Consider the following 144,179-nt stretch of genomic DNA (forward strand, 5'->3'; position numbering starts at 1 on the left):
TGGTAAATTCTTTTCTCCTTCTGGATACTTCCGCTGAATAATCCCCAAAAATTAGCAGTCTGTTGCCTTGATATTGTAGTGGACGCTTTCGTTCTCTAAAGGCCCTCAATATTTCCTCCTTATGCTTATAATCAAGGAACTTGACAATCACCTGCCTGGCTCTTATCGGGGTATTCTTGTTTGAGTTTTGGCCCTCTCCCTTATTAGCCTCCTGGTGTCTCAGTGGACCCACTCTGTGGGCTCTTTCAACTCTGAATTTCGCCTTTATGCCCAGGGCCTGCGGTAGCTCCCACTCGCATATATTATCCAACTGTCCAATCGACACAGACTCTGGCAACCCGACTATGCGTAGGTTGTTTCGTCTCGATCTGTTTTCCAAATCGTCCGCTTTATCCTTCAAGTATTCATTAGATTTTGCTAGAGCTGCTATTTGCGCTTGCATAGCCAGTATTGTCTCCTCGGAGTCAGATATTCTCTGCTCTGATTCTGCCAGTCTAGATGCATGGGCATTTATCTGTTTTTGCATATTAGCTAATGATGTTTGTATGGCTGCCTCAATAGCCACTTTAATCTCTTTTGACAAGTGTGATGTCACTTCTTCAGCCAGTTTTTTATAGTCCACATTAAGCTTTTGTGTGTACTTGTCTTGGCCTGCAGGTGGTGCTGTTTTCTTAGTTCTCTTTGTCTGGACTGGGCCACCACCTCCATCCCCCAATAGCTTGCAGGCTTGTGATGTTGGTGTAGTAAGCTGCTTTTTGTTTCCTTTGGAAGGGGTATTATTAATTCTTGCATTTGACTTCCTGTGAGTCTGAGTGGGATTAATCTCCCTGTGCTGTTTGTCAGTTTCATCCTCCAACACTGCTGTGTCTCTGAGCTGCCCTGCTTTGCCTGCATCTTCTCTCCCCTCTGCCTCCATATCTCCTTCATCCTCCCATTGGGATCCACCGTCATCAGTCCCCTGCATCCACCTCTCTCCTGCTGTGTCCTCCTGTGACTCCTGGCTCATATCTTCCTTATCTCCTGTCTCCTCGCTCATATCTCCCTTATCTCTCCCCTTCCAGCTCTGTGTTTGCTTTTCTGTGTCTCTCACCATGCGTTCAGGCTCCTCCCCCATCAGGCTCGGCGCCATTATCTTATCTTCTCCTCTGTCCATATCAAAGCTTCTCCAGGCTGACTCACCACTCCCAGAGCTTCTCAGGAGGTACCGTTCCATAGCTGTCTGCTTTAGGTAACCTCCTGTGCTGCTCTCTGTTTGGTGGCTCGTCCGGGGGGGTCTGTTTTTAGTCGGTTTCTGTGAGGGGTGGCAGGAGCTCTCCTCTAAGCTTCCACCTCAGCCAGGACAGGAACAGGAAGTCCAAAAAAATATTTTAAAAACAGGACATCTGTTAATATTGAATTATTTTAATAAATGACACATATTAGTTTTTGTGCTACACCAAAACAAGATAGCAGCCATGAAATAGAATTACTTTGCAGATATCCCAGAATCTCAAAGGGGAAGTAAGTACACATAATTGGATAGCTGTGGCGATCGTCAGAGTTCACACCCTGACTAGTTACCAAGCTAAAGAGCACACCATACAGTTTAACGGAATTTCTGCCTTCTAAATCAATAGAGATGTCCATCAAAGCGAGCAAACAAGGTCTTGCTTCAGTGCACCTTTAAAGTTAATAGCACAGTGGTCCTACAAGAAACTATTTATATGCACATTTAGCTCTTTGAAAGAAAGTCCTTACCTTTACATGGCCAGTTTATTCCTCCATTACTGAGAAATGTGCGTTAATATGCAAATAATGAGACATTTGTAGTTCGATTAATTTGTACTGCTGTTATGGTGCCAGCAGGTGGCAGAGTGTTACTTTAATGCTAGCTTATACTTGCATAAACATCCCTGAATATTTAGTGTAGAGTTGAGTATATGCAGCAAAAGTTTCTAAACCAAAAATGTTGGCAGCAAACATTACATACAGTCATATGAAAAAGTTTGGGCACCCCTATTAATGTTAACCTTTTTTCTTTATAACAATTTGGGTTTTTGCAATAGCTATTTCAGTTTCATATCTAATAACTGATGGACTGAGTAATATTTCTGAATTGAAATGAGGTTTATTGTACTAACAGAAAATGTGCAATCCGCATTTAAACAAAATTTGACCGGTGCAAAAGTATGGGCACCTCAACATAAAAGTAACATTAATATTTTGTAGATCCTCCTTTTGCAAAAATAACAGCCTCTAGTCGCTTCCTGTAGCTTTTAATGAGTTTTTGGATCCTGGATGAAGTTATATTTGACCATTCCTGTTTACAAAACAATTCCAGTTCAGTTAAGTTTGATGGTCGCCGAGCATGGACAGCACGCTTCAAATCATCCCACAGATGTTCAATGATATTCAGGTCTGGGGACTGGGATGGCCATTCCAGAACATTGTAATTGTTCCTCTGCATGAATGCCTGAGTAGATTTGGAGTGGTGTTTTGGATCATTGTCTTGCTGACATATCTATCCCCTGTGTAACTTCAACTTCGACACTCATTCTTGCACATTATTGTCAAGACTCTGCTGATACTGATGTGGTGCCCTGGACAAGCCAGGACGTCACAGTTACTACAACAACACACCCCACGCCCCGGCTAGACACATCTAGGTCAAACAAAAATCCTTGTTGCCTCCCTCCAGGGGCTGATGTCCACACCAGGGGGTGGAACCAGGCGGTTGGCCCCACCCACCGAGGAGTTCACAGTCCTGGAGGCGGGAAAGGGAGTGGAGGGAGATGAGTTTGGAGTTTGAGGAGTTGAGGAGTGAAGTGGTAGCGGAGCAGACTGACCGTGTCCGGGTGCGTGGCCCGCGCACATACAGCAAGGTTGGCAGATGGTGGTGACTGTCTGCAGGAGGGGCTGATTGACGTGAACCGTAAGGACCGGGGACGGGCGGTGGCCCGCCAGTACCAGATCGGGGAGCGAAGAAAAGCCAGCACCAGGCCTACGGACCCCGACCAGGCTTGGAGTCGCCGTAAAACCGGTCAAATCCGTTAGCGAAGGGAACCTCCGGGGTTTCCCAGCAGTCAAGACCCGATTGAAGGCAACAGCTCAAACCGTGAAGGGAAATACAGTCACCGCCAAGGCTACAGTTCCCAGGGCCAGAGCCTGCGGGCAAAAGGGGCTCCCTCAGCCTCCATCCAAGCTGGGGAGCGGGTTACCGGTGGGAAGCCACCAGAACCGAGAACATAACACAGGTGCAGGGAAAGGCAGTCACCGCCAACCTACCGGGAGAAGAACCACCGCAGCCGTCTGTGGGACCCGTCCATCCAGCCATTTATTTTACCGGAGACTTTGCATTCATCATTGGCTGAGTGAGTATCACTGTGCCGTGCGGCACCGCGCTGCCCCCGCGACCCTGCACCTCACCAGGCCCCGTAACCCGCCTGCCATCCCTCCCTCACCGGGCCCCGGGACAACCAACCCCCCTACCCATGGAGGGGAAAAACAACATCCGAGCTGCTCCCTGTCATCGCTCCCGGGATCCCCGTCCAGAGCAGCGGTGGTGTCACAACCTCACCACAACCGTGGGTGGCGTCACGGACAATAAATCCCCAAAACCATTCCCCTTTTCACTCACAGGCGAGGAGCGCCGCTCAAGTCCCCGGGATCCGGCCCACCGCTCGAGCCACCGACCGAGCAGCAAACGAAGCAGCAGCAGCGCCGGACCCGAGCGTGGTGAGCGCAGCATCCCCTCCCCGCCCGCGACACTGAGTTGAATCCATGCGACCCTCAACTTTAACAAGATTCCCGGTGCTGGCATTGGCCACACAGCCCCAAAGCATGATGGAACCTCCACCAAATTTTACTGTGGGTAGCAAGTGCTTTTCTTGGAATGCCGTGTTTTTTTGCCTCCATGCATAACGCCTTTTTGTATGACCAAACAACTCAATCCTTGTTTCATCAGTCCACAGGACCGTCTTTCAAAATGTAACTGGCTTGTCCAAATGTGCTTTTGCATACCTCAGGCGACTCTGTTTGTGGCGTGCTTGTAGAAACGGCTTCTTTCGCATCACTCTCCCATACAGCTTCTCCTTGTGCAACGTGCGCTGTATTGTTGACCGATGCACATTGACACCATCTGCAGCAAGATGATGCTGCAGGTCTTTGGAGGTGGTCTGTGGATTGTCCTTTACTGTTCTCACCATTCTTCTTCTCTGCCTTTCTGATATTTTTCTTGGCCTGCCACTTCTGGGCTTAACAAGAACTGTACCTGTGTTCTTCCATTTCCTTACTATGTTCCTCACAGTGGAAACTGACAGTTTAAATCTCTGAGACAACTTTTTGTATCCTTCCCCTGAACAACTATGTTGAATAATCTTTGTTTTCAGATCATTTGAGAGTTGTTTTGAGGAGCCCATGATGCCACTCTTCATAGGAGATTCAAATAGGAGAAAAACTTGCAAGTGGCCACCTTAAATACCTTTTCTCATGATTGGATACACCTGCCTATGAAGTTCAAAGCTCAATGAGGTTACAAAACCAATTTTGTGCTTTAGTAAGTCAGTAAAAAGTAGTTAGGAGTGTTCAAATCAAGAAATTGATAAAGGTGCCCATACTTTTGCACCGGTCAAATTTTGTTTAAATGCGGATTGCACATTTTCTGTTAGTACAATAAACCTCATTTCAATCCATAAATATTACTCAGTCCATCAGTTATTAGATATATGAAACTGAAATAGCTGTTGCAACAACCCAAATTGTTATAAAGAAAAAAGGTTAACATTAGTAGGGGTGCCAAACTTTTTCATATGACTGTAAAATCTTTTTACACTCATATTATTCCCTATTTATTTGAAAGGTTGAAAAATGCTGCAAAAACAATGAAAGAATTGATTTGCTGCAGATTTTAAAAAAATTGATTCATGGTTGAAATTTGCAAGGAAAAAATAATCAACACTTACATGAGATTTTAGAAATCTCATTCAGTTTGCTGGTACAGTAAAGTAATATTTTACTTTTGAAAAACATGTGGATATGTGGCACCCCTGAGGCTTAAGGCGCTACAGGGTATTACACCTCCTTTCAGGTGTAATACCCATCCCGGGTTAGGAGGTGGTTAACTGCCGGTGCCTTTACAAAACCACACACATAAAACAATAAGGTGCTTTCCCACAGGGGAGTGGACTAGGGCAAACAGGGAGGTTAGCCATCATGAAGCATGGGACTTCCCCAGTCACTAGGACAACCACTGGGAGCGGGCACCACTTGGGGTAAGAAGTAGGCGCAACCATCTCACAAGAGCAGACTTTCCCGGGCACAGCTTGGGATAAGATCTCACACAGACAACAGGAGTCAAGTGTTTCTCTTTCTTTGTGGGGCCCGTGGCTTGGAACTGGAGGCTCAACCCGGGTTCTGGATAGCAAACAGAGGACACATCACTAGGAAGACTTCCTTGGGCACCAGTGGTGACCACCAACTATCCGGGATCGGCTGGAGCCCATCGTGGCAGAGACCGGTACTCTGGGGCAGCGCCTGAACTATCAGTGAATAAAAGACCTGGAACCGCAGCCCCTGCCTCTGCCTTTCATTTGCCGGCACCAGTGCCCAGCGCTGCTGCGCCATCGAGGACTACCACCACCCCCGTCCATCCTCCGTCATCCTCACCATGGTAATCCCGCTCCGCCTTTGGGGAGCGACACCATCCCAGCTGTGACCTTCACTATCAGCCCCGGAGACCAGCACCCGCATCGGCGGCCCATTTCTGGCCGCGGACCACAAGTGGCGTCACGATATAAAAAGACTTTCCTCACTGCTACCACCCCAATCCTCCATCCTTGTTCCCATCCCCCGCCTTCCCTCCCTCCTGTACGCCTCAGGGTCAAGAAACTGGGACAGGCCACCCTGTGACAACGCAGAGGATCTGCGACCGCCGGCCCGGCGACGAGTCGGGTAAAAACCCCTTGACCCCAGGGTGGCACAGATATACACAGCAAAAACTCAGTATGTGAACAAGTCCATTAAGTGTCAGGTCTAATATGATATGTAGCACCCCACGGGGCTTAAGGGGTTATTCGTCACTGGGCCAGTGGTTTTGTAGGGTTGCTGTGACTGGCCTGACCCGTCTCCCTGGCCCCGTCGGCTACATTTAAAAGACAAACAAGAGGGTGAAAGGTGTAAAGGGGGATGAAAGGAGGGTGAAGGGTCCCTGGGAAGCGTGTCACCGGTTGCAGCAGTGACTGGGGTCTCGGCCTCCTCCACCGCAGTCCCTTCCTGCGACTTTTCCTCTTCCAGGAGCAGTGTTGGATGGCAATGGGAGATGCTTTGCAGCGCCACTTGTGGTGTGCGGTCAGGAATCGGCTGCCCCCGCGATATGTTGCTGTCCTCTGGGGCTGTTTTTAACACAGCCCAGATAGTTCAGCTCCTCACAGGTGGAGCGAGCCCCAGTGAGGATGAGGGTGATGGCTGATGGCGCCGAAATACGGGGCAGTGGCGCCGGCAATGACAAGGACAACACCGGGGCTGCAGTTCAAAGTTCCTTTTACTCACAGTTCTTAAAGCAACAAAAGTGAGTACACCCCTAAGAGAAAATGGCCAAATTGTGCCCATAGTGTCAGTATTTTGTGTGGCCACCATTAGTTTTAAGCACTGCCTTAACTCTTTTGGGCATGGAGTTCACTAGAGCTTCACAGGAAACACTGGAATCCTCTTCTACTTTTCTACCACATCATCACAGAGCTAGTGGATGTTGGAGACCTTGTGTTTCTCCACCTTCAGGTTGAGGATGCCCCAAAGATGCTCAATAAAGTTTAGGTCTAGAGACATGCTTGGACAGTCCAGCACCTTTACACTTAGTTTCTTTACAAACGCAGTGTCATCTAGGAGGTGTGTTTGGTGGTCATTATCGTGTTAGAATCCGGCTTTATGAAGGGAGGGGATCATGCTCTGCTTCAGTTTGTCACTGTACATGTTGGCATTCATGGTTCCAACAATGAACTGTAGCCGCCCACAGCCGGCAGTACTCATGCAGCCCCAAACCATGACACTTCCACCACCATGCTTGACCATTCTGTGTATATATGAGACAAAAGTTATAGGGATAAAGTTAAACAAAAAATTATAAATTTAAAAAAAAAAAAAAAAAAAAAAAAATTAAACAAATTTTGTCTCATATATACACAGAATTTTCCATTGCTATACTCTTCTCTAAAAAAAGATACCCCAGAATAAGGCAACCAGATGGTTATAGACGGATAAGAAAATAATATCACAGAATACTTTTATCTATAAAATCCTGAAAGGACCCACTTCCCTAGTTCAATAATAATATAATAAAAACAATAAAACCATAAACCAATGAAAATGTCAGAAAGAGACATATACATACATACAAATAATGAGAGAAAAAAAAAGGGAAAAGAAATTATGTAGGCACATATACATCTATACAATTAACGGTCATATAGGTTTAGATATATAAAGAAATGTATATGTGAATGTAAAGAAAATATGAGGGAGATGACTTATACTGTATTGACTATTTTTGACCTGAATTTTATTAATAGTAATTTTTTTTTTATAAACATAAATTTTAATACATTTTATAAATATTTATACATATTTTTATATTCATTGTCGTTTAAAATCTATATATACAGATACAGAGATATACGTATAACATTAATATATATAAAATCAGCCATAGTAAAAGTAACTATACAGTTTATTCAACTCCATCATAGTTTATTTATAATACATTTGGAAAATAGTATGTTTTTAATAGTATATTATTTATTTTAATAATATATCTTTTAGTGGAATTCCTAATACATTACCCTGATACGAGCTCCAGCTATCAGGGGGTTTAAGGGTTAAAATTCTAATGTTCCAAGAGCGGCACACCCAAAAGGTCCACCCTTTTGGTTTTTTAATCTATATAAGAAGTTTTAAACACTGCTCCTGTTATACCTGATGAAAGCATATTGTCTGCTGAAACGTGTTGTATTAATAGGAGCTTATAATTAATAAAGTACAACATTTAATATCAACAAGTGGTTCCTTATGCGCTACACCAGACCGAAAGAACTCTTTTCCATATACCCACTCACTACCTGGGATTTCGGTAGTAGCTGCAAAGGACCTGCCAACCCATTATAGAATCCAGCTGGGAACTAGAGGATCGTGGAGGAAAACCTGAATCCCAAGGTGCCGGTGGAGTTCAGGAGCCGACAACGATACCATAAGTCTGGATTCAATAAGCTTGGACACTGCAATCAGAACGGAGGAATACCCCGGACTAACACGCTTTCACTGGAGTTGTGCGGGGGCGCACAACCTGCAAAGGTGAGCAGTTCTAAATATCTATCCTAAATCTATCCACGGATGCTTCTCATATTGCGCCTGTCTCTCTATCTCTATTTCATTATTAAAAGGATTTCGGCATAGCGGATGAGTGCGGTCTGTTTCCCTTTCTGGAGTTGCTTGGATTATCCCCTATTCATGGATGGGCACCCCGCATCCGAGAGACATTCCACGTTGGAGCTACACTCCTAGCGCACGTGCGATTCCTCAAGGTATCATTCAGTGGTGCAGGACTGCTCTCTATATTTGTGTTCTAGATATACAAGGGGACACACAAAGCAATAGGGTCTTATCCAGTGGATACCAGTAAGGTGAGAAATAAGGAGCTGCTCAACTCTTTGAGTTGTTAAACTCACAACTGAGGATGTAAGGTAGGACACTTGCTGCAGTACTCTTTGGCCTTGAGATCCCGCCGTTAAAGAAGTGGTTCACCCATATTTATTATTGGCCACAACGATATTATGTTGAGAAACAAGGTTTCTCTCAAATACCTTGTGTTGCCAATAATGCCTGTGAGCAGCGCTATTGCAGTCCTCCCTTCCCCATCGCCTGACCCCCGGGCTCCGTGACCTCGGGGATCCGGTGATGTCACGTCAACTTCCTGCTCACCTGACATCACCGTGGCCGACCCAGTCTCCATGAGTCACTGGGCTATGGGCGGAGTTTCACCGTTGCGCTCTGCAACTTAAGAGGAGGGACCAGGGAGGTGCTGTGCTGTGACGCTGGGCTGTGATGAGCGCGGAAACTCTGCCCACAGCCGAGTCACTTACGGAGACTGGGGCCGGCTGCGGTGATGTTAGGTGAGAAGGAAGTTGACATGACATCACCGGATCCCCGAGGTCATGGAGCCAGGGGTCAGGGGAAGAGCGGACTGCAATAGCGTCACTCACAGGGACTATTGGCAACACAAGGTATTTGAGAGAAACCTTGTTTCTCAAAATAATATTATTGTGGCCAATGATGAACATGGGTGAACCACCCCTTTAAGTCCAAGTAGTGGAAGGATAGAAGTAGTAGTTTGTGCTGCTGGTGAACCAAGAAATCCAAGATAATAGGCAAGATGGGACAAATTGTTTATTCTCTATGCGTTTCAAGAGGATGGTGTGTGTAAAAGACAGGGTTAATACTGCACTGTCAATGATAAAGACATCCAGGAATGTAGAAAGTTTATTTATTTTCAACGCATTTCAGAGAACACTGATTCCTTTTTCAGGAAAATTACATCCATCCTTTGTCTACCTTTTATCATAACCTTGAATGTAAATGTTGAAAATTCCATCAGACACACTCTTTATAATCACCAGAGAATAGATAATATTAGGGATTTTAACGCTAACCCTTTTTTAACGATGGTATCTTCAGGAGCACACTGCTCCTCTGCCTCCTGACTTCCTGCTTGCTAGGGTATATTGGGCTTCTGAATTTTGACAATTTGAATTGGCAGCAAAGCCAATTATTAATTATTAATGCCCGTGTATGATCCCCGGACCTGGTAAGACCGTTCCCACTTAATGTGGGATTTATTATTTGTTACGGTTCCCATGGTTACCGGAGCATCTGCCTGTGACACACAAGTTTATATTCTCCCCTGAATGGGGTTGTGAAACTAATATACTATACTGTGTGCCTAGTTTTTGCCTCAGTTAGGGCTATCATTATATATGTACTGTGTGATTTATCTCCCACTGCTGTACACCAACTGAGGCAGTCTGTATTTGGGCCTACGTATTTTTAGCCCATTGTTGGTCCACATTGTTGGATCTTTGCTACCTTGGTTTTAATCTTGTGAGCCACTGTTCACTTTTATCCGCATATACAGTAAAAGTTATGTTTTAAGCTTGTCTTTTTTTTTCCATATCCCATTTGGTCCAGCTAATTTGTTTGATTGCTGTGGATCTACTTTTTGGTATACTGCTATCCCCTCTTAAAGGGAATCTGTCAGCAATTTTTACTATGTAATCTGAGAACAGCATGGTGTAGGGATTTAAACACTGATTTCAGTGATGTCAATGATAGGCGTGTGCTGTCGTTTACTTACAATGAAGGTTTTATCACCAGAAGATTATCACTGTCCAAGACTAGAGATACCGTCACACATAATGAGATCGCTAGCGAGATTGCAGCTGAGTCACGGTTTTCGTGACGCAGTAGTGATCCCGTTAGCGATCCCGTTATGTGTGACATCTACCAGCGATCAGGCCCCTGCTGTGAGATCTCTAGTCGTTACCAAATGGTCCAGGCCATTTTCTTCAAAGGCGATGTCCTGCTGTGCAAGACACATCGCTGTGTTTGACACTGTGTGACAGGGTCACAGTGACTGCTGAGATTGTTATACAGGTCGCTACTGCGACCTGTATTGTTCCTGATCGCTGGTAAGGTCTGACTGTGTGACATCTCACCTGCGACCTCCCAGCGACTTACCTGCGATCCCTATCAGGGCGCATCGTTTTTGGGATCGCTGGTAAGTCGTTGTGTGTGACTGGGCCTTAGGTCTCATGCACCTGCTAGACTGACCATTCCATCTACTCTGATAAGCAGCTCGCTGTCAATAGACTATATACATAGAGAACCGTGGTGTTGGTGGGGTTATCGTTCTGAGTACTGTTATATGCTACATCTAAGAACTCTGATTGTGTCACAACTGCTGCACCCTGTAATCTAAGTAATACATCATGGGACTCAGGGTCTCTATTTTTATATTATGCTGCTCTCAGATGATGATGATGATGCAAAAACCTGATGACAGATTCCATTTAAATGAATTATGGAATGACCTTTGTCTGTACATAGTGAATTAAGTGTATTGTTCGAATTACTACTTTGTATAAGCGGAAATGAGTCCACTCCTTCATAAAGGCCCCCCGGGGGATTCACCTATTCACCAGTGGGCCAGTCTGAGCCTGGATACAACCCATTCAATATTCAATATTACCTTGTTTATATTATGGCATTATGTATTTGTTTGTTTTTCCAGATTCATTAGTTCAATACAAAAGTGAACAATGGTATAAAATCACCCGAGGAGTGTGTAAAGCTCACATTACAAATCCTCCTGTGCCCCCACTTTCATAGCGTGTTTGTGGGGGAGGCTGATTGAGTGAAGCATCAGCATGGGAGCCGCAGAGCATTGGTAATTTGACTAATACTCTTATAATTGTCATCTGCTGTCAGATATCATGGGCCTGGGAAATCTCTATGAAGTTGTTTATGATGCATTTATACATACAAGAGTCAACTTGTCCAAGTTCCCAAGCTCCGAATACACAAAAATATGTTTCAATGTTACATAACAAGTTCTAGGATTTGTAAAGCAGATTAACCTATATGTGTTCAGTGCAAATGAGAAACACGGTGTGCAGAAATCTGGCAGGCTCCAGATATTGGTCTTCATGTCCTTTCCGATAAAGTAATGTCATCCTGTTGGAAGGTGGGATTGTCATGTCCTTCTCTGGGATATGGTTTCCAGGTTACATCTTCAATTTTGTCAGCCTGTACAAGAACGAAACAAATATGATTATATGATGGCTATACATAATTACATTAATATGATTTAATGATTTCAAAAGATAAATGAATCAGAAAATAGGTTTTACATGTTTTTTGGTAATATCAAATGTGCTACTTTGGAGCAATATTTGCATAATACAAAACAATGGAGGCTTAAAGCGGTATTCCCAACTTCAAGATCCTATCCCAATATTTAGTAGGTGTAATAATAATATTAGCTAATACCTATAATAACGGAGCATACAATACATACCCCAGAATACTCAAAAATAGAACTGTCACGCTGTACTCTAAGATGTAGAATAGCAGTACAGCGCAGTAATGTGGGACTGAGAGGATTCCTGAAACTATCTGAGAAGGTAGTTAGCTGGTAAACCACTAGGGGGCATTAGAGTGGAGAAAACGTATGAGCAGAGAATTCCCTAGCAGAGGTAATACTAGTCAAGCCCACCAGATGGCAGTAGAATCGTCAGAAATCCGTGTCATAACATGAGGTCTTGTAAATACACAGGGGAAAAGTGTAAATGTAGTCAGAGGGAAGCAAATAGTCAGTAGCCGGGAAATCAGAACTCAGAAGTGAGGGAGAATGGGAAGAAGAGAACAGAATCAAGGTAAACAGATGAGGAACGAACAGGGAGACAGACGAGCAGGGAGCTGAAGGGAGACAGCGGGAGAGACACTGACAAGACATAAACCGAGAACAGAGGAGGTTACCAACAGGTCAGGTGAACACGGAGGTCAGGCGGGGGGCAGGGCAGACAACAGGTCACTCATGAATATCACTGGCGTAGTCCCAGAGAAACAGTGCCCTAATAAAGCAGCCTGACCTCCAGAATGAGGCAGGAAGGATTAACTCCTAACGTGACCTGTATCAGAAGTGAAACTAAAAAAAAGGCTCAGCTGCAACTGAGCCAGGAGTGAATCATGACAAGAACTTTATTTAGTGCTTCAAAATGGCAGCAACATTTTATAAGGGAGATACACGTTTGGAGGGACAAGTCAGCAATGGAGCCTGGACTTTGAATCAGAGTAGATGTCATTTTTGATCAATTTCTTCAATGTTAAGTATTATATAAAGATTATGTAAACAACAAGGAATATTAGAATGGCAAGTCTATTCCACAAGATCTGGATGATTCAATGGCATATTAGCATATTTGTTGATGTTACTTTACAATATTGAATCAAGGTCTATTTTTGAGTATTTTTGGGAAGTGCAGACGGAATAGTTACAGCCGGAATAATGATGTATCTACTATTCATAGCTTTTACAGACTAAAATACTTGAATTTCTCCTTACCCTGTCGGTTTTGCATAACATGCCAAGTACACTGTCCTGTCTTCCATAGAGATAGTCACGATTTATATTCTGTTTCCATCCCCCTATAAAATATATGTACAGATTTTAGGGCATTGCAGTTTATATTCATATGTATAGCAACACAAGGTCCATTCATCATGAGGCTGTGGAATTACCCATTGCCTAATATCTATCTCTGCATTAACTCAACCACGTCACATTTTAAGTAGCACTAGAAACCCCTTGAAATCATATATTCAATTAGTACTTAATGTTCATAAGTGTTAATATTTTCTTTTTTATCCTCCTTGTAGGTAAATATTGTGCAAGACATTGATGCAAGTACTTAAGTCTTGGCAGAAAGATAGGAACACTTGGTCGGAACTTTGTGGTGCCATCTAATTATAATAAAATGCTTACCACACTAATATTAGTTGATAATGGATTTGTTAACATATTGCAACAGACTGCTCTGTTTCATCTAATTCCCCGTTTTACTATATTATTTATTTTTCATAATAGAAGCAAGTCCAATAACAGATATCATTTTGCACAGTTCTCTTCTTTTATTAAAGAGAACCTGTCAGGTCCCTTATTGCCCTCCAACCCAGCAGCATTCACCTGTGTATGCCAAAATTCCCTGCCTACCCAGCCCTGTATAATGCTATTTACTAAAATCAATGTTTAAAAAAAGCATTCATAAAGATGCTAATTAGGCCTTTGACTAGTCGAAGTCAGTTTCCCAGACTTGTCAGCCCTCTTTCCATATTATCACACCCATGTGTGCATGATGACATGATTTCCACAAGGCGGTATCATCGCAGCTCCTGGAAATCTTCAGCATGTACGCGGCTCATCTACGGAGCTTCAATGAACCAGTTGCAGAGAGGCACATTGTGCATGACTGGAAGAACAGCCTCTGCACATCCGATCATGCACTCTCTGCCTCTCTGAAGCTAGGACATGTACACCCAGCTTCAAAAGTTCACTGAAGTTGCCTAAATGATCTGTGCTCATACACAAGGTTTCCAGGAGTTCCAAAGATGCCGAATCTTGAACATCTTGTAATCGCACCCACAGAGGTGTGATAGTATGGAAAGAGGGCAGACTAGTCTGGGAAACTGATGCCCCATTGACTAGTCAAAGGTCTAATTAACATCTTTATAAATGCTTTTTTTAAACATTGGTTTTAGTAAATATCATTAGGGTTGGTTAGGCAGAGAATTTAGGCATACACATGTGACTGCTGCTGGGTTGGAGGGCATAGGGGAATATTGAGAAAATGGAATTGGTGCCAATTAGATTAGTGTCTAAAAGATGACCAAACTATATGACTACCCAAATGTTCTAAGAAACTCATTGGTATCTTGAAATGTTCTAGACAAATATACCATTTACTGTATATCACAAAAGTGATTACACCCCTCACATTTTTGTAAAAAAATTTTTTATATCTTTTCATGGGACAACACTGAAGACATGACACTTTGATACAATATAAAGTAGTCATTGTACAGATTGTATAACAGTGTAAGTTTGATGTGCACTCTAAATATAATACATGGAAAAAAATAGCATTCAGCTCACTAGTCTTGAAGACTGTAGATGGATGCCTTGGTAAGGTACGATGCATGGGATAGCAGGCCGGTTCCTGAGCAACAGTGATCTAAAAAGTGAAATACCAGCATCCACAGAAATAAGTTAAAACATCACGTTTATTGATCCAAAGAAAAATTAAAATCCATAGACACAGGCCAGTCTAAGCATTTTGAGCTTATAACGCTCTTATCATGATTAAGAGGGTTATACACTCAAAACGCTTAGATTGGCCTGAGTCTATAGATGTTAATTTTTCTTTGGATCAATAAACGTGATTTTTTAACTTATTTCTGTGGATGCTGGTATTTCACGTTTTGTGTCCTCTAAGTAACTCAACACACAGTCATTAATGTCTAAACTCTAGTAACAAATGTGAATACACTCCTGAATGAAAATGGCCAAATTGTGCCCAAAATGTCAATATTTTGTGTGATCACCAATATCTTCAAGCACTGCTTTAACTCTCTTGGGCATAGAGGTCACTACAGATTCACAGGAGCCACTGGAATCCTTTTCCACTCCTCTTTGATGACATCACGGAGATGGTAGATGCTAGAGACCTTGCTCTCCCTTTCTTCCATTTGAGGATACCCCACAGATGCTCAATAGCATTTAGGTCTGGAGACATGCTTAGCCAGTTCAGCCCTTTACCCTCTCTTTCTTTAGAGAGACAATGGTCGTCTAGGAGGTGTGTTTATCATGTTGAAATATGAAAGGAGGGGGATCATGCTCTGTTTCAGCATGTCACAGTACATGTTGGCATTCATGGTTCCTTCAATGAACTGTAGCTCCCCACAGCCTGTAGCACTCATGCAGCCCCAAACCGTGACACTGCCACCATCAGGCTTGACTGTAGGCAAGACTTTGTACTCCTCACCTGGTTGCTGCCACACCCGCTTGACACCATCTGGATCAAATAAGTTTATTTTGGTCTGATTAGACCACATTGCATGGTTCAAGAAATCCATGACCTTTGTCTTCTTGTCTTCAGCAAACTGTTTACAGGCTTTCTAGTAACTGATCTTTAGAAGAGGTTTCATTCTCGGATGACAGCCATGCAGACCAATGTGCTGCAGTGTGCAGTGTACGGTCTGAGCACTGACAGGCTGACCCTTTATCTTTAACCTCAGCAGCAATGCTGGGAGCTCTCATGCATGTATTTTGAAACGTCAATCTTTGGATATGACACTGAGCATGTGCACTCAACTTATTTGGTTGACCTGTCTTGTTAAACTGCTATATGGTCTTAGCCACTGTGCTGTGGCTCAGTTTCAGATTGTTGGTAATGTTCTTATAACCTAGGCAATCTGTATGCAGAGCAGCAATTCTTTTTTTCAGATCCTCAGAGAATTCTTTCCCATGAGGTGCCATGTAGAACTTCCAGTGACCAGTATGAGAGAGTGTGTGAGCAATAACACCAAATTTAACAATCTGCTCCCCATTCACACCTGAGACCTTGTAACACTAATGAATGACATGACACCAGGGAGGGAAGATGGCTAATTTGGCCATTTTCCCTTAAGGGTGTACTCACCTTTGTTGACAGCGGTTTAGACATTAATGGCTGTGTGTTGGGTTAGTTAGAGAGCACCAAATTTACACTGTTATACAGGCTGTACACTGACTACTTTCCACTGTATTGAAGTGTTGTTGAAATTGTGTATTCAGAGCACTTATAATATGCATATATACAGCTTTAGACTGTTGTAGGATATTGTTTTTGGTTTACTTTGAATTCAATGTCCTAAAATTACCAAAAATACCAATTTAATACATACCTGACAAAAGACTAACAATTATGCCTACCGCTACAGTCACAAGTGTCCCCAAAATGCTGAAGTATAAGTACGATAAAGAATACCAGTAATCAGCAAGCAGTGGCCTAAAAAGGTAAAGAAAGTGGACAGAATAAATTTACTTTATAGGCGCTATAATTATATTTAATGGGCAGTTATATTACCTATAAATGAATTCTAATTTGTTAAAAGCAATGTTGTTCTTAATTATAAAAATTGAAGCAAATGCAAGAATTTACAGGTCTACAGTATATCTAACTGTCTCACCTGTCACTGGCTTGTTCTTGTGCTGCTGAGACAATCATTGTTACTGTCATTTCCGTAACAGTCGTGATGTTCACTGTAATGTTCCCTGTATCACCAAAATCACAAGTGGCAGTCGACAATGGTAGAGGTCTACTTCTTTCAGGCAGTGGGGGGTAGATCTGAGCTCCTATTCCGGCCCATAAAGACATAGCAAATCCGAAAAGCAGCCCCACAATGGCTCCCTGTACATGAAAATTTAGGGTTAATGAGTGTGATAGGTCTATGTGACAACTAGAGTAAGCTATTCCTTATCGCCTTCTTTTTGCCACTGGTGAAGTAAAGCAGATGTATAAACTTAAGTAGAATAATATTTGCTTCTTTTGAACATTTAGGAACCAGAGTTTTCTTTAAAGAATACTTACCAATGGATTGCAGAAAGGTAAAAACATTCCTAAGGAAAATAATCCAAGAAGGGGACCTCCAACCATAGCAAATATAGATAATGCAGCCTATTGCAAAGAAAACACACTATTATTTTTATTGCACAAGTTATTATCGTAACATTACCTTGCTGTGGTTTTACTATCTGTTTATTACCCTTATTATTTCATTGACTATAGCGGATTTCAACATTTCATTTATACATAATATCAGCACTACCATCATGACATCAGCTAAGGTACAGACAGTCCTAATAACAGGTTTGTAGTATTCAGCTGGTGGTGCTCAGCATGAAAGTGAATATTGAACAAGTAAAATCTGTAATGCAAAGAGATACGGTACTCACTAGCTGGATCTTTAAGCAGAATTGCGGTCTCAGAGGGTGTGATCATGACTGGGTCCCCCAGGAAGAGGGCCCCCAATCACTATTTCAGCTGGATGTTCATCCGTGGATGCACAATCAGCTGAAATGTATTGCAGCACAGAGACCCACCAGGTCCCTGCACTGCAATATACTCTGCCAGCAAAGCAGCAGCCAGCAGCTGACATCAGCTTGCAAGACACTCATGGCACATAACAGTGATGTCATGCAGAAGAGGACGTCACATAGCAGGGGAGTGGGAGAAGGTGAATATAATATTTTTTTTTATGCATTAAAGAACAGAGGCCAAGCAGGGAACATATATACCAGGATTGGCCCAGAATGGGGGGCATATACATGTGCATGTCAATAAATTAAATCATGAAAAATCATCAAAAAGTTAATTTATTTCAGTAATTCAATACTAAAAGAGAAACACATATATAGAGTCATTACAAACAGAGCGATCTAGTTCAAGTGTTTATTTCTGTTAAAGGGAACCTGTCACCAGATTTGAGAGAGTGAAGCTGCAGCAACCACCACTGTTCTCTTATATACAGCATTCTAACATGGTGTATATAAGAGCCCAGGCCGCTGTGTAGAACGTAAAAATCACTTTATAATACTCACTTAAGGGGTGGTGTGGTGCAGGCTGGTCGGATGGGTGTCTCTGTTCTCTGGGTCCGGCGCCTCCTTTTTCGGCCATCTTTGTCCTCCTTCTTCTGAAGCCTGGGTCCACGACGCGTACTACGTCATGCATACAGGCCGGCATTGAGATCCTGTGCAGGCGCACTTTGATCTGCCCTGAGCAGGGGAGATCAAAGTATTGTAGTGCGCATGCGCAAGACCTCAATGCCGGCTAGTGTGGATGACATAGGACGCGTCATGCACCCAGGCTTCAAAAGAAGGAGGACAAAGATGGCCGAAAGAGGAGGCGTCGAACCCGGAGAATGGAGACACTCATCCAACCAGTCTGCACCACACCGCCCATTTAGGTGAGTTAGTTAAAAGGGATTCTTACATTCAACATAGCAGCCTGGGCTTTTACATACAGTATGTTAGAATGCAGTATATAAGAGCCCACTGGTGGTGGCCGCAGCTTATAGTCACCAAATCTGTTGATAGATTCCCTTTAATGATGATTATGGCTTACAGTCATAATGAAAACCCAAAAGTCATTATCTCGGAAAATTAGAACATTATATAAGACACACACATATGTATACACAGAGCATCTTTCTCACAGACACATGCATATAAAAAGCACATACATACAGTCACATATATATATATACATTGCCTTGTATATTCGGCCTCCTTGAATTTTACAACCTTCACCCACATTTCAGGCTTCAAATATAAAGATACAAATTTTAATGTTATGGTGAAGAATCAACAACAAGTGGGACACAATTGTGAAGTTGAACGAAATTTATTGCTTATTATAAATTTTTTGAAAAAATAAATAACTGAAAATTGGGGCGTGCAATATTATTCATCCCCTTTACTTTCAGTACAGCAAACTCACTCCAGAAGTTCATTGAGGATCTCTGAATGATCCAATGTTGTCCTAAATGACTGATGATGATAAATATAAGCCACCTGTATGTAATCAAGTCTCCATATAAATGCACCTGCTCTGTGATAGTCTCAGTGTTCTGTTTAAAGCTCAGATAGCATCATGAAGACCAAGGAACAACAGGCAGGTCTGTGATACTGTTGTGGAGATGTATAAAGCTGGATTTGGTTACAAAAATATTTTCAAAACTTTAAACATTCCAAGGAGCACTGTGGAAGTGATCATATTGAAATGGAAGGAGTATCATACCACTGCAAATCTACCAAAACCCGGCCGTCCATCCAAACTGTCATCTCAAACAAGGAGAAGACTGATCAGAGATGCAGCCAAGAGGCCCATGATCACTCTGGATGAACTGCAGAAATCTACAGCTGAGGTGGGAGAGTCTGTCCATAGGACAACAATCAGTCGTACACTGCACAAATCTGGCCTTTATGGAAGAGTAACAAGAAGAAAGGCATTTCTCAAAAGAAGGTGCTCTGGTCAGACGAAACCAAAATCAAACTATTTGGGCACAATGCCAAACGATATGTTTGGTGTAAAAGCAACACAGCTCATCACACTGAACACACCCTCCCCACTGTCAAACATGGTGGTGGCAGCATCATGGTTTGGGCCTGCTTTTCTTCAGCAGGGAAAGAGAAGATGGTTAAAATTGATGAGAAGATAGAAGGAGCCAAATAGAAGACTATTCTTGAAGAAAACCTGTTTGAGTCTGCAAAAGACCTGAGACTGGGACGGAGATTTGTCTTACAACAAGACAATGATCCCAAACATAAAGCAGAATCTGCAATGGAATGGCTCACAAATAAACGTATCCAGGTGTTAGAATGGCCAAGTCAAAGTCCAGACCTGAATCCAATCGAGAATCTGTGGAAAGAGCTGAAATCTGCTGTTCACAAACGCTCTCCATCCATCCTCACTCAGCTCCAGCTGTTAGCAATGAAAGAATGGGCAAGAATTTCAGTCTCTCGATGTGCAAAACTGATAGAGACATACCCCAGGTGACTTGCAGCTGTAATCACAGCAAAAGGTGGTGCTACAAAGTATTAACTTAAAGGGGACGAATAATATTGCACACCCCAATTTTCAGTTATTTATTTTTTAAAAAGTTTAAAATAAGCAATATCTTTCGTTCCATTTCACAAATGTGTCCCACTTGTTGTTGATTCTTCAACATAACATTAAAATTTTTATCTTTATGTTTGAAGCCTGAAATGTGAGAAAGGGTTGAAAAATTCAAGGGGGCCAAATACTTTCGCAAGGCACTGTACTTAGTAGTCCGTACAGTCTAATATCTTGATTACCCCCTTCAAGCCCGGGCCTATTTCTGTTTTTGTTTTTTCCTCCCCTTCTATCCGGAGCCATAACTTTTTTATTTTTCTGTCCATATAGACATGTGAGGGCTTGTTTTTTGTTGGACAAGTTGTACTTTTGAATTACATCATTCATTTTACCATATAGTTTACTGGAGAACAGGGAAAAAATTCCCAAAAAGATGGCGAAATTGTGAAAAAAAACACAATTCTGACGTGTTCTTTTTGGGAATTGTTTTTATGGTGTACATTTTGTGGTAAAAATTACCTCACAATATACTTTTCCTAATCAGCCTGATTACAGTGATCCTAAACATGTCCAGTTTTTTCATTATTTTAGAGGTGAATAAAAATTAAAAAAAATTTGCCCCTCACAAAATGTGAGGAGATATTATTTTTCAAGACCCATAACTTTTTTTTTTCAGTTGATGGAGCTGTGTAATTTAATTGATTTTTGATCACTTGTTACAGCATTTTTTTGTGGTACTGCAGCGACCAAAGAAACGTAATTTTGGCATTCTTTAATTTTTTGCTTACAGTATTCACTAAATCAGATTAATTATTTTTGTATTTTGATAGACTGGACTTTTCTGAACATGGTAATACCACATGTATTTTTTTATTTTTTTTCATCTATTTTAATGGGGCTAAAGAGCCGGTGATTTGAACTTTTATATATTTTTAATTTTTCATTTTTTTTAAACCATTTTTTTTTTACTTTTTACTGTTCTTAATACTGCCCTCAGGGGACTTGAAGCTGTGATCATCTGATCACTTGTGCTGTATACAGCAATGCCACAGCAGTCTATGTTGAAGCCCGACAGGTTTCAAAGGAGCGCTGCTACGACAAGCACAGAAATCTTCAGCAGATCCCTTGCTGTCAGACAAACCCATCAGCATCTGCAATCACGTCATGTGTGCACCGATAGCTGCTTAAAATTGTGCGCCCCATGGTGGTGCGTCTTAAATTCCGCTGCAGTAATAGGTTTAATAGGTTAACAAGTCCATATGTATGATATTCAACTCACTGTGTATGAACCCACTCCTTTTAGCCTCTTCCCTGGAGCATGGACAGGCACTGCCACAACCCAAAATAATCCAACAAAGTAAGGAGAATCTAGCTCTTCAGGTGAGAAAGACTTCAGGTGAAAAGAATCACCCTTAATCATGATTAAGGGTGATTCTTTTCACCTGAAACGCGTAGCGCTGGTCATAATATCTGTTTTGCCTGCATGTTGAAATAAGCCTCAAGTCTTTCTCACCTGAAGAGCTGGATTCTCCTAACTTTGTTGGATTAACAGGTTAACGATTAATACCAAGCCAGTACCTACTGAGTATGAGGAGAGTTCACCCCGTGAGCCCGTTACATAGACTCGCTTCTGACTTGTGCCACATATGTACAGTGGCTGTTGAGAAGGGGTTAATATATACCACCAGGAGCTCATTCATTCTTTACAGACAAAGACTCATCCATGTACAGAAACATCACGGTCACATGACCAGTCACATAATCATGGAGTCACCAAAAGTCGTGAAGTCCCGCAGCGTACATGACATGTGGTGACATCACAGTCACGCGATCGTTATGTCACCAAAGGTCCTCAAGCAGTCTCTACATTGGAAGCTAGACTGTTGACGATTGGGCCCCTACTGGGCATTTGATCAGTTTGCCCATTTTTGACCTGGTTACAGGTTCTCTTTAAAAGCATATAAAACGTGTTTTTACAATGTTTATTAGTCCCGCAAATAATAACGTGATCCTTTTATCGCTTTTGTAATACATTGCATGGTGTATGTACTACTGATGTACTAAACTGACTGACAGCCTATGGATCCTAGCAGGATCTAACTGAAATGTGTATATGGGAGACCTGGAAGACACTGCTACTCCTCCAATTGCCACACCAGCCCATCGACACCTTGCCTTGGCACTTCAGGGCAGATACAGAGGGAGCTTTCTCCCTATGTCAAACTCTTGAGATGCCGAGCCCAACTGACGTTAAGGAAACACTAACTACAGTGCTGGCCAAAAGTATTGGCACCCCTGCAATTCTGTCAGATAATACTTAGTTTCTTCTTGAAAATGATTGCAATCGCAAATTCTTTGGTATTATTATCTTCATTTATTTTGCTTGCAATGAAAAAAAAACACAAAAGAGAATGAAACAAAAACCAAATCATTGATCATTTCACACAAAACTCCAAAAATGGGCCAGACAAAAGTATTGGCACCCTTAGCCTAATACTTAGTTGCACAAACTTTAGCCAAAATAACTGCAAACAACCACTTCCGGTAGCCACCAATGAGTTTCTTACAATGGTCTGCTGGAATTTTAGACAATTCTTCTTTGGCAAACTGCTCCAGGTCCCTGAGATTTGAAGGGTGCCTTCTCCAAACTCTCCATTTTGAGATCTCTCCACAGGTGTTCTATGGGGTTCAGGTCTGGACTCATTGCTGGCCACTTTAGTAGTCTCCAGTGCTTTCTATCAAACCATATTCTAGTGCTTTTTGAAGTGTGTTTTGGGTCATTGTCCTGCTGGAAGACCCATAACCTCTGAGGGAGACCCAGCTTTCTCACACTGGGCCCTACATTATGCTGCAAAATTTGTTGGTAGTCTTCAGACTTCATAATGCCATGCACACGGTCAAGCAGTCCAGTGCCAGAGGCAGCAAAGCAACCCCAAAACATCAGGGAACCTCTGCCATGTTTGACTGTAGGGACCGTGTTATTTTCTTTGAATGCCTCTTTATTTCCCTGTAAATTCTATGTTGATGGCTTTTCCCAAAAAGCTCTACTTTTGTTATTATATATATATATATATACATGTATGTGTGTATATATATATATATATATATATATATATATATATATATGTATATATATATATATATATATAATCTGACAGAATTGCAGGGGTGCCAATACTTTTGGCCAGCACTGTATATTCTAGAAATACAAGCTCACTAATAATTACAGGCTTGAAGCTCTAGTCTTTGATATCTCCCTGATCTAACATTCAATAGAATTATATGTTTTTGATCTCGCAAATTTGCTGGACTGTCTGCGGAATCCATGTCAGGAAGTTGTTAATTTTATTTGTTGTTTAGTTATGTTTTGCAAAAAGTTAATTCATAAGCAATTGATTTGGCAAACAAAATATACTGCTTGATGTATCAACACTAACAAACTGGAGGGTCAAAATATGTGCATTTTCTTAACCTTGATATTACTATCTATATGTCCTAAAATTTTCTAACGCATGATTTCAAGATTTGTTAACTACAAAACCTAAGAAGAATCATTTGAACGAGAATTATAATATATAGTTACTAATGGACGTCTGTTTTCTAAAAATTAAATAAAAATCAATATTCCATGAGATGCCGAGTCGCTATATGAGCACGTGTTAAATATCAGTCCTATGTTTCTGTGTTTTATTTAGTGACAAATATCTGATTTTTTTCAGTTAGTGTGATAGTATATGACCTGTCTGTGACCGCCCTATCCTGCCAATGCACTGCAGTGCAATCACAGACAACACACATAGCAATGGACTATTGGCATGGAAGTCAGTGACACTAACAAAATGTTAAAAACTCTAAATATGTTTGAAGACCTGGGAATATTTGCTGCCACCAACCTTTACTGCTTTTTTTTTTAACAGAATCAGATCCAACAGGAAAGAACTGTATGAGGCTTTTATTTACACTTCTCTTCCTTGTTGGACGTAATCCACTTTTAAACATTTTGCTGTTATCACAATTGGTGACCGTGGCCTGATATAACTTACAAAAGTGACAAGTATTCCTCTATATAAATACAGGTGTTGCCTCATGAAGCTGGATACAGAGACTGATTGTTAGCAACTTCCATATAAAATAGATTTCTAATAGAATCCAGACTTTGATCATAGACTATGGACAGTGTTTTCCTTGGGGCTGTCACTAAATATTTATTGATCCTTACATAATAATGTATTGTGAGAGTGGTTTTATATTATCAATTACATGGAAAATAAGTGTGTTAAAGCCAATCTGCTCCCGTGTTAGGGCATGTGCACACACGATGTATATGTAGCACCCCTGGGACCCTCAGGGCACTACAGGGAACTGCATCCTCTTGGGGATGCAGGACCTACCCCCTGGGACCTGGAGTACCAGTGCCGTGTCCATCAAAACACAACCAAAATCCTAGTTGGCCACTCCACACTGGGCATAGAGGGTTAACCATGTAAGGGGTTGGTCGCCATGGGAACGAGTCCCTGGGTTTAGCCAGCCTGGTGGGAGGGGTCAGTCAGTTAGTCAGTAGTGAGGAGTTGCGTAGAACACAGGAGAGGTGTGCGGACGTGCCTGAGCTGGGTCTGTGTAACGGTGACCCCGGGGGCACAGGAGAGAGGTCGCCAGGATGGGTACCGGAGATACTGTTGGGACCGGAACGCGAACAGGGCACAGGGCCTTAGGTCAAGCGCAAGTTTTAGACTGTTTGGCAAATACCTGCCCGGTGAGGACACCTTCACAGACTTCACCGAACCAAATAATTCAGGTGCATCAGCAGTAAACTAGGATCGGGGTTTGGACACTTACCTCCCCGCCGTACGGAGTAGACTGTACCCCAAAAGGGACAGTCGGGGCCCTCAAACGCTCCACGACGTGGACCCAATCAACTGAGAGTGCCGGGGACAGAGCAACCTGGGTCACTACATTGGCACTGGTACAACAAGGGACCTGAACCAGCAACACCTGGGTTCACAGTGAGTAGAGACTATTAAAGACAACCTGGTGTGGTCTCCATTATTGCCCCCATTACATCTCCCAGGCACAGCCCTACCTATGGAGGGCCTACCATCACAGCTGCCACTACCACCAGCCCTGGGAGTACCCACATTCAGCAGCAGCGGTTCTCCATCCTTAACCGCAACCAGCAGGTGGTGTCACATGAGAAAAAACTCTTATCTCCCCTGTACATACCCCCATTAACAAAAGGGGCCCAGGGCTTGGGACCGGGCAACGGCCACCAAAGTGACATTCCTATTTGTTACTGCCTGGGACCGAGTACCCCCTTCCATGGGTGACACATATACACAAACAATTTTCTGGTTAAACATTCTAATTGTAAAATGTGTTGTGTATGACAGTGATAGCTGAGATTTTGCTAAAAGTATTCAGATGGCTGGCTTGGTGACTCAATGGTTAACCTGCAGTCTTACAGCGCTGGGCTCCTGGGTTCAACTCCCACCAAGGACAACATCTGCAAGGAGTTTGTATGTTCTTCCCATGTTTGTCTGGGTATCCACCCTGATCTCCTCTTACACTCCAAAGATAGGGAATTTAGATTATGAATCCCAATGGGGACAGTGTTTCAGATGTATGTAACGCACTATGGAATAATTTGGCACATCTTCTTAGAGGCATGTGTGGCGCCCTGGACAAGCCAGGTTGTCACAGAACTACACCAACACACCCCACACCCCGGTTAGGCACATCGAAGCCAAACACAAAATCCTTGTTGCCTTCCTCCAGGGGCTGATGTCCACACCAGGGGGTGGGCCAGGTGGTTGGTCCCGCCCACCAAAGAGTTCACAGTCCTGGAGGCGGGAAAAGGAAGGAGTTCTGAGTTGAGTAATGAAAGTGAGAGGACGTAAAGTGGTAGTGGAGCAGCCTGAAGGTGGTCCGGGTGTGTGGCCCGGACGGAACAGCAAGGTTGGCAGATGGTGGTGACCATCTGCAGGAGAGGCCTATTGGACCAAACCATAAGGACCGTGGACGGGCGGTGGCCCGGCGGTACCGGATCGGCGAGCAAAGAGAAGCCAGCACCATCCGGCAGGGCTTACGGACCCCGACAAGGCTAGGAGTCGCCATTGAATTTGTCAAATCCGTTAGCGAAGGGAACCTCTGGGGTTTCCCAGCACTCAAGTCCCGATTGAAGGCGACAGCTCAAACCGAAAAGGGAAACACAGTCACCGCCAAGGCTACAGTTTCCAGGGCCAGAGCCTGCGGGCAAAAGGGGCTCCCTCAGCCTCCATCCAAGCTGGGGAGCGGGTTACCGGTGGGAAGCCATTGGAACCGTCACACAACACAGGTGCAGGGAAAGGCAGTCACCATCAACCTGCCGGGAGGAGAAACAACGCAGCCGTCTGTGGGACCCGTCCATCCAGCCGTTTGTTTTACCGGAGACTTTGCATTCATCATTGGCTGAGTGAGTACCACCGTGCCGTGTGGCACAGCGCTGCCCCCGCGACCCTGCATCTCACCAGGCCCCATAACCCGCCTGCCATTCCTACCTAACCCCTCACCAGGCCCCGGGACAACCAACCCCCCTACCCACGGAGGGGAGAACCAACATCCAAGCTGCTCCCTGTCATCGCTCCCGGGATCCCCCATCCAGAGCAGCGGTGGTGTCACCAATCTCACCACAACCGTGGGTGGCGTCACGGACAATATCCCTAAACCCAAACCACCCCCTTTCACTCACGGGCGAGAAACGCCGCTCGAGTCCCCGGGATCCGGCCCACCGCTCGAGCCACCACCGAGCAGCAGCAGCAGCAGCCGGACCTGAGCAGTGGATGAGCGCAGCGTTCCCTCATCCGCCCGCGACACATGCACCTTGCCAGAAATGATACTACAGTCAGAAATTGTAGTAGAATCTCCGAAGTACGAAATTCCAAACGTTTTGTTGAATTTGATGGGTAGACTAAAGGGGGCTTTACATGCTGCGACATCGCTAATGCGAACTCGTTGGGGTCACGGAATTGGTGACGCACATCCGGCCGCATTAGCGATGCCGTTGCGTATGACACCTATGAGCGATTTTGCATTGTTGCAAAAACATGCAAAATCGCTCATCGGTGACATGGGGGTCCATTCTCAAAAATTGTTACTGCAGCAGTAACAAAGTTGTTCCTCGTTCCTGCGGCAGCACACATCGCTCCGTGTGACGCCGCAGGAGTGAGGAACCTCTCCTTACCTGCCTCCCATCCGCTATGCGGAAGGAAGGAGGTGGGCGGGATGTTACGTCCCGCTCATCTCCGCCCCTCCGCTTCTATTGGGCGGCGGTTTAGTGACGCATCTGTGACGTCGCTGTGACGCTGAACGAACTGCCCCCTTAGAAAGGAGGCGGTTCGCCGGTCACAGCGACGTCGCCGGGCAGGTAAGTAGTGTGACGGGTCTGGGCGATGTTGTGCGGCACGGGCAGCGATTTGCCCGTGTCGCACAACAGATGGGGGCGGGTACCCACGCTAGCGATATCGGTACCGATATCGCAGCGTGTAAAGCGGCCTTTAGCCAAAACTGGTCCTTCATTGTCTCCAACCATATTAGAGGAACTTCTTCAATTTGGTGTTGGACAAAAAAAATGGTGACTTTTCAAAAGTGTTTTACAAATGTTTTCTGTGAAAGCCAGTTTGAAGAACCGCCCATTTAAATCCTGCATCTAAAAGGGACATGTCAGCTGAAAATGCACAAATATAGACTCACAGTATGAACTTCACATACAGATGTAGATAAATGGCAGCCATCAATCACTTATGAGAGTTTGGGGTAGGGCAGTGAGAATCAAGGGTAACGTTCTCCTCATAAATACAGTAGATTACTGATCAAACAGTGATCACACACTAATCCTTCCTCAGGATATTTATGTCGCACAATGCTAAGACAATGTTAAATTTAAATGTAAAATTATTTTTAAACCCAGTGGTTACAAATTCAGGGGTGTGAATAACCAGTGGTTATGTGTTGAATGGCAAGTTTTATTGTCCAGCATATTTTTTTTTTACTTGCCATTAAGTTATTAAATTAAATTATTATTGGCCAATTTAATTAAATTATCAATTTTATTTAAGAATTTCTAATTAATAAATAATTATTAAACAATGAAATAATTATTTATTAATTAGTTATTACATTATTATTGGCCAAGTGAATACAATTATGTGTTTATTTTAATAATAAATAATTATTAATTAAAATATGTATTAATAAAAAATATTAATTAATTAGATATTAAATTATTATTGGCTAAGTGAATCTACAACCATTTAATCTGGCTAATACAATGAGGTTTATATACTTTAAGAGGAATATAATTTAGAGGAATAATACATTAATGTGTTTTATAAGGGCATTCATACAAAAGCCCAGATAGAGGAATGCTGAATTATAGATGTCACTAAAGAAATGTATGTGCCTAAAACACAAACTTTACTCATTAGGTAAAAAAAAATAGTTCAGCCTCCAAAAATGACACATGCCAATAACATATCATGCATATAAAAACGTGCCTAAACTGAGACAGGGATGTGATTCGACACATCCGACTGGTGAAAAGTATGTAGTTAATAAAGTTTAACAATAGAACTACTGGACTCGTGACACCTATATAGAAATACATGGTGCAAAGTAGTCAAAATGACTACCTCAGTAGTTCTAGTGTTAAATGAGTATGAGGACACAGATTTTTCAAATTTTTGTTTTTGTGTGGTGCAATAGCCATCCCCCAAATTAAATACCTCATGTTGATGGAATCCCTGTGATGAAAAGAGCACTTTCAGGTTTAGAAAACTACCGCTGATGAATTTAATTTTGTAAAGGGGCTTTCTGGGATAACTGAAAAATAGAGAGGGTGTCTAAGGCCAGGGCCACACGTGGCACTAGTGGGATGCTCGCATGACACTCGGCTCGCGCTGGCAGCACAGCAGGAGCAGAGTGTCATGCGAGTGTCCCTGCTACTGAGGTCCGACTGTGCGAGCGGACCTCAGCTGCGGGGGGCAGGCCGGCTCTCAGGAGGGACGGGCCAGTGCTGTGGAGGGGCGGGCTGGCACGGAGGAGGAGAGGGAGGAATTTATCTCCCCCTCTCCTCCGTAGCCGGTTATTGCCATTCTTGCACTGCACTCGTGGTACACCGGTGTACTGCGAGTGCAGTGCGATTTTTCTCTCGCCCCATTCACTTGAATGGGTGTGAGGTAAATGAGTCTCGCATTACAGTCGCACCATGCTGCGATTGTTTTCTCGGTCCGATTAGGGCTGAGAAAATAATCGCTCATGTGTGCTGACACACAGGCTAGAATTGGTCCGAGTGGAATGCAATGTTTTATCGCACTCCACTCGCACCGATTTTTTGGCCGTGTGGCTTAGGCCTAATATGCAGAATCTTTACAGTGTGTATAGTGCACACCATTCTTTTTTTTTTAATTCTTTATTTAGCAGCAGACATGGAGATAGGCCAATCCAACAACATACAAATTACAACCAATATTACAAAAAATGGCATCTTCTGAACAATTGCGTAATGAATAAACAACGCTATGGTCCCTCCACATCAACCCAATTTTACGACTTAACTAGGAAGATCCAGGTCACTCAGAGGAACAGAGAAAGAAGGACAAAGACCTGGCAGATTGGAAACGGGGAGAGGATAGAGAGAGAAAAAAAATTCAAGGGAGAGATAATGGGGATGAAAGGGAAGTACAAGAGGAGGGGGGGGACATAAAGCAGGAGTCTGCCTGAGACAGGACCAGTGGCCACCTCAAAACCATTCTTAAGTCAAAGAAGAAGAAAAAATAAAGCAGTCAGCACGTGATCACTAGTACACCAATGGCATATGATGATGAACCAGGGTGGAATCCTAGCACTGAGTACAATTCACACTGTTAGGATTCCGCATATTAGACTCCCTTGCTGTTTTTTGTATGGCTCAAACAACTCCTTTTACAGTGTTTATCCTCTTCAAAAATATGTATATAGAAAATGCATATTTCTTTGATAGCTTTGATAGCTGATTGTTTTAATAGGTTACTTTACCTGAATCACACTTCCCATATAGGAGGCAATTGCTGACATTGCTATACATAGTATTCCATAAAAGGCACCTAAAAAAACATAGGAAAAAAAGCCATTGGTAAAATGTCCACTTAACAATCTCACTTTTTTGTTATGATCATATCCATTACCATTTTACAATGTAGTCTTTATGATTCACAGTTTTGACTCATTCTTGGTCTTTGGTATTTATTAGAATTCGACATAATATACTCTCTTGCACTTCACTGCTTTTTTCATGCCATTCTATGGATGATATCTGTGTACAATGTGTCTATGTTTTATTGCATTCTCTTGGATTCACCCACCATATTCTTTTTAATGTGTTTGAGTAGCTGTTTTTAATTTGTGGAATAGCATTTTTTTTTTTATAAATTAAAAAATGAGGATTTTTTTGCAATTGTATACCCCTCTTGGACATCAGTACATAGATTCCTTTTTTTAAAAAAAAAAAAAAAGAAAAAAAAAGAAATAGATTCAATTCTAAACAAGAACAGAAGATTAAAGATGTCCCAAATAGTCTGAAGCGGCTTCATCAGAGAAAATAACTGCACCCTTGTCCTCTGCAGTCCAGTCTCTGTACTTCTTATAAAGTTATTTTCTCTGATGAAGCCTCCTTCAGGCTGTTTGACATATTCGGGAGAATAGTTGGAAAAGAAATTATGAGTACCTGCAGTTCTATTCTGAAAACGTTATCTCACTTTCTGTAAAATCTGGGAAACTCATTACATGACTGTTGGATGAACAATGGTTTGGCCGATCATTCGGCCAACAGCCATCTCAGCTGTCGCTCCCATACACAGCAGCAAACATTTGGATGTGCACTCCTATGTTCCCTGTCTGAGAGCTACTGCCAGCGATATCTGTCAGTGGCTTATCTCCAGGAGCATAAAAGGATTGACAATCAAAAATCGGACATGCCAAAACCTCAACTCCCTATACAATCAATTGTTAGACTGTCAACCGTACACTTCAATTTTGGTGACTTTGGCCAACATTAGTCTATTGTTTATGGGGCTTAATAATGTCAATGGTATTATTGCAGCAATGCGCATCACATACAATCACAATGAATAGCACTTATCTATAAAGGTGGCGTCACACATAGCGACGACGACAACGACGTCGCTGCTAAGTCACCATTTTCTGTGACGTAGCAGCAACGTCCCGTTGCTGTCGCTGTGTGTGACATCCAGCAATGACCTGGCCCCTGTTGTGAGGTCGCCGGTCATTGCTGAATGTCCTGCTTAATTTTTTGGACGTTGCTCTCCCGCTGTGAAGCACACATCGCTGTGTGTGACAGCGAGAGAGCGTCGAACTGAAGCGAGCAGGGAGCAGGAGCCGGCGTCTGGCGGCCTGCGGTAAGCTGTAACCACAGTAAACATCAGGTAACCAAGAAGCCCTTTCCTTGGTTATCTGATATTTACCTTAGTTACTAGCGTCCGCCGCTCTCACGCTGTCAGTGCCGGCTCCCTGCACACGTAGCTGGAGTACACATCGGGTAATTAACCCGATGTGTACTCAGGCTAGGAGTGCAGGGAACAGGGAGCCGGCACTGGCAGCGTGAGAGCGGCGGACGCTAGTAACTAAGGTAAATATCGGGTAACCAAGAGAAGTGCTTTCCTTGGTTACCCGATATTTACCTTAGTTGCGCTTTCACGCGTTGCTGCCAGCTGGGGCTGGTCACTGGTCGCTGGTGAGATCTGCCTGTTTGACAGCTCACCAGCGACCATGTAACAACGCAGCAGCGATCCTGATAAGGTCAGATCGCTGGTTGTGATCGCTGCTGCATCGCTATGTGTGACACCACCTTAAGTCAGTTTGAAGGGAGTACATTTGCACAACGGACACATGCTGCCTTACATTCATTCCATTAGCATATGCAACCAAAACAAAAAAAACCTATGCAGTCATTGAAATCTTTTTTATACAGTACAAGAATCATTCTGTTGTTAGCTCCATGAATTATAAAAATAGATACTGGGCAGATATAGAAATGGCCATTTTTGTATGCTAAATATCTCAATTTGTTCTTACATTTCCTTTAGCAGTGATGTATATCTATACTCTTACATTCATAGTTTGCATGTTTAGCATTACATTTTATGTCATCTCCATTAATGGCACAGTCGTGACATATTAACTCAATAAAAGAAGGACTGGCCATGTCAATCATCATTTACACCAGGCCAGAATAATGTAGTGTATCAGCCACTTATTACTTTGGATAAAGTCATTATTCTATCCCTACGAATTAAACTTAATTTAACATATTAGACTTGAATTTGAGCGTTGGTTTAATAACAGCAAAAGTAAGACTAGTTTGTTAGAATATGTCAGAGCTGGATATTTCCTTCAGCTTGTTGAAGAACGTTTAGTGGTATAGAAGAAAACAGGCTGCAGAATGTCCTTTAAACTGCATATCCTCTATTTCAGACCTTGGCAATCTGTAACCCATGAACCACATCTGGCCCTGTGGATGTTATTGTCCAGCCCACAGACTAAAAACAGTCGCCCATGGGCTGCCCCAGATGATCGCTCTCTCCCCTTAACCCCTTGTTTCCTGGTATCCCAATTTCACCGGTACCTGCATCCTCAGGGTCTGCAGATTCTGGTGAAATAAATGATGGCTGACAGTGTTCTTCTTTTACCATTCACCTTTGTGCGATTTAGACTCAGCAGAGTTGATGAAGTCAATAAATCGCGCTTGCTGTGAGGAGCCCCAGTACACACAATAAAGACCAAAGTAGTGCGCAATTTAATGGGGGTGAGATGAGTAATATTTGTTTTTTTGAATGTCTTTCATTTATAAGGGAAATATATGAAGACATCACACTCATACTGGGTAAGGAGCTGAGGGGAAAATAATACTGTTTCGGTGGTTATACTGTGTGTGGAACTGTGGGGTCAGTATACTATGTGTAAGGACCTGTGGGTCATCATATGGTGTGGGGGGCTATGGGCCCATTATACAGTGTGGAGGTTCTGTGCCATTATTCTGTGTGGGCGACTGTGGACTATCATATTATGTGGGGTCCATCATATTGTGTGTGCGTGGAGCCAAGGGGGCATGATACTCTGTGTAGGAGATTGTGGGGTCCAATACTGTGTGGGACATCTGGGGAATCATTATACTGTTTTGAGGACTATGGGGGCATCATACTGTGTGTGGGAGCATTGTGGAAACATCATACTATTTGGGGATCTGTAAGGTCATCATACTGTGTGGAGAGCTGTGGGGGTTCATAATTTGTGGGGGCATCATACTATGTGGGGTCCTGTGTGGGCTATCATGCTGTGATGGTTCGTATGGTCTGGAGGGCATAATACTGTCTTAATGGCCTGTGGGAGATCAGACTATGTGTAGAAACTGTGAGACCATCGAATGTGTTGGGAGCTGTGGGGGCATCATTCTTCTTGTGTGGGAGGTTTGTAGGGACATCATAATGTTTGGGGGCTATGGAGATGGACATCATACTGTATGCAGAGGTGTGGGTATACTGTGTCTGGGAACCTTTGGGAAAAGCATACTGTGTGGGGGTGACTGGGGGCATAATATTGTGTGTGGGAGGCTGAAGGGTCATCATACTGTGTGGGAGCAGGGGCGTAACTACTGCGGTCGCAGCGGTCGCCAATGCGACCGGACCCGGGCAGTTAGGTGCCCGCAGCCGGCAGATCAGCAGCGAGCTCCTTTCTGTGAGAGAGGAGCTGCGCTGTTCTGCCGCAGACCACGCAGCGTGGCAGCCGCTATATGACCCGGTCACCGCCGCTGACACCGGGCCCCCCTGCCTGGTGTCAGCGGCGGCGTCACCGCGCTCCCATCACCGCGCTCCCGTCATCGCACTCCCGTCACTGCACTCCCGGCTGTGATATTGCATAGAGCCGCTCTATGCATCATCAGTCTTCCCCCATGCCTCCGCGGTGACGTCACTCCTGTGCGACTGCTGTGCTGAGTGCACAGAGCGCAGGACGGGAGGACACCGACCGGAGCCACGGGGGAACGAGAACAGAAGTGAGGACGAGCAGCGCTGAAACAAGTAGAGGTGAGGACAGAGCTGAGAGGTGAGTACTTGTTTTTTTTATTTTTTTTTATAAATCAGTGAGTACACGGGGAGGCAAGCTGCAGGACACATGGAGTCCTTGGAGGGCTTGGCTGCAGGACACATGGAGTCCTTGGGGGGGCCTGGCTGCAGGACACATGGAGTCCTTGGGGGGGCCTGGCTGCAGGACACCTGGAGGCCCTTGGGGGGGCTGCATGACACATGGAGGCCCTGGGGGGGCTGGCTGCAGGACACCTGGGGGGGCTAGCTGCAGGACACATGGAGGTCCTGGGGGGGCTGGCTCCATGACACATGGAGGCCTGGAGGGGCTGGATGCATGACTCATGGAAGCTGGCTACATGACACATGGAGGCCTTGGGAGGGGCTGGCTGCATGACACATGGAGGCCTTGGGGGGGCTGGCTGCATGACACATGGAGGCCTTGGGGGGGCTGGCTGCATAACTCATGGAGTCCTTGGTAGGGGTAGGCTGGCTACATGACACATGGAGACCCTGGGGGGGCTTGCTGCATGACACATGGAGGCCCTGGGGGGGCTGGCTGCATGATGCAATGATGCATGGCGGCCTCTGGTGCTGCATAACACATGGAGGTCCAGGGGGGGAGCTGGCTGCATGACACATGGAGGCCTGGAGGGGCTGGCTGCATAACACATTGAGGCCCTGGGGGGCTGGCTGCATAACACATGGAGGCCCTGGGGGGGCTGGCTGCATGACACATGGAGGCCTTGTGGGAGGGGGCTTGCTGCATGACACATGGAGGCCCTGGGGGGGCTGGCTTAATGACACATGGAGGCCCTGGGGGGGGCTGGCTGCATGATGCATGGAGGTCTATGGTGCTGCATAACACATGGAGGTCCCGGGGGGGCTGGCTGCATGACACATGGAGGCCTGGAGGGGCTGGCTGCATGACACATGGAGGCCCTGGGGGGCTGGCTGCATAACACATGGAGGCCCTGGGGGGGCTGGCTGCATGACACATGGAGGCCTGGGGGGGCTTGCTGCATGTGTCTGTTCTGCCGCAGACCACGCGGCGTGGCAGGAGCTATATGACCCGGTCGCCGCCGCTGACACCGGGCCCCCCTGCCTGGTGTCAGCGGCGGCGTCACCGCGCTCCCATCACCGCGCTCCCGTCACCGCACTCCCGTCACTGCACTCCCGGCTGTGATATTGCATAGAGCCGCTCTATGCATCATCAGTCTTCCCCCATGCCTCCGCGGTGACGTCACTCCTGTGCGACTGCTGTGCTGAGTGCACAGAGCGCAGGACGGGAGGACACCGACCGGAGCCACGGGGGAACGAGAACAGAAGTGAGGACGAGCAGCGCTGAAACAAGTAGAGGTGAGGACAGAGCTGAGAGGTGAGTACTTGTTTTTTTTATTTTTTTTTATAAATCAGTGAGTACACGGGGAGGCAAGCTGCAGGACACATGGAGTCCTTGGGGGGCTTGGCTGCAGGACACATGGAGTCCTTGGGGGGGCCTGGCTGCAGGACACATGGAGTCCTTGGGGGGCCTGGCTGCCGGATACATGGAGTCCTTGGGGGGGCCTGGCTGCAGGACACATGGAGGCCCTTGGGGGGGCTGCATGACACATGGAGGCCCTGGGGGGGCTGGCTGCAGGACACCTGGGGGGGCTAGCTGCAGGACACATGGAGGTCCTGGGGGGGGCTGGCTCCATGACACATAGAGGCCTGGAGGGGCTGGCTGCATGACTCATGGAAGCTGGCTACATGACACATGGAGGTCTTAGGAGGGGCTGGCTGCATGACACATGGAGGCCTTGGGGGGGCTGGCTGTATGACACATGGAGGCCTTGGGGGGGCTGGCTGCATAACTCATGGAGTCCTTGGTAGGGGTAGGCTGGCTACATGACACATGGAGACCCTGGGGGGGCTTGCTGCATGACACATGGAGACCCTGGGGGGGGCTGGCTGCATGATGCATGGCGGCCTATGGTGCTGCATAACACATGGAGGTCCGGGGGGGGGGCTGGCTGCATGACACATGGAGGCCTGGACGGGCTGGCTGCATAACACATTGAGGCTCTGGGGGGCTGGCTGCATAACACATGGAGGCCCTGGGGGGGCTGGCTGCATGACACATGGAGGCTTTGTGGGGGGGGGCTTGCTGCATGACACATGGAGGCCCTGGGGGGGCTGGCTTAATGACACATGGAGGCCCTGGGGGGGCTGGCTGTATGATGCATGGAGGTCTATGGTGCTGCATAACACATGGAGGTCCCAGGGGGGCTGGCTGCATGACACATGGAGGCCTGGAGGGGCTGGCTGCATGACACATGGAGGCCCTGGGGGGCTGGCTGCATAACACATGGAGGCCCTGGGGGGGCTGGCTGCATGACACATGGAGGCCGTGGGGGGGCTGGCTTAATGACACATGGAGGCCCTGGGGGGACTGGCTGCATGATGCATGGAGGTCTATGGGGCTGCATTATACATGGAGGTCTATGGGGATGCATAATAAACATGAAGGACACCTTATACATGGACTCTAAGGGTGCATTATACATGGAGGAGTATGGGGCTGCATAATACAATATGAAGGTTTATGGGGCTGCATTGTAATACATATAGTACTATGGGGGCTACATTATAATATATGGAGGGAGGCTACTTTATACATGGAGAACTATGGGGGTGCGTTATAAAACATAGAGGACTGTGGTGCAATATAATTTATGGAGGACTATGGGCTTAATTATAATACATGGAGGACTATGGGAAATGCATTATAATACATGGAGGACTATGGAGGTGCATTCTAATATGTGCAGGGTTATGTGGGACCCTTTATACTATATGGAAGGCTATGTGGGGGCCATTATAGTATTTGGAGAACTATATACGAGGGGGGACAAAGATACAAGCATGGCATTTGAATGTTTTGTGCTGAAGGAAAAAGGCTTTTTCCCTCAGCACACAGCTTTCCCATGCTCTGCTGCACATCTCTCAGCACCCAGCTTCCCATGCTCTGATATGGGAAAGCTGGGTGCTGAGGGAATGATGTTTAGCAGAGCATGTGAAAGCTGGGTGCTGAGGACAAGATGGATATCAGAACATGGGAAATCTGTGTGCTGATAGAGGGATTTCAGATCATGGGAAACCTGGGTGCTGAGGGTAAGAGCCAAGTGTCAGCATCATTATCCTGTACCCCGAGTGCCAGTGTGATTATCCCGTACCCTAAGGGGTACTTTACCCGTTGTGACATCGCTAGCATTTGCTAGCGATGTCCAGCGCGATAGCACCCACCCCCATTGTGCATGAGATATCTGGTGCTTGCTGCTGTAGCGAACATAATCGCTACGGCAGCGTCACACGCACATACCTGGTCGGCGACGTCGCTGTGATGCCGAACAATCCCTTCTTCAAGGGGGAGGTGCGTTCGGCGTCACAGCGACGTCACCGCGACGTCACCGCGACATCACTAAGCGGCCGGCCAATAGAAGCGGAGGGGCGGAGATTAGCGGGACATAACATCTCGCCCACCTCCTTCCTTCCGCATTGCTGCTGGACGCAGGTAAGGAGATGTTTGTCGTTCCTGCGGCTTCACACACAGCGATGTGTGGAGCTGCAGGAGCGACAAACAACATCGTATCTCCTGATGTAGCGACATTAAGGAAATGAACGACGTTACACAGATCAGCGATTTTTTTACGCTTCTGTGCTCGTTCATCGTCGCACTTAGGATTTACACGTTGTGATGACGCTACCGGCGCCGGATGTGCGTCACTAACGACATGACCCCGACGATATAACGGTAGCGATGTAGCAATGTGTAAAGTACCCCTAAGTGTCGGTGTACGTAGAGGAGGGGCCCCGGTCCAAATTTTGCACCAGGGCCCATCAAACTCTAGTTACGCCACTGTGTGGAAGGGCTCTTGAACATGGTACAAGCCTGAATAACAGGAGTAGGATAATTGACTGCTTTTTATAAATTTTATACAAATCAGTAAATTATATGGTGTTGATTAGCTGCTGCTGATAAGAATACAAGTTACAATAAGCCCTACCGTAACTTGTAATAGCAGTAGCAGCTAGGCAATAAATTTAATTTTGCTCAACATTATGCAATAAAATAATAATATGTTAATACTGTATTAATATTGAACATAATTAATCTTAGCCTATTGGGTCAGTCTTGTCCAATGGGCATAGTCTCCCACGGACACCTAGGTAATGACTGTCCACCCCTTTTCTATTAATATTTAGATGTCTTTCCCATTAATAGAGGGCACTTATTTATGAATACAGGTGATGTTTTCATCAGGATATGAGAAGCATTACAAAGGTAAATGGTAAATAGTGCCCTGCAATGTTGGTAGATTGCTACCGGATGATCAGAGTAGACGATCCAGAAACGGATTACAAGAGATAAACTGACGTCATAGTTGAATCGTGAAAATGTCATTAAACTCAACGTTCTGTTCTTGTTCCCAACGTACCTTCCAAAAAAGAACCAATGTCGCATTTTCAGTGTCATTTCCGTGTTCAGTAACAGAAAGGTATGTAAGATTAGTTACTCATGTCTCCAATACAAATCTTGTATGGAACAGCGTAATCCAAAGAGGACACTGACCTCCACTATCACATCACCTAATGATTTACTGTACCTTTTTACTTTTTACTAGATAAAAGTGATTCCATTCTCTCCAGATACAAACTATCAATATACAGCAAATGTACTATATAATAAAAAAAATAGAGACTCACTCATTCCTTTTGACAGCCATGATAGCTTTCTTTCAGAAAAATTTGTGTATGGTTTTATCAGGTCTTCTACAGTTACTGCAGCCAGTGCATTAATACTCGATGACACGGTGCTAAAGAAAGAAACAACAAATCAACATGAGCAGCTCTGTGAGATGATATAGCATGATAATCAACATTGTTGGTGAACATTATGTTTGTTCTTGGAGATAGGTTTCTACATAAGTTGCTACATAAGAAACTCTTGGGGCAAAATGGATATGACATATTTATTACAGGAAAACACCTTGCCCAAATGATAGGGTCACTTATGATAGCTAGCCCATGGTTGGAATTCATAGGGACCATAGAGCAATACTATGGCATTTTTGTATAAAGCACAAGTGATCAGATGATTTTGGTTAAAGTTCTCTAAAGCCACGTGCACACGTTGAGTGTTTGGTCAGTATTTTACCTCAGTATTTGTAGCCAAAACCAGGAGTGGGTAATAAACACAGAAGTGGTGCTTGTGTTTCTACTAGGCTGGAGACAGACTTGCGTATGACACGCATCAGTGCAATGTGAGAAACTCTCGCATTGGACTCGGACCCATGTTAGACAATGCTGCAACTCAGATCTGCAAGTTTTTCCTCATCCCTAAATGGACTAAGGAAAAAAAACCAGCATGCTGTGATTGACTGCAAGAGCTGTGTCACTCGCACCCACTCAAGTTTATGGGTACGAGAGAAACATCCAAGTGCAGTGCGATATACGTACAGGCTGTCAATGGAGGAGAGAGGGAGATTAATCCTTCCCTCTCCTCCGCAGCGCCCGCCCTTTCCTTCGCAGCTGTGACCTGATCGCAAGATCAGGTCACAGTCGCATGACACTTGGCTCGGGCTCACAGCAGAGCCTGAGTCAAGGGTAATTAGCATATCGCATCCATTGCTCTCTCATCGGATGCCATACGCTAATGTGACTCCAGCCTTATACTTTTCCTCTAATTGTTCCACTCCTGGTTTTGGCTTACAAATAGTCAGGCTGAAAACTTACCAAATACTCAATGTGTGCACGTGGCCTAAGGGACTAACAAATACAGAGGAAAGTTTTAAAAAAAAATGAAAAAATAATCTAAAAGTTCAAATTCCTCACCTATTCCACCATTAAAAATTAAGAAATGAAAAAAAATACACATTTGAGATAACTGCGTTTATAAAAGTCTGATAGGTCAAAATATAAAATAAATTAATCTGACTTGTAAATGGTGTAATAAAAAAAATAAAATAAAATGCAAAAATTGCGGTTTTTGGGCCATTGCAACCACACAAAAAAATGTAATAATAGGCCATCAAAAAACCATATCGGCCAGAAAATTGTATCAGTAAAAAATCAGCTTAGGGTGCAAAAAACAAGCCATCACACAGGTCCACATCCCAAAAAATGTAAAACGTTACAAATCTCAGAAAATTGAGTCACAGGCAAAATGTTTGTTTGTTTTTAAAAATTTCTTAATTTTTTTGCACTATAAAAATAAAACAAAAAGTATGCATGTTTGGTATCTTCATAGACGCACTGACCTGAAGAATCATATTTTGAAATTTATCATAAAATTAATGCTGTAAATAAAAACAATAATAAAAAAAAATGCTCTTTTTTGCCATTTGTTAAACTTAAAATTTTCCTGCATTCCAATATCACATGATAATATGGTTGGTGTCATTTCAAAGTACAACTCGTCCTGCAAAAAAACTAAGCCCCAACATGTCTATGTAGACAGAAAAATAAAAAAATATGGCTTTTGGAATAAGGGTGGGGGGAGTGAAGGCTTAAAAAACAAAAATTGTGCAGTCCTTAGGGGTTAATATGGTGTTATTGCCGCCAAATGTCAATTTCTTCCTTGTATGTTAATTTGGCCTGGTTAGCCAAGAGGGCATGGTTCTCAACTCTTCTCTGTGGACGTCTTCATGTGGTCCATGACCCCTTGGCTAACGACTTGATTTACATACAAACAAGAGGAGCTATATTTCAGGACGAGAGGAGTAGAAAAGCAAAATATTAGATTCACAATTGTTTTTTGTGACATAATGTACTTCATGTTAGTGGTAAATTTAGGCCGATATTTTTTGTGTTTATTTCTGAAAAGATCGGAAATTTGGCAAACATTTCACAATTTTTCATCTTTGAATTTTTATACCCTTAAACCAGAGAGTTCTGTCACACAAAATAGTAAATAAACAACATTTACCACATGTCTACTTTACATCAGCGCAATTATTCAAACATCATTTTTTTTTAGTTTATTATGAAAAATAGTTTATTTCTCAATTTTCCCCCAAATTTTCCAAAACCATTTTATTTTTGGGACCACATCACATTTGAAGTGACTTTGAGGTGACAGAAAATAACCAAAAGTGACACCATTCTAAAAATTGCACCCGTCACACTCCTCAAAAACACATCCAAGAAGTTTAGTAGCTTTGCAGGAACTAAAGCTGTGTGGAAAGTAAAAATGAAAATGTTACCTTTTCGTACAAAAATGTTGATTTAGACCCAAATTTTTTATTTTCACAAGGATATTTCTTCTGAGTATACTGATATCCCATCTGCGGTAGAAAACTACTGTTTGGGCACATTGCAGGATGTGGAAGGGAAGAAGCACCATTTGACTTTTTGAACACAAAATTGGCAGGAATTGTTAGAGGATGCCATATCGTGCCTAAACAGTGGAAACCCCCCACAAGTAACCCCATTTTGGAAACTAGACCCCACAAGGAATTTATCTAGACATATGGTAAGCACCTTGATATCACAGATACTTCACATAATTTTACAAAGTAGAACTGTAAACATGAAAAAATTTCATTTTTCCCACAAAAATATTGTTACACCCCAACATTTTTTCATTTTTACAAGGATAGCAGCAGAAAATGGAAAGCTTGTGCAATTTCTCCTGAGTACGCTAATACCCCATATGTGGTGGGAAAATACTGTTTGGACACACCGTCGAGCTCTGAAAGGAAGGAGTAACATTTTGAATGTAGATTTTTATGACATGATCAGCAGGTGTTATGTCGCATTAAGAGAGTCCCTCATGTGCTTAAACAGTAGAAATACCCCACAAGTGACCCTATATTGGAATTGATCAATTGTTTTCCTGGTATGTGAATTTTATAATGTGGTGGCATTTGAGAGTTGTGTAGAGTACATTAGGTTGGCATATGTTAGTTCTGTAGAATGCATCAGGTTGGCATATGTGAGTTGTATAGGGTATGTCAGGTTGGCATATGTGAGTTGAGTGGAGTGCATCAGCATGGCATATGCGAGTCAGGTTGGCATATGTGAGTTGTGTATTGTGCTTCAGATTGGATTATGTAAGTTATGTAAAGCACATCCAGTCGTGAAATAAATTGGAGTAAGTATGAAATAAACGTAGTAGTCCATGGATGAGTGATAGACTTTGAATCATTCATTAATACACAGGCCAGGTTTTCATTAATACACAGACCTCACCGGGGGAATGTTGCCCTGGCACTATACAGGAACCTTCAGTTCTGGACGTACTGCGACCATTTCCTTCCTGACTTCCAAATATTAGGGCCCTGATCACTACCTCCTGGAATTGAAGGAATGTGGGGGTCTGATATGCACATCATGATAGCATGTAAGCATTATACATTGCTATCTGTATCATGTCCCCGGCTAGCTTCTTGTACCACATCTTAGCTTTTTGCTTGGCATTGGAGGGCTAGAGGACTTGATCAGAGAGATCAACTCTCCCCATGTTTCTATTGTACCTCAGGACACAGTTTGATTTGTGGACCTGTGTAGATGAACCCCTCTTGTCCTTATTCATGACCACAAGCACGTTGACAATACATTGGGCTCTGCTCTCACCATTTCTGAGCAGCTGCTCAATTAGCATCCTAGGGAGGCCGCTCTGATTTTTGTGCACAGTACCATATACCGCAGTAGCTCTGGCAGAGAGGGATTTGAAGGGTGGGATGCCAGTGTAAAACTTATGTATGTAGAGGTGATAACCCTTATCCAGCAATGCACCAAATCCAAACACAATTGTCACACTCACTCACAGGTCAGGAGGGTATTCAGAGGGTTGGTTCTGGATATACTTCCCTTCATGAACCCTAAAATCTGTGGGTGTATCTTGTTGTACTCTTGCACCACTTGTAGAGTTTAATTCCATACCTGGCCCTCTTACTAGGCAGGTATTGCCGGAATTTAAGCCTCACCTTGAAATGTATTAGGGACTCATCCATGCAGCTGTCACTTTGGGGAATGTAAACCTCAGCAAACTTATTGCTGAATAGAGATGAGCGAACCGGTCCCGGTTCGGCTCGAGGTCGGTTCGCCGATCGGAGGTCCCGTTCGAGTTCGGTTCGTCGAACGTTCGACGAACCGAACTCGAACCGCATAGGAAACAATGGCAGGCATTCACAAACACATAAAAACACCTAGAAAACACCCTCAATGGTGTCCAAAAGGTGACAAACAACTCACAACACAACACAAACACATGGGAAAGTGACAAGGACATATACTCATGCGAAAACAAAAGAGCTGGACAAGGAAAAAGAGGACGAGACACAGATATAGGCATGGCATGCCCTTCTAAAATCATGTAAAACACCGCAAGGTGACTCCAAGCGGAGTCTCCCTTTTTTCCAAAAATTGTGCCCCACACACACCCACCCATTCAGTGGCAGCACTTGTGCCCTAGTTGTACACTTCACAGCTAGATTTGCATCAAGCACATTCAAAAATACGCTATTCTTAACCGTCCCCAGGATGACACCGGGGTAGGTAGCAAAGTCTTTCCTGATGCCAGCTCTGTTCATCTTGGATCATTTTTAAAAAACACAGCAAGCAAGGGTTACTCCAAGCGGAGTCTCCCTTTTTTTCCAAAAATTGTGCCCCACACACACCCACCCATTCAGTGGCAGCACTTGTGCCCTAGTTGTACACTTCACAGCTAGATTTGCATCAAGCACATTCAAAAATACGCCATAATTAACCCTCCCCAGGATGACACCGGGGTAGGTAGCAAAGTCTTTGCTGAACCATGACTTGTTCATCTTGGCTTCTTTTAAAAACAATGTAAGCAAGGGTTACTCCAAGCGGAGTCTCCCTTTATTCCAAAAATTGTGCCCCACACACACCCACCCATTCAGTGGCAGCACTTGTGCCCTAGTTGTACACTTCACAGCTAGATTTGCATCAAGCACATTCAAAAATACGCTATTCTTAACCGTCCCCAGGATGACACCGGGGTAGGTAGCAAAGTCTTTCCTGATCCCAGCTCTGTTCATCTTGGCTTCTTTTAAAAACAATGTAAGCAAAGGTTACTCCAAGCGGAGTCTCCCTTTTTTCCAAAAATTGTGCCCCACACACACCCACCCATTCAGTGGCAGCACTTGTGCGCTAGTTGTACACTTCACAGCTAGATTTGCATCAAGCACATTCAAAAATACGCCATAATTAACCGTCCCCAGGATGACACTGGGGTAGGTAGATAAAGTTTTGCTGAACCATGACTTGTTCATCTTGGCTCCTTTTAAAAAACACAGCAATCAAGGGTTACTCCAAGCGGAGTCTCCCTTTTTTTCCAAAAATTGGGCCACACACACACCCACCCCTTCAGTGGCAGCAGTTGTGCCCCAGTTGTACACTTCACAGCTAGATTTGCATCAAGCACATTCAAAAATACGCCATAATAAACCGTCCCCAGCATGACACCGGGGTAGGTAGCAAAGTCTTTCCTGATCCCAGCTCTGTTCATCTTGGCTTCTTTTAAAAACAATGTAAGCAAGGGTTACTCCAAGCGAAGTCTCCCGTTTTTCCAAAAATTGTGCCCCACACACACCCACCCATTCATTGGCAGCACTTGTGCCCTAGTTGTACACTTCACAGCTAGATTTGCATCAAGCACATTCAAAAATACGCTATTCTTAACCGTCCCCAGGATGACACCGGGGTAGGTAGCAAAGTCTTTCCTGATCCCAGCTCTGTTCATCTTGGCTTCTTTTAAAAACAATGTAAGCAAGGGTTACTCCAAGTGGAGTCTCCCTTTTTTCCAAAAATTGGGCCACACAGACACCCCATCAGTGGCAGCACTTGTGCCCTAGTTGCAAACAGGATGTTTTGATTTGCATCAAGCACATTCCAAATCCACAAGCATTTACTCTCCCCAGGATGACACAGGGGTAGTAAATTCCTTGTGGATCCATGACTTGTTCATTTTGATGAACGTCAGTCTGTCCACATTGTCATTGGACAGACGCGTGCGCTTATCTGTCAGCACACACCCAGCAGCACTGAAGACACGTTCAGAGACAACGCTGGCAGCTGGACACGACAAAATCTCCAAGGCGTAAGTTGAGAGCTCTGGCCATTTTTCAAGATTTGAAGCCCAAAATGAGCAAGGCTACATTTGCAAAGTCATGGCATCGATGTTCATTTGGAGATACTCCTGTATCATCCTCTCCAGCCGTTGACTGTGTCAGACTTGTTGTCTCTGGTGGCCTTGCAAAGGACGGTCTAAAAAAATTCTGAAAAGATTCCATAAAATTGCTGTTACCAGCACCAGATACGGTGCTACTGGTACGGGTAGACTGTTGAAGATGACGAGACCGTCCCATGTTTGTCAAGTTACAACTGGGAGATTCACTCCATGCACCTGCACGGTTGTTTGGTGGAAAAGCCGAGCTAAGATCGAGTAACAGCTTCTGCTGATACTCCTGCATACGTGCGTCCCTTTCTATGGCTGGAATTATGTCACAATATTTGGACTTGTACCAGGGATCTAATAGTGTGGCAAGCCAGTAGTCATCATCACTTCTAATTTTGACAATACAAGGGTCATGTTGGAGGTAGTGCAGCAAGAAGGCGCTCATGTGTCTTGCGCGGCCATGCGGACCAAGTCCACGCTGTGTTTGTGGCATAGAGGTGCTACCCGTTCTTTCTTCCTCTGACATCTCCCCCCAACCTCTTTCAACTGAAATTTGACCAAGGTCTCCCTCATCCGCTGAGTCTTCCATGTCCATGGACAGTTCGTCCTCCATTTCTTCATGTTCTCCTGCACCTTCCTCAACATCTCGCCTGCTACCATGCGCCCTTGTTGATCCCTGTCCCCCATGGTCCCATGCCTGCCGCCTTGGTGATGATGAACGTCTGGACCTTGGTGATGTTGTTGTGTCTTGCGCATATGAATCCTCCTGTAGTTCCTCCCCTTCCTGTTGTCCCACCCCCTGACTCCGAATAGTGTTTAGCGTGTGCTCCAGCATGTAACTGACTGGAATTGTCATGCTGATAATGGCATTGTCAGCGCTAAACATATTCGTCGCCATGTCGAAACTCTGCAGAAGGGTGCATAGTTCCTTGATCTGAGACCACTCCATCAGGGTGATCTTCCCCACCTCTGCATCTCGTTGGCCCAGGCTATACGTCATGACGTATTGCACCAGGGCTCGACGGTGCTGCCACAGTCGCTGTAACATGTGGAGAGTCGAATTCCAGCGTGTCGGCACATCGCATTTCAGGCGATGAACCGGCAGGCCGAAAGACTTCTGGAGCGATGCAAGTCGCTCAGCTGCGGCGGTTGAACGCCGGAAGTGAGCAGACAGTTTTCGTGCCCTGGTCAGAAGGCCATCTAGGCCGGGATAGTGTGTTAAGAATTGCTGGACAACAAGGTTCAACACGTGAGCCATACAAGGCACGTGTGTCACCTTGCCCAGGCGAAGGGCCGCACCCAGGTTTGCAGCATTGTCGCACACGGCCTTACCAGGCTGCCGGTTGAGTGGAGACAACCATTTATTAAACTCGGACCGCAGAGCTGACCACAACTCCTCAGCTGTGTGACTCTTATTCCCAAGACATGTCAAGCTCAAGACCGCCTGATGCCGTTGCGCTCTGCTGCCAGCATAGTAATGAGGGGTGCGTGATTCCTTCTGCGCAGTGAGAACGCTGGTGGCCTGACCAGGCAGGCTTGGGGCGGAGGTGGAGGACCCAGATGAGGTGGAGGAGGCAGAAGCAGTGGCGGAACTTGGACAGACAGAGGATTGACACACAAGTCGTAGGGACGGCAAGACTTGTGCAGCAGACCCTTCACCATCTATCACCATAGTTACCCAGTGCCCAGTCAGCGACATGTAACGTCCCTGTCCATGCTTACTGGTCCAAGTATCGGTGGTGAAATGCACCCGTTGACACACAGAGTTTCTCAAGGAAGCGGTGATGTTGTGTGCGACATGCTGGTGTAGCGCGGGCACACCTATCTTAGAGAAGTAGTGGCGACTGGGCATCTGGCACTGGGGCACTGTAATACTTATATATGTTCTGAGGATTTCGATAGCGTAGGGCAATGACAATCAGAGACGAGTTCTTGGTACAAGATATTTTATAATATGTAACCACGGTAGATACACAACGGAAAACACAGCGGTACAAATACACACAATACCTTCCCGAAACGGAGCGAAGGGAATTCCCGGGACCACGCACCGGACTCCCCCAGGGAGACCACCAGAGCGAACCCCTATACAGGGACTGTCCGGCAATCACCCCGGAAGGCCTAAATGCGCAGCAGCCGGGACACAAGGGGCAAGCGGTAAAAGTCCAGGAGTGTCCGTACGGAATGAATGTCCAGAGTGGTTACGAACCAGAGAGAACCGGGCAGAGTGCTGACCGAAGATGGCAGACGGAATCCGGGCACAGCTTGAGAAACCGGGTAAGGTCCAGTGTCGGTCGGTCGGTAGTCTTTAGGAGGATCCAAAGGCAAACAGGATTAGCATCAGCAAAGCAGGAGCACACAGCAAGCAGTATACTCAGGCACTGGACTAGGCTTAGAGGCGGCCTTTTAAGCAGCTGGACAGGAAGTAGGGCAACAGAACAGTAAACTCCATGTTAACCGAGGGCAAGCTCATTCAAAAGAGAACTGGAAAACCTGGAAACCTGACATTACTCCCCCCCCCAGAGACGGCCTCAGGACGGATCAGGGCCTGGCTTGTCCGGGAAACGTCGATGAAACTGAGCAATCTTCCGGGGTGCCCGAATGTTACCCACCGGTTCCCAGGAATCGTCCTCGGGGGCGTACCCCTGCCAACGTGCCAGATACTGAAGCCGACGACGATGGAGCCGGGAGTCAATAATGTCCTCAACCACGAACTGCTCCTCGCCGTCGACCATCACAGGCGGAGGAGGAGGCACAACACGACCATGAAACGTATTAGGGGAAACGGGTTTGAGGAGAGACACATGAAAAACCGGGTGTACCTTTAGATGGTGCGGTAACCGTAGCCGACAGGCCACAGGGCTCACGATCCCGGTGATCTTAAACGGACCGATGAATTTTTGTCCCAGCTTCTGCGAAGGAACACCCAATCTCAGGTTTTTGGTAGATAACCATACAGAGTCCCCTACCTTGTACATGGGTGCCGGTTTCCGGTGAGTGTCTGCCGACCTCTTGTAACGCTCCTGGGCCGTAGCCATAGTGTCCTTTAGAACCTCCAGATTTTGTCGTAGTTCTGTCAATCTGTCCTCCACCGCTGGCACCGAAACAGCAACCGGTGACCTAGGCAAAACAGTCGGATGGTAACCCAGGTTAGCGAAAAAGGGCGTTACCTTAGTGGAGCTGCTCTGAGTGTTGTTGTATGAGAACTCCGCCAACGGAAGCATCTTCAACCAATCGTCTTGGAGATGGCTGACATAACATCGAAGGTATTGTTCCAGGGTTTGATTCGTCCGTTCGGTCTGTCCATTTGTCTGAGGATGGTATGCAGAAGACAAACAGACATCAATCTGGAGTGCCGTACAAAACCCCTTCCAGAATCTAGACGTGAACTGCACGCCCCGGTCAGAGATGATCTCGTCTGGTACCCCATGCAATCGGAATACGTTCTGGATAAACAGATCCACTGTCTCTGCGGCTGAGGGAAGACCGGTACACGGAATGAAGTGAGCAGCTTTAGTCAATCGATCCACCACCACTAAAATGGCATTGTGCCCGCCTGAGACTGGCAAGTCCACAATAAAATCCATGGAGATAGACCCCCAAGGGCGAGATGGCACGGGTAACGGTTGGAGGAGTCCCGTAGGAGCCACACGAGGGACCTTGCACCGGGCACAAACCACACATGAGTGGACATAGTCCTTCACATCCTTTAAACAGGTAGGCCACCAGAAAAAACGGCTCAGAAATTCCTGCGTCTTCAGTACCCCCCTATGACCAGCCAACACGGAGTCATGGACCAACTTGAGAACCCGAAGTCTTACGGCCTCCGGGACATAAATGCGTCGCTCTCTCAACCACACACCATTCCGAAGAACAAGAGTTACATCATTCGGGGGGGCAGCAAGAAATACGTCACCATCATAGGCCAGCTTGATGTCCTTCCACAAGTCCTGGTCCTGGATTACTCCAACGAAATTGGCATCCGATAACACGGTCTGAGACGGGGTTCCAGGCACGGAGTCCACGGCGTGGATTCGGGACAAGGCATCGGCTTTCCCATTACGTGAACCTGGACGGTAGGTAACGATAAAATTGAATTGGTTAAGAAATAGGCTCCAACGGGCTTGCCGTGGAGACAGGCACCTGGCAGACTTAAGAAATTCCAGATTACGATGATCTGTGAGTACTATCACTTGCTGCGCGGCTCCCTGTAAGTGGTGTCTCCATTCCTTGAAAGCGGAAATAATCGCCAATAATTCCTTGTCCGCAACGTCATAGTTCCTTTCTGCAGGGGACAACCGGCGGGAAAAGAAGGCACATGGATGCAAGAGACTCTTGTCCCCAGTCCTTTGAGAAAGAATGGCCCCTAATGCATAGTCGGAAGCGTCAACCTCCACGATAAAGGGAAGTGCTGGATTCGGATGTACTAATATTGGCGCTGAGGTAAAACATACCTTGAGACGATGAAATGCTTCCTGGGCCTGGGCGGACCACACAAACTTCTGTCCTTTTTTGGTTAACAGAGTGATGGGACGAACAATCTCTGAAAAGTTACGGATAAAACGTCGGTAAAAGTTGGCAAAACCGACAAAGCGTTGTACCTCTTTGATGTTTCCCGGTTCCGGCCAGTCGAGAATGGCTTGTATCTTGCTAGATTCCATGTTCAGTCCCTGAGGAGAGATGACATAACCTAAGAATTGTATTTGTGAGCAGTGGAACTCGCATTTCTCCAGTTTAATGTACAGGTGGTTTTCCCTCAGCCGGGTAAGTACGGTCTTAACGTGCTCCTGGTGTTCCTGTAAAGAATCAGAAAAGATTAGGATATCGTCCAGATAGATCACCATGAATTGGTCCATGATATCCCTAAAAATATCGTTAACTAGATGTTGAAATGCCGCGGGAGCGTTACAAAGTCCAAAAGGCATCACTAGGTACTCAAAATGTCCGTACCGACATCGGAACGCGGTCTTCCACTCGTCTCCGGGACGTATACGAAGCAGATTATATGCCCCACGGAGGTCTAATTTGGTGAATATTTTTGCCTGTTGGACCCTCTCCAATAGCTCAGGAATCAACGGTAACGGATACCGGTTCCGGATGGTTATCTTATTCAGTTCCCGGTAGTCAATACAGGGTCTCAGAGTCCCCTCCTTCTTTTTCACGAAAAAGATGGGTGCCCCTGCGGGTGAGGTAGACGGACGAATGAATCCCTTGGCTAGGCTTTCATCAATATACTCTTTTAGTGCTTCTAGCTCAGGTGCCGCCAACGGGTAGACATGACCAAACGGAATCTCCGCCCCTGGGAGTAAGTCTATGGGGCAATCATACGGTCTATGCGGGGGAAGCTGATCGGCTTTTCTTTTGTCGCATATGTCAGCGAAGTCACGGTAAACCGGGGGTAAAACAGGTACCTGTACAGTGCCCTCCGTATTTGATGTTACTGGAACCGGAACAGTTGGACAAATGGTCGGACCACTCTGTGGTGGGAAGGATATTTCTTTAGTCTCCCAATCGATGACGGGATTTGTAGACCGTAGCCACGGAATACCTAAAATAATCGGAAAATGAGGAGAAGAAATTATCATGAAAACAAGGGTCCCCTGCTGACCTGGCTTCATCACGCATTCGAGCGGTACGGTTTCCCGATCCACTGGTCCGGAGATTAACGGAGATCCGTCTACCGTCTCCATGGTAACCGGTGAGGATCTTTGCTGGGTCCGGATACCGTGTTTCCTGGCAAAGGAAGAGTCCATGAAATTTCCCCCTGCCCCAGAGTCTATCATTGCAGAGGTAGGAATTAGCTGTCCCTCCCAACGGATCTGAATGGGGAGTGAGCAATGGGTATATTTCCCCTCTGAGTCCTTCGGTGAGGTAGACATAACCGTCAAGGGAAACACCGCATCCAAGTGTCCACTTGCCTCAGAGATATCGGACTCTGCGTCCGTGTTGTCACACTCCGCCATGGCTGCCAATACCTTATTTGGGCGATTTGGACGTTTCGGGCAGTCGATCAAGAAATGGTCCGATTGACCGCAATAGAAACACAAACGCTCACGGAGCCGGTGTTCACGACGTTCATTGGTCTCTCGTTTTTGCAGAGAGTCCACTTGCATAGGTACGTCCTCGGCCTCCCGTGGCGTCCTGAGAGCGGGTTCTCTGGAAGGAAACGCAATATTGTTTACACGGTTTACAGCTGCCCATTTTTCCTGTCTACGTTCCGTCAAACGGGTATCAATGCGCACACAGTGCTGGAGAAACAGTTCAAAATCCCCTGGAGATTCGGAACGAGCTAACTCGTCCTTGATGGTACCGGACAACCCTTTTCTGAAAACTGACAATAACGCATTGTTTCCCCAGTCGGTGTCTACCACTAACCTCTTGAACTCAGTGGCGTATTCAACGACAGAACGCTTTCCCTGACGTAAGGAAAGGAGAGCCGCTTCAGCGGTAGCACGGCGATTCGGATCATCAAACATTTGCGCCATTGCATTCAGAAAGTCATCCAGGTGATTCAAACGGATGTCCCGATTCTCTATCATGGGATTAGCCCAAGCCAGTGCTCGTGAGGTTAATAACATGATGATACATAACACCTTTGACCGATCAGAACGGTAATAATGAGAATGTACATCGAAAAACAGTATACATTGGTTAACAAATCCACGGAACTGACTACGATCACCATTGAAACGGAATGGGGGTAACCTAGGCATACCGGCCGCTGATACGGACGTAGTGGGGACGGCTTCCTGAGCCTCCACTCTGACTTGCAAATCCTGTATAGCCGGCCCCAGTACCTGGTGATCATGGCCCAGCTGTGCCTCCACATCTCTAAGTTTATTCTGCACCGCCTCCATCTCCTGCTGCAGGGAGTTAATCATGGAGAAGAGCTGATCTACTCGTGTCTCAGTCATTGCCCCAGCGAAATCCTCTTATGGCCTGAGTATAATGTAATACTTATATATGTTCTGAGGATTTCGATAGCGTAGGGCAATGACAATCAGAGACGAGTTCTTGGTACAAGATATTTTATAATATGTAACCACGGTAGATACACAACGGAAAACACAGCGGTACAAATACACACAATACCTTCCCGAAACGGAGCGAAGGGAATTCCCGGGACCACGCACCGGACTCCCCCAGGGAGACCACCAGAGCGAACCCCTATACAGGGACTGTCCGGCAATCACCCCGGAAGGCCTAAATGCGCAGCAGCCGGGACACAAGGGGCAAGCGGTAAAAGTCCAGGAGTGTCCGTACGGAATGAATGTCCAGAGTGGTTACGAACCAGAGAGAACCGGGCAGAGTGCTGACCGAAGATGGCAGACGGAATCCGGGCACAGCTTGAGAAACCGGGTAAGGTCCAGTGTCGGTCGGTCGGTAGTCTTTAGGAGGATCCAAAGGCAAACAGGATTAGCATCAGCAAAGCAGGAGCACACAGCAAGCAGTATACTCAGGCACTGGACTAGGCTTAGAGGCGGCCTTTTAAGCAGCTGGACAGGAAGTAGGGCAACAGAACAGTAAACTCCATGTTAACCGAGGGCAAGCTCATTCAAAAGAGAACTGGAAAACCTGGAAACCTGACAGGCACAGGGACAGACATAAGGTCTCTAAAATCCTGTGTGTCCACCAGGCGGAAAGGCAGCATTTCGGTAGCCAAGAGCTTACAGAGGGATAAAGTCAACCTCTTAGCTTTGTCATGGGTCGCAGGAAATGGCCTTTTATTTGTCCACATCTGAGGGACAGAGATCTGGCTGCTGTGTGTAGACAGTGTTGAGTAGGGTGTCCCTGGAAAAATGCAGCTTTGTGAGCAAAATGCAGGCGGAGACATGATGTCGCCTTCATCCAACGTTGGTGCTATCGATGTCTGAGAGAGCTGTACACACGCACTTGTTTCCCCTTCCAAACCAACTGACGACCTAACAAGCAAACTGCCTGTTGCGGTTACAGTGGTGGAAGTTGTGCGTGGAAAACCAGGTGTGACAGCTGTCCCCACAGTCCTAGAAGATGAAGAGTGCGCGGATGCACTGGAAGGGGCAGGCGGTGGATGGTTCGCTCCGCTAGGCCGCATTGCAGCACGGTGAGCTTCAAACCGGGACATATGATATTTATTCATGTGACGATTCATGGAAGAAGTTGTCAAACTGCTGAGGTTTTGACCTCTACTAAGAGAACCATGACAAATTTTACAGATCACATAATTTGGGCGATCTTTTGCTATGTCAAAAAAGGACCAGGCTAGGCAAGGCTTAGAGGGCATGCGACCTGTTGATCCACCCCGACTAGTGCTCAGAGGCAGAGTGGTGGCTGAGGATGCAGTTGTAGACGTGCTACCAGTACTCCGACTCTGTCCAGGAAGGCGCAAGGTAACTTCGTCATCAGTTGCATCCTCCTCCATCACCTCTGTTGACCTCCTCGAGGGCCTGACTGTGGGTTGACAGTAGGTGGGATCTAGAACTTCCTCATCAATTGTTGTGTTTGCACTCCCCTCACCCTCAGACCGAGCCTCTTCTTGCCCTGACCGAATATTTAAGTTGTCATCCCAATCTGGTATCTGCGTCTCATCGTCATCAGTATGTTCCTCATTGTCTATAACAACAGGTGTTACAGTTTGTGACAAAGGGTCAACATTATGCTCAGAAACTTGGTCCTCACAGCCTGAATCAGAGTCACAAAGGTTCTGGGCATCACTGCAGACCATTTCCTGTTCTGTACTCACTGTAGGTTGGGAGCAGACCTCTGATTCCCAGGCTATAGTGTGACTGAACAGCTCTGCAGACTCAGCCATCTCAGTTCCACCATACTGTGCAGGGCGGATGGAGACTTCAGAGCTGGGAGAAAGCAAGTTTGATTGGGATGACAACTCAGAGGACTGGTGTTTTTTGGATGCGGTAGTTGAGGTGGCGGAGAGGGCACTTGTTGGACCACTTGAGATCCATTCAAGCATTTTCCTTTTTTGGCCATCATCTACCTTTGTTCCAGTTGTCCGTGTCCGTAAAAAAGGGAGCACATCGGATTGTCCACGGTAAGTAGTAGACATCTTACTTTTACTGGTAGATGGTATATCTTCAGCAGATGTTAATGGAGCTTTGCCACCTTCCCCACGGACAAACCCTTTTTTTCCTTTGCCAACACGCCTCTTCCCCTTTCCACCAGCATCTGTCATTTTGCCACTCATTTTGATTGCGACAAGATTGTGCACTTAAAATGTGGTAGTCAAAATTGAGAGGTGGTGTAGATTGCAGCGGTGGTCTAGCTTTATTAACAGCAGAATAAACAACAATAATTATCCCTGACAATGCAACTACGGCCCTTAAACTGGCAGCAGTGTTTGCTAGTATAATGGCTTAGTAACAATGAGTTGGAGTGTGCAATGCAGGCAGACGTGCTGCAAATATCTTTGCACTAGTGGAACTATACAGAAGTCCAATAGCCACGTTTAGGATGCCACTAGGTACACTCAGTGTTTAATAGTATAATGGCTTAGCTACAATGAGTTTGAGTGTGCAATGCAGGCAGCGGTGCTGCAAATATCTTTGCACTAGTGGGACTATACAGAAGTCCAATAGCCACGTTTAGGATGACACTAGGTACACTCAGTGTTTGCTAGTATAATGACTTAGCTACAATGAGTTTGAGTGTGCAATGCAGGTAGAGGTGCTGCAAATATCTTTGCACTAGTGGGACTATACAGAAGTCCAATAGCCACGTTAAGGATGCCACTAAGTTCACTCAGTGTTTGCTAGTATAATGGCTTAGCTACAATGAGTTGGAGTGTGCAATGCAGGCAGACGTGCTGCAAATATCTTTGCACTAGTGGGACTATACAGAAGTCCAATAGCCACGTTTAGGATGACACTAAGTTCACTCAGTGTTTGCTAGTATAATGGCTTAGTAACAATGAGTTTAAGTGTGCAATGCAGGCAGAGGTGCTGCAAATATCTTTGCACTAGTGGGACTATACAGAAGTCCAATAGCCACGTTAAGGATGCCACTAAGTTCACTCAGTGTTTGCTAGTATAATGGCTTAGCTACAATGAGTTTGAGTGTGCAGTGCAGGCAGACGTGCTGCAAATATCTTTGCACTAGTGGGACTATACAGAAGTCCAATAGCCACGTTTAGGATGCCACTAGGTACACTCAGTGTTTGCTAGTATAATGGCTTAGTAACAATGAGTTTGAGTGTGCAATGCAGGTAGACATGCTGCAAATATCTTTGCACTAGTGGGACTATACAGAAGTCCAATAGCCACGTTTAGGATGCCACTAGGTACACTCAGTGTTTAATAGTATAATGGCTTAGCTACAATGAGTTTGAGTGTGCAATGCAGGTAGAGGTGCTGCAAATATCTTTGCACTAGTGGGACTTTACAGAAGTCCAATAGCCACGTTTAGGATGACACTAGGTACACTCAGTGTTTGCTAGTATAATGGCTTAGCTACAATGAGTTTGAGTGTGCAATGCAGGTAGAGGTGCTGCAAATATCTTTGCACTAGTGGGACTATACAGAAGTCCAATAGCCACGTTAAGGATGCCACTAAGTTCACTCAGTGTTTGCTAGTATAATGGCTTAGCTACAATGAGTTGGGGTGTGCAATGCAGGCAGAGGTGCTGCAAATATCTTTGCACTAGTGGGACTATACAGAAGTCCAATAGCCACGTTTAGGATGACACTAGGTTCACTCAGTGTTTGCTAGTATAATGGCTTAGTAACAATGAGTTTGAGTGTGCAATGCAGGCAGACGTGCTGCAAATATCTTTGCACTAGTGGGACTATACAGAAGTCCAATAGCCACGTTTAGGATGCCACTAGGTACACTCAGTGTTTAATAGTATAATGGCTTAGCTACAATGAGTTTGAGTGTGCAATGCAGGTAGAGGTGCTGCAAATATCTTTGCACTAGTGGGACTATACAGAAGTCCAATAGCCACGTTTAGGATGACACTAGGTACACTCAGTGTTTGCTAGTATAATGGCTTAGTAACAATGAGTTTGAGTGTACAATGCAGGCAGAGGTGCTGCAAATATCTTTGCACTAGTGGGACTATACAGACGTCCAATAGCCACGTTTAAGATGCCACTAGGTACACTCAGTGTTTGCTAGTATAATGACTTAGCTACAATGAGTTTGAGTGTGCAATGCAGGTAGAGGTGCTGCAAATATCTTTGCACTAGTGGGACTATACAGAAGTCCAATAGCCACGTTTAGGATGACACTAGGTACACTCATGTTTGCTAGTATAATGGCTTAGCTACAATGAGTTTGAGTGTGCAATGCAGGCAGAGGTGCTGCAAATATCTTTGCTCTAGTGGGACTATACAGAAGTCCAATAGCCACGTTTAGGATGACACTAAGTTCACTCAGTGTTTGCTAGTATAATGGCTTAGTAACAATGAGTTTGAGTGTGTAATGCAGGCAGAGGTGCTGCAAATATCTTTGCACTAGTGGGACTATACAGAAGTCCAATAGCCACGTTTAGGATGCCACTAGGTACACTCAGTGTTTAATAGTATAATGGCTTAGCTACAATGAGTTTGAGTGTGCAATGCAGGTAGAGGTGCTGCAAATATCTTTGCACTAGTGGGACTATACAGAAGTCCAACAGCCACGTTTAGGATGACACTAGGTACACTCAGTGTTTGCTAGTATAATGGCTTAGTAACAATGAGTTGGAGTGTGCAATGCAGGTAGAGGTGCTGCAAATATCTGTGCACTAGTGGGACTATACAGAAGTCCAATAGCCACGTTAAGGATGCCACTAGGTACACTCAGTGTTTGCTAGTATAATGGCTTAGTAACAATGAGTTTGAGTGTGCAATGCAGGCAGACGTGCTGCAAATATCTTTGCACTAGTGGGACTATACAGAAGTCCAATAGCCACGTTTAGGATGCCACTAGGTACACTCAGTGTTTAATAGTATAATGGCTTAGCTACAATGAGTTTGAGTGTGCAATGCAGGTAGAGGTGCTGCAAATATCTTTGCACTAGTGGGACTATACAGAAGTCCAATAGCCACGTTTAGGATGACACTAGGTACACTCAGTGTTTGCTAGTATAATGGCTTAGTAACAATGAGTTTGAGTGTACAATGCAGGCAGAGGTGCTGCAAATATCTTTGCACTAGTGGGACTATACAGAAGTCCAATAGCCACGTTTAAGATGCCACTAGGTACACTCAGTGTTTGCTAGTATAATGGCTTAGCTACAATGAGTTTGAGTGTGCAATGCAGGTAGAGGTGCTGCAAATATCTTTGCACTAGTGGGACTATACAGAAGTCCAATAGCCACGTTTAGGATGACACTAGGTACACTCAGTGTTTGCTAGTATAATGGCTTAGCTATAATGAGTTGGAGTGTGCAATGCAGGCAGAGGTGCTGCAAATATCTTTGCACTAGTGGGACTATACAGAAGTCCAATAGCCACGTTTAAGATGCCACTAGGTACACTCAGTGTTTGCTAGTATAATGACTTAGCTACAATGAGTTTGAGTGTGCAATGCAGGTAGAGGTGCTGCAAATATCTTTGCACTAGTGGGACTATACAGAAGTCCAATAGCCACGTTTAGGATGACACTAGGTACACTCATGTTTGCTAGTATAATGGCTTAGCTACAATGAGTTTGAGTGTGCAATGCAGGAAGACGTGCTGCAAATATCTTTGCTCTAGTGGGACTATACAGAAGTCCAATAGCCACGTTTAGGATGACACTAAGTTCACTCAGTGTTTGCTAGTATAATGGCTTAGTAACAATGAGTTTGAGTGTGTAATGCAGGCAGAGGTGCTGCAAATATCTTTGCACTAGTGGGACTATACAGAAGTCCAATAGCCACGTTTAGGATGCCACTAGGTACACTCAGTGTTTAATAGTATAATGGCTTAGCTACAATGAGTTTGAGTGTGCAATGCAGGTAGAGGTGCTGCAAATATCTTTGCACTAGTGGGACTATACAGAAGTCCAACAGCCACGTTTAGGATGACACTAGGTACACTCAGTGTTTGCTAGTATAATGGCTTAGCTACAATGAGTTGGAGTGTGCAATGCAGGTAGAGGTGCTGCAAATATTTGTGCACTAGTGGGACTATACAGAAGTCCAATAGCCACGTTAAGGATGCCACTAGGTACACTCAGTGTTTGCTAGTATAATGGCTTAGTAACAATGAGTTTGAGTGTGCAATGCAGGCAGACGTGCTGCAAATATCTTTGCACTAGTGGGACTATACAGAAGTCCAATAGCCACGTTTAGGATGCCACTAGGTACACTCAGTGTTTAATAGTATAATGGCTTAGCTACAATGAGTTTGAGTGTGCAATGCAGGTAGAGGTGCTGCAAATATCTTTGCACTAGTGGGACTATACAGAAGTCCAATAGCCACGTTTAGGATGACACTAGGTACACTCAGTGTTTGCTAGTATAATGGCTTAGCTACAATGAGTTTGAGTGTGCAATGCAGGTAGAGGTGCTGCAAATATCTGTGCACTAGTGGGACTATACAGAAGTCCAATAGCCACGTTAAGGATGCCACTAGGTACACTCAGTGTTTGCTAGTATAATGGCTTAGTAACAATGAGTTTGAGTGTGCAATGCAGGCAGACGTGCTGCAAATATCTTTGCACTAGTGGGACTATACAGAAGTCCAATAGCCACGTTTAGGATGCCACTAGGTACACTCAGTGTTTAATAGTATAATGGCTTAGCTACAATGAGTTTGAGTGTGCAATGCAGGTAGAGGTGCTGCAAATATCTTTGCACTAGTGGGACTATACAGAAGTCCAATAGCCACGTTTAGGATGACACTAGGTACACTCAGTGTTTGCTAGTATAATGGCTTAGCTATAATGAGTTGGAGTGTGCAATGCAGGCAGAGGTGCTGCAAATATCTTTGCACTAGTGGGACTATACAGAAGTCCAATAGCCACGTTTAGGATGACACTAGGTACACTCAGTGTTTGCTAGTATAATGGCTTAGTAACAATGAGTTTGAGTATACAATGCAGGCAGAGGTGCTGCAAATATCTTTGCACTAGTGGGACTATACAGAAGTCCAATAGCCACGTTTAAGATGCCACTAGGTACACTCAGTGTTTGCTAGTATAATGGCTTAGCTACAATGAGTTTGAGTGTGCAATGCAGGTAGAGGTGCTGCAAATATCTTTGCACTAGTGGGACTATACAGAAGTCCAATAGCCACGTTTAAGATGCCACTGGGTACACTCAGTGTTTGCTAGTATAATGACTTAGCTACAATGAGTTTGAGTGTGCAATGCAGGTAGAGGTGCTGCAAATATCTTTGCACTAGTGGGACTATACAGAAGTCCAATAGCCACGTTTAGGATGACACTAGGTACACTCAGTGTTTGCTAGTATAATGGCTTAGCTATAATGAGTTGGAGTGTGGAATGCAGGCAGAGGTGCTGCAAATATCTTTGCACTAGTGGGACTATACAGAAGTCCAATAGCCACGTTTTGGATGACACTAGGTACACTCAGTGTTTGCTAGTATAAAGGCTTAGTAACAATGAGTTTGAGTATACAATGCAGGCAGAGGTGCTGCAAATATCTTTGCACTAGTGGGACTATACAGAAGTCCAATAGCCACGTTTAAGATGCCACTAGGTACACTCAGTGTTTGCTAGTATAATGGCTTAGCTACAATGAGTTTGAGTGTGCAATGCAGGTAGAGGTGCTGCAAATATCTTTGCACTAGTGGGACTATACAGAAGTCCAATAGCCACGTTTAGGATGACACTAAGTTCACTCAGTGTTTGCTAGTATAATGGCTTAGTAACAATGAGTTTGAGTGTGTAATGCAGGCAGAGGTGCTGCAAATATCTTTGCACTAGTGGGACTATACAGAAGTCCAATAGCCACGTTTAGGATGCCACTAGGTACACTCAGTGTTTAATAGTATAATGGCTTAGCTACAATGAGTTTGAGTGTGCAATGCAGGTAGAGGTGCTGCAAATATCTTTGCACTAGTGGGACTATACAGAAGTCCAACAGCCACGTTTAGGATGACACTAGGTACACTCAGTGTTTGCTAGTATAATGGCTTAGCTACAATGAGTTGGAGTGTGCAATGCAGGTAGAGGTGCTGCAAATATCTGTGCACTAGTGGGACTATACAGAAGTCCAATAGCCACGTTTAGGATGACACTAGGTACACTCAGTGTTTGCTAGTATAATGGCTTAGTTATAATGAGTTTGAGTGTGCAATGCAGGCAGAGGTGCTGCAAATATCTGTGCACTAGTGGGACTATACAAAAGTCCAATAGCCACGTTTAGGATGCCACTAGGTTCACTCAGTGTTTGCTAGTATAATGGCTTAGCTACAATGAGTTGGAGTGTACAATGCAGGCAGACGTGCTGCAAATATCTTTGCACTAGTGGGACAATACAGAAGTCCAATAGCCACGTTTAGGATGACACTAGGTACACTCAGTGTTTGCTAGTATAATGGCTTAGCTACAATACGTTTGAGTGTGCAATGCAGGCAGACGTGCTGCAAATATCTGTGCACTACTGGGGCAATACAGCAGTCCAACAGCCACGTTAAGGATGCCACTGAGTTCACTCAGTGTTTGCTAGTATAATGGCTTAGTAACAATGAGTTGGAGTGTGCAAAGGCCAGGAGGGTACAGTGGCAGGGTTGTGGGGCTCTGGGTAGAGGAAAGGAAGCCTGCCTTTCTACCCCTCCTAATGGGGAAATGCAGCGAGGAAATCCCTGACCTTAGCTACACAGACGCTGTCATCTTGTGTAGCTGTTAAACTCTGTTTTCAGGACCTGTCACCTATGGCTCTGACCCTGCCGGTACGAGCCCTTAAAAGGACTGATAGAAAGTGCTATCCCTAAGCTGTCCAGCGCTGTGTATGGAGCGCATACAGCTGTATCGGCGATAGGACTCAGGACGGAGCTGCGCCAGTGATGTCTGACACCAAGGACGCAGAAGGCAGATAATGGCGTGCTGGAGGAAAATGTCTGTTTTTATAATGCAGGGACATGTGACATGGACATCCTATCACACATGCCGTTGCTTCTCTGGCTAAAAGTCCACTTAGCTGTGTGTGTGTCTGGGATTGACTGACATGTTGGCCCTCCCCACTACACGCGCGCGCTTAGGGAAGGAAGACAAGGAAAAAAAAAAAAATGGCGATCGCCATTATCCAAACAGCAGTGATCTGAATGCGCTGTTCCCGCACACTATACACTGAAATTTCATAATCGTGTGAGTCACAGACTTACAGTGACTTACACTATTACAGCGGAAAGCCAGCTAGGAATTAGCTGTTTTTTTTGCTGCTAGAACCGTTCTCGAACGTATCTAGAACTATCGAGCTTTTGCAAAAAGCTCGAGTTCTAGTTCGATCTAGAACAGCCCCCAAAATCACTCGAGCCTCGAACTGGAGAACCACGAACCACGAACCGCGCTCAACGCTATTGCTGAAGTGATCAATGTTCACCCAAATTTTGAAAGCCAGTCAAAGTTTGGGTCATCTCAAGATGAACACTGTGCTTTATCGTTGAAATACAAAACAATTTGTGGATGGCTTCAAAGCGTTTTCAGGTCATAGTCATGTGGAATACTGGAGTGTTATATAAAACATCAACACTCCAATACTGCTGAATTTCTGGCTTCTTCACTAGGCCCATGTGAAGAGCAAGACCCCAGAACTTCATCATTTTTAATATGTCAATGGAAATCCAGTTGTAAAATGATGAAGAGGGGTTTGGGGCCAAACATTGTTGGGCGTACAAATTTGTCTGGACCACAATGAGATTTATAAAATCCTCCAAAAATTTCTGTGAGGCAGGCAGTATTAAACTGGATTCCTGATTGGGCCACAAAATCAGGAATCTGGGGCTCAATGGAGAAGGTTGTGTATCACCAATAATGTATCAAAAAAAGGGGATGGTTCAACTGGTTGAGCATTATTAGTAATACACAACCTTTGTCATTGTGCCAGTAGTATACTGCTTTATTTATTATTAGTTCTGTATACAAGAAGTATTATCTTATGGGCATTAGGAGACAGTTTACAAATATCTACTTAATTTACTGTATATAGCAGCTTTATTAACGTTACTAGATATCATCTTGTTAGTTCTTTATGGTACAGATGTTACTGACATATTGCCACATATTTATACTGGCATTGCAATTGTATTATTGATTAATTTGTCCAGTCGCATAGCCCTAGTGTATATTTAGCTGCAAAATAGGCCTGCAGTGTTTGCTTTATTCGATAGATGTCATGCCCTCAAGAAGACAATACAATAAATTAGAGGAAACATAATTCTTGGAATCATGACACGCTTACCTTAAAGTGCCACTATATGCACAAGCCACAAAAAGTCCAGGCACTCCGGGATAATCTCGAAGAATGTCAAGCACTAAATATGGCATAAGCTGCAATAATAAAACCGATAGTGATGTTATAAAAAAAAACTGGCAAGAGCTTCACACCATTTTCATAGAGTTGAGCGAGTACCTAACTATTCGTACTCGCTATAGTCATAATGAGTACTGTCTAATACACACGTATTCATTCCAAATAGCGTGTGCAATGCAAGTCAATGGGGAACAACACGCACGAATAGTATGGCAATCGGCTTACTCGTTACATTGCAAATATTCCCCATTGACTTGCATTGCACATACTATTTGGAATTAATACACGAGTATTAGACAGTACTCATTATGAGTATAGCGAGTACGAATAGTTAGATACTCACTCAACTCTACATTTTCATTTATCATAAAATACACCAGTATGTCTCCTATGGGAAATAGCAAATTGTTAAAATTAACAATATGAGTCATTAAAGTGTCCTACCCTAAGCAGACCATAAAATATCTTTTGCAATGTTGTACAGATGCCAAGATAAGCCTGAGGCTGAGTGTTGAGTAATCTCTAATAAAGGAGCAAATCACTTCGGTGCTGTATCAAACGTGAATGAAAAAATGGCAGGGCAGGGTTTATACCTAGGTTCTTCAGGGCTCTTACTGACTTAGGACGGACATATTTGACTCTAAATCCATTGTGAATAATGGCTATGATCATAGAGATTTTTGTGAACATTATTAGTTGTTCAAGGTTTAGGAAATACTCTTTTTGGGGTAGGATTTGGAGAAGTTTTCTTTTCCCTAAAGTGTTTCCTAAAGAAGTATAGAAGAGTTTTGGATTTTTTTTTGTTATAAATTTAAATTTTACAGCCTTTTGATTTGACAGTGTGTTTTTGGAGCAGAATCCATCAGGATTTTCTTCAAATGCATTACATGCACTTTTTATTTTCCAACCACGCATTTTTCAAACATCTTCAGGAAAGAAAAAAACGCTGAAAAACTGTAACGCACATGACTAGCAGGGTTTACCCGATACCTGATAAACCCCCAGAAGATGAAACACCCAGGGAACACAGGGGTAATGATACACTGGAGGTCCCTGCCGCCAAGGAGAGGGGCGAGGGGACACCTCCTGAACTCAGCTCAAGCTGATTCCAGAGCTCCCTAGCATCCCTATACAGGTTCTTGTAACCTTTTGTTGAGCCGGTACCTTATAACATCAGCTATCCCTACTTTCACCCTGGCTAGGAAGCAGGCCGACGAGATCACTAGTCTCACCACTACATAACAGAAACACAAGGGTAGGAAAACAGACAGGGGAAATAGATATGCAAAGGAAAAACACTCCAGGCAGCTTCAGTGCAGCAAACATCACAGCTGCACACAAGACAAACTTCTTCCAGAGCAGGCGCCTTCCAAAATGGACCACATAGAAATGAGGATTCAGTTTCTATAACAAGCATCATGTGATCAGAGCACATGATGTAAATAGGGAAGTGGAGTGATCCCAAAGAGCAGCACCTGAGATAGGAAGCTACACCCCGCAGTCAAGCAAGGAGATGTTATCAAATAACAGTAGTAAACCTTCCAGTGGCAAGCCACTGTGACCTTCTGACACCAGATTCACCCAAGGTCTACCTCGGGCAGGACACACTCATGACAAAAACTCTTTATTCAAAAGCATAGTGGATTTCCTATGGAAATTAATAGGTTGACTTTTGAAAAAGCTTTAAACCATTTTTTTGATGGGGATTTTGGAACAGAGTAAGGCTGCTTTCACACTACGTATTTTTAACATGCGTCATGAACGTTTTTTTGCTGTAAAAGTGGATCCTGCTTTTACAGCAAAAAAACGCATGAAAACGCATGTTATTTTGCAGGATCCTGTCACTTTAAGTTTATAGGCGGGCATTGGAGTCATGTGATCGGGAGTCAGTGGAACTGAACGTGATAGACTGGGAGCCGGCTTCTAACAGCTGCAGAGGTTAGTAACCAAGGTAAACATCGGGTAACTTCCTTGGATACCCGATATTTACGTTGGTTACGAGCATCCGCAGGTGCTAGGAGCCGGGCTCCCTGCTCCCTGCACACGTAACTAACATAAACATCGGGTAACTAAGAGAAGCGCTTTTCTTGGTTACCCAATATTTATCTTGGTTACAAGTGTCCGCAGCTCTCAGGCGGGGGAGAGGGAGAGGGTGAGAGAGGCAGAGAGGGAGGGGGAGAGGCATAGGGAGAGGGAGAGGATGAAAGAGGAGAGGGAGAAAGAGGGGAGGGAGAGGGACAGAGACAGAGAGGGAGGGGCGAGAGGGAGGCGGAGAGAGACAGAGAGGGAGGGGGAGAGAGGGACTGATCACCCGAGGCTGGTTTCTGTGCACGCTCAGTAGAGCAAGCAGGATCCTGTCTATCAGCATGCCAGCGTTCACATGCGTTTGCGTGCTGTTTAGTCAGGATCCAGCAATTTGCAGTATTTGGATGCAGCTCAAAAACGCTACAAGTAGCGTTATTGAAAAATGTTAAAAAACTGCAACTCGCTGGATCCTCACTATAACGCACACAAACGCAGGTGAACGCATGTTGACGCAAGTCCATTGCAAATGCATTGAAATGAAAACGCATTTGCACTGGATCCGTTTTTGCGTTAAAAAAACGTTCATGACGGATGTTAAAAAAACGTAGTGTGAAAGCAGCCTAACTAAAAGAAATGTCTCAAAAACCTCAGTCTGAAGGCAACCTTCAGAATGTAATCTCTGAAATACCAGTTATCCCTGGGACTCTAAAGGTACCGTCACACTAAGCGACGCTCCAGCGATCCCACCAGCAACCTGACCTGGCAGGGATCGCTGGAGCATCGCTACACGTAACCAACCCGATATTTACCTTGGTTACCAGCGCTGGCTCCCTGTACTCCTAGCCAGAGTACACATCGGGTTAATTACCCGATGTGTAGTCTGGCTATGTGTACAGGGAGCAGGGAGCCGGCACTGACAGCGTGAGAGCGGCGGACGCTGGTAACGAAGGTAATTATCGGGTAACCAAGGAAAGGGCTTCTTGGTTACCCGATATTTACATTGGTTACCAGTGTCCGCAGAAGCCGTCTCTCTGCTCACTGCACATTTAGTTGTTGCTCTGTCGCTGTCACACACAGCGATCTGCGCTTCACAGCGGGAGAGCAACAACTAAAAAATGGTCCAGGACATTCAGCAACAACCAGCGACCTCACAGCAGGGGCCAGGTTGTTGCTGGATGTCACACACAGCGACATCACTAGCAACATCGCTGTTACGTCACAAAAGTCGTGCCTCAGCAGCGATGTTGCTAGCGATGTTGCTTAGTGAGACGTGGCCTTTAGATCCATAGTAAAAGCCTGTAAACATCTAGGCTGGTATGCCAGTAAAAGACTTCTATATTAAAGGGAACCTGCCACCTGCAAAAAAATGCTATTTACGTACAGATATAAGGTTACTGAGAGAAAATAAAGCTATATTTTCCCTGCAGCTGCTTGCCTCTAGTCATCGGGGTAGTAAGGGAGCTGTTACAGTCACAGCGCAGTGAACCCACCATTATCACTCTACTGACATCTTCACTGATCACCCGTTTACAGTGTGTGTGTGCAGAGCAGGCTGTCAGTCGAAATGCAGATCAGTGATAACAGACGTAAAACATAGAGACTTATAATAAAGTGAAGGCCCCAGGTACTGGTGTGGGAGTCCTATTACAGCCATGTACATGATCATGAATCTTTGGATGCACTCATTGATCAAAATGCAGAATAGCCGAGCTACATTTTTTTATATTTAAGATATATGTGTGAAAACAATTTTTTTTCTAATTTGCTTTCTTAGCCCTAGAACACTTGCGTTAGAATCTATGAATATCATTTTATGTTAGGCTATTCTTCTGTACTCCTCATACTAATTGGAAGAAAGCCTACAATGTAATGGACTATTCAAGAGCTGGAGCCATTTGTCATATTATTGCTTTTGTGTGCTTGGCATTTCCTCGGATCTTTTCATATGTAAGATAAGATGATTAGCTATTGTCTGTAGAAGCCAGTTTGAAAAAAGCATAGAAGCAGAAATAATGAATACCTGGTCAGGTGCAGACACACGCTTTGCAGTCCATGGGTCACAGTCCTTGTATACTGAGAAGAGAATGAGGCCTGAAAGCACGGCACAAGCAAGAATGGCCCATAATCCCACCAGGTTAATGTATAGAGACCTAGAAGAATCAAATATGAAAGAATTTTAGAACAACTGCTCAAAATATAGATAAGGGAGTGGGATAGTCATGTGAAAAGCAGAACGTGAATAACATGAGGGCCTTCAAAAATTGTACTGAACGTCTGGAACAAACAATCCTATGTTATCAGACATAGGATCTTTCCACTGTCTCCACCTTATTAAGTAATCCTTTAGCATAACAAAGATGACTTAGCACAGACAACCAACTTGTTCTTGTCCTGATGAGAAATGAATGAATGAAACAGTTGCACACTGTGAATCATTGTCAGGTCAATTTACACAATCTGGAAATTAAGACCATAAATAACTTACAGTTTTGCTTGAAATTTGCTCTTGCAAGCAATGTATCTTTGCACTTGAGACTGATTAACCCCGTAGATTCCAGTCCACAAAAAGGTTCCTCCAATTACTATTGTCCAAAATGTGTGCCTCCGGAGTGGGTGCGGATCAAAGCTGTAAAAAACAGGAGAGACTTGCAGGTATATGGAATAATTAACATAGGTGTAAAATCATATTCCTTATCTGTTTCTCTTTAGAGTTGCTCAAAACATTTTATGATAGTCTTCTGGAAATGCTGGAATTAATAATTATATAATGGCCATAGGAGCTAGGAGAAGCTTAATGTGTTTCATGGGTCCGAGTGTGTGATCTGCTAGCCGAAAAGGCTGGAAACTACTATTGAATAACACCATTGCCCGGATTAATCAAAATGGGTTAGGAGGAGTGAGCAGCAGGTAATGGCATAGTGACTGGCAGATGGAAAAATATTGTGCAGAGCTCTATAACAAGCATTTTACCTCACATCAGAGGTTGATTCAGATTATGACAGCTCAGCTCTGCTGTATAATGTCCTCAATAATGCTGCAGCTTGTCTCTGCAAGCTAAAAAGTGAATGAAGAGCAGGCATTACCATATCTGTGTTGTGCTGTCTGTGGGAGAAATCACTGCAGCTCGTCTGCTCCCCCAGCAGATAGTGGTGTGCAAACTACAGGCAGAGCATGCAGGGAGGAAAACTGGTGAGAATGCAGGATATAAGTCATACAATGGCCAGAAATGCTTAGTTCCCATGTATTCAAACAGGACAGGAAGGTTTTGCTTTGTTCCTACATTACTGAGATATGGCCCCTGTGTATGTACATCTAGTCCCTCTTTTAGTCAAATTGGCATGGTTCTCAGCAGTTTCTCTAGTAGTCTTCTTGCAGGCCTTGTCCAGTTGGCTAGTAAGCCTAGATTTTCAAACATGGAAGAAAGGACCATATCTCAGAAATCGAAAAGTACAGAAAGAAAATAAAAAATTGTAGATTAAGGAGGGCTTCGGAATTTCTACCAGCAAAAAAAAAAAAATGCCTGGAATAGAGCTCTGCACAATATTTTTCCGTCTGCCACTCACTATACCATAACCTGCTGCTCATTCATCCTTCTCAAAATTTGATGAATCCAGGCAATGGTGTTTTTCAATAGTAATTTCTAGCTTTGTCAGTCAGCAGATCGCACACTTGAACCCATGAAACATATTCCTATTGATTTCCTATTATTTGTCCCATTTAAATATTTAAATATTTGTCCCATTTAAATGTTTCAAATCACCAAAGTTAAAAATAAGACAAAGATAACACAAGTAAACACAAAATGCAGTCTATTATTAAGGGAAAAAAAATCCAAACTTACAGGGCCCTGTGTGAAAAATTGATTGCCCCCTAAACCTAATAACTGGTTGGGCAGGCCATAGCAGCAACAACTGCAATGAAGTGTTTGTGATAACTGGCAATGCATCTTTTACAACTCTCTTAGGGAATTGTGGTCCACTGATCTTTGCAGAATTGTTGTAATTTAGTCACATTGAAGGGTTTCTGAGCATGAACCGCCTTTTTAAGGTCATGCCACAGCATCTCAATCAAATTAAGGTCAGGACTTTGACTAGGTCTCTCTAAAGCCTTAATTTGGTTTTGTTTTCCAATTCAGAGGTGGACTTGCTGGTGTGTTGTGGATCATTGTCCTGCTGCATAGCATAAGTGCAGTTCAGCTTGAGGTCATGAACAGATAGAGGGGACATTCTCCTCCAGGATTGTTTGGTGGACAGCAGAATTCATGGTTCCATTTACCACAGCAAGTCTTCCAGGTCCTGAAGCAGCAAAACAGCCTCAGACCATCACACTACCATCACCATACTTTACTGTTGGTATGATGTTCCTTTTCTACAATGCTGTGTTATTTCTACGCCAGAGGTAATGGGACATACACCGTCCAAAATGTTCAACTTTTGTCTCATCAGTCCACAGAGTATTCTTTCTAAAGTCCTGGGGATCTTCAAGATGTTTTCCAGAAAAACTGAGACGAGCCTTTATGCTCTTTTTGCTCAGCAGTAGTTTTCATCTTGGAACTCTGCCATGTAGGCTATTTTTGCTCAGTCTCTTTCTTATGGTGGAGTCATGTACACTTGTCGCGGGCGGAGGAGGGGACGCCGCGCTCTCCCACTGCTGCTCGGGTCCGGCTGCCGCGGCTGCTGCGGCCTGCTGCTGCTCGGTGGCTCGAGCGGTGGGCCGGATCCCGGGGACTCTAGCGGCGCTCCTCGCCCGTGAGTGAAAGGGGGTTGTTGGGTGTGGGGATGGTTTATTGTCCGTGACACCACCCACGGTTGTGGTGATTTGTAGCACCACCGCTGCTCAATATGGGGATCCCGGGAGTGGTGATGCGGAGCAGCCAGATGTTGTGTTGCCCCTCCGTGGGTAGGGGTTGGTGATCCCGGGGCCCAGTGATGGAGTGGAAGGTGCAGGGCCTGGTGGGCACAGGGACGCGGGGCAGCGCTGTGCCTTGCGGCACTGTGGTACTCACTCAGCCTGAGACGTTGACACAGTTTTACGGTAAACCACACGGCTGGAAAGACGGTTCCCACGGACGGCTGCACTTGCTCTCCCAGTAGGTAACGGTGATGTCCCTCTGACCTGCACCTGATGTTTCTAAGTTGGTAGCGATGGGTTCCCACCGGTAACCCGCTCCCCGGCTTGGATATGGGCCGGAGGAGCCCTACTTTGCATGCAGACGCTGGCCCTGAGGAACTGGTGCCCTGGCGGTGGCGGTGTTCCTCACTAATGGTTGGACGGTTGTCTTCAATCGGGACTTGGTTGTTGGGGGATCGACGTCCCCTTCACTGACGGATTCGGCAATTTATGGCGACTTCTAGCCTTGCCGGGGTCCGAGAGGCCCCTGCGCTGGTGCTGACTGTCCTTCGTATACTGCTCCAGACCGCCTGGCCACTACTCGACCGCGGTCCTTCCAGCAACCTCCGAGCAGTCCCCCTCCAGACGATCACCGCTGTTGCTGACCTTGCTGACCTGTCCTGCACTTAGCTGGACTCACTTCAGGCCTTTCTACGCTCCCTTTTGTTCCTTTTCTTCTTTGCTCCACTACCACTTCACTTTCACTTAGCTGTTTTCTCCTTCCTCACTCTAGCCACGGAGCCAACCGCCTGGCCCACCCCCTGGTGTGAACATCAGCCCCTGGAGGAAGGCAACAAGGATTTTGGTAGCTTTGGTGTTTCTAACTGGGATGTAGGGTGTGGTGGTGTGATGACCTGTGACCCCTGGCTTGCCCAGGGCGTCACATTCCCCCTTAGCAAAATGCAGACCGTCCGCGGGCTGCCCGTCCAACACCGGTTTTATTTTCTGTAAATGTAAAAAGATAACATGTAAATTATAACATCATCCCACAACGGGAGGCACATTTCTTAAACGTTACTAAACGGTTTTACGGGTACGGTTTCCGCTCTCTCCCACCCAAGCAACCTGGCCCTGATGCTGCCCCTAAAGCCCAGGCAGCACCCCTTGACCCAAGTCCAGCACAAGTTACCCGAGCGGGATCTGTCCTTCCCCTCCAGAGGGTAGCCACCGGTTCCTTTGGTGGCTGGGCCCCAGCCTGCTCTGCTGAGGGCCCTCCCTCCAACCTGCCTCTCCGGAGGCGGCAACTGCGGAAAACGGTACGGTAAAACAACATATTTACAAGCCACTTAACGTTTGTGGTTGCCCTGCATGTTCACGGGCTTGTCCATGGATAGTTCCCATGCTAACTTTTTAAACGGTCCCCACGGGGACAACGGTGCCGGCTCCGGCCGGGTCAATCACAAAGAATCAGGTGAAGTACTCGGTAATCATCATTTTTCTTATCATCTCTGTAAACTTTCAAACTTTTAAACAAACTCAAGGTGGTCCCAACGGGGACTGGACAACGGTGCTCCGCTGCCCTACTCCAGGCCTTCAGCTTCATCCGAGGGAGGGGGTGCAGGACTCACACTGCCCCGCAGTTTGACATCTAGGGCAAACCACCCCCTCTCTCAGCAGTGTCGGGTGTACTGAACAATGTCTCCCGGCATTAGGTTGCGGCCAGGATGCTCCTCAGGCAGGTGGGCATTCACATCCCGCCAGGCTACAAACACTTCGGCCTCCAGGCCCGGTTCATAGATAAACCCGTAGCCCCGGCGGACATCAAACCGCCTCACCTGCCCCTCGTACAGCGGACCCCGGACACGGAACGTGGCCTGGCGGAGATTCTCCTTTTCCCGGATAGCTCGGGCCACCAGCTCGGCCTTTTTCCTCTCCCTCTCTCCGATCTCCAGGCCCAGCGGTACCGGCTCCCTGTCCCAATACGGCGCTGCTGCGAGCTCCAGCGCACGGGTCGGGCCCCGCGGGACATCCTGGACGTTGCCCACTGTCAGGAATCTGGGCGGTGTGTCCCGCGGTGTCTTGGCCTTGGGCGCTGCCTTACAGCAACAACCCGGCGCTACCTCAGCCGAGGTGTGGGGGATGGGCACAGAGGCTTTCCGCGGCTTGGCCTTCGGCTCGGAGCGGGTCATCGGCTCTGACTCGGGGAACTTCTCAGGGGCTGCCTCCGGTGCAGACTTCGGGGCCTTCCACGGCAACACCTCCGACTTGCTACGGGCTCCGGCTACAGGTCGGCCCGCCGGGGCGGGCATGCTGGGTATCGCTACCGGTTGCGGTGGCAGCGGGCCTAGTGGCGGGGTCACAGCCTCCAAGACGGGTGGCGAAGAAGGCAGCGGAGGGAGAGGGCTTGGACCGGGTCCCTCAGCCGCAGCGACTGGTCCCTCGGGGACATAGGGGCGTGGGTCACTCACCCTCCCTTCCTCCGCCTCCTCCTCGCGTCTCCGCACGGTGGCTATAACGTCCGCCATGTCGGTCTCCCACTCCTCCAAGTGGAGCTGCATCTTGACCTGCAGCCTTAGGTGGAGCTGTGCGGTCCGGATTTCCCCCTGGTGTGAACATCAGCCCCTGGAGGAAGGCAACAAGGATTTTGGTAGCTTTGGTGTTCCTAACTGGGATGTAGGGTGTGGTGGTGTGATGACCTGTGACCCCTGGCTTGCCCAGGGCGTCACACACTAACCTTAACTGAGGCAAGTGAGGCCTTCAATTCATTGGATGCTGTTGTGTGGTCTTTTGTGACCTCTTTGATGAATCCTCACTGTGCTCTTGGGTAATATTTGTTGGGTTCACCACTGTTTCATGTTTTCACCATTTGTGTATAATGGCTCTCACTGTGGTTCACTGGAGTCCCAAAGCTTTAGAAAAAGCTTTAGAATCTTTTCTAGACTCCAGACTGATAGATCCCAATTACTTTGTTTCTCATCTGTTCCTGAATTTTTTTGCGGCATGATGTCTAGCTTTTGAGGGTCTTTGGTCTACTTCACTTTGTCCTTTATGCGGCTAAGGAAATTGAACTCAGCTTCCCAAAGATGTGATAAATCACAGTTAATTTATATTTTAAGAGTGGCGGGGCAATCACTTTTTCACAGGGCCCTGTAAGTTTGGTTTTATTTTTCCCTTAATAATAAAGACCTTCAGTTATAAACTGAATTTTGTGTTTAATTGTGTTATTGTGGCGCCCCTGACCTGGTCAGGCACCACAGAGTATTGCACCCATGCGGGAGCAATGCTTCCAGGTAATCTCCAAAGGCCAGGATGAGGTGCACACACAAACATATAGTGACCAGGCCTCCCACACCACAAGAGGGGACCCTTGGGTAGCCAGAAGGGGTTAACTTTCAATTCCCAGCTGGGGGTGTGTTCAGGGGCTGGTTGCTAGGAAGCAGGGCAGAGAGAGAGAGGAAGAGGAGAGTCTGGAGGAAGAAGTTGAAGTGTGTGGAAGGGAGCAGAGGAGCTCTCGTGTCAGACAGGTCCTGAGGAGTGCAGTAGCTGAAAGCGGGGGAGAAAGGAGTACCGTGGGTCGGCCTGAAAATCATCCAGAGAGAAGGGTGGCTGAGTACGGAGATCCCGGTATCCGAGCACACAAGGGGAACTAGGTCCCCAGTACAGGCAGCAGATCATCCAGAGCTGCTTAACCTACAGGTGGGGGGGGGGTACTTCATGGCCTCACCACGACTACACAGAGCTTGAGCCAAGCAGCAATCACCAGGCCCATAAGGGGACAGGGCCAGAAGCCATCCCACCAAGGCCACGCTGCCGGCAGACGAGCCAGAGAGAGGGGAGCAGGGTGGTAACAGCTTCCCTGGAGGGGTCCTACCACGCTTCAAGCAAAGGATCCTCCTAAAACAGAAAGAGTGCAAGGAAGGCGAGTGGACAGCTACCCTCAGAACGGCCTCCTGGAATTCCTGGTTCAACCTGGTTATCACAGTGTCGCCCGGGCATCTCACCGTGACCTCCAAACAGTGAGTAAACACGTTGAAAGACTTCTTGGACTGTGTTTGAGTCATTCTGCGACCTGTGGTCCCACACACATACACCGGGGCCTGGGGCTTGCCTCACTCTCAGGGGGCTAATATACTGACTGCACCCACCATCAGCCCCAGGCATCCCTTAATCTGCAGTGGCGGTCCCCGCTGACCGCAATACTGAGAGTGGCGTCACGACAATCCTAAAATAAGGTTCCCTACCTGTGACCAGACTGTTCCATCCACGTGGAGTCCCTGAAGGTACTGCACCGACACATACTAGCGGGGCTTCACAACTTCTGGCGTCACGAACAGGATAAGGACTAGACCTGTTCAGACAGGTGACCGTGTGCCTCAGAGGTCCGACCGCAAAAATTGAACCGCCGCCATATTGCCATCTTCAAAAGCGCGCGCTGCAGCCCGCGCGAGGGAGAAGAGCACCGCCCACGAAGAGGTGTGGCCGCCCCAGAATCCCCACAATTCGGAGAGCGTACTGACCCCGGAAGTGGAGAGGGAGCGCGCGGATTTTTGAAGAAAAATGGACGCTGCAGGAGGTAATGCCCCTGGTCAGGGCGACGCAGCCCAAGCGATGCCAGCCCCCGTCGCGCTGGACGCAGCAGCGCCTGGTGCCGGTGCCGCGGTCGCAGCCGCGCCGGCTGAAATCTCCCCCATAATGCCAGTTTCCTTGCTGTATGTCCCAGGAGCGCAATGGCTGCCCCAATATGCCGGTAAAATAGACACGCTGACCGGGTTTAAGAAGAAGATCAACACCCTGCTAGACATGCACGCGATGACTGGTAAGCAGAGGGCCGCTGTGGTGCTGGGACAATTGACTGAAGCAGCAGAATTGGAAGCTGAGTCCTGGACCAATGATGACCGGAGCTCTGTTGAGACCATCTTTGCCAAACTAGCAGCTGCTTTTGAACACCGCACCGAGGGAGAGCTGAGGACGGACTTCTATAACTGCCGTCAGAAGCCCCAAGATAGTATAAGAGACTATGCCCTCAGGCTGCAGGCTGCACTACGGGCTCTCAAGCTGGTGGACCCTGTCAGTGATCAGGAAGGAAACCGGATGATGAAGGAACAATTCTTGCGGGGCCTGCGCTCTCCTGAGGATGGGAAGCAGATGAAGCTGTGGTCCCTGGAACACCCTGACGTGGACTTTGCCATTCTGAAAGACAGGGCAGTGAAGGCACTCCAACCTCCTGTGGACGCAGACCCCGTCGCACCAGCATGGCCTGCCAGTTCCACGGCTGCAGGAGCGGAATCCTCCTCGCAGACCCTGGTAACTGCAAAGGGACTCAACGCGCCAGCAGAGACCATAAATACGCTATCCTCCCAGGTGCAACAGCTCACTAAGGACGTCGCACAAATCCTGAAAGCAATGCAGTTGCCCTCAGAGACCAAAGTCCCTCATCGGATCCTGCTAGCTGACAACCCAGAGGACGTCCCTTGGATGCGGAGGAGAAGAGGTCCCCCAACCCGAGGCAGGAGCAGTGATCGCTATGACTCATCTGGACAACCCATCTGTCGTCGTTGCCAGGAGGCAGGACACTATGCAAGGGCCTGTCCTTTAAACGAGCCAAACCTGGGGCCGGGGGCCAGTCCTCAGGATTAAGAAGATCAGGCCCAAGTCGCTGCTGTGATCAGTACGTGGGTGGACGTCCTGTCCTGTCCATCGTCCTGGACGGGATCCCTACCCCGGCGTTATTGGACACCGGCTCTCAGGTCACCACGATCCCGTATGTCCTTTATCGGAGGTTTTGGTCGGACGACGATCTCCGACCACCGGACCCCTCCCTCACCATCTATGCTGCCAACGGACAACCTATAGACCAGATCGGGGTCAAAGAGGTAACCATAAAGGTGGGAAGGCAGGAAATGAAGGGACAAGGACTGATTGTTGTGGACACTGATATTAGAGAAAGGAACCCGCAAATGATTTTAGGCACTAATGTCATAGAAAATTGCCTAGGGGAAGTGTTGTTGTTGCTTCACCAGATTGTTGAAGGTGCTGAGGGCAGGTCGCAAAGAGCCTTGCAAAAGGAGATCCGAATCATTCTGAGGAAGCAACAGGTAAAACAGACTGGCGGTGAGATTGGTAGTGTACGGGTGATGGATGCAAACCCCATTGTGATACCCCCACGGAGTGAAATGATGATGTGGTGTAGAGCAGCGGTAGGTCTCAGAGGACAAGATTACCAGGCTGTACTAGAGCCCACTCATTCAGACCACTGGCCCACGATTCTGACAGCCAGGGGGGTAGTTGATGTACACAAGGGACGAGTGCCTGTACGAGTGTTGAACTGTGGGGAGGAGGAAGCCAGACTACCAAGGTACGCTACCATAGCCAAACTGTTTACATGCTCAGATGACGCCATAACACCTGTAGGTCCCCTGACACAAGCTGACTCAAAAGAGGGCGAGACCTCCCAAAAGCAGTTAGAGGATTGGTGCCAGAAACTACACGTGGGGACTGACTCTACACCCGACTACCAGAAACATGGGGTTTACAGGGTCGTGCAGGAATACGAGCAGGTCTTTAGTAAGAACCCACTAGACTTTGGTAGGATCAAAGGGGTGCAACATCACATACCCACAGGCAGTCATCCTCCCATTAAGGAAAGACATAGGCCTATTCCACCAGCCCATTACCAGCGCACAAAGGACATGCTGAAGGACATGAAGGAGGCAGGCGTCATAAGGGACAGTTGTAGCCCCTGGGCGGCTCCCCTGGTCCTGGTAAGAAAGAAGGATGGCACGATGAGGATGTGTGTGGATTACAGACGGATAAATCAGATAACACACAACGATGCCTACCCTTTGCCAAGGATAGAGGAATCCCTCGCTGCCTTGAAAGCCTCTAACTACTTTTCTACCCTAGATCTTACTAGTGGCTACTGGCAAGTATCTGTAGCAGAAGAAGATCGGGAGAAGACGGCCTTCACCACCCCAATGGGCCTCTGTGAGTTCAACAGCATGCCATTTGGACTCTGCAATGCCCCCGGGACCTTCCAGAGGCTTATGGAATGCTGCCTAGGGCACCTCAACTTTGAAACCGTCCTGCTCTACCTGGATGATGTCATCGTGTACTCCAAGACCTACGAGGACCACCTGAAACACCTGGCTGAAGTCTTTGAAGCACTATCCCGATATGGAATGAAGCTGAAACCATCCAAGTGCCATTTACTGAAGCCAAAGGTCCAGTACCTAGGTCACGTGGTCAGTGCAGAAGGAGTAGCACCGGACCCAGAGAAGGTCACAGTCATCCAGGAATGGCCCACACCTACTACCGTCCGGGAGGTACGTCAGTTCCTTGGCTTGGTAGGCTACTACAGAAGGTTCATCAAGGGCTACACGAAAATGGCAGCGCCTTTGCAAGAGCTCCTGGTAGGCCACCCAAAGAAGAAAGGAAAGATCTCCGGCCCGCCATTTCACTGGGGAGAAGCAGAAGAACACTCCTTCAGACAAATGAAAGGGGCCTTGACGGGTGAAGAGATCCTAGCCTACCCTGACTACGGTCTGCCATTCGTACTGTACACAGATGCCAGTAATGTGGGACTGGGAGCAGTGCTTTCACAGGTGCAGGGAGGCAAAGAGCGTGTGATTGCTTACGCCAGCAGGAAGCTCAGGCCTACTGAAAGAAACCCGGAGAATTATAGCTCATTCAAGCTAGAGTTCCTGGCCGTGGTATGGGCTATCACAGAGCGGTTCAAGCACTACCTGGCAGCCACCAAATTCACTGTCTTCACGGACAACAACCCCCTGACCCACTTGGATACTGCTAAATTGGGTGCCATGGAGCAGCGTTGGGTAGCCCGACTGGCGAATTATGACTTTACTGTCAAGTATCGAGCTGGCCGCAAGAACGGCAACGCAGATGCTCTGTCCAGGATGCCTCACCTAGCAGACGAGGGTGAAGATGAAGATGATCTTGAAGAGATTGAGCTGCCAGCGTTCCATCGCCATGGAGCAAAACAGTGTCGGCAGTCGCGTGCCAACCGCCAAGAGGTGACCCTGAACCCACTACCTCACTACAACTGGAAGGAGACCCAGGAAAATGATCCAGCGGTAGGCTTGGTAAAGAAACTGATCAGCCAGCCGGGCGCCAGCCTTGACAAAGGAGCCCCACCTGAGGCACAGTACCTATGGAAGGAGAGGGGTCGATTATTCATCTATCAAGACAAACTTTACAGGAGCATCATTGACCCGAGGACGCATGAGAAGGTGTGGCAAGTGATTGTACCACAGAAGGACACGAGGATGGTGCTAGAAGCCTATCACAATGGTGCAGGCCATTTTGGTTGGAAGAAACTGGAGGCCCTACTTAAAGTAAGATTCTACTGGGTGGGCATGAGATCTGCCCTAGAGAAGTGGTGTCGAAACTGCGGGCCCTGCAATCTTAGAAGAAAAGACCAGCACAGCCAGAGAGCACCACTCCAGCCAATCCAAACTAAACGGCCTTTGGAGATCGTGGCCCTGGACCATGTAAAGTTGGCACCCAGCAGACAAGGCTACAACTACGCTCTCACTATGGTTGACCACTACTCCAGATTCCTGGTGGTAGTACCAGTCAAGGACTTGACAGGTCAAACTGCAGCCAAAGCTTTCCAGACACACTTCTGTCGACCACATGGCTATCCAGATCAAGTGCTCACTGACCAAGGACCAGCCTTTGAAGCTGAAGTGTTTAAGGAGTTTTGTAACCTATACGGCTGCCAGAAGATCCGTACTACGCCTTACCATCCTCAGACCAATGGCATGTGTGAGAAGATGAACCACATCATTCTCGACCTTCTGAAGACGCTCCCACTAGAAGAACGAAGTCAGTGGCCGGAAAAGCTGCCCGATCTAGTGGACATGTATAACAACATCCCTGTGAGTTCCACGAACTGCACACCGGCATACCTGATGAGGGCCAGACCAGGGAGATTGCCAGTAGATCTGGAAATGGGAGTTGAGACCCCTGAAGACCATCAACAAGGTGCTGATTGGGATTCCAACCGCCAAGCCCAATACAAGAAAGTACAAGAGTGTGTGGAGCGAAGCCTGACTCAGCAGCGTGAGAAACAAGAAAAGGCCTACAATCGAAAAGCACCTGCTGTTCCTTTGATGCCAGGAGATATAGTTCTCAAAAGAAAGAGAAGACGTCATAAACTTGACAATTACTGGGAAGAAGAACCCTATACTGTGTTACCATCGACGCTTAGCAATGAAAAGACATGCCTTATCAGCAAAGATGGAGGAAAAACAACAGCTGTCGTTTCTAGAGATCGCTTAAAGAAATGTCCTGAACAACTAAGAATCCCTGAAGAAATTCCCAACCCTTTGCCAGTTCAAGAACCAAAAGAAAAGATGATCCATACTGTACTTGGAGATTTTCCAGCAAGTTGGCCTCAATACAATGGAGCAGTAGTTATTCCGGTTATTACATTCCCTCAATCTGGAGAAGTAAGAGAGCCAGAAGAACCTGTTCAGAACCTGGAAGAGCCAAATGTAGCTGAAGCAGAAGACCATGCACTGGTATCAATACCCAGTACACCCATTATTCACATTGAGACACATACATCGGGTGGGAGGACACAACCTCAGACAGATGACAGCATAGTACTGCGTAGATCAACCCGCAGCAACTTTGGTCAGCTCCCATTACGCTATAGAGAAAGTACAGTTTAGTTCAAAGTGACGGTATGAAATGTAATGTTTAACCTGTTTACAGTTAGGTAACGTTTAAGCGAAATGTGCCCACAAGGACTATTGTGAGACCTCTTTAAAATGTTTTCTTTACACTAGTTCACGTGCATTTTAAAAAATGGACCACCGGTTATGAACTGGATTTAACCACAAACTTTTGCATTGTAAAAAGTTACCTCCTTGGTATCAACCACAGAGTCTGCCTGTTGAGGGGCATGGCTCTGCACCAACAAGGGGGCACGCCTGTTTATGGGGCCTGCCCTCCAACACTCGGAAGCGGGTACGCCTGTTTATGGGGCCTACCTTACACCACTCTCCTCAGGAGAGGAAGATTGGAGGAAAGGTCTGGGGAATGTGATGGCCCAGCCCTGGTCACCAAAAGGACCGGCGACCTACCTCCTGGAGGTTTTTTGGGTGGGGTTCGGACATGTGGGTGGTTGGTGGTGGAATGGTACCTGGTATGTTTAAATGTAAATAATTGCCCCTGCGTGGGAAAAGTTTGTATTTACCTTTTTTCTTTCTCTTGTCTTTGCAGCCCGAGGACGTGCTGATGATAACTAAGGGGGAATGTGGCGCCCCTGACCTGGTCAGGCACCACAGAGTATTGCACCCATGCGGGAGCAATGCTTCCAGGTAATCTCCAAAGGCCAGGATGAGGTGCACACACAAACATATAGTGACCAGGCCTCCCACACCACAAGAGGGGACCCTTGGGTAGCCAGAAGGGGTTAACTTTCAATTCCCAGCTGGGGGTGTGTTCAGGGGCTGGTTGCTAGGAAGCAGGGCAGAGAGAGAGAGGAAGAGGAGAGTCTGGAGGAAGAAGTTGAAGTGTGTGGAAGGGAGCAGAGGAGCTCTCGTGTCAGACAGGTCCTGAGGAGTGCAGTAGCTGAAAGCGGGGGAGAAAGGAGTACCGTGGGTCGGCCTGAAAATCATCCAGAGAGAAGGGTGGCTGAGTACGGAGATCCCGGTATCCGAGCACACAAGGGGAACTAGGTCCCCAGTACAGGCAGCAGATCATCCAGAGCTGCTTAACCTACAGGTGGGGGGGGGTACTTCATGCCCTCACCACGACTACACAGAGCTTGAGCCAAGCAGCAATCACCAGGCCCATAAGGGGACAGGGCCAGAAGCCATCCCACCAAGGCCACGCTGCCGGCAGACGAGCCAGAGAGAGGGGAGCAGGGTGGTAACAGCTTCCCTGGAGGGGTCCTACCACGCTTCAAGCAAAGGATCCTCCTAAAACAGAAAGAGTGCAAGGAAGGCGAGTGGACAGCTACCCTCAGAACGGCCTCCTGGAATTCCTGGTTCAACCTGGTTATCACAGTGTCGCCCGGGCATCTCACCGTGACCTCCAAACAGTGAGTAAACACGTTGAAAGACTTCTTGGACTGTGTTTGAGTCATTCTGCGACCTGTGGTCCCACACACATACACCGGGGCCTGGGGCTTGCCTCACTCTCAGGGGGCTAATATACTGACTGCACCCACCATCAGCCCCAGGCATCCCTTAATCTGCAGTGGCGGTCCCCGCTGACCGCAATACTGAGAGTGGCGTCACGACAATCCTAAAATAAGGTTCCCTACCTGTGACCAGACTGTTCCATCCACGTGGAGTCCCTGAAGGTACTGCACCGACACATACTAGCGGGGCTTCACATTATCTTTCTCAAATATTAAATTTTTTGGGGTGATCTGAAAAATGTAAGTGTTCCAAACATGCAAAAGAAAAGGAAATCAGGAAGGGGGCAAACATATTTTCACACCACTGTAATAATGGTGCATAGTAGGTCCTCTTTAAACTTTATGTGGGTTTTTTTCCACAGTGTGAATGGGAGGTCTCTTCACTTCAATATAGTATTTACAGTGCATGTATTGCTTTCATGAAAAATCAACCAGCACTGCAGAGATTTTATAATTCCATACGGTACAACATGCAGATATTGCAGTAGAGTGTGCCTTTATTGTCTTATAGAAGCAATATTTCCTGGGAATAATACCTCTATGAAACAACATTCGATAGAACATAGTGCAACTTTTTTTGCCAGAGTTATATGAGCTATGGTAGGGTATGAAATTGCACCATGCTGCCCTCTGTAAACCTGGCCTGGAAAATGAAGCGGTACTTACTCAAAGAAGTTTAGCCTCCCACCATAATAGGAGTCATTGATGATTGTCTGGATTCCACCTTGCACTACCACACCTCGTATGATGACCGCTATAAAACCGGCCAACATAATCACAATCTGGAATGCGTCTGTCCAGATTACGGCCTTCAGACCACCCTAGAAAGAATATCATTTTAAGATTAGGTTTTATACGATTAATTTACTGACTACTTTAGATTTGAGACTGATTATCTGTCTTTTACTAAAAATCCCCAAAAAATCATTTTAGTCTAAAGAGAGCACGTGGAATGATCTGGGTACACTGAAACACTACTACTTTTGTCCAAAGGCTGTTTCTAGTATTGCGGCTCAATAGAACTTACGGTAAACAGCCCCATGTTAATATATGAAATATAATACCCAGATCGATTTTTAAAAATGTAAAAAATAGCATAAATATCAAGCATTTTTCATAACGCTTCTTTACAAACTTTTTGGGTGCGGTATTTATTCTGTCACATTTTGAACAGACAGCACAATCAGAGAAAAAAGTACCGTAAATGTCAATCATTATGAATCACAGTAGTTTGAGAAAGTTACAAGACATAGCAAACTACATAATGTAATAATGCTGCATTTACTGCTGCAGGGCTAAGTACATAATAATGGTAATAATGCTGTTTTAATACCAGAGTGCAGTAGAAAGTGCACACTAATCCGGTTGCAATCATTGCTCCCCAAAGATTAAATCCCGAAACTAAAAGGAAAACACAAAAAAATGTTGTTATAAATTTAGAATAGAAATTACAGCTATTTTTTAGGTATTTAGACCTTGAAATCGACGTTAGCAGTCAATAAACCTGGGCAGATGCTAACTGCATTAGTGCTCCTTGCTGATTGAGCACTCCTCCAATCAACCTAAGGCATTTTTTAATTAGTGCTGGATCCTGCTTGCCCTTAAAATTGTAGACTTTCAGCCCAAGACAGACATATTTGGCTAGGGTCCCAACAAAGATACGCCTTGCCGTGGTTGTTGAGTTCTCATTAATTGGCATATTTGTGCACTAAGTATCTAATTTTTTAACGTATTTTCTATAGTAGTAATGCAATTCCAATTTCATATATTCAATGTTTGCATATTATAGTATTCAGAGTGCAGTTGTATTTTCTTGGTTATTCTGCACTAGTGTTGCCTGAAGTAGGGCTAGGATTGTCAATAAGGCTTATACTAACCTTGATTTAATGCCAGAGCAGGTGCATAGATTACAATCCCTGTATATAGTATCTGAAACAAAAACACAATTGTTCACACCTTTTGACACTATGCAAGGGATCACACAAAACGTAACAAACCAAAAGACCAATAAAGCTGTCACCCAGAGCAGAGGATTTTGGAGCATTCAGTAAAAAGGCTGCCCAGGATGACAATAAATACTAAAATTGGAGCGTTCCCAGTGTTTGATGTCTTTTAATGGCTAAGACGTTTCAAAGATATCTTTTTCTTGTATAAGGATGACAATACAAACTGTAGACTGCATAACAGCAGCCAGGTATAGTGTTCACTGAAAATGCTCAGACGATTCAGAGAACATCTGCCTTGAAGATCTGGCCGGGAACCATAGACAGAAACAAGACTAGTACAGCACTGCCCGTGGGCGGCTCTTCTCAGCAATGCTGATATGTACACATGAGGGAGAGACCTGTCAATCACCTGCAGTGTTGCAAGACCTTCAAAGTATATTCTTTCTGAAGCACTGACGCATTTCAGATAATATGGCCACACTCGTGCAGCCAATTTGCTATTCATGCTGCCCATAGTTTGGGCAGCATGAATTGCCTAAGAGGATTTGTGTAACCATTACGTACATGTCATGCCAGCCAAGTCTTTCCATGTGATAACTTCTATTGATACGTAGGTATACAAAATTGCAATCAAAATTACTACATTTACTAAAGTTGCTTTATTGAACATTGCATATACTAGAGCAGTGTTCCCCAATTCCAGTCTTCAAGAACCACCATCAGCTCTTGTGTTCAGCCTTTACTTAGTATCACCTGGGCAATACTGAGGAAATCCACATGATCTGATGGTGGCTTTTGATGACTGGAGTAGAAGAACACTGTCTAGACCAGCATTTCCCAACTCCAGTTCTGAAGAGCCACCAACAGTGCATTTTTTCCGGGTATCCTTAGTATTGCACAGGTGATAATTTAATCACCTGCATAGATGATGATTCCAACACCTCTGTAATACTAAGGAAATCCTGAAAACATGCAATGTTGGTGGCCTTCAGGACTGGAGTTGGGGAACGATGGTCTGGAGGCTAGACCTGCATATATCTTGTGCACCACTTGTGAAGAGGTGGCTATGAATGCACTGCTCTTTCCATTCAAGGTATAGGTCTACTGAAAACAAACAAACTTATCCTGTAATTTTCAAAAATCCTATAGAAAATGCAGGTTACACATTGGAGCCCCATTTTCAGGGTAGATGCGTATCCCAGCAATTGCACCTGGCATTTTAGAATTAAATATTGCTAAACTAATATCATAAATCTTTAACAATGTTCTTTATTTTCAACCTTTTTGACTACAAGATTCAATCTTTCAACAACTATGTTCTCAATCAACCCAAAAGACTCATAAATATCAAAGCCTAATATTTTTGGAAGTTGGAGTGGTTTTTTTTTAGATTTGGCTATCTTAGGAGGATATCTGTGCAGGTAACTATTACTGTGCAGAATTATTAAGCAACTTAATAAAAACCAAATATATTCCCATCTCACTTGTTTATTTTCACCAGGTAAACCAATATAACCACAAAATTTAGAAATAAACATTTCTGACATGCAAAAACAAAACCCCCAAAATATTAGTGACCAATATAGCCACCTTTCTTTCTGATGACTCTCAACAGCCTACCATCCATAGATTCTGTCAGTTGCTTGATCTGTTTATGATCAACATGCGTGCAGCAGCCACCACAGCCTCCCAGACACTGTTCCGAGAAGTGTACTGTTTTCCCTCCCAGTAGGTCTCACATTTTATGAGGGACCACAGATTCTCTATGGGGTTCAAATCAGGTAAAAATAGGGGTCATCTTATTATTTTTTCATCTTTTAGACCTTTACTGGCCAGCCACGCTGTGGAGTAGTTGGATGTTTTTCTTGAACGATACCGACTTCTTCATGTACCACTGCTTGAACAAGTTGTCTTTCAGAAACTGGCAGTAGGTCTGGGAGTTGAGCTTCACTCCATCCTCAACCCGAAAAGGTCCCACAAGTTAATCTTTGATGATACCAGCCCATACCAGTACCCCACCTCCACCTTGCTGGCATCTAAGTTGGAGTGGAGCTCTCTGCCTTTACTGATCTAGCCTCTGACCCATCCATCTGTCCCATCAAGAGTCTCTCTCATTTCATCAGTCCATAAAACCTTTGAAAAATCAGTCTTAAGATATTTCTTGACCCAGTCTTGACATTTTATCTTATGTTTCTTGTTTAATGGCAGTTGTATTTCAGTCTTCCTGACCTTGGCCATGTCCCTGACTATGGCACACCTTGTGCTTTTTGATACTCCAGTAACATTGCAGCTCTGAAATATGACCAAACTGGTGGCAAATGGCATCTTGGCAGCTTCACTCTTGATTTTCTTCAATTCATGGGCAGTTATTTTGCGCCTTTTTTGCCCAACACGCTTCTTGTGACCCTGTTGGCTATTTGCCATGAAATGCTTAATTGTTCGGTGATCACGCTTTAAAAGTTTGGCAATTCAAAGACTGCTGCATCCCTCTGCAAGACATCTCAAAATTTTGGACTTTTCAGAGCCCGTCAAATCTCTTCTGACCCATTTAGCCAAAGGAAAGGAAGTTGCCTAATAATTAAGCACACCTTATATAGGGTGTTGATGTCATTACACCACACTCCTCCTCCTTAGAGAGATGCACATCACCTGATTTACTTAATTGGTAGTTGGCTCTCAAGCCTATATAGCTTGGAGTAGAACAACATGTATAAAAAGTATCATGTGATCAAAATACTCATTTGCCTAATAATTCTGCACACAGTGTATATATTTATTGTGCTTCGACTTCTGTTATAAGTTTAGAGAATTTTAAATCCCCTTTACTTTATACAGCCTGAGAATTCAAGTGATGACAGATTTTTGCAAGTTACCACCTATTCACAGTATAGGTAGATTGCTTGAGTACCATTGCTGGCACTTTTTTACCCCCACCTATCATGAAATGAGTAATGTGCAAGTTACCACCGATTATGTCCATATGTCAAAAGTGTATCGCACTGTATGGTTGATCACAGATAATTTTAGAATTCCCTCATCGCTTATCTTCAGAAGGAAGAGAAGATTTCATTCCATTCAGTGCTGAAGGGTTTAAGGTCTATTTTCTATCCTGCTGAAATTGACTTGTAGCTGTTAATTTCAGCTGCAGCCACTCCCTTCCGCTATATAAACTCACTCTTTATTCTCTACTATGCTGGCTATAGCTCATTCTATAATTGACCACTTTGAAGGAGCCTGGCTCTGGAGAAGCTGAGGTGTTGTTTCTGTTGCAGCTGAGAAGCTTCCTGTTTGGGTAGCTCTGGAGAACTATTGTTGAGTCTTTCCGCTGTTTGTCTTACCTTCCTCATATTGTTTTATTCGCCTTCACACTAGGCAGGGTGAGTTCAGGGCCAGCGAGGGCCTAGGCACATGACAGCGGACAAGGGGGAGGACCCGTCTCGGGACGTTAGGACGTGCAGGGGTCAGCCTCAGGTGAGTTCTAGGCAGTGACCCTGCTCCCCTCTCCCTAGCGACATGGTCATCTGTTGTATTCTTTCCCTGGTGTACCCTTTGTGTTGCATCGCTTGCCAGGAGTCCTCTAATTCCCGCTGTAACACCATAGCTGATAGCTTGTGAACTTAGTACAACCCCTTAAGGTATGACATCTATAGTGCATCTATGATAAGCCTTGTTCTGCTTATTGATTGTACATATAAAGATATATTTTTCTACTAACCATCTCTATGATGAAAATGAGTGTTCCGAGTATCCGCACGGTTCTGTTAAATCGGAGTTCCAGATACTATAAGAAACATTTCATTAGTCACTTCCAGAGTTTTTAAAGAAAACAAGACAAAATGTTTGATAAACGGTATTATATAGGGCTTTAACTTGAATTATTACCAACATATGGAATATAAGGTTACTGTCATATTATAGAGATATGTCAGAATAGGTTTATACGAATGCTGCGGAGATTGCCACTATTTGCTAGAAGTAAGCATCTAGCCCTGCAAATGCATGCCAGTTTGATGATTAAAGAAAAAAGGAAGCAAATAGGGAAGGAATGATGTTTTTTTTCAGATTAATCAATTGTATATCTGCCACCCATCAGAATGTGGTGCGAACAAATTGCATTACACATAACTGAACTTGTACGTCAGGGCTAACCTAACTAAATAGACAGGGTGTTCCCTACCCTGCCACTGTCTGGACTGCACATGATTTATGTATACAAATCCACAGTAACCACATGTGATTGAAGCAGTAATTATGGCACTAGTTGAACAGTGGCAGTCTGGAGGTAAGTACATGTTTATTTTCATTGTATGTGGGACATTTTAGCTCACAAGAAAGAGTTGTCCATTAGTAGACATTCCATTTTAAAGGAAGTTGTCTTTTAGAAAATTTTCTTCCACACACTGATATAATCATAAAAAAAATCAAAATGTCACTGAGCACAGGAATTGACTGCAGCACTGTTGACGTGATGGAAGAAAGTTTTCTAAAAAACCCTTTATGATCTACGCTTTTAGGTTAAAGGGGACCAATCAACAGGATTTTTGTATATAACCTAAAGCCAGTGCTATACCGGCACTATCAGGCTGAGCATATACATTGCTGTAGTGGTCAGATCGGATGTTTAGGTTTTGAAACACAAGAAAGTAAAGTTTATAAAATCATCAGCTTCTTGAGTGACAGCAGCTGTGGAGCAGATAATATCTGGTGGGTATGCATAGTTATCCCCTCCCCCTGTTAGAATTAGTATAAGTATTATACCATCTATTCACTTTTTCACTAGCAGGACCTATGCTGAGGTCATACCCATGTCACTAGAAGGGGTGAGGCCTCAGCAAACAGAAAAATGGTGCTTCATGGTATCAGCTTTGGTGGCTGAGGCCGGCCCTTTCTTGTCATATGAGTTTGAGCTCACCACAGGTCCTTCCTAGTGAAAAGTTAAATCAATGGTATAATACTTATACTAATTCTAGCAAAGGGAGGGGATAACTATGAATACCCACCAGCTATTATCTGATCCTCAGCTGCTGTCACTCAAGAAGCTGATGATTTATAAACTTTAATTTCTTGGATTTCAAAATATATACATCCGAGCTGACCACTAAAGGTATGTATAGACTCAGCCTGATAGTGCCAGTATAGCACTGGCTTTATTTTATATACGAAAATCCTGGTGATTGGTTCCCTTTATATTGCCATAATGAGTTTTTGATGTTGCATATTTTTGCTGCGTAGTGTCTTACAGTTCCAGCAAAGTTGATGGGATATATATAGTAAAAATGTTATGTGCACTCTTTTTTTACTCTTTTTTTACAATAGTTGGCGGGGCCTCAGCCAACAGAAAAATGTTGCTTCCTGGTATCAGCTATATTGGCTGAGGTCCTTCCCCTTTTGGTCACATGGGTATGACATCAGCACAGGTCCTGTTAGTCACAAACTAAAATGATTTTATAATAGAATTAGCATAACTAATGGGTGAGGGGATAACTATGAATATCCATCCCAGATATTATCTGGTCCTCAGCTGCTGTCAATCAAGAAGCTGCCGATTTTACAAACTTTACTTTCTTGTGTTTCAAAACCTAAACATCTGAGCTGACAACTACATGTATGTATACACTCAGCCTGATTGTGCCAGTATAGCTCTTGGCTTTAGGTTATATACGAAAATCCTGGTGATTGCTGCGCTTTAAATAATAAAATTACTAAATGTAATTGCTTTACCTAAACTTGACAATAAAAACTTTTCCAGTAAAAATAAAAACTGTGGTGATGTACAGTATATCACAAAAGTGAGTACACTTCTCACATTTTTGTAAATATTTTTATTATATCTTTTCATGGAACAACTCTGAAGATATGATACTTTGATACAATGTAAAGTAGTCAGTGTAAATTTTGGTGTGGCCTCTAAATAACAGCCATTAATGTCTAAGCCACTGGCAATAAAAGTGACTACACCCCAGTTGACAAATTGTGTCCTCAGTGTCAATATTTTGTGAGGCCACCATTATTTTCAAGCACCGCCTTAACTATCTTTGGCATGGCATTTACTACTGCTTCACAAGAGCCACTGGATCCTCGTCCTTCCTCCATGGTGACGTCACAAAGCTGGTAGATGTTACAGAGACTTTGCGCTCTTCCACCTTCCATTTGATGATGCCTCACAGATTCTCAATAGGATTTAGGTCTAGAGACATGCTTGGCCAGTCCAGCACCATTACCCTCACTTTCTGTAGCAAGGCAGTGATCATCTCTGTAGCTCAGTTTCCAAAGTGAGGGGATCATGCTCTGCTTGAGTGTCACAGTACATATTGACATTCATTGTTCCCTCAATGAACTGTAGCTCCCCACAGCCGGCAGCACTTATGCAGCTCCAGCCAATGACACTCCCACCTCCATGCTTGACTGTAGGCCAGACACACTAGTCCTTGTACACCTCACCTGGCTGCCATCACACAGTCTTGACACCATCTGAACCAAATGAGTTTATCTTGTTCTAATCAGACCACAGGTCATGGGTCCAGTAATCAATGGTTTTAGTCTGCTTGTTTTTAGCAAATGGTTTGTGGGCTTTCTAGTGCATGATCTTTAGAAGAGGGGACGACAGCCATGCAAATCAATTTGATGCAGTGTGCGACATATGGTTTGACCACTGACAGGCTGACCCACCACCCCTTTAACCTCTGCAGCAATGCTGGCATGACTCATACATCTATTTTGAGACTATAACTTGGGTAGGATGCTGAGCACATGCTCTTAACCTCTTTGGTCAACAATGGCGAGACCTATGCTAAGTGGAACCTGTCTCGTTAAACTACTGTATGGTCTTGGCCACTGAGCTACAGCTCAGTTTCAAGGTGTTGACAATCTTCTTATAGCCTAGGCCATCTCTATGTAACCATTCTTTTTTTAAGATCCTCAGAAAATTCTTTGCCATGAGGTGCCATGTTGAACTTCCAGTGACCAGAATGAGAGAGTGTGTGAGCGATAACACACCTGCTCCCCGTTCACATCTGAGACCTTGTAACAATAATTAGTCACATGACATTGGGAAGGGAATATGCTTAACCCCTTAACGACCTTTGACGGATCTTTCCATCATGGAGCGTGTGCCGCTAAGCCCCGCCCCCTGCCACGGGCAGGATGCGGCGATCGGTGCACATATCAGCTGTTTTCAACAGCTGACATGTGTGCCTGCATGTTACGAGTGAAATCGCATTCCACCCCTAACATTAACCCCTTACATCTTGCTGCCAAAGTCTGGCAGCGAGATGTATATACGCGCGGTCACGATTTTTACTTACCGCCGCGCCCACCGGAAGTCACGTGAGTGATCATGTGACTTTTGGTGGTTGCCATGGTAGCACAGGATCATGTGATGATGCCTGTAGCTAACATGAGTCACTTCCTCTCAATGCCGGAATACAGCCGGCATTGAAAGTAAAGCACCAAATCTGCAGTTCTCAGCTCTGTAACTGAGATCTGCAGATAGGGCAGAGCGATCGGATTGCTGATCACTATAGCCCCCTAAGGGGACTAGTAAAATTAAAAAAAAAAGTTTGAAAAAATTAAAAAAAATAAAAAAAACCTAAAAGTTCAAATCACCCCCCTTTCACCCCATTGAAAATTAAAGGGTTAAAAAAATAAAAAATATACACATATTTGGTATCGCCGCGTTCAGAAATGCCCGATCTATCAAAATATAAAATCAATTAATCGGATCAGTAAACGGCGTAGCGGCAAAAAAATTCCAAACGCCAAAATTACGTTTTTTGGTCGCCACAAATTTTGCGCAAAATGCAATAATAGGCGATCAAAAAGTAGCATCTGCGCAAAAATGGTACCATTAAAAACGTCAGGTCGAGACGCAAAAAATAAGCCATCACTGAGCCATAGATGCCAAAAAATGAGAATGTTATGGGTTTTGGAAAATGGCGCAAAACCTGCGCCACTTTTTGTGGACAAGCTTGTGAATTTTTTTTAACCCCTTAAATACAAGTAAACCTATTCATCTTTGGTGTCTACAAACTCGCACTGACCTGAGGCATTACACAGATACATCAGTTTTACCATATAGTGAACACGGTGAATAAAATATCCCAAAAACTATTGTACGATCACACTTTTTTTGCAATTTTTCCGCACTTGGAATTTTTTTGCCGTTTTCCAGTACACCATATGGTAAAACTTATGGTTTCATTTAAAAGTACAACTCGTCCCGCAAAAAAAAAAGCCCTCATATGGCAAGATTGACGGAAAAATAAAAAAAGTTACGGCTCTCGGAAGAAGGGGAGCAAAAAACAAAAACGCAAAAACGCCCGGGGGCTGAAGGGGTTAATTATGTACAATTTGACTATTTTCACTTAGGGGTGTAATCACTTTTATTTCTAATGGTTTTGACATTTTATGTCTGTGCATTGATTAATTTAGAGGGCACACCTCATTTAGACTATTATACACTGACTATTTTGCAGTGTATACGATACGATACGATACACTTCATTGATCCCGTGGGAAATTATGGTATCACAGCAGCACAACTTAAATCATAACATGAATTACATAATTGACAAGACAGTAGAGTTGACAGAAGAACATTATACATTAGATTAGGTCATACACAGCGGGTGAACTGAAAGTAGAAGAAATAAAGTACATATTCGAATACCTTGAAGATTTAACACTACTGTTATTGTTGTACCTTCCCATAGCAGTTGGCACAAATGATTTCCTATATTTTTCCTTCTTACACCTCAGAAGGATTAGCCGGTTACTGAAGGTGCTCTTCTGTCTCATGAACAGCTCATATAATGGATGTGCATTATTATTCATAATCGCCATACACTTTTTCAGAGTTCTTCTCTCCACTACCTCCTCAAAAGAGTCCAGATTGCAACCAACAGCGGAGCTTGCCTTCTTGATAAGCTTATTCAGCTTGTTAGCATCAGAGACCCGCACTCTACTACCCCAGCATATGAGTGCAAAAAAGATGGCACTCACAGTGTCATATCTTCAGTGTTGTACCATGAAAAGATATAATAAAATATTTTACAAAATATGAGGGGTGTACTCACTTTTGTGATATACTGTATATGCTCCAGCCCCAGTGTCTCCTATGTGATGTATATGGACCACTCCCAGTGTCTTCTATGTGATGTTTGTGCACCAGTCCCAGTGTCTCATATGTAATGTATATGAAAGAGTCACAGTGTCGCCTATATGATGTTTATACTGTAGCACCACTGTCTTCTATGTGATCTAAATGCTGCAACCATAATGTATCCTATAAACATAGAAAAAGACACCCTCTAAAAATATATAAATCAATACCACATGTTTTTTTTTTTTTTATATTTTATACATATATATTGGCCAAAATACGCAAGCTCACAACTCAACTTCAACAGTCCCCATACCTTATGGGTCCTTATACTCCAATAAAATAAAAGCATAAGCATAGCGAAATAAATAAGGATTTTTTTATACTTCCAAGATAAATTTATTTATAGACATAGCAAAAAGGTAATGGTATTGATCAGCCGAGATCATAGCAAAAAATGCAAAGACAGGATGCAGTAGTCCCCCTTAATAAAGGAGACAACACAGATGCAAAATACTGACAAAGCAACCACTCTCAAGCTACCAGTTCATGAAGGGGTGATTGTCCACTATTAGAATTGCACACAGATGAAGCTTGCAATAGAGCGCAAGTCACACACATGTGAAGCACCATGTATCTTATGTGATGTTTATGCAGCAGGACCAGTGTCTTCTATGTAATATATATGCTCCAGTTCCAGTGTCTCCTATGTGATGTGTATACTTCAGCTCCAGTGTATCCTAGATGATGAATATTCTCAAGGCCCAGTGTATCCTATGTGATATGTATGCTCCAGCCCCAGTGTCTTCTATGTGATGTATATGCTCCTGGTGTAAGGAAGGGGCCTGGTGAAGAGAGGGGGGGGCGCCGCTGATCTCAGACCGGGGGGCGGGCGCCGCTGATCTCAGACCGGGGGGGGCGGGTGCCGCTGATCTCAGATGGGGGGGGGGGGCACCGCTGATCTCAGACCGGGGGGCCTGTCTACCCCAGCCCCTGCCGTGCCTCAGCTAGATGCGCGGGTGGGCTCTGAAATGCATCACGGGCAGGTGAGCATAATGGGAATCATGTGTTATGTGCTGTCTGCATGTGTTATGTGCTGTCTGTATGTGTTATGTGCTCTCTGTATGTGTTATGTGCTGTCTGTATGTGTTATATGCTGCCTGATGTGTTATGGGCTCTCTGTATGTGTTATGTGCTGCCTGTATGTGTTATGTGCTCTCTGTATGTGTTATGTGCTGCCTGTATGTGTTATGTGCTCTCTGTATGTGTTATGTGCTGCCTGTATGTGTTATGTGCTCTCTGTATGTTATGTGCTCTCTGTATGTGTTATGTGCTGCCTGTATGTGTTATGTGCTCTCTGTATGTGTTATGTGATGCCTGTATGTGTTATGTGCTCTCTGTATGTGTTGTGTGCTGCCTGATGTGTTATGTGCTCTCTGTATGTGTTATGTGCTGCCTGTATGTGTTATGTGCTGCCTGTATGTGTTATGTGCTGCCTGTATGTGTTATGTGCTCTCTATATGTGTTATGTGCTTTTTGAATATGTTATGTGCTGCCTGTATGTGTTATGTGCTGCCTGTATGTGCTATGTGCTGTCTGTATGTGTTATGTGCTGCCTGATGTGTTATCTGCTCTCTGTGTGTGTGTTATGTGCTTCCTGTATGTGCTATGTGCTGCCTGTATGTGTTATGTGCTGCCTGTATGTGTTATGTGCTCTCTGTATGTGTTATGTGCTGTCTGCATGTGTTATGTGCTGTCTGTATGTGTTATGTGCTGCCTGTATGTGTTATGTGCTCTCTATATGTGTTATGTGCTTTTTGAATATGTTATGTGCTGCCTGTATGTGTTATGTGCTGCCTGTATGTGCTATGTGCTGTCTGTATGTGTTATGTGCTGCCTGATGTGTTATCTGCTCTCTGTGTGTGTGTTATGTGCTTCCTGTATGTGCTATGTGCTGCCTGTATGTGTTATGTGCTGCCTGTATGTGTTATGTGCTCTCTGTATGTGTTATGTGCTGCCTGTATGTGTTATGTGCTCTCTGTATGTGTTATGTGCTCTCTGTATGTGTTATGTGCTGCCTGTATGTGCTATGTGCTGTCTGTATGTGTTATGTGCTGCCTGATGTGTTATCTGCTCTCTGTGTGTGTTATGTGCTTCCTGTATGTGCTATGTGCTGCCTGTATGTGTTATGTGCTGCCTGATGTGTTATCTGCTCTCTGTGTGTGTTATGTGCTTCCTGTATGTGCTATGTGCTGCCTGTATGTGTTATGTGCTGCCTGTATGTGTTATGTGCTCTCTGTATGTGTTATGTGCTGCCTGTATGTGTTATGTGCTCTCTGTATGTGTTATGTGCTCTCTGTATGTGTTATGTGCTGCCTGTATGTGCTATGTGCTGTCTGTATGTGTTATGTGCTGCCTGATGTGTTATCTGCTCTCTGTGTGTGTTATGTGCTTCCTGTATGTGCTATGTGCTGTCTGTATGTGTTATGTGCTGCCTGATGTGTTATCTGCTCTCTGTGTGTGTTATGTGCTTCCTGTATGTGCTATGTGCTGCCTGTATGTGTTATGTGCTGCCTGTATGTGTTATGTGCTCTCTGTATGTGTTATGTGCTCTCTGTATGTGTTATGTGCTGCCTGTATGTGTTATGTGCTCTCTGTATGTGTTATGTTCTGGCTGTATATGTTATGTGTAGAGTTGAGCGCGGTTCGTGGTTCGTGGTTGTCCAGTTTGCGGTTCGAGTGATTTTGGGGGCTGTTCTAGATCGAACTAGAACTCGAGCTTTTTGCTAAAGCTCGATAGTTCTAGATACGTTCGAGAACGGTTCTAGCAGCAAAAAGACAAGCTAATTACTAGTTGGCTTTCCGCTGTAATAGTGTAAGTCACTATGTGACTCACACTATTATGAAATTACAGCGCATTCAGATCACTGCTGTTTGGATGCCATTTTTTTTTTTTTTTCCTTGTCTTCCTTCCCTAAGCGTGCGCGTGTATTGGGGCGGGCCAGCATGTCAGCCAATCCCAGACACACACACAGCTAAGTGGACTTTTAGCCAGAGAAGCAACGGCATGTGTGATAGGATGTCCATGTCACATGTCCCTGCATTATAAAAACGGACATTTTCCTCCAGCACGCCATTATCTGCCTTCTGCGTCCTTGGTGTCAGTCACCGCTGGCGTAGCTCCTGTCTCCGATACTGCTGTGTACGCGCTACACACAGCGCTATACAGAATAGGGATAGAAGTTTCTATTAGTCCTTGTAAGGGCTAATACCAGCAGGGTCAGAGCCATAGGTGACAGTCAGGTCCGTGAAAACAGATTTTAACAGCTACACAAGATGACAGCGTCTGTGTAGCTAAGGTCAGGGATTTCCTCGCTGCATTTCCCCATTAGGAGGGATAGAAAGTGAGGCTTCCTTTCTTCTACCCAGACCCACAACCCTGCCACTGTACCCTCCTGCCCTTTGCACACTCAAGCTCATTGTTACTAAGCCATTATACTAGCAAACACTGAGTAAACTTAGTGGCATCCTAAAAGTGGCTGTTGGACTTCCATTAGTGTCCCACTGGTGCAAAGCTATTTGCAGCACCACTGCATTGCACACTCAAACTCATTGTTACTAAGCCATTATACTAGCAAATGCTGATTAAACTTAGTGGCATCCTAAAAGTGGCTGTTGGACTTCCATTAGTGTCCCACTAGTGCAAATCTATGTGCAGAACCTCTGCATTGCACACTCAAACTCATTGTTACTAAGCCATTATACTAGCAAACACTGAGTAAACTTAGTGGCATCCTAAAAGTGGCTGTTGGATTTCCATTAGTGTCCCACTGGTGCAAAGCTATTTGCAGCACCACTGCATTGCACACTCAAACTCATTGTTACTAAGCCATTATACTAGCAAACACTGATTAAACTTAGTGGCATCCTAAAAGTGGCTGTTGGACTTCCATTAGTGTCCCACTAGTGCAAATCTATGTGCAGCACCTCTGCATTGCACACTCAAACTCATTTTTACTAAGCCATTATACTAGCAAACTATGCTGCCAGTTTAAGGGCCGTAGTTGCATTGTCAGGGATAGTTATTGTTATTTATTCTGCTATTAATAAAGATAGACCACCGCTGCAATCTACACCACCTCTCAATTTTTACTACCACATTTTAAGTGCACAATCTTGTCGCAATCAAAATGAGTGGCAAAATGACAGATGCTGGTGGAAAGGGGAAGAGGCGTGTTGGAAACGGAAAAAAAGGGTTTGTCCATGGGGAAGGTGGCAAAGCTCCATTAACATCTGCTGAAGATAGACCATCTTCCAGCAAAAGTAAGATGTCTACTACTTACTGTGGACAATCCGATGTGCTCCCTTTTTTACGGACACGAACAACTGGAACAAAGGTAGATGATGGCCAAAAAAAGAAAATGCTTGAATGGATCTCAAGTGGTCCAACAAGTGCCCTCTCCTCCACCTCAACTACTGCATCCAAAAAACACCAGTCCTCTGAGTTGTCATCCCAATCACACTTGCTTTCTCCCAGCTCTGAAGTCTCCATCCGCCCTGCACAGTATGGTGGAACTGAGATGGCTGAGTCTGCAGAGCTGTTCAGTCACACTATAGCCTGGGAATCAGAGGTCTGCTCCCAAGCTACAGTGAGTACAGACCAGGAAATGGTCTGCAGTGATGCCCAGAACCTTTGTGACTTAGATTCAGGCCGTGATAAACAAGTTTCTGAGCATAATGTTGACCCTTATTCACAAACTGAAACACCTGTTGTAATAGACAATGAGGAACATACTGATGACGATGAGACACAGATACCAGATTGGGATGACAGCTTAAATATTCGGTCAGGGCAAGAAGAGGCTCGGTCTGAGGGTGAGGGGAGTGCAAACACAACAATTGATGAGGAAGTTCTAGATCCCACCTACTGTCAACCCACAGTCAGGCCCTCGAGGAGGTCAACAGAGACGGTGGAGGAGGATGCAACTGACGACGAAGTTACCTTGCGCCTTCCTGGACAGAGTCGGAGTACTGGTAGAACGTCTACAACTGCATCCTCAGCCACCACTGTGCCTCTGAGCACTAGTCGGGGTGGATCAGTAGGTCGCATGCCCTCTAAGCCTTGCCTAGCCTGTTCCTTTTTTGACATAGCAAAAGATCGCCCAAATTATCTGATCTGTAAATTTTGTCGTGATTCTGTTAGTAGAGGGCAAAACCTCAGCAGTTTGACAACTTCATCCATGAATCGTCACATGAATCATATGTCCCAGTGGGAAGCTCACCGTGCTGCAATGCGGCCTAGCGGAGCGAACCATCCACCGCCTGCCCCTTCCAGTGCATCCGCACGCTCTTCATCTTCTAGGACTGTGGGGACAGCTGTCACACCTGGTTTTCCACGCACAACTTCCACCACTGTAACCACAACAGGCAGTTTGCTTGGTAGGTCGTCAGTTGGTTTGGAAGGGGAAACAAGTGCGTGTGTACAGCTCTCTCAGATATCGATAGCACCAACAATGGATGAAGGCAACATCATGTCTACGCCTGCACTTTCCTCACAAACCTGCATTTTTCCAGGGATACCCTACTCAACACCATCTACACACAACAGCCAGATCTCTGTCCCTCAGATGTGGACAAATAAAAGGCCATTTCCTGCGACCCATGACAAAGCTAAGAGGTTGACTTTATCCCTCTGTAAGCTCTTGGCTACCGAAATGCTGCCTTTCCGCCTGGTGGACACACAGGATTTTAGAGACCTTATGTCTGTCGCTGTGCCCCAGTACCAGATGCCCAGTCGCCACTACTTCTCTAAGAAAGGTGTGCCCGCGCTACACCAGCATGTCGCACACAACATCACCGCTTCCTTGAGAGACTCTGTGTGTGAACGGGTGCATTTCATCACCGATACTTGGACCAGTAAGCATGGACAGGGACGTTACATGTCGCTTACTGGGCACTGGGTAACTATGGTGATAGATGGTGAATGGTCTGCTGCACAAGTCTTGCCGTCCCCACGACTTGTGTGTCAATCCTCTGTCTGTCCAAGTTCCGCCACTGCTTCTGCCTCCTCCACCTCATCTGGGTCCTCCACCTCCGCCCCAAGCCTGCCTGGTCAGGCCACCAGCATTCTCACTGAGCAGAAGGAATCACGCACCCCTCATTACTATGCTGGCAGCAGAGCGCAACGGCATCAGGCGGTCTTTAGCTTGAAATGTCTTGGAAATAAGAGTCACACAGCGGCTGAGTTGTGGGCAGCTCTGGAGACTGAGATTAATAAATGGTTGTCTCCACTCAACCTGCATCCTGGTAAGGCCGTGTGCGACAATGCTGCAAACCTGGGTGCGGCCCTTCGCCTGGGCAAGGTGACACACGTGCCTTGTATGGCTCATGTGTTGAACCTTGTTGTCCAGCAATTTTTAACACACTATCCCGGCCTAGATGGCCTTCTGAACAGGGCACGAAAACTGTCTGCTCACTTCCGCCGTTCAACCACCGCTGCTGAGCGACTTGCATCGCTCCAGAAGTCTTTCGGCCTGCCGGTTCATCGCCTGAAATGCGATGTGCCAAAACGCTGGAATTCGACTCTCCACATGTTACAGCGACTGTGGCAGCATCGCCGAGCCCTGGTGCAATACGTCATGACGTATAGCCTGGGCCAACGAGATGCAGAGGTGGGGAAGATCACCCTGATGGAGTGGTCTCAGATCAAGGACCTATGCACCCTTCTGCACAGTTTCGACATGGCGACGAATATGTTTAGCGCTGACAATGCCATTATCAGCATGACAATTCCAGTCATTTACATGCTGGAGCACACGCTAAACACTATTTGGAGTCAGGGGGTGGGACAACAGGAAGGGGAGGAACTACAGGAGGATTCATATGCGCAAGACACAACAACATCACCAAGGTCCAGACGTTCATCATCACCAACGCGGCAGGCATGGGACCATGGGGGACAGGGATCAACAAGGGCGCATGGTAGCAGGCGAAATGTTGAGGAAGGTGAAGGAGAACATGAAGAAATGGAGGACGAACTGTCCATGGACATGGAAGACTCAGCGGATGAGGGAGACCTTGGTCAAATTTCAGTTGAAAGAGGTTGGGGGAGATGTCAGAGGAAGAAAGAACGGTTAGCACCTCTATGCCATAAACACAGCGTGGACTTGGTCCGCATGGCTGCGCAAGACACATGAGTGCCTTCTTGCTGCACTACCTCCAACATGACCCTCGTATTGTCAAAATTAGAAGTGACGATGACTACTGGCTTGCCACACTATTAGATCCCCGGTACAAGTCCAAATTTTGTGACATAATTCCAGCCATAGAAAGGGACGCACGTATGCAGGAGTATCAGCAGAAGCTGTTACTCGATCTTAGCTCGGCTTTTCCACCAAACAACCGTGCAGGTGCAGGGAGTGAATCTCCCAGTTGTAACTTGACAAACATGGGACGGTCTCGTCATCTTCAACAGTCTACCCGTACCAGTAGCACCGTATCTGGTGCTGGTAACAGCAATTTTATTGAATCTATTCATAATTTTTTTAGACCCTCCTTTGCAAGGCCACCAGAGACAATAAGTCTGACACATAGTCAACGGCTGGAGAGGATGATACAGAAGTATCTCCAAATGAACATCGATGCCATTACTTTGCAAATGGAGCCTTGCTCATTTTGGGCTTCAAATCTTGAAAAATGGCCAGAGCTCTCCACTTACGCCTTGGAGATTTTGTCGTGTCCAGCTGCCAGCGTTGTCTCTGAACGTGTCTTCAGTGCTGCTGGGTGTGTGCTGACAGATAAGCGCACGCGTCTGTCCAGTGACAATGTGGACAGACTAACGTTCATCAAAATGAACAAGTCATGGATCCACAAGGAATTTACTACCCCTGTGTCATCCTGGGGAGAGTAAATGCTTGTGTATTTTGAATGTGCTTGATGCAAATCTAGCTGTGAAGTGTACAACTAGGGCACAAGTGCTGCCACTGATGGGGTGTCTGTGTGGCCCAATTTTTGGAAAAAAGGGAGACTCTTCTTGGAGTAACCCTTGCTGTGTTTTTAAAAATGATCCAAGATGAACAGCGCTGGGATCAGGAAAGACTTTGCTACCTACCCCGGTGTCATCCTGGGGACGGTTAAGTATGGCGTATTTTTGAATGTCCTTGATGCAAATCTAGCTGTGAAGTGTACAACTGGGGCACAAGTGCTGCCACTGAATGGGTGGGTGTGTGTGGGGCCCAATTTTTTGAAAAAAAGGGAGACTCCGCTTGGAGTAACCCTTGCTTACATTGTTTTTAAAAATGATCCAAGATGAACAGAGCTGGGATCAGGAAAGACTTTGCTACCTACCCCGGTGTCATCCTGGGGACGGTTAAGTATGGCGTATTTTTGAATGTGCTTGATGCAAATCTAGCTGTGAAGTGTACAACTGGGGCACAAGTGCTGCCACTGAAGGGGTGAGTGTCTGTGTGGCCCAATTTTTGGAAAAAAGGGAGACTCCGCTTGGAGTAACCCTTGCTTGCTGTGTTTTTTAAAAGGAGCCAAGATGAACAAGTCATGGTTCAGCAAAGACTTTGCTACCTACCCCGGGGTCATCCTGGGAACGGTTAAGTATGGCGTATTTTTGAATGTGCTTGATGCAAACTAGCTGTGAAGTGTACAACTGGGGCACAAGTGCTGCCACTGAAGGGGTGAGTGTCAGTGTGGCCCAATTTTTGGAAAAAAGGGAGACTCCGCTTGGAGTAACCCTTGCTTGCTGTGTTTTTTAAAAGGAGCCAAGATGAACAAGTCATGGTTCAGCAAAGACTTTGCTACCTACCCTGGGGTCATCCTGAGAACGGTTAAGTATGGCGTATTTTTGAATGTGCTTGATGCAAATCTAACTGTGAAGTATACAACTAGGGCACAAGTGCTGCCACTGAATGGGTGGGTGTGTGTGGGGCCCAATTTTTTGAAAAAAAGGGAGACTCCGCTTGGAGTAACCCTTGCTTACATTTTTTTTAAAAATGATCCAAGATGCCCAGAGCTGGGATCAGGAAAGACTTTGCTACCTACCCCGGTGTCATCCTGGGGACGGTTAAGTATGGCGTATTTTTGAATGTGCTTGATGCAAATCTAGCTGTGAAGTGTACAACTGGGGCACAAGTGCTGCCACTGAAGGGGTGGGTGTGTGTGTGGCCCAATTTTTGGAAGAAAGGGAGACTCCGCTTGGAGTCACCTTGCTGTGTTTTACATGATTTTAGAAGGGCATGCCATGCCTATATCTGTGTCTCCTCCTCTTTTTCCTTGTCCTGCTCTGTGTTTGTGTTGTGTTGTGAGTTGTTTGTCACCTTTTGGACACCTTTGAGGGTGTTTTCTAGGTGTTTTTATGTGTTTGTGATTGCCTCCCATTGTTTCCTACGCGGTTCGAGTGGTTCGCCGAACCGGTTCGCCGAACCGAACTCGAACGAGACCTCCGTTCGGCGACCCGAACTCGAGCCGAACCGCGGCCGGTTCGCTCATCTCTAGTTATGTGGTCTATGTATGTGTTATGTGCTCTCTGTATGTGTTATGTGCTGCCTGTATGTGTTATGTGCTCTCTGTATGTGTTATGTGCTGCCTGTATGTGTTATGTGCTCTCTGTATGTTATGTGCTCTCTGTATGTGTTATGTGCTCTCTGTATGTATGTGCTGCCTGATGTGTTATATGCTCTCTGTATGTGTTATGTGCTCTCTGTATGTGTTATGTGCTGCCTGTGTTATGTGCTCTCTGTATGTGTCATGTGCTATCTGTATGTGTTATGTGCTGCCTGTATGTGTTATGTATAAGATATTTGTGTCCTGTATAGTGTGCAATATGTAGCTGTCTTTTTGTCTATGTATACTATCTGTGTATACTGTCTGTCTGTCTATGTATATTATCTGTCTGTGTATTCTGTCTTTATATACTGTGTTTGTCTATGTATACTGTCTTTCTGTGTATACTATCTGTATGTATATTCTGTCTGTCTGTGTATACAGTCTGTGTATACTATCTGCCTGTGTATACAGTCTGTCTGTGTATACTCTCTGTGTGTATACTGTGTCTGTGTGTAAACTATCTGTGTATACTGTCTGTCTGTGTGTATACTGTCTGTGTATACTGTTTGTCTGTGTATACTGTTTGTCTGTGTATACTGTTTGTGTATACTGTCTTTCTGTGTATACTATCTGTATGTATATACTGTCTGTGTATACAGTCTGTCTGTCTGTGTATACAGTCTGTCTGTCTGTCTGTATCTACAGTCTATCTGTGTATACAGTGTATCTGTGTATGTGTATACAGTCTGTGTGTATACTGTCTGTCTGTGTATACTGTCTGTCTGTGTATACTATCTGTGTATACTGTTTGTCTGTGTATACTGTCTGTGTGTACTGTCCTTCTATCTGTGTATACTGTCTATGTATACTATCTGTCTGTGTATAACGTCTGTGTATACAATCTGTCTGTGTATACTGTCTTTCTGTGTATACTATCTGTATGTATATCCTGTCTGTCTGTGTATACAGTCTGTGTATACAGTATGTCTGTCTGTATATACAGTCTGTCTGTGTATACAGTGTGTCTGTGTGTATACTGTCTGTCTGTGTATACTATCTGTTTGTGTATACTGCCTGTGTATACTGTCTGTGTGTACTGTTTGTCTGTGTACATATGTATGGGACATATATACCGGGAGGAGGACATATATTCACCAGGAGGGGCAGAGACCAGGCTGGGAACATATATAACCGCATGTGCCCAGGAGAGGGATAAATAATATAATAATAATTGCAATATATATATATATATATATATATATATATATATATATATACAGTGCTTACAAGTAGTATTCAACCCCCTGCAGATTTAGCAGGTTTGATAAGATGCAAATACGTTAGAGCCTGCAAACTTCAAACAAGAGCAGGATTTATTAACAGATGCATAAATCCTACAAACCAACAAGTTAAGTTGCTCAGTTAAATTTTAATAAATTTTCAACATAAAAGTGTGGGTCAATTATTATTCAACCCCTAGGTTTAATATTTTGTGGAATAACCCTTGTTTGCAATTACAGCTAATAATCGTCTTTTATAAGACCTGATCAGGCCGGCACAGGTCTCTGGAGTTATCTTGGCCCACTCCTCCATGCAGATCTTCTCCAAGTTATCTAGGTTCTTTGGGTGTCTCATGTGGACTTTAATCTTGAGCTCCTTCCACAAGTTTTCAATTGGGTTAAGGTCAGGAGACTGACTAGGCCACTGCAACACCTTGATTTTTTCCCTCTTGAACCAGGCCTTGGTTTTCTTGGCTGTGTGCTTTGGGTCGTTGTCTTGTTGGAAGATGAAATGACGACCCATCTTAAGATCCTTGATGGAGGAGCGGAGGTTCTTGGCCAAAATCTCCAGGTAGGCCATGCTATCCATCTTCCCATGGATGCGAACCAGATGGCCAGGCCCCTTGGCTGAGAAACAGCCCCACAGCATGATGCTGCCACCACCATGCTTGACTGTAGGGATGGTATTCTTGGGGTCGTATGCAGTGCCATCCAGTTTTCAAACGTCACGTGTGTGGTTGGCACCAAAGATCTCGATCTTGGTCTCCAGAGAACCTTGAACCAGTCTGTCTCAGAGTCCTCCAAGTGATCATGAGCAAACTGTAGACGAGCCTTGACATGACGCTTTGAAAGTAAAGGTACCTTACGGGCTCGTCTGGAACGGAGACCATTGCGGTGGAGTATGTTACTTATGGTATTGACTGAAACCAATGTCCCCACTGCCATGAGATCTTCCCGGAGCTCCTTCCTTGTTGTCCTTGGGTTAGCCTTGACTCTTCGGACAAGCCTGGCCTTGGCACAGGTGGAAACTTTCAAAGGCTGTCCAGGCCGTGGAAGGCTAACAGTAGTTCCATAAGCCTTCCACTTCCGGATGATGCTCCCAACAGTGGAGACAGGTAGGCCCAACTCCTTGGAAAGGGTTTTGTACCCCTTGCCAGCCTTGTGACCCTCCACGATCTTGCCTCTGATGGCCTTGGAATACTCCTTTTTCTTTCCCATGTTGACCAAGTATGAGTGCTGTTCACAAGTTTGGGGAGGGTCTTAATTAGTCAGAAAAGGCTGGAAAAAGAGATAATTAATCCAAACATGTGAAGCTCATTGTTCTTTGTGCCTGAAATACTTCTTAATACTTTAGGGGAACCAGACAGAATTCTGGTGGTTTGAGGGGTTGAATAATAAATGACCCTCTGAATAAACTTTTCACAATTTAAAAAAAAAATAAAAAAAGAAATAACATTCTTTTTTGCTGCAGTGCATTTCACACTTCCAGGCTGATCTACAGTCCAAATGTCACAATGCCAAGTTAATTCCGAATGTGTAAACCTGCTAAATCTGCAGGGGGTTGAATACTACCTGTAGGCACTGTATATATATATATATATATATTTTTTTATATATATATATATATATATATATATATACATATATAATATGTATGTAATATAGATATAATTACACACACACTAGGAGGCCCCTGGGATGGGTCATATATACCAGAGTGTGATAGATATATACCTGAAGGCCCCCGGGGTGTAACATATATACCAGGAGGAACACATATACACCATGAGTGGCCCAGGAAGGGGACATATATACGAGAAGGACATATATACCTAAATAAATAAACAAGGATGGTGGCATATATACCAGGAGTGGCCCAGAAAGGGGTCATATGTACTAGGAGGGGGAGATATATACCAAGAAGGAGACATATATACCAGAATGTGCCCAGGAGGGGGATGTACTGTATATAGTACATACATACATGTTTTTGCAAGAGTGGCAGTGAGACTGTAGGAAGTTTGAGCGGTGGAGGCGGAGCTGGGGTAGAGCCTGGGCGGAGTCCCAAGGGGGCCCGAAAATTTTGCCAGTATGGGGCCCTGAAATTCCTAGTGGCGGCCCTGCCAGGCACAGTAGTAATGCCCTGATGGCGGCCCTGTGCTTCAGCCCCAGTATATCCTATGAGATGTATGTGCAACAGTCCCAATATATCATATGTGGTGTATGTATTCCAGGCCCACTCTCAACTTACCAGTTCATGGAGGGGGTGATTGCCCAGTATTAGAATCGCACACAGATGAAGCTTGAAGTAGAGTGCAAGTCACACACATGTGAAGCACCGTGTATCTTATGTGATGTTTATACAGTAGGACCAGTGTCTTCTATGTAATGTGTATGCACCAGTCCCAGTGTCTCCTATGTAGTGTGTATGCTCCAACCCCAGTGCATCCTTTCTGATGCATATGTATCAGTTCTAGTGTCGTTTATGTGATGTTTTTCCACTGGTCCTAGTGTCTTCTATGTATGTATATACTCCAGTCCTAGTGTCTCCTATGTGATGTGTATACTACAGCGCCAGTGTCTCCTGTGTGATGTATATGCACCCGTCCCAGAGTATCCCATGTGATGTATATGCACCAGTCCCAGTGTCATCTATGTGATGTTTAAGCACCAGTCCCAGCATCTCCTATGTGATGTATATGTTCCACTGTTTTTTAAGTAATGTATATGCACCAGCCTAATTGTCTCCCATGTAATCTGCAATGACGAGCAATATTTACAAAAATGTGAGAGCTATACTCATTTTTGTGATATCCTGTGGATGCACGGACTTTAAGTATTCAATTCATGTTTTTTATAGAACACATTATAAATCTGACCTAGTGGCATACATAATTTTGGCTCAGTTTGGTATTTTAAAATCTTAAAGAGATTGGGCTTTTTTTATTGATGCTTAGCATAGTGCAACAGTGCATAATAATAAAGTTAAAGTTAAAGGGTTTGGCTACTACTAAAATATTATTGCCCTATCCTTAATGTAGGCCCTCAGTATCTGATCGGTGGGTAAGTAAGACATGTGGTAAGACACTTTGTACCACTACTGATCAGCTATTACTGGCACCAGTGTTGTCAGAACTTTCTCGGATGTGGAATGTACCATGGTTGGGGGCAGTAGCCATGGGCTAGGTACTCATCTTTCATGTCCCGCCATGTTAAATGAAACTGTGGGTCCTGGCTAGGTGTGTATCTCCGTGGTGTGCTTTACCTGGATGATACGACTCCGCAGACTGCTGCCTGCCAATGGATACAGCAGGCCAGGACCAGATTGTTCACATTGAACTGTTCTTTCCTTTCCAAGCTCAACTGTGTGACAAAACAGCAATTTTTGTCCACATATACGGAATCACTGCCTTTGGAAGAAATTGCATACCAAACTATGTGGTCCATTTTCTCCTATTATTCCTTATGAAAATTACAAAAACAATATGTTAGTGGAAAAAAAGAAATTTTCGCTTTCACATCCAAATTTTAAAATGTTTGTTAAGCACCGATGGGTTCAAAGTGCTCAACACAACTCTAAATTAATTCCTTCAGGAGTCTAATTTCTAAAATTGGGTCACTTGTCAGGGGTTTCCACTGTTTTAGTATGTCAAGGAGTCTACAATCTGTTTCACTCAAATTTGAATTCCAAAAATCAAATAGCACTCTTCTATTCTGGACCCTGCTAATAGCTCAAATAGTAGTTTTTGACCATGCATAGGTTATTGCCACATTCAGTAGAAATAGCATAAGAAATTATGAGGTCAATTTTCTCCTTTTGCTACTTGTGAAAATTACAAACTTGGGGCTAAAATAACATTTTACTGGGAAAAAATGATTACCAAGCCCAAATGTTATAAAATTTTGTCAAACTCCTGTTGGTTCAAAATGCTGAACACATACCTAGATTAATTAATTGACAAATTTAGTTTTCTAACTGGGGTCACTTGTGGGGGTTTCTGGTATTTTTAATTTCAGGTGCTCTGCAAATGAGACATGGCATTCGTAATCTACCTGAACTAAATTTACACTCTAAATAGCGCTTCTTCTCTTCCGAGCCCTTCCGTGTGCCCAAACAGCAGTCTTTCAACACATATGGGATTTTGTCATGTTTGGAGAAATTAAGTAATACATTTTAGAGTTTATTTTCTCCTATTACCCTTTGTGAAAATGAAAATTGTGCTTCTAAAAATTCTAATGTAAAACATGTAATTTTTGATTTTTTCAATCCCCTTGCCTTACTTTCTATCTGAAGGATTAACAAATTTCCTAAACGCAATTTAGAATAATTTGAAGGGCACAGTTTTTAAAAGGGTCTCACTTCTGGGGGTCCTCTAATGTATAGGCCCCTCAAAGTCATTTCAAATCTGAATAGGACTATAAAAAATTAGATTTGCAAATTTTTTTTGAAAGAAATGAAAAATTGCTGCTAAATTTTAACCCTTCTAACATGATAACAAATTAAAAGGATGCTTGAGAAATTATACTGACGTAAAGAAGACATGTAGTAAATGTTATTTAGAAAATATTTTTTGTGTTATGACTTTCTGGTTTATCGATATAAGCATTGAAAGTTTGAAATTCGATAATTTTCATCAAATTTCAAATATTTTCACAAAAAACCCAATCAATTTAAATTTACCGCTAACATAAAGTACAATGTGTCATGAAGAAACCATCTCAGAATCACCAGGATATATAGAAGCATTCCAATATTATGACTGTATAAAGTGATACTGGTCCGATTTAAAATAATAGGGCTTGGTCATTAAGCTGAAAATTGACTCGGTCACTAAGTGATTAATTAACTAATTTGGTTGTTTAAATAGAACTCACACCTTTCATAGTGTGTGACAGCACAAAATAACTGCAAGAAATCCATGCAATCATTAAATGAATATTCAAAGCCCATGCAGATGTCATGCAGATGAAAGGTTTACATAAAAAGTGAAAAAAAATGAAAAAATTATGTAGTGCTTTAAATATCTTAAAGGGGTGGTTCACTAGTAAGCATTATTGGTCACATCGATATAACGTTGAGAAACAAGATGTCTCTCAAATACTTTGTGTTTGCAATAGTGCCTGTGAGTGGCGCTATTGCGGTCCACTCATTCCCATCGCGTGACCCTTGGGCTACGTGACCTCTGAAATCTGGTGATGGCACGTCAATTTCTGGTTGACTCGATGTCACCGAGACTGGCCCCAGTTTCCATGAGTGACTGGGCTGTGGGCAGCATTTCACCGCTCATTACAGCCCAGCATGTGGCGCACTCTCTCCTTCACTGTAGAGCACCGCAAGCAGGAGCGATGCTGGGCTGGGGGTCACGCGATGGGGATGAGCGGACCACAATTGCACTGCTCACAGGCACTACTGCCAACACAAGGTATTTGAGAGAAGCCTTGTTTCTCAACGTTACATTGAGGTGGCTTGCAAAAATAAGTAGTGAAGCACCTCTTTAAGATATGGTATGAGAAAATCATGCATCAAACACTAATTTCAGGAACTGCTTGACTGTAGCATCCATACAGAGTATCTATGACTATTTCTTCCAACATACCGTATTTATTTTCAAAGATACACTTTCGATCTATGCCACCAATATACCCTTATTTAAAAGCATTCTGACATATCTTCTACACTCCACCTGTGATTACCGTGGCACAGTTATTTTTTACTAACGCATCTTTGATGTTTATAATGATACTTTTTACAGTGAGATGACCAAGGCTAGACGTACCTCATATGTGCTGGCTATATTAAGCCTGTAAAATACAGGGAGGAAGACTTCTGCACAAATAATCACTACTAGTGCATATGATATAGCAAAGATGCTGTACATTGCTCCAAAGCGATATACATCCGCGGGCGTTCCAAGGATGGTGACAGCTGACATGAAGCTGGCAGTGAGGGACAGAGCCACCGGCAGCGCTGTCATACTTCTTCCTCCGGTCAGAAATTCTTTGGATGTTGTCTTCCCTCGTCCAGCAAAGGCATAATAGATCCCAATACCTGCTGATATCAACAAGACTGCAGCAAACACAACATAATCCCAGGGTGAGAAAAGGCCAATCTCTGTAGAAGGATCCATGGTGTCTTCGCATAGACTGCTTATTGCTATGTCCTAAAGCCGTATGACTTAGGTATACTGAAGAACAGGTTTATACATTAACAATACACCGGTAGGCTGGGTTACATCTCTTTTAGGTGCCAACCTTGATGCAATAGTCAGAGGGAAATTGAGACTTACACTAATAAGTGTGACGAAATAAAATGGGTGGAGAAGATCAGATACGATGACAATGAGGTCATTTAAAAAGTTTGTATTAGTTGAAAAAACTCAACTCCTTTTAGATAAAACCTCTTTCACAATTCATGCGCAATACAGTAGGGTAACACTCTGTATCCTTTACGAGTCAGAAAAAATAAAGGCTTTGAAAATTAACAATACACCGTATCCTTATGTACAGGAGCAATTTCTGGTTTTACCCTACGTGAATAAGGTTTAATCACTTAATGAATGAATGAATGAATGAATGAATATAAAAAAATTTGTTTAAAAGAACTGAGAGTCCTCAGTGATTGATACCCGATCAGTGTGATCTTTATCAAACTGAATGAATATACTACTTTCTAATAAAGTTTACGTCTTTCTTTCTCATTTTGTTCTTCGATAAGAAATACTTACAATTTTCTAGGTAATGTTTGGTGAGATAAATCCATGAGCTCTAGCTGCACAAATCTCTCTGGTTGTTTGTTTCCAACGTTTCAGTCTGGATTATTAGTTTAGCTGGAAGAGAAGAGCTGAGAGTGTCATATAATTATGGCATACAATACCAAGCTTTTATCAGGTGCCAGGTTATGCCAGGTGCTAGGATATTGCAAACTAGCTAAAAGTAGCTCAGTAAGTTGTTTTTTCTTGCTGTTTATGATGGGACTCTGTCTGACAGTCATCCCTTTTTATATCTTTAGTTTCAATAACATCCTCATCTTAAAGGGAGTCTGTCATCTCAAAATCACTCTTTAAAGGGGCTATCTGGGGTGTAGGTGTCACGCTCCCGATGCCTCAGCACCGCTCCTTACCCGCTGATCCGGTCGCACCATCCCGGCACCGCTCCGGACCCACTGATCCGGTCTCACCGTCATTGCACTGCTCCTTAACCACTGATCCAGTCCACGTGTCCACCGGTCATGGCTGCCGCTCCCGCTCGTGCTCTCCTGTGTCCTGCTCCTGGTCTTATGAGTCTGACTCTGAGTCTTAGCCACATGGTTCTGTATAGGACCAGGCCGCGCCCACTCTCCTGGTCTTATAGGCCCAGCACACCTGCAGCGGGAAATGACATGAGGCTGTGCTGGGTATATAAGACTGGCCTTTCCATGTGGGCGGCGCCTGATCAACGTGTCTTGAAGCTTAGTCTTATGAGCTAGGTGCTCAGGTCCTCTTGTGCCGTGTCCCGTTACCTGGACTACTGTTTGTCTTTGCTACCCGGCACCTGTACCAGTATACCGTACAGTCTTAGGAACTCCGTGACCCCAGTGACTTTGGTCTTCCCGTCCCCTGTGGGACGCGGCTCCCGTCCCGGCCACGCCAGTGCTCCGGCTGCCGTGTACCCTGCCCCCCGGTGGGGTGCTCGGTCCAGAGGATCCACCTCCTGGGTCTACCAGTCCTCCCGGTCCAGACAGTAGGGTATTTACTTCCTATTGGGCTAAGAACTTCCCAGCAGGTAGTTACTAACTACTTGCATGTTCAACCCTGCAAAGATCTCTCCCGGCTTAAGAGGCTATCCTCTGTCTTCATTTGACCTCAAGTCAGCAAAGCAGTGCCTTCTTGTCAGGTCTGCCTACCTAATGCTGATTGACAGGTAGGCAGGGGAGAGCTGGATGTCAATCAGCAATGACATTGGCAGTGACATTTCGTCAATAGAACAATATGGAAGAGAAGGAGCTGAACTGTCGACGTAATATCACTGGAAGAAGGAGAATCATTAGCAGGTCTGTTCTGAACTGAGAAAGATTGTCTCAGGGCAGAATAGGCAGGTAGTTAGCAACTGCCTGCCTGTAATTTCTTAGCCCAATAGAAAAAAATCCCTTTAAACTAATTCCATATTGCAATATTGTTGAGGAGGGTCATTGGATAAAATACTTAATTAACCTCAAGACATCGGGGGTTCTGGAAAATCACAGATGAAACGTATTATTTCACCTTACATAGTCAGTTCAGATATATCATTGTGTGACTCACATCCAAGATGGTCACTGATGACGTCATACAGGGCCGGCATCAGCACCCGGCACACTCGGGCAAATGCCGGGGCCCTGGAGAGCCGGGGGGCCCACTCGGCCTGGTCAGTTCTGCTGCCCCTTGGCCGGGGCCCACTCGCTTTCAGTTCTACTGCCCCCAGGTCGAGTTCCGGGGACGCAGTCCTCAGCAGGAATCTGCGACGTCATCCCTTTAAGGAGCGCAGACCTCCTGGTTTGAAGTTAAACTGTGGGCGGAGCTACCGTTCGGCGTCCTGCTCAGTCCCACAGATGAAGGAGGCGCAGTGCCAGCTAGCGACCCCCAGCACAGCGCTTCTGTCTGGCACTGTGTGGGCCCCCTCTCCACCGTGACCTGAGCGGTATGTGCCCTCCCTGCCCCCCAATTTATGTGCCCCGGTGAGCTGTATGGGCTTATCCCCCCCCCCGAGATGTATGCCCTGCCTGCCCCCCCGGTGCCGTATGAGCTGTGTATTTGGGCTCCGCAGAGCCGCATATGTGGGCCCCCCAGAGCCGCGTGTGTGGGCCCCCCAGGGCGCGTATCTGCCTGTATGTATGCAGCAGAGTTATGTGTGTCTGCATGTATGTATGCAGCAGAGTTGTGTGTCTGTCTGCATGTATGTATGCATCAGAGTTATGTGTGTCTGTCTGCATGTATGTATGCAGCAGAGTTATGTGTCTGTATGTATGCAGCAGAGTTATGTGTGTCTGTCTGTATGTAAGCAACAGAGTTATGTGTGTCTGTCTGTATGTATGCAGCAGTTATGTGGGTCTGTCTGTATGTATGTATGCAGCAGAGTTATGTGTGTCTGTCTGCATGTATGTATGCAGCAGAGTTATGTGTGTCTGTCTGCATGTATGTATGCAGCAGAGTTATGTGTGTCTGTCTGTATGTATGCAGCAGAGTTATGTGTGTCTGTCTGTATGTATGCAACAGGGTTATGTGTGTCTGTCTGTATGTATGCAGCAGAGGTATGTGTGTCTGTCTGTATGTATGTATGCAGCAGAGTTATGTGTGTCTGTCTGCATGTATGCAGCAGAGTTATGTGTGTCTGTCTGTATGTATGTATGCAGCAGAGTTATGTGTGTCTGTATGTATGTATGCAGCAGAGTTATGTGTGTCTGTCTGTATGTATGTATGCAGCAGAGTTATGTGTGTCTGTTTGTATGTATGCAGCAGAGTTATGTGTGTGTGTCTGTATGTATGCAGCAGAGCTATGTGTGTCTGTATGTATGCAGCATAGCTATGTGTGTCTGTATGTACGCAGCAGAGCAGTGTGTGTCTGTATGTATGTATGTATGCAGCAGAGCTGTGTGTGTGTCTGTATGTATGTAGCAGAGTTGTGTGTGTCTGTATGTATGCAGCAGAGTAGTGTGTGTCTGTATGTTTGTATGCAGCAGAGCTATGTCTGTCTGTATGTATGCAGCAGAGCTATGTCTGTCTGTATGTATGCAGCAGAGCAGTGCGAGTCTGTATGTATGCATGCAGCTCTGCTGTGTTTGTATGTATGCATGCAGAAAAGCTGTGTGTGTCTGTATGTATGTATGCATGTAGCAGAGCTGTGTGTCTGTATGTATGTGTGCAGCAGAACTGTGTGTCTGTATGTATGCAGCAGAGCAATGTGTCTGTATGCATGCAGCAGAGCTGTGTGTCTGTATGCATGTAGCAGAGCTGTGTGTGTCTGTATGTATGCAGCAGAGCAGTGTGTGTCTGTATGTATGTATGTATGCAGCAGAGCTGTGTGTGTCTGTATGTATGCAGCAGAGTTGTGTGTGTGTCTGTATGTATGTAGCAGAGTTGTGTGTGTCTGTATGTATGCAGCAGAGCAGTGTGTGTCTGTATGTTTGTATGCAGCAGAGCTATGTCTGTCTGTATGTATGCAGCAGAGCTATGTCTGTCTGTATGTATGCAGCAGAGCTATGTCTGTCTGTATGTATGCAGAAGAGCAGTGTGTGTCTGTATGTATGTATGCATGTAGCTCCGCTGTGTTTGTCTGTATGTATGCATGCAGAAAAGCTGTGTGTGTCTGTATGTATGTATGTATGCATGTAGCAGAGCTGTGTGTGTCTGTATGTATGCATGCAGCAGAGCTGTGTGTCTGTATGTATGCAGCAGAGCAATGTGTCTGTATGTATGCATGCAGTAGAGCTGTGTGTCTGTATGCATGTAGCAGAACTGTGTGTGTCTGTATGTATGCAGCAGAGCTGTGTGTGTCTGTATGTATGCAGCAGAGCTGTGTGGGTGTCTGTATGTATGTATGCAGCAGAGCTGTGTGTGTCGGTCTGTCTGTATGCAGCATAGCTGTGTGTGTCTGTCTATATGAATCCAGCAGAGCTGTGTGTGTCTGTATGCATGTATGATGTGTGTGTGTGTATGTGTATGTTTATATGTATTTTTGTGAGTTTGTCTTTAAATATGTATATGTACGTATCTGTGTATATGTGTGTGTCTGCGTGTGGATGGGGCCCACTGGGACTCTTCCGCCCGGGGCCCACATAAACCTGGAGCCGGCCCTGACGTTATAGACCCAACCACCGACGAGACCCAGGATCTACCCATGATGACGTCATAGACCCACCCAACGATGAAATGGATCCGCCCACGAAGCTGTCATAGACCCGTCCACAATGTCGTCATAGACACTCCCACTGACTATGTGGATACACCCATGTTGATGTCATAGACCCGCCCATGATGACTTCATGGATCCGCCCACCAATCAGCCCATGGACTAATCCATTGTTCAACCCACTGACCAATGGGGATATCCTAGCATGCCCACTACAGAGCTAACCATGCCCTAGTTTATATAAGTTACAGCTCTGATAAAGTCTCTTGGAGGCAACCTCTAATCAAGGAGAGATTTTACATCCAACCCTTTGCCTGGTGTCAATAATTTCACTCATGCAATTGTTCAATACCAATTAGGTCAGGAACAGGCAACTTTTGAACATTTCTGCAAGTTTACCCTAATAATATAGGGACTTTAGCTCCTCTTAAAATATACATTTGCTGTAGTAAGTGTTGCCTTTGTTGTACCTGCACCATGTTCCAAATTATTATGCAAATTATATTTTTCTCTGATTTTCCAAAATGGTCGGTGCAAATGACAGGTCAGTCTAATAAAAGTCATCACCCGTTAGAGTATACACCAAATTTTTATTGAAGAAACATCCCAATGATAACAGTATAATCTTCAAAATTTAAAAAACCTCAAAATGCACTGTTCCAAATTATTAGGCACAGTAGAGTTTCTAAACATTTTATACGTTTTAAAGAACTGAAAATGCTCATTTGTGGAATTTGCAGCATTAGGAGGTCACATTCACTGAAATAAAAAGCTATTTAAATCCAAAACATCCTAACAGGCCAAGTTACATGTTAAGCTAGGAACCCTTCTTTGATATCACATTCACAATTCTTGCATCCATTGAACTTGTGAGTTTTTGGAGAGTTTCTGCTTGAATTTCTTTGCGGGATGTCAGAATAGCCTCCCACAGCTGCTGTTTTGATGTGAACTGCCTCCCACCCTCATAGATCTTTTGCTTGATACTCCAAAGGTTCTCTATAGGGTTGAGGTCAGTGGAAGATGGTGGCCACACCATAAGTTTATCTCCTTTTATGCCCATATCAGCCAATGGCACAGAGGTATTCTTTGCAGCATGAGATGGTGCATTGTCATGCATGAAGATGATTTTGCTTCTGAAGGCACATTTCTGCTTTTTGTACCATGGAAGAAAGTTGTCAGTCAGAAACTCTATATACTTTGCAGAGGTCATTTTCACACCTTCAGGATCCTAAAGGGGCCTATGAGATGTCTCCCAATGATTCCGGCCCAAAACATGACTCCTCCACCTCCTTGCTGACATCGCAGCCTTGTTGGGACATGGTGGCCATCCACCAACCATCCACTACTCCATCCATCTGGACCATCCAGGGTTGCTCAACACTCATCAGTAAAAAAGACTGTTTGAAAATTACCGTATTTGTCGCTTTATAAGACGCACCTGATTATAAGACGCACCCCCAAATTTGGTGAAGGAAAAGAGAATTTTTTTTTTAATGTTAAATGGGGTCCATCTTATAATGCCTCTAACAAATTATATAGGGTATATGTCCCTCAAAGCCCACCATCCTAAAATTAGCCCCCTTAATCTGGATATGGCCCCCTTATATTGAATATAGCCCCCTTGTGATGTCTCACGTTCCCCTGTGCTGCCTATAGCCCCATATGGATTGCATATATTCCCCTGTGCTGCCTATGGCCCCCTATGGATTGCATACATTCCCCTGTGCTGCCTATGGTCCCCTATGGATTGCACACGTTTCACTGTGCTGCCTATGGCCCCCTATAGATTGCATACATTCCCCTGTGCTGCCTATGGTCCCCTATGGATTGCACACGTTCCCCTGTGTTGCCTATGGTCCCCTATGGATTGCATATGTTCCCCTGTGCTGCCTATGGCCCCCTATGGATTGCACATGGTCCCCTGTGTTAGATAGCGCCCCCATGCTGCTGCCCATGGCCCCTATAGATCGCACAAGTCCCCCTGTGTTAGATATCGCCCCCATGGTGCTGCCCATGGCCCCTATATAGATCGCACAAGTCCCCCTGTGTTAGATATCGCCCCCATAGTGCTGCCCATGGCCCCTATATAGATCGCACAAGTCCCGCTGTGTTAGATATCTCCCCCATAGTGCTGCCCATGGCCCCTATATAGATCGCACAAGTCCCCCTGTGTTAGATATCGCCCCCATAGTGCTGCCCATGGCCCCTATATAGATCGCACACATTCCCCTGTGTTAGATAGCGCCCCCATGCTGCTGCCCATGGGCCCTATAGATCGCACAAGTCCCCCTGTGTTAGATATCGCCCCCAGGCTGCTGCCCATGGCCCCTATAGATCGCACAAGTCCCCCTGTGTTAGATATCGCCCCCAGGCTGCTGCCCATAGTAAAATAAAACACTCTTTCCTTACCTCCTCCAGCGCTGAGCTCCCTCCGTGCTTCTGTTCTTCCACTTCCTGGTTCTCGGCCGGTCATGTGATCGGCACAGCAAACTGAGATCTCTACGTGCCTGATCACAGTGGAAGCAGGGACACGGGGAGACACGCTGGAGGGGGTAAGTAAAGCTTTTTTATTTTAGAATGAGCAGCAGCCTGGGGCCCAAATCTAACACACGGGGGCATGTGCGATCACAGGGGGGCGCAGGGACATATAATATGCACCGCTCCCCCAGCCCGTCACTGTGGTGCGATTTCAGCACCACCGGAGATGGACAGAGGCTGTGCATATTATATGAGCGGGAGCAGGAGATCAAAGGCTCCCTCCCGCAGCGTTCACCTGCCCCCAGCAGCGGCCCCACCTCCCCTGGACCTTGCAGTGTATATATATATATATATATATATATATATATATATATATAAATATATACCCCCCCCACCCCGTATATTCGGCTTATAAGACGCACCCCCTACTTTCCCCCAAAATTTGGGGGAACAAAAGTGCGTCTTATAAAGCAAAAAATACGGTAGTCTTCATGTATGTCTGGGCCCACTGCAACCTTTTCTGCTTGTGAGCACTGGTTTATGCACCACAGCAAGCCTTTGAAGGATCTTACACCTTGAGGTTCGAGGGACTCCAGAGGCACCAGCCGCTTCAAATATCTGTTTGCTGGTTTGTAATAGCTTTTTAGCAGCTGCTCTCGTAATCCAATGAACTTTCCTGGCAGAAAGCTTCCTTATTATGCCTTTATCAGCACAAACACGTATGTGCTCTGAATCAGCCACAAATCTCTTCACAGTATGATGTTTTCGGGAAATATCTATTGTTTTCATCTCTTGTCCAAGGCATTGCACTATTTGATGCTTTTCGGCAGCAGAGAGATTCTTTTTTTTTTCCCATGTTATTTGAAAACTGTGGCCTGTTTAATATTGTGGAACATCCAGTTTTTCTTTTATTTTTTCACCTGGCAAACTAATTATCACAGGTATCTGAGATTGATTTCAGTGATCCAAAGAACCCTGAGACACCATATCATCAATGAGTTTCATTGAAAAAAAAATAATCGTTATGACACTTAAAACCAATTTGCATAATAATTTGGAACATGGTGTAAAAAGCTACCGTATTAAGTTTGTGTGAGGAAAATGGCATATCAATACATGTCAGTCAACTGCCAATAATACATATTTACACATATCCTGACATGCAGCAAGGGGTCATCGTATTCAGGATATAAATCCAAAACCTCTATCCTGGACCAAATGGTAAGGGGTGAAAATTAATTATAGTGAGGAAGAAGCAACCCAAGCAGAGCCAGACCCCCTGGTGGCAAAAGTAATTCAGCTAGGGAAGTGGGCAGGCAATTGCTAATTCCATGGAAGCTTCAAAGGGTACTGAGAGAAAGCCCAGCTCCAGGGTAAGAAGTATAATATTCTGGTGTGTGTAGCTCCCACAAATAGGGAAGCATAGTTTCGGTCTCAGGACAGCAGGATGCATGTCCCACATTTTTCCTTAATTGTGGGACGTGCGTATCAGCCCATAATTAATAACTAGCTGCTGGAGGACAATAGACACATCATGTTACTTAGCTATGGATAAATAAAATCATAATAGGAAACATGATGGTAATATATTCCACGTGGGATGTTCAGAGGTGGAGATATGGGGAAAGCTGCCATTTCATAATTCTCTGAAGCCTCAAGGTCCATCCCATGTCCAGCCCATTCATAGGTCACCAGGTGGGAGGTATGTGGGAGATAAATGGGTTCATAAAAACCAAAGTGGACATTTTGGAAGGGGTTCTCCTCACAAATATCACGTCCAATAAACGTGTGGGGAGTGCCAAGGAAACCAGTGGCTCCACAGTGCCTCCCCTGTGCTTAGCCAGTACCAAGGCCTAGCAACAAGAAAAAAGGTAACTGATTCATATGTACATGCTTGCAACTATATCTTACTTGTATCTGCATTTCTGACCAAAATATTTGTAAATTCCTCTTGTAAGTATTGTATTATCTAATGTGCCCTTAAGGCGATTAAATAAATAATTTAATCTTGGACTGCTCTTTTAGTTTGATCTAAGAATCCCATGTATGTGAGCTCGGCTTAGTATTACATGCTACCTGGGTTGGTTTCTGGCCCGATATAATCCTGCTAACGGACCAGGCTCATATCTAACGAGGAACTGGTGACAGACTACCTAGCTGGCAGCAGCCTCTTTCACTGGGGCTAGTGAAAAGGGTCTGTCAGCCTGTCAGGATTGTGAGTGAGTGGGGTTTCATGCTGGCAGTTACAAGGCCTGCTCTGTCTCCCTCCCCGTGTCTCCCTGTGCCCGTGTGGACAGGGGGTGTCAATGTACCCCTCAACCAAGCTGACCTTACATACCCCTTGGAGGTGTGGAACGTCATGTGTTGGTGGAAATGACAAGGCCATATTGCATGGCTCCGATTTATTAGAGATATCGGGTTGCCGCCTGTTGTTTGTTACAGTTTGATATGCAATTTAGGGTGCATCCTTGGTATGGTGAAAAAATTTGGTGCCCAACTTTGCCCACTGTGAACCATGGCTCACTTGGCCAGAGCAAACTCTGCCTCAGGACATTCCTTCAGCGTGCGTGCTCATAGTGTAACGAACAAGTCTTTGTTCACAGACCTTTTCCCTCTGTGCTGTGATGCTCCATCCTCACTCCACATCTCTCTGAAGCTTGTATTATAGAAGTGAGCTGCCGCAGCAGAGTGTTCTGTAAAGCATTGACATTGGTTTCTGCTATTACACTGTGTGTGCACACTAGAGGAGTCTATTATTCTGGCAGTGCTCACTCTAGCCAAATGAGCCAAGTCAATCAACTGACATGGAAGCAGCAGTTTATGCTAATTGAGGGGGCTGGACAATACACCAAATCTTTTCGCAACACCAAGGGTGCACCATGGCAAGCACTATGGTATTCATATCAGACAAAATGCTTTTAAGATACAAATTGTCTCTCCAGTAAAGGAGACAAACTCTAGCACAGCGCCACCTATTGGAAGTAGCGATCCTAAAAGTCACAAGTGGATTTTCAACAATCCTTTGCAATATGACTCAGGATATATAAGCCAGATCAGAATCCCAATTTGCAGACACGGTGTTTCGGGGTGCTTGCCCCTCGTCAGTGCAAAGTATGGGGGTGTCTGATCTGGCTCATGAGAAAGCTATGTGGGACCACGGGGGAACACTATTCTCCTTAAGGAGACTTTGCAAGCCAGTCTGGCTGCCAGGTAAGGGGACTTATAGCTGCAATGCCCCTCTGGGAAATATTCAAATTGTCTCTCCAGTAAAGGAGACAAACTCTAGCACAGCGCCACCTATTGGAAGTAGCGATCCTAAAAGTCACAAGTGGATTTTCAACAATCCTTTGCAATATGACTCAGGATATATAAGCCAGATCAGAATCCCAATTTGCAGACACGGTGTTTCGGGGTGCTTGCCCCTCGTCAGTGCAAAGTATGGGGGTGTCTGATCTGGCTCATGAGAAAGCTATGTGGGGACCACGGGGGAACACTATTCTCCTTAAGGAGACTTTGCAAGCCAGTCTGGCTGCCAGGTAAGGGGACTTATAGCTGCAATGCCCCTCTGGGAAATATTCAAATTGTCTCTCCAGTAAAGGAGACAAACTCTAGCACAGCGCCACCTATTGGAAGTAGCGATCCTAAAAGTCACAAGTGGATTTTCAACAATCCTTTGCAATATGACTCAGGATATATAAGCCAGATCAGAATCCCAATTTGCAGACACGGTGTTTCGGGGTGCTTGCCCCTCGTCAGTGCAAAGTATGGGGGTGTCTGATCTGGCTCATGAGAAAGCTATGTGGGGACCACGGGGGAACACTATTCTCCTTAAGGAGACTTTGCAAGCCAGTCTGGCTGCCAGGTAAGGGGACTTATAGCTGCAATGCCCCTCTGTGAAATATTCAAATTGTCTCTCCAGTAAAGGAGACAAACTCTAGCACAGCGCCACCTATTGGAAGTAGCGATCCTAAAAGTCACAAGTGGATTTTCAACAATCCTTTGCAATATGACTCAGGATATATAAGCCAGATCAGAATCCCAATTTGCAGACACGGTGTTTCGGGGTGCTTGCCCCTCGTCAGTGCAAAGTATGGGGGTGTCTGATCTGGCTCATGAGAAAGCTATGTGGGGACCACGGGGGAACACTATTCTCCTTAAGGAGACTTTGCAAGCCAGTCTGGCTGCCAGGTAAGGGGACTTATAGCTGCAATGCCCCTCTGGGAAATATTCAAATTGTCTCTCCAGTAAAGGAGACAAACTCTAGCACAGCGCCGCCTATTGGAAGTAGCGATCCTAAAAGTCACAAGTGGATTTTCAACAATCCTTTGCAATATGACTCAGGATATATAAGCCAGATCAGAATCCCAATTTGCAGACACGGTGTTTCGGGGTGCTTGCCCCTCGTCAGTGCAAAGTATGGGGGTGTCTGATCTGGCTCATGAGAAAGCTATGTGGGGACCATGGGGGAACACTATTCTCCTTAAGGAGACTTTGCAAGCCAGTCTGGCTGCCAGGTAAGGGGACTTATAGCTGCAATGCCCCTCTGGGAAATATTCAAATTGTCTCTCCAGTAAAGGAGACAAACTCTAGCACAGCGCCACCTATTGGAAGTAGCGATCCTAAAAGTCACAAGTGGATTTTCAACAATCCTTTGCAATATGACTCAGGATATATAAGCCAGATCAGAATCCCAATTTGCAGACACGGTGTTTCGGGGTGCTTGCCCCTCGTCAGTGCAAAGTATGGGGGTGTCTGATCTGGCTCATGAGAAAGCTATGTGGGGACCACGGGGGAACACTATTCTCCTTAAGGAGACTTTGCAAGCCAGTCTGGCTGCCAGGTAAGGGGACTTATAGCTGCAATGCCCCTCTGGGAAATATTCAAATTGTCTCTCCAGTAAAGGAGACAAACTCTAGCACAGCGCCACCTATTGGAAGTAGCGATCCTAAAAGTCACAAGTGGATTTTCAACAATCCTTTGCAATATGACTCAGGATATATAAGCCAGATCAGAATCCCAATTTGCAGACACGGTGTTTCGGGGTGCTTGCCCCTCGTCAGTGCAAAGTATGGGGGTGTCTGATCTGGCTCATGAGAAAGCTATGTGGGGACCACGGGGGAACACTATTCTCCTTAAGGAGACTTTGCAAGCCAGTCTGGCTGCCAGGTAAGGGGACTTATAGCTGCAATGCCCCTCTGGGAAATATTCAAATTGTCTCTCCAGTAAAGGAGACAAACTCTAGCACAGCGCCACCTATTGGAAGTAGCGATCCTAAAAGTCACAAGTGGATTTTCAACAATCCTTTGCAATATGACTCAGGATATATAAGCCAGATCAGAATCCCAATTTGCAGACACGGTGTTTCGGGGTGCTTGCCCCTCGTCAGTGCAAAGTATGGGGGTGTCTGATCTGGCTCATGAGAAAGCTATGTGGGGACCACGGGGGAACACTATTCTCCTTAAGGAGACTTTGCAAGCCAGTCTGGCTGCCAGGTAAGGGGACTTATAGCTGCAATGCCCCTCTGGGAAATATTCAAATTGTCTCTCCAGTAAAGGAGACAAACTCTAGCACAGCGCCACCTATTGGAAGTAGCGATCCTAAAAGTCACAAGTGGATTTTCAACAATCCTTTGCAATATGACTCAGGATATATAAGCCAGATCAGAATCCCAATTTGCAGACACGGTGTTTCGGGGTGCTTGCCCCTCGTCAGTGCAAAGTATGGGGGTGTCTGATCTGGCTCATGAGAAAGCTATGTGGGGACCACGGGGGAACACTATTCTCCTTAAGGAGACTTTGCAAGCCAGTCTGGCTGCCAGGTAAGGGGACTTATAGCTGCAATGCCCCTCTGGGAAATATTCAAATTGTCTCTCCAGTAAAGGAGACAAACTCTAGCACAGCGCCACCTATTGGAAGTAGCGATCCTAAAAGTCACAAGTGGATTTTCAACAATCCTTTGCAATATGACTCAGGATATATAAGCCAGATCAGAATCCCAATTTGCAGACACGGTGTTTCGGGGTGCTTGCCCCTCGTCAGTGCAAAGTATGGGGGTGTCTGATCTGGCTCATGAGAAAGCTATGTGGGAACCACGGGGGAACACTAGTCTCCTTAAGGAGACTTTGCAAGCCAGTCTGGCTGCCAGGTAAGGGGACTTATAGCTGCAATGCCCCTCTGGGAAATATTCAAATTGTCTCTCCAGTAAAGGAGACAAACTCTAGCACAGCGCCACCTATTGGAAGTAGCGATCCTAAAAGTCACAAGTGGATTTTCAACAATCCTTTGCAATATGACTCAGGATATATAAGCCAGATCAGAATCCCAATTTGCAGACACGGTGTTTCGGGGTGCTTGCCCCTCGTCAGTGCAAAGTATGGGGGTGTCTGATCTGGCTCATGAGAAAGCTATGTGGGGACCACGGGGGAACACTATTCTCCTTAAGGAGACTTTGCAAGCCAGTCTGGCTGCCAGGTAAGGGGACTTATAGCTGCAATGCCCCTCTGGGAAATATTCAAATTGTCTCTCCAGTAAAGGAGACAAACTCTAGCACAGCGCCACCTATTGGAAGTAGCGATCCTAAAAGTCACAAGTGGATTTTCAACAATCCTTTGCAATATGACTCAGGATATATAAGCCAGATCAGAATCCCAATTTGCAGACACGGTGTTTCGGGGTGCTTGCCCCTCGTCAGTGCAAAGTATGGGGGTGTCTGATCTGGCTCATGAGAAAGCTATGTGGGGACCACGGGGGAACACTATTCTCCTTAAGGAGACTTTGCAAGCCAGTCTGGCTGCCAGGTAAGGGGACTTATAGCTGCAATGCCCCTCTGGGAAATATTCAAATTGTCTCTCCAGTAAAGGAGACAAACTCTAGCACAGCGCCACCTATTGGAAGTAGCGATCCTAAAAGTCACGAGTGGATTTTCAACAATCCTTTGCAATATGACTCAGGATATATAAGCCAGATCAGAATCCCAATTTGCAGACACGGTGTTTCGGGGTGCTTGCCCCTCGTCAGTGCAAAGTATGGGGGTGTCTGATCTGGCTCATGAGAAAGCTATGTGGGGACCACGGGGGAACACTATTCTCCTTAAGGAGACTTTGCAAGCCAGTCTGGCTGCCAGGTAAGGGGACTTATAGCTGCAATGCCCCTCTGGGAAATATTCAAATTGTCTCTCCAGTAAAGGAGACAAACTCTAGCACAGCGCCACCTATTGGAAGTAGCGATCCTAAAAGTCACAAGTGGATTTTCAACAATCCTTTGCAATATGACTCAGGATATATAAGCCAGATCAGAATCCCAATTTGCAGACACGGTGTTTCGGGGTGCTTGCCCCTCGTCAGTGCAAAGTATGGGGGTGTCTGATCTGGCTCATGAGAAAGCTATGTGGGGACCACGGGGGAACACTATTCTCCTTAAGGAGACTTTGCAAGCCAGTCTGGCTGCCAGGTAAGGGGACTTATAGCTGCAATGCCCCTCTGGGAAATATTCAAATTGTCTCTCCAGTAAAGGAGACAAACTCTAGCACAGCGCCACCTATTGGAAGTAGCGATCCTAAAAGTCACAAGTGGATTTTCAACAATCCTTTGCAATATGACTCAGGATATATAAGCCAGATCAGAATCCCAATTTGCAGACACGGTGTTTCGGGGTGCTTGCCCCTCGTCAGTGCAAAGTATGGGGGTGTCTGATCTGGCTCATGAGAAAGCTATGTGGGGACCACGGGGGAACACTATTCTCCTTAAGGAGACTTTGCAAGCCAGTCTGGCTGCCAGGTAAGGGGACTTATAGCTGCAATGCCCCTCTGGGAAATATTCAAATTGTCTCTCCAGTAAAGGAGACAAACTCTAGCACAGCGCCACCTATTGGAAGTAGCGATCCTAAAAGTCACAAGTGGATTTTCAACAATCCTTTGCAATATGACTCAGGATATATAAGCCAGATCAGAATCCCAATTTGCAGACACGGTGTTTCGGGGTGCTTGCCCCTCGTCAGTGCAAAGTATGGGGGTGTCTGATCTGGCTCATGAGAAAGCTATGTGGGGACCACGGGGGAACACTATTCTCCTTAAGGAGACTTTGCAAGCCAGTCTGGCTGCCAGGTAAGGGGACTTATAGCTGCAATGCCCCTCTGGGAAATATTCAAATTGTCTCTCCAGTAAAGGAGACAAACTCTAGCACAGCGCCACCTATTGGAAGTAGCGATCCTAAAAGTCACAAGTGGATTTTCAACAATCCTTTGCAATATGACTCAGGATATATAAGCCAGATCAGAATCCCAATTTGCAGACACGGTGTTTCGGGGTGCTTGCCCCTCGTCAGTGCAAAGTATGGGGGTGTCTGATCTGGCTCATGAGAAAGCTATGTGGGGACCACGGGGGAACACTATTCTCCTTAAGGAGACTTTGCAAGCCAGTCTGGCTGCCAGGTAAGGGGACTTATAGCTGCAATGCCCCTCTGGGAAATATTCAAATTGTCTCTCCAGTAAAGGAGACAAACTCTAGCACAGCGCCACCTATTGGAAGTAGCGATCCTAAAAGTCACAAGTGGATTTTCAACAATCCTTTGCAATATGACTCAGGATATATAAGCCAGATCAGAATCCCAATTTGCAGACACGGTGTTTCGGGGTGCTTGCCCCTCGTCAGTGCAAAGTATGGGGGTGTCTGATCTGGCTCATGAGAAAGCTATGTGGGGACCACGGGGGAACACTATTCTCCTTAAGGAGACTTTGCAAGCCAGTCTGGCTGCCAGGTAAGGGGACTTATAGCTGCAATGCCCCTCTGGGAAATATTCAAATTGTCTCTCCAGTAAAGGAGACAAACTCTAGCACAGCGCCACCTATTGGAAGTAGCGATCCTAAAAGTCACAAGTGGATTTTCAACAATCCTTTGCAATATGACTCAGGATATATAAGCCAGATCAGAATCCCAATTTGCAGACACGGTGTTTCGGGGTGCTTGCCCCTCGTCAGTGCAAAGTATGGGGGTGTCTGATCTGGCTCATGAGAAAGCTATGTGGGGACCACGGGGGAACACTAGTCTCCTTAAGGAGACTTTGCAAGCCAGTCTGGCTGCCAGGTAAGGGGACTTATAGCTGCAATGCCCCTCTGGGAAATATTCAAATTGTCTCTCCAGTAAAGGAGACAAACTCTAGCACAGCGCCACCTATTGGAAGTAGCGATCCTAAAAGTCACAAGTGGATTTTCAACAATCCTTTGCAATATGACTCAGGATATATAAGCCAGATCAGAATCCCAATTTGCAGACACGGTGTTTCGGGGTGCTTGCCCCTCGTCAGCGCAAAGTATGGGGGTGTCTGATCTGGCTCATGAGAAAGCTATGTGGGGACCACGGGGGAACACTATTCTCCTTAAGGAGACTTTGCAAGCCAGTCTGGCTGCCAGGTAAGGGGACTTATAGCTGCAATGCCCCTCTGGGAAATATTCAAATTGTCTCTCCAGTAAAGGAGACAAACTCTAGCACAGCGCCACCTATTGGAAGTAGCGATCCTAAAAGTCACAAGTGGATTTTCAACAATCCTTTGCAATATGACTCAGGATATATAAGCCAGATCAGAATCCCAATTTGCAGACACGGTGTTTCGGGGTGCTTGCCCCTCGTCAGTGCAAAGTATGGGGGTGTCTGATCTGGCTCATGAGAAAGCTATGTGGGGACCACGGGGGAACACTATTCTCCTTAAGGAGACTTTGCAAGCCAGTCTGGCTGCCAGGTAAGGGGACTTATAGCTGCAATGCCCCTCTGGGAAATATTCAAATTGTCTCTCCAGTAAAGGAGACAAACTCTAGCACAGCGCCACCTATTGGAAGTAGCGATCCTAAAAGTCACAAGTGGATTTTCAACAATCCTTTGCAATATGACTCAGGATATATAAGCCAGATCAGAATCCCAATTTGCAGACACGGTGTTTCGGGGTGCTTGCCCCTCGTCAGTGCAAAGTATGGGGGTGTCTGATCTGGCTCATGAGAAAGCTATGTGGGGACCACGGGGGAACACTATTCTCCTTAAGGAGACTTTGCAAGCCAGTCTGGCTGCCAGGTAAGGGGACTTATAGCTGCAATGCCCCTCTGGGAAATATTCAAATTGTCTCTCCAGTAAAGGAGACAAACTCTAGCACAGCGCCACCTATTGGAAGTAGCGATCCTAAAAGTCACAAGTGGATTTTCAACAATCCTTTGCAATATGACTCAGGATATATAAGCCAGATCAGAATCCCAATTTGCAGACACGGTGTTTCGGGGTGCTTGCCCCTCGTCAGTGCAAAGTATGGGGGTGTCTGATCTGGCTCATGAGAAAGCTATGTGGGGACCACGGGGGAACACTATTCTCCTTAAGGAGACTTTGCAAGCCAGTCTGGCTGCCAGGTAAGGGGACTTATAGCTGCAATGCCCCTCTGGGAAATATTCAAATTGTCTCTCCAGTAAAGGAGACAAACTCTAGCACAGCGCCACCTATTGGAAGTAGCGATCCTAAAAGTCACAAGTGGATTTTCAACAATCCTTTGCAATATGACTCAGGATATATAAGCCAGATCAGAATCCCAATTTGCAGACACGGTGTTTCGGGGTGCTTGCCCCTCGTCAGTGCAAAGTATGGGGGTGTCTGATCTGGCTCATGAGAAAGCTATGTGGGGACCACGGGGGAACACTATTCTCCTTAAGGAGACTTTGCAAGCCAGTCTGGCTGCCAGGTAAGGGGACTTATAGCTGCAATGCCCCTCTGGGAAATATTCAAATTGTCTCTCCAGTAAAGGAGACAAACTCTAGCACAGCGCCACCTATTGGAAGTAGCGATCCTAAAAGTCACAAGTGGATTTTCAACAATCCTTTGCAATATGACTCAGGATATATAAGCCAGATCAGAATCCCAATTTGCAGACACGGTGTTTCGGGGTGCTTGCCCCTCGTCAGTGCAAAGTATGGGGGTGTCTGATCTGGCTCATGAGAAAGCTATGTGGGGACCACGGGGGAACACTATTCTCCTTAAGGAGACTTTGCAAGCCAGTCTGGCTGCCAGGTAAGGGGACTTATAGCTGCAATGCCCCTCTGGGAAATATTCAAATTGTCTCTCCAGTAAAGGAGACAAACTCTAGCACAGCGCCACCTATTGGAAGTAGCGATCCTAAAAGTCACAAGTGGATTTTCAACAATCCTTTGCAATATGACTCAGGATATATAAGCCAGATCAGAATCCCAATTTGCAGACACGGTGTTTCGGGGTGCTTGCCCCTCGTCAGTGCAAAGTATGGGGGTGTCTGATCTGGCTCATGAGAAAGCTATGTGGGGACCACGGGGGAACACTATTCTCCTTAAGGAGACTTTGCAAGCCAGTCTGGCTGCCAGGTAAGGGGACTTATAGCTGCAATGCCCCTCTGGGAAATATTCAAATTGTCTCTCCAGTAAAGGAGACAAACTCTAGCACAGCGCCACCTATTGGAAGTAGCGATCCTAAAAGTCACAAGTGGATTTTCAACAATCCTTTGCAATATGACTCAGGATATATAAGCCAGATCAGAATCCCAATTTGCAGACACGGTGTTTCGGGGTGCTTGCCCCTCGTCAGTGCAAAGTATGGGGGTGTCTGATCTGGCTCATGAGAAAGCTATGTGGGGACCACGGGGGAACACTATTCTCCTTAAGGAGACTTTGCAAGCCAGTCTGGCTGCCAGGTAAGGGGACTTATAGCTGCAATGCCCCTCTGGGAAATATTCAAATTGTCTCTCCAGTAAAGGAGACAAACTCTAGCACAGCGCCACCTATTGGAAGTAGCGATCCTAAAAGTCACAAGTGGATTTTCAACAATCCTTTGCAATATGACTCAGGATATATAAGCCAGATCAGAATCCCAATTTGCAGACACGGTGTTTCGGGGTGCTTGCCCCTCGTCAGTGCAAAGTATGGGGGTGTCTGATCTGGCTCATGAGAAAGCTATGTGGGGACCACGGGGGAACACTATTCTCCTTAAGGAGACTTTGCAAGCCAGTCTGGCTGCCAGGTAAGGGGACTTATAGCTGCAATGCCCCTCTGGGAAATATTCAAATTGTCTCTCCAGTAAAGGAGACAAACTCTAGCACAGCGCCACCTATTGGAAGTAGCGATCCTAAAAGTCACAAGTGGATTTTCAACAATCCTTTGCAATATGACTCAGGATATATAAGCCAGATCAGAATCCCAATTTGCAGACACGGTGTTTCGGGGTGCTTGCCCCTCGTCAGTGCAAAGTATGGGGGTGTCTGATCTGGCTCATGAGAAAGCTATGTGGGGACCACGGGGGAACACTATTCTCCTTAAGGAGACTTTGCAAGCCAGTCTGGCTGCCAGGTAAGGGGACTTATAGCTGCAATGCCCCTCTGGGAAATATTCAAATTGTCTCTCCAGTAAAGGAGACAAACTCTAGCACAGCGCCACCTATTGGAAGTAGCGATCCTAAAAGTCACAAGTGGATTTTCAACAATCCTTTGCAATATGACTCAGGATATATAAGCCAGATCAGAATCCCAATTTGCAGACACGGTGTTTCGGGGTGCTTGCCCCTCGTCAGTGCAAAGTATGGGGGTGTCTGATCTGGCTCATGAGAAAGCTATGTGGGGACCACGGGGGAACACTATTCTCCTTAAGGAGACTTTGCAAGCCAGTCTGGCTGCCAGGTAAGGGGACTTATAGCTGCAATGCCCCTCTGGGAAATATTCAAATTGTCTCTCCAGTAAAGGAGACAAACTCTAGCACAGCGCCACCTATTGGAAGTAGCGATCCTAAAAGTCACAAGTGGATTTTCAACAATCCTTTGCAATATGACTCAGGATATATAAGCCAGATCAGAATCCCAATTTGCAGACACGGTGTTTCGGGGTGCTTGCCCCTCGTCAGTGCAAAGTATGGGGGTGTCTGATCTGGCTCATGAGAAAGCTATGTGGGGACCACGGGGGAACACTATTCTCCTTAAGGAGACTTTGCAAGCCAGTCTGGCTGCCAGGTAAGGGGACTTATAGCTGCAATGCCCCTCTGGGAAATATTCAAATTGTCTCTCCAGTAAAGGAGACAAACTCTAGCACAGCGCCACCTATTGGAAGTAGCGATCCTAAAAGTCACAAGTGGATTTTCAACAATCCTTTGCAATATGACTCAGGATATATAAGCCAGATCAGAATCCCAATTTGCAGACACGGTGTTTCGGGGTGCTTGCCCCTCGTCAGTGCAAAGTATGGGGGTGTCTGATCTGGCTCATGAGAAAGCTATGTGGGGACCACGGGGGAACACTATTCTCCTTAAGGAGACTTTGCAAGCCAGTCTGGCTGCCAGGTAAGGGGACTTATAGCTGCAATGCCCCTCTGGGAAATATTCAAATTGTCTCTCCAGTAAAGGAGACAAACTCTAGCACAGCGCCACCTATTGGAAGTAGCGATCCTAAAAGTCACAAGTGGATTTTCAACAATCCTTTGCAATATGACTCAGGATATATAAGCCAGATCAGAATCCCAATTTGCAGACACGGTGTTTCGGGGTGCTTGCCCCTCGTCAGTGCAAAGTATGGGGGTGTCTGATCTGGCTCATGAGAAAGCTATGTGGGGACCACGGGGGAACACTATTCTCCTTAAGGAGACTTTGCAAGCCAGTCTGGCTGCCAGGTAAGGGGACTTATAGCTGCAATGCCCCTCTGGGAAATATTCAAATTGTCTCTCCAGTAAAGGAGACAAACTCTAGCACAGCGCCACCTATTGGAAGTAGCGATCCTAAAAGTCACAAGTGGATTTTCAACAATCCTTTGCAATATGACTCAGGATATATAAGCCAGATCAGAATCCCAATTTGCAGACACGGTGTTTCGGGGTGCTTGCCCCTCGTCAGTGCAAAGTATGGGGGTGTCTGATCTGGCTCATGAGAAAGCTATGTGGGGACCACGGGGGAACACTATTCTCCTTAAGGAGACTTTGCAAGCCAGTCTGGCTGCCAGGTAAGGGGACTTATAGCTGCAATGCCCCTCTGGGAAATATTCAAATTGTCTCTCCAGTAAAGGAGACAAACTCTAGCACAGCGCCACCTATTGGAAGTAGCGATCCTAAAAGTCACAAGTGGATTTTCAACAATCCTTTGCAATATGACTCAGGATATATAAGCCAGATCAGAATCCCAATTTGCAGACACGGTGTTTCGGGGTGCTTGCCCCTCGTCAGTGCAAAGTATGGGGGTGTCTGATCTGGCTCATGAGAAAGCTATGTGGGGACCACGGGGGAACACTATTCTCCTTAAGGAGACTTTGCAAGCCAGTCTGGCTGCCAGGTAAGGGGACTTATAGCTGCAATGCCCCTCTGGGAAATATTCAAATTGTCTCTCCAGTAAAGGAGACAAACTCTAGCACAGCGCCACCTATTGGAAGTAGCGATCCTAAAAGTCACAAGTGGATTTTCAACAATCCTTTGCAATATGACTCAGGATATATAAGCCAGATCAGAATCCCAATTTGCAGACACGGTGTTTCGGGGTGCTTGCCCCTCGTCAGTGCAAAGTATGGGGGTGTCTGATCTGGCTCATGAGAAAGCTATGTGGGGACCACGGGGGAACACTATTCTCCTTAAGGAGACTTTGCAAGCCAGTCTGGCTGCCAGGTAAGGGGACTTATAGCTGCAATGCCCCTCTGGGAAATATTCAAATTGTCTCTCCAGTAAAGGAGACAAACTCTAGCACAGCGCCACCTATTGGAAGTAGCGATCCTAAAAGTCACAAGTGGATTTTCAACAATCCTTTGCAATATGACTCAGGATATATAAGCCAGATCAGAATCCCAATTTGCAGACACGGTGTTTCGGGGTGCTTGCCCCTCGTCAGTGCAAAGTATGGGGGTGTCTGATCTGGCTCATGAGAAAGCTATGTGGGGACCACGGGGGAACACTATTCTCCTTAAGGAGACTTTGCAAGCCAGTCTGGCTGCCAGGTAAGGGGACTTATAGCTGCAATGCCCCTCTGGGAAATATTCAAATTGTCTCTCCAGTAAAGGAGACAAACTCTAGCACAGCGCCACCTATTGGAAGTAGCGATCCTAAAAGTCACAAGTGGATTTTCAACAATCCTTTGCAATATGACTCAGGATATATAAGCCAGATCAGAATCCCAATTTGCAGACACGGTGTTTCGGGGTGCTTGCCCCTCGTCAGTGCAAAGTATGGGGGTGTCTGATCTGGCTCATGAGAAAGCTATGTGGGGACCACGGGGGAACACTATTCTCCTTAAGGAGACTTTGCAAGCCAGTCTGGCTGCCAGGTAAGGGGACTTATAGCTGCAATGCCCCTCTGGGAAATATTCAAATTGTCTCTCCAGTAAAGGAGACAAACTCTAGCACAGCGCCACCTATTGGAAGTAGCGATCCTAAAAGTCACAAGTGGATTTTCAACAATCCTTTGCAATATGACTCAGGATATATAAGCCAGATCAGAATCCCAATTTGCAGACACGGTGTTTCGGGGTGCTTGCCCCTCGTCAGTGCAAAGTATGGGGGTGTCTGATCTGGCTCATGAGAAAGCTATGTGGGGACCACGGGGGAACACTATTCTCCTTAAGGAGACTTTGCAAGCCAGTCTGGCTGCCAGGTAAGGGGACTTATAGCTGCAATGCCCCTCTGGGAAATATTCAAATTGTCTCTCCAGTAAAGGAGACAAACTCTAGCACAGCGCCACCTATTGGAAGTAGCGATCCTAAAAGTCACAAGTGGATTTTCAACAATCCTTTGCAATATGACTCAGGATATATAAGCCAGATCAGAATCCCAATTTGCAGACACGGTGTTTCGGGGTGCTTGCCCCTCGTCAGTGCAAAGTATGGGGGTGTCTGATCTGGCTCATGAGAAAGCTATGTGGGGACCACGGGGGAACACTATTCTCCTTAAGGAGACTTTGCAAGCCAGTCTGGCTGCCAGGTAAGGGGACTTATAGCTGCAATGCCCCTCTGGGAAATATTCAAATTGTCTCTCCAGTAAAGGAGACAAACTCTAGCACAGCGCCACCTATTGGAAGTAGCGATCCTAAAAGTCACAAGTGGATTTTCAACAATCCTTTGCAATATGACTCAGGATATATAAGCCAGATCAGAATCCCAATTTGCAGACACGGTGTTTCGGGGTGCTTGCCCCTCGTCAGTGCAAAGTATGGGGGTGTCTGATCTGGCTCATGAGAAAGCTATGTGGGGACCACGGGGGAACACTATTCTCCTTAAGGAGACTTTGCAAGCCAGTCTGGCTGCCAGGTAAGGGGACTTATAGCTGCAATGCCCCTCTGGGAAATATTCAAATTGTCTCTCCAGTAAAGGAGACAAACTCTAGCACAGCGCCACCTATTGGAAGTAGCGATCCTAAAAGTCACAAGTGGATTTTCAACAATCCTTTGCAATATGACTCAGGATATATAAGCCAGATCAGAATCCCAATTTGCAGACACGGTGTTTCGGGGTGCTTGCCCCTCGTCAGTGCAAAGTATGGGGGTGTCTGATCTGGCTCATGAGAAAGCTATGTGGGGACCACGGGGGAACACTATTCTCCTTAAGGAGACTTTGCAAGCCAGTCTGGCTGCCAGGTAAGGGGACTTATAGCTGCAATGCCCCTCTGGGAAATATTCAAATTGTCTCTCCAGTAAAGGAGACAAACTCTAGCACAGCGCCACCTATTGGAAGTAGCGATCCTAAAAGTCACAAGTGGATTTTCAACAATCCTTTGCAATATGACTCAGGATATATAAGCCAGATCAGAATCCCAATTTGCAGACACGGTGTTTCGGGGTGCTTGCCCCTCGTCAGTGCAAAGTATGGGGGTGTCTGATCTGGCTCATGAGAAAGCTATGTGGGGACCACGGGGGAACACTATTCTCCTTAAGGAGACTTTGCAAGCCAGTCTGGCTGCCAGGTAAGGGGACTTATAGCTGCAATGCCCCTCTGGGAAATATTCAAATTGTCTCTCCAGTAAAGGAGACAAACTCTAGCACAGCGCCACCTATTGGAAGTAGCGATCCTAAAAGTCACAAGTGGATTTTCAACAATCCTTTGCAATATGACTCAGGATATATAAGCCAGATCAGAATCCCAATTTGCAGACACGGTGTTTCGGGGTGCTTGCCCCTCGTCAGTGCAAAGTATGGGGGTGTCTGATCTGGCTCATGAGAAAGCTATGTGGGGACCACGGGGGAACACTAGTCTCCTTAAGGAGACTTTGCAAGCCAGTCTGGCTGCCAGGTAAGGGGACTTATAGCTGCAATGCCCCTCTGGGAAATATTCAAATTGTCTCTCCAGTAAAGGAGACAAACTCTAGCACAGCGCCACCTATTGGAAGTAGCGATCCTAAAAGTCACAAGTGGATTTTCAACAATCCTTTGCAATATGACTCAGGATATATAAGCCAGATCAGAATCCCAATTTGCAGACACGGTGTTTCGGGGTGCTTGCCCCTCGTCAGCGCAAAGTATGGGGGTGTCTGATCTGGCTCATGAGAAAGCTATGTGGGGACCACGGGGGAACACTATTCTCCTTAAGGAGACTTTGCAAGCCAGTCTGGCTGCCAGGTAAGGGGACTTATAGCTGCAATGCCCCTCTGGGAAATATTCAAATTGTCTCTCCAGTAAAGGAGACAAACTCTAGCACAGCGCCACCTATTGGAAGTAGCGATCCTAAAAGTCACAAGTGGATTTTCAACAATCCTTTGCAATATGACTCAGGATATATAAGCCAGATCAGAATCCCAATTTGCAGACACGGTGTTTCGGGGTGCTTGCCCCTCGTCAGTGCAAAGTATGGGGGTGTCTGATCTGGCTCATGAGAAAGCTATGTGGGGACCACGGGGGGAACACTATTCTCCTTAAGGAGACTTTGCAAGCCAGTCTGGCTGCCAGGTAAGGGGACTTATAGCTGCAATGCCCCTCTGGGAAATATTCAAATTGTCTCTCCAGTAAAGGAGACAAACTCTAGCACAGCGCCACCTATTGGAAGTAGCGATCCTAAAAGTCACAAGTGGATTTTCAACAATCCTTTGCAATATGACTCAGGATATATAAGCCAGATCAGAATCCCAATTTGCAGACACGGTGTTTCGGGGTGCTTGCCCCTCGTCAGTGCAAAGTATGGGGGTGTCTGATCTGGCTCATGAGAAAGCTATGTGGGGACCACGGGGGAACACTATTCTCCTTAAGGAGACTTTGCAAGCCAGTCTGGCTGCCAGGTAAGGGGACTTATAGCTGCAATGCCCCTCTGGGAAATATTCAAATTGTCTCTCCAGTAAAGGAGACAAACTCTAGCACAGCGCCACCTATTGGAAGTAGCGATCCTAAAAGTCACAAGTGGATTTTCAACAATCCTTTGCAATATGACTCAGGATATATAAGCCAGATCAGAATCCCAATTTGCAGACACGGTGTTTCGGGGTGCTTGCCCCTCGTCAGTGCAAAGTATGGGGGTGTCTGATCTGGCTCATGAGAAAGCTATGTGGGGACCACGGGGGAACACTATTCTCCTTAAGGAGACTTTGCAAGCCAGTCTGGCTGCCAGGTAAGGGGACTTATAGCTGCAATGCCCCTCTGGGAAATATTCAAATTGTCTCTCCAGTAAAGGAGACAAACTCTAGCACAGCGCCACCTATTGGAAGTAGCGATCCTAAAAGTCACAAGTGGATTTTCAACAATCCTTTGCAATATGACTCAGGATATATAAGCCAGATCAGAATCCCAATTTGCAGACACGGTGTTTCGGGGTGCTTGCCCCTCGTCAGTGCAAAGTATGGGGGTGTCTGATCTGGCTCATGAGAAAGCTATGTGGGGACCACGGGGGAACACTATTCTCCTTAAGGAGACTTTGCAAGCCAGTCTGGCTGCCAGGTAAGGGGACTTATAGCTGCAATGCCCCTCTGGGAAATATTCAAATTGTCTCTCCAGTAAAGGAGACAAACTCTAGCACAGCGCCACCTATTGGAAGTAGCGATCCTAAAAGTCACAAGTGGATTTTCAACAATCCTTTGCAATATGACTCAGGATATATAAGCCAGATCAGAATCCCAATTTGCAGACACGGTGTTTCGGGGTGCTTGCCCCTCGTCAGTGCAAAGTATGGGGGTGTCTGATCTGGCTCATGAGAAAGCTATGTGGGGACCACGGGGGAACACTATTCTCCTTAAGGAGACTTTGCAAGCCAGTCTGGCTGCCAGGTAAGGGGACTTATAGCTGCAATGCCCCTCTGGGAAATATTCAAATTGTCTCTCCAGTAAAGGAGACAAACTCTAGCACAGCGCCACCTATTGGAAGTAGCGATCCTAAAAGTCACAAGTGGATTTTCAACAATCCTTTGCAATATGACTCAGGATATATAAGCCAGATCAGAATCCCAATTTGCAGACACGGTGTTTCGGGGTGCTTGCCCCTCGTCAGTGCAAAGTATGGGGGTGTCTGATCTGGCTCATGAGAAAGCTATGTGGGGACCACGGGGGAACACTATTCTCCTTAAGGAGACTTTGCAAGCCAGTCTGGCTGCCAGGTAAGGGGACTTATAGCTGCAATGCCCCTCTGGGAAATATTCAAATTGTCTCTCCAGTAAAGGAGACAAACTCTAGCACAGCGCCACCTATTGGAAGTAGCGATCCTAAAAGTCACAAGTGGATTTTCAACAATCCTTTGCAATATGACTCAGGATATATAAGCCAGATCAGAATCCCAATTTGCAGACACGGTGTTTCGGGGTGCTTGCCCCTCGTCAGTGCAAAGTATGGGGGTGTCTGATCTGGCTCATGAGAAAGCTATGTGGGGACCACGGGGGAACACTATTCTCCTTAAGGAGACTTTGCAAGCCAGTCTGGCTGCCAGGTAAGGGGACTTATAGCTGCAATGCCCCTCTGGGAAATATTCAAATTGTCTCTCCAGTAAAGGAGACAAACTCTAGCACAGCGCCACCTATTGGAAGTAGCGATCCTAAAAGTCACAAGTGGATTTTCAACAATCCTTTGCAATATGACTCAGGATATATAAGCCAGATCAGAATCCCAATTTGCAGACACGGTGTTTCGGGGTGCTTGCCCCTCGTCAGTGCAAAGTATGGGGGTGTCTGATCTGGCTCATGAGAAAGCTATGTGGGGACCACGGGGGAACACTATTCTCCTTAAGGAGACTTTGCAAGCCAGTCTGGCTGCCAGGTAAGGGGACTTATAGCTGCAATGCCCCTCTGGGAAATATTCAAATTGTCTCTCCAGTAAAGGAGACAAACTCTAGCACAGCGCCACCTATTGGAAGTAGCGATCCTAAAAGTCACAAGTGGATTTTCAACAATCCTTTGCAATATGACTCAGGATATATAAGCCAGATCAGAATCCCAATTTGCAGACACGGTGTTTCGGGGTGCTTGCCCCTCGTCAGTGCAAAGTATGGGGGTGTCTGATCTGGCTCATGAGAAAGCTATGTGGGGACCACGGGGGAACACTATTCTCCTTAAGGAGACTTTGCAAGCCAGTCTGGCTGCCAGGTAAGGGGACTTATAGCTGCAATGCCCCTCTGGGAAATATTCAAATTGTCTCTCCAGTAAAGGAGACAAACTCTAGCACAGCGCCACCTATTGGAAGTAGCGATCCTAAAAGTCACAAGTGGATTTTCAACAATCCTTTGCAATATGACTCAGGATATATAAGCCAGATCAGAATCCCAATTTGCAGACACGGTGTTTCGGGGTGCTTGCCCCTCGTCAGTGCAAAGTATGGGGGTGTCTGATCTGGCTCATGAGAAAGCTATGTGGGGACCACGGGGGAACACTATTCTCCTTAAGGAGACTTTGCAAGCCAGTCTGGCTGCCAGGTAAGGGGACTTATAGCTGCAATGCCCCTCTGGGAAATATTCAAATTGTCTCTCCAGTAAAGGAGACAAACTCTAGCACAGCGCCACCTATTGGAAGTAGCGATCCTAAAAGTCACAAGTGGATTTTCAACAATCCTTTGCAATATGACTCAGGATATATAAGCCAGATCAGAATCCCAATTTGCAGACACGGTGTTTCGGGGTGCTTGCCCCTCGTCAGTGCAAAGTATGGGGGTGTCTGATCTGGCTCATGAGAAAGCTATGTGGGGACCACGGGGGAACACTATTCTCCTTAAGGAGACTTTGCAAGCCAGTCTGGCTGCCAGGTAAGGGGACTTATAGCTGCAATGCCCCTCTGGGAAATATTCAAATTGTCTCTCCAGTAAAGGAGACAAACTCTAGCACAGCGCCACCTATTGGAAGTAGCGATCCTAAAAGTCACAAGTGGATTTTCAACAATCCTTTGCAATATGACTCAGGATATATAAGCCAGATCAGAATCCCAATTTGCAGACACGGTGTTTCGGGGTGCTTGCCCCTCGTCAGTGCAAAGTATGGGGGTGTCTGATCTGGCTCATGAGAAAGCTATGTGGGGACCACGGGGGAACACTATTCTCCTTAAGGAGACTTTGCAAGCCAGTCTGGCTGCCAGGTAAGGGGACTTATAGCTGCAATGCCCCTCTGGGAAATATTCAAATTGTCTCTCCAGTAAAGGGAGACAAACTCTAGCACAGCGCCACCTATTGGAAGTAGCGATCCTAAAAGTCACAAGTGGATTTTCAACAATCCTTTGCAATATGACTCAGGATATATAAGCCAGATCAGAATCCCAATTTGCAGACACGGTGTTTCGGGGTGCTTGCCCCTCGTCAGTGCAAAGTATGGGGGTGTCTGATCTGGCTCATGAGAAAGCTATGTGGGGACCACGGGGAACACTATTCTCCTTAAGGAGACTTTGCAAGCCAGTCTGGCTGCCAGGTAAGGGGACTTATAGCTGCAATGCCCCTCTGGGAAATATTCAAATTGTCTCTCCAGTAAAGGAGACAAACTCTAGCACAGCGCCACCTATTGGAAGTTAGCGATCCTAAAAGTCACAAGTGGATTTTCAACAATCCTTTGCAATATGACTCAGGATATATAAGCCAGATCAGAATCCCAATTTGCAGACACGGTGTTTCGGGGTGCTTGCCCCTCGTCAGTGCAAAGTATGGGGGTGTCTGATCTGGCTCATGAGAAAGCTATGTGGGGACCACGGGGGAACACTATTCTCCTTAAGGAGACTTTGCAAGCCAGTCTGGCTGCCAGGTAAGGGGACTTATAGCTGCAATGCCCCTCTGGGAAATATTCAAATTGTCTCTCCAGTAAAGGAGACAAACTCTAGCACAGCGCCACCTATTGGAAGTAGCGATCCTAAAAGTCACAAGTGGATTTTCAACAATCCTTTGCAATATGACTCAGGATATATAAGCCAGATCAGAATCCCAATTTGCAGACACGGTGTTTCGGGGTGCTTGCCCCTCGTCAGTGCAAAGTATGGGGGTGTCTGATCTGGCTCATGAGAAAGCTATGTGGGGACCACGGGGGAACACTATTCTCCTTAAGGAGACTTTGCAAGCCAGTCTGGCTGCCAGGTAAGGGGACTTATAGCTGCAATGCCCCTCTGGGAAATATTCAAATTGTCTCTCCAGTAAAGGAGACAAACTCTAGCACAGCGCCACCTATTGGAAGTAGCGATCCTAAAAGTCACAAGTGGATTTTCAACAATCCTTTGCAATATGACTCAGGATATATAAGCCAGATCAGAATCCCAATTTGCAGACACGGTGTTTCGGGGTGCTTGCCCCTCGTCAGTGCAAAGTATGGGGGTGTCTGATCTGGCTCATGAGAAAGCTATGTGGGGACCACGGGGGAACACTATTCTCCTTAAGGAGACTTTGCAAGCCAGTCTGGCTGCCAGGTAAGGGGACTTATAGCTGCAATGCCCCTCTGGGAAATATTCAAATTGTCTCTCCAGTAAAGGAGACAAACTCTAGCACAGCGCCACCTATTGGAAGTAGCGATCCTAAAAGTCACAAGTGGATTTTCAACAATCCTTTGCAATATGACTCAGGATATATAAGCCAGATCAGAATCCCAATTGCAGACACGGTGTTTCGGGGTGCTTGCCCCTCGTCAGTGCAAAGTATGGGGGTGTCTGATCTGGCTCATGAGAAAGCTATGTGGGGACCACGGGGGAACACTATTCTCCTTAAGGAGACTTTGCAAGCCAGTCTGGCTGCCAGGTAAGGGGACTTATAGCTGCAATGCCCCTCTGGGAAATATTCAAATTGTCTCTCCAGTAAAGGAGACAAACTCTAGCACAGCGCCACCTATTGGAAGTAGCGATCCTAAAAGTCACAAGTGGATTTTCAACAATCCTTTGCAATATGACTCAGGATATATAAGCCAGATCAGAATCCCAATTTGCAGACACGGTGTTTCGGGGTGCTTGCCCCTCGTCAGTGCAAAGTATGGGGGTGTCTGATCTGGCTCATGAGAAAGCTATGTGGGGACCACGGGGGAACACTATTCTCCTTAAGGAGACTTTGCAAGCCAGTCTGGCTGCCAGGTAAGGGGACTTATAGCTGCAATGCCCCTCTGGGAAATATTCAAATTGTCTCTCCAGTAAAGGAGACAAACTCTAGCACAGCGCCACCTATTGGAAGTAGCGATCCTAAAAGTCACAAGTGGATTTTCAACAATCCTTTGCAATATGACTCAGGATATATAAGCCAGATCAGAATCCCAATTTGCAGACACGGTGTTTCGGGGTGCTTGCCCCTCGTCAGTGCAAAGTATGGGGGTGTCTGATCTGGCTCATGAGAAAGCTATGTGGGGACCACGGGGGAACACTATTCTCCTTAAGGAGACTTTGCAAGCCAGTCTGGCTGCCAGGTAAGGGGACTTATAGCTGCAATGCCCCTCTGGGAAATATTCAAATTGTCTCTCCAGTAAAGGAGACAAACTCTAGCACAGCGCCACCTATTGGAAGTAGCGATCCTAAAAGTCACAAGTGGATTTTCAACAATCCTTTGCAATATGACTCAGGATATATAAGCCAGATCAGAATCCCAATTTGCAGACACGGTGTTTCGGGGTGCTTGCCCCTCGTCAGTGCAAAGTATGGGGGTGTCTGATCTGGCTCATGAGAAAGCTATGTGGGGACCACGGGGGAACACTATTCTCCTTAAGGAGACTTTGCAAGCCAGTCTGGCTGCCAGGTAAGGGGACTTATAGCTGCAATGCCCCTCTGGGAAATATTCAAATTGTCTCTCCAGTAAAGGAGACAAACTCTAGCACAGCGCCACCTATTGGAAGTAGCGATCCTAAAAGTCACAAGTGGATTTTCAACAATCCTTTGCAATATGACTCAGGATATATAAGCCAGATCAGAATCCCAATTTGCAGACACGGTGTTTCGGGGTGCTTGCCCCTCGTCAGTGCAAAGTATGGGGGTGTCTGATCTGGCTCATGAGAAAGCTATGTGGGGACCACGGGGGAACACTATTCTCCTTAAGGAGACTTTGCAAGCCAGTCTGGCTGCCAGGTAAGGGGACTTATAGCTGCAATGCCCCTCTGGGAAATATTCAAATTGTCTCTCCAGTAAAGGAGACAAACTCTAGCACAGCGCCACCTATTGGAAGTAGCGATCCTAAAAGTCACAAGTGGATTTTCAACAATCCTTTGCAATATGACTCAGGATATATAAGCCAGATCAGAATCCCAATTTGCAGACACGGTGTTTCGGGGTGCTTGCCCCTCGTCAGTGCAAAGTATGGGGGTGTCTGATCTGGCTCATGAGAAAGCTATGTGGGGACCACGGGGGAACACTATTCTCCTTAAGGAGACTTTGCAAGCCAGTCTGGCTGCCAGGTAAGGGGACTTATAGCTGCAATGCCCCTCTGGGAAATATTCAAATTGTCTCTCCAGTAAAGGAGAGAAACTCTAGCACAGCGCCACCTATTGGAAGTAGCGATCCTAAAAGTCACAAGTGGATTTTCAACAATCCTTTGCAATATGACTCAGGATATATAAGCCAGATCAGAATCCCAATTTGCAGACACGGTGTTTCGGGGTGCTTGCCCCTCGTCAGTGCAAAGTATGGGGGTGTCTGATCTGGCTCATGAGAAAGCTATGTGGGGACCACGGGGGAACACTATTCTCCTTAAGGAGACTTTGCAAGCCAGTCTGGCTGCCAGGTAAGGGGACTTATAGCTGCAATGCCCCTCTGGGAAATATTCAAATTGTCTCTCCAGTAAAGGAGACAAACTCTAGCACAGCGCCACCTATTGGAAGTAGCGATCCTAAAAGTCACAAGTGGATTTTCAACAATCCTTTGCAATATGACTCAGGATATATAAGCCAGATCAGAATCCCAATTTGCAGACACGGTGTTTCGGGGTGCTTGCCCCTCGTCAGTGCAAAGTATGGGGGTGTCTGATCTGGCTCATGAGAAAGCTATGTGGGGACCACTATTCTCCTTAAGGAGACTTTGCAAGCCAGTCTGGCTGCCAGGTAAGGGGACTTATAGCTGCAATGCCCCTCTGGGAAATATTCAAATTGTCTCTCCAGTAAAGGAGACAAACTCTAGCACAGCGCCACCTATTGGAAGTAGCGATCCTAAAAGTCACAAGTGGATTTTCAACAATCCTTTGCAATATGACTCAGGATATATAAGCCAGATCAGAATCCCAATTTGCAGACACGGTGTTTCGGGGTGCTTGCCCCTCGTCAGTGCAAAGTATGGGGGTGTCTGATCTGGCTCATGAGAAAGCTATGTGGGGACCACGGGGGAACACTATTCTCCTTAAGGAGACTTTGCAAGCCAGTCTGGCTGCCAGGTAAGGGGACTTATAGCTGCAATGCCCCTCTGGGAAATATTCAAATTGTCTCTCCAGTAAAGGAGACAAACTCTAGCACAGCGCCACCTATTGGAAGTAGCGATCCTAAAAGTCACAAGTGGATTTTCAACAATCCTTTGCAATATGACTCAGGATATATAAGCCAGATCAGAATCCCAATTTGCAGACACGGTGTTTCGGGGTGCTTGCCCCTCGTCAGTGCAAAGTATGGGGGTGTCTGATCTGGCTCATGAGAAAGCTATGTGGGGACCACGGGGGAACACTATTCTCCTTAAGGAGACTTTGCAAGCCAGTCTGGCTGCCAGGTAAGGGGACTTATAGCTGCAATGCCCCTCTGGGAAATATTCAAATTGTCTCTCCAGTAAAGGAGACAAACTCTAGCACAGCGCCACCTATTGGAAGTAGCGATCCTAAAAGTCACAAGTGGATTTTCAACAATCCTTTGCAATATGACTCAGGATATATAAGCCAGATCAGAATCCCAATTTGCAGACACGGTGTTTCGGGGTGCTTGCCCCTCGTCAGTGCAAAGTATGGGGGTGTCTGATCTGGCTCATGAGAAAGCTATGTGGGGACCACGGGGGAACACTATTCTCCTTAAGGAGACTTTGCAAGCCAGTCTGGCTGCCAGGTAAGGGGACTTATAGCTGCAATGCCCCTCTGGGAAATATTCAAATTGTCTCTCCAGTAAAGGAGACAAACTCTAGCACAGCGCCACCTATTGGAAGTAGCGATCCTAAAAGTCACAAGTGGATTTTCAACAATCCTTTGCAATATGACTCAGGATATATAAGCCAGATCAGAATCCCAATTTGCAGACACGGTGTTTCGGGGTGCTTGCCCCTCGTCAGTGCAAAGTATGGGGGTGTCTGATCTGGCTCATGAGAAAGCTATGTGGGGACCACGGGGGAACACTATTCTCCTTAAGGAGACTTTGCAAGCCAGTCTGGCTGCCAGGTAAGGGGACTTATAGCTGCAATGCCCCTCTGGGAAATATTCAAATTGTCTCTCCAGTAAAGGAGACAAACTCTAGCACAGCGCCACCTATTGGAAGTAGCGATCCTAAAAGTCACAAGTGGATTTTCAACAATCCTTTGCAATATGACTCAGGATATATAAGCCAGATCAGAATCCCAATTTGCAGACACGGTGTTTCGGGGTGCTTGCCCCTCGTCAGTGCAAAGTATGGGGGTGTCTGATCTGGCTCATGAGAAAGCTATGTGGGGACCACGGGGGAACACTATTCTCCTTAAGGAGACTTTGCAAGCCAGTCTGGCTGCCAGGTAAGGGGACTTATAGCTGCAATGCCCCTCTGGGAAATATTCAAATTGTCTCTCCAGTAAAGGAGACAAACTCTAGCACAGCGCCACCTATTGGAAGTAGCGATCCTAAAAGTCACAAGTGGATTTTCAACAATCCTTTGCAATATGACTCAGGATATATAAGCCAGATCAGAATCCCAATTTGCAGACACGGTGTTTCGGGGTGCTTGCCCCCTCGTCAGTGCAAAGTATGGGGGTGTCTGATCTGGCTCATGAGAAAGCTATGTGGGGACCACGGGGGAACACTATTCTCCTTAAGGAGACTTTGCAAGCCAGTCTGGCTGCCAGGTAAGGGGACTTATAGCTGCAATGCCCCTCTGGGAAATATTCAAATTGTCTCTCCAGTAAAGGAGACAAACTCTAGCACAGCGCCACCTATTGGAAGTAGCGATCCTAAAAGTCACAAGTGGATTTTCAACAATCCTTTGCAATATGACTCAGGATATATAAGCCAGATCAGAATCCCAATTTGCAGACACGGTGTTTCGGGGTGCTTGCCCCTCGTCAGTGCAAAGTATGGGGGTGTCTGATCTGGCTCATGAGAAAGCTATGTGGGGACCACGGGGGAACACTATTCTCCTTAAGATACAACAAAGGCAGCATTTACTACGAGAAAAAGATGGTTGTAGAAGAAGGTTAAGAATGAATGAGTAATTCCATGGCTGGGATTATCATAATCAAATGCCTATCAGCCCATTGATCTGTAATGATGTTATAGAATGCAGCGCATAGAATGCAAATCTCCACTCCATGAATGTGCAGGCATACAAAAAAAATTGGTCCTGAACAATTAATTCATTATAAAGACAAACATGGCCAAGTTCCTGATATATTGAATCATTTTAGACATAATTACAAGGAAGATTCATCTCTGAAAAATAACGTACAACTATCATAGGGAAAAATCACCTAAAATATGGATTGTTTGGTTCTAGGTGTCTGGAAAAGAATTACAAAGGTCCTCAGAGTGAA

The 144,179-nt window shown here is 45.5% G+C and overlaps 1 protein-coding gene and 1 long non-coding RNA gene across 2 annotated transcripts; one reads left to right on the forward strand and one right to left on the reverse strand.

Moving 5' to 3' along the window:
* The first annotated feature begins 7,911 nt into the window (after positions 1-7,911).
* Positions 7,912-13,559, forward strand: LOC142303386 (uncharacterized). Its single transcript, XR_012753013.1, has 3 exons — positions 7,912-8,549; positions 11,312-11,467; positions 13,459-13,559. It is a non-coding gene; the product is annotated as an uncharacterized LOC142303386 (long non-coding RNA).
* Positions 9,268-109,019, reverse strand: LOC142303385 (sodium-coupled monocarboxylate transporter 1-like). The gene is made up of 15 exons (XM_075344691.1): positions 108,606-109,019; positions 86,609-86,674; positions 82,825-82,876; positions 82,281-82,348; positions 81,614-81,768; positions 67,430-67,570; positions 66,965-67,094; positions 62,848-62,936; positions 39,083-39,192; positions 30,279-30,346; positions 17,208-17,294; positions 16,807-17,027; positions 16,522-16,625; positions 13,145-13,227; positions 9,268-11,826 (listed from the first exon to the last, which is right to left on the reverse strand). Exons 1-15 carry the CDS (start codon positions 108,954-108,956, stop codon positions 11,725-11,727), a joined length of 1,827 nt encoding a protein of 608 aa, XP_075200806.1. The 5' UTR covers positions 108,957-109,019; the 3' UTR covers positions 9,268-11,724.
* Between the last annotated feature and the right edge of the window lie 35,160 nt (positions 109,020-144,179).

Source organism: Anomaloglossus baeobatrachus, chromosome 4, assembly GCF_048569485.1.
Source record: "Anomaloglossus baeobatrachus isolate aAnoBae1 chromosome 4, aAnoBae1.hap1, whole genome shotgun sequence".
NCBI lineage: Eukaryota > Metazoa > Chordata > Amphibia > Anura > Aromobatidae > Anomaloglossus > Anomaloglossus baeobatrachus.

Coding starts and splice junctions, on each gene's coding strand:
- LOC142303385 (XM_075344691.1), bottom strand. CDS start 108,956: ATGGATCCTTCTACAGAGATTGGCCTTTTCTCACCCTGGGATTATGTT. Junction 86,675..108,605: donor ATATAGCCAGCACATATGAG/GTACGTCTAGCC, acceptor TGTTTCTTATAG/TATCTGGAACTCCGATTTAA. Junction 11,827..13,144: donor TGTTATGCAAAACCGACAGG/GTAAGGAGAAAT, acceptor GTTCTTGTACAG/GCTGACAAAATTGAAGATGT.